The sequence below is a fragment of the Diplotaxodon limnothrissa genome, linkage group LG23, assembly GCF_057381915.1.
Source record: "Diplotaxodon limnothrissa isolate DT_005_m linkage group LG23, D_limnothrissa_male_GT1.1, whole genome shotgun sequence".
Lineage (NCBI taxonomy): Eukaryota > Metazoa > Chordata > Actinopteri > Cichliformes > Cichlidae > Diplotaxodon > Diplotaxodon limnothrissa.
The window spans coordinates 8,224,680-8,337,950 of record NC_140617.1 but is presented as its reverse complement, the minus strand read 5'-3'; the positions used below and the strand labels follow the sequence as shown (position 1 = coordinate 8,337,950).

Below are 113,271 nucleotides of genomic sequence, written 5' to 3'. Positions count from 1 at the left end.
ATTTATGAAAGCAACCCCAGCTTGGCGAGATATTTATGCAATCTTTTGGGGCCTAATGGAGATCCAGCTCTTGGCACAGGAAAAAAAAAGACAAGGACACTGAGGACAGAGAAGGGAGGGAGGCAGGAAACTGTCCACACTTCCTCGGGCAGGATACTGTGCTCCTCTAAGAGGCATCCTGGAATCTAATGCCTCAAAGACCTCGGCAAGTCTTTCATACAAACACTTACTTTTCCTGCTCTGCATCAAGAACTGAAGCTGCAAGGTCAGTTAAACGTCTTCAGTCATGCCCTTAAAATCATGTGTTATGAAACTGTGCAGTTTATGGAAAAAAACTGCTTTGGGTGAGAACTCCTACCACCTAAAGCATGAATGTAATACTTTATACCAGTGGTTCCCAAACTTTCTTTGCTGCCCCCCCTTTGTTTTAGAAGAAAAATGTTCTGGTATGTGCCTTTTTTCACGTCATGCTGTGCGCCACATTATTGTTTACATGAGATGAATTGCAGAATGGCAGATAGAGTCAAAATACTGTTAATCTTACTATCTTCAGGTTTTACCCGCTTACATACACACACGCAGTTACTGTCCCTCCATTTAGAAAGGCAGAGGCATCACGATGTGATTATTTTACGTGTAGTTGTGTTTTTTTCCTCTGTAATAATATTCAACATTACTACCAATACATTTTTCAAAAAATGTCTCTGTGCAAAATGGGTTCAAAAACATAAACAACTGTGGGATACTGTTAGTCCGTGATTTGGAGAGGGGGAACAAATTGTGGCAGGATCAGCCTGATATTATTTGTATCCTGCTGTAACTTTACTGTATAAAGACTTAACATCCCCAAAATGTCGGGAGTAGTTAGTCATTACAAGAAGTGTTTGTGAACTAAAAATCAAGAATGTGGGATACTGTTTGTCCCTGATTTGGAAAGTCCAGCGCGTGCTCCCAATGCAGGGGAAACTAATGCTGTCGCAGAGACCTACATTGGCACTTGCGCAGGTGAAGCCAAAGGGAAGATATGCTTCACCAGATTTTCTTGTCTTTGGCTTGGAAGGAAGCTGTTTTGGAAACATATTTGGCGATGCTTCATCTCCTGCTATGCCTTTGTGTGGAAGCCCCGTCAAAAACCTGTTCATTATGTTAGCAGTGTCCAAGTGTTCTTTTTTTTTCTTCTTTTCATACCAGGACCCCCCTGCAATGGCTCTGCGCCCCCTCACTTTGGGAACCTCTGCTTAATACACATTAGATTTTATGCAATACTTCTTATCCACTAAATGTTTCACAGAACTAGTTAAAAAGTGCTTCATGGTTTCTCAAATGGCAACAGGTTTAAAAAACTAACTTAGTTTGGCAATAGGACATTCAAACTACTCCCTAACTGATATTCATATACAAATAAGATAAAATATACTGATATTCATCAGGAGGGGCTGCTGTGCATGTGTTTTGTCAAATTAATTTTGGATTGTTTATAAATCGTGCAATAAAGATCTTTGAAACTGTTTTTTTTTTTTTTTTGTTTTTTAGAATTCCAATGTATTTGTTTCCCTGGTACAATATAGTATACAAAACAGCAAAACCAATCTATACTTATTTTGGCCAGATTTGTAGGTTTAATCTATTTTATACAAATTCAGTTCCAAGTTGTTGTGTGCTGTGTAAAATGTAAGTAAAAGAACATAATGCACACGTCTTCAATGCATATATTATTCGCTATAGAACACGGAAAAGGAGATCAAGTGTTTAAACTGGAGAAAATGTACCATTTTAAGAAAATTTTAGCTCATTTGGAATTTCAGAGTAGCAACATGTCTCAAAAACTTGGGACAGGATCATTTTTAGTGCTGTGTAATGCTTGTTCTCTTAACAACAGTCTGTCTGGGAACTGAGGAGGCATGTTGCTATATATACCTTGATACAGGATTCTAGCTGCTCAACATCTAAGATTTTTTTGTTTGATGATATTTCAAATGTTCTCGGTTGGTGAAAAATCAGAATTGCAGTCAGGCCAATTCAACACCCAGAATTTTTTACAACAAACCTATGTTGCTGTAATAGATGCAGTAAGCTCTTTAGTATTGTTTTGCTGAAATATGCAACAAAAACAACATTCAGGTGGGAGCATTTGTTTTTCTAAAACCTGTATATACCTTTCAGCTTTGATGCCCTTTTGGATGTGCAAGCTGCCAGTTCCAGGCATTGGTGCACCACCATATTATCTGAGATGCAGGCTTTTCAACTGAGCTCTAATAACAAGCCAGATTGTCCATCTCCTCTTTTGTCTGGAGGACGTGGTGTTATTTGTTTGGCTAAAACAATTGAAAATGTCAATTTTTCTGTGGGCCTGAAAATCATAGGCATCGAATATTGATTTTTGGCCTTGTCTCTTATGCAAACACATTTCTTCAAATTCTGGGAATTGTTTGATATTATGTACTGTAGGTGATGAGATATTCACAGTCTTCACAATTTTATATTGAAAAAGATTATTCTCAAAATATTCCACAATTTTCAGATTCAGCTTTTTGCAGAAAGGCAAACCACTGCCCATCTGTTCTGAGGTGCTCTTTTTATACTCAGTCATGTTACTGAGATATTGCAAGTTACCAAAATCAGTTGCAAACATGTTGCAACATTTTTCTTGAAATTGTAAATTTTCTCAGTTCAAACATTTGATCTTTTCTGTGTTCTATTGTAAATAAAATATGGGTTTGTAAGATTTGAAAATCATTGTTTTCTGTTTTTATTCACATTTTTACAGGGTTGGGTTTTCTTTTCTTTTTTTCTAATTGAGTTTGTTCTTTATTTTTATATAGACAACTTCTGTATTAGCGTTGATGTTTATTTATCAGTCAGTCAATCAAAAAAATAAAATGATGAAATCTTTGCCCCAAATACCTGCTTAGCACATTACTAAACATTTCCTGTTCAAAATAAAACTTCCCCTTACACAAACATAAACATTTTTGGACTCCGTTTACATGGCTAGACCTCTATTTTCGGGTGGTGTATGGGGAAAGATTCAAATGCTGCCCTCTGCTGTGCGAACGTTAAATGGGTCGTAATGCTCACTTCAAAGCCGTGCGTGCCGAATAAAATAAATGCAAAAATACTTTGCAATTAAATAAATATATAGATGTTTAAATAATTAAATTGATTAATTAAATCAATACATACATTTACTGTGCTATAAAGAAATAACCGGTTGCTATTCCGGAACGATAGGTTTTACCGGCGGCTTCTTTTCCGTGTTGCACAAAACAATAACTGCGGACCCGCACAGCTTCAAAACGATGTGGAGCTCAGTAGGGTTGAGTGTGATTAACGTTGTGTGGTCTTCTCTGGCTTTGTGCTTCCTCGTTGCTTTTTGTGCTCACAAAGTGTCGCGACTGTTGCCGGGAATATTTGACACGTGTCCCGCTTACGTTTTATTTCAGGACCTTATTCGTTACGGAAAAACTAAACAGAGCTTAAAGCGAGACGAATGGCTGCGGGTTTTTGACGTCCCAAAAAGGTGACAGTGAATGACAGAACTTTACTGTAATGTATTTTATATCCTACTATATCTAACCGAACATTTAGGTGGTTTTGAATCATTATTTACTTTTTAAATATTTAAACGTGGCATGCTTTTCGCCTTCCAGGTGGTTCTGGCACTTCTATGCAGTCTCTGTTGGCTGGAATGGTCTTCTTCTGGTCTTGTACCTCAGCTTTATATTTCAGCATCAGTCATACCCTTTGTGGTTGAGCGACTTTTTAGACATTTTGACTGGCGCACACAGCAGTGACAGTCAAGGTAAGCTAAAGAAAAAAAATGGTTGTTTTTCTGTTTAATTCATTTTTGTGTCTGATGTTAGTGTTGGCTGTAGTCCCACAGCTTTCCACCGTCCTGGTGCAGCTGCTGCTGTGGGTCCACTCCCTCAGGAGGCTGCTGGAGTGCCTGTTTGTCAGCGTTTTCTCTGATGGGGCGATGCACTTGGTACAATATATGTTCGGCCTGGGGTATTACATCATGTTAGGGTTGACGATCCTCTGCTGTGATCGTATGGAAAAAGGTTTGAGTTGGTGCTTTCTGTGTGCTTCTATGTGCACAATTCCCTGGTTCATCTGCTTTGTGGTACTGATGCTTCCACCATTTCTTTTAGAGAGAAGCTCCCTCCTCTCTCAGCTGGACTGGCTGCTTGTTGCTGGGTTTTTACTCTTCATTTGGGCCTCGTGGCTGCAGCATCAGTCTATGGTCCTGCTGGCCAGACTTCGCACTGGAAAGTCAGGTAAACCTAGGAAACTCTCTGTCTTTCTGTTTTGTTTTTTTATTTCTTTGTTTCTTTCTTTGTTTTTTCTTTGCTGCCTCCAGCATTATTGCTATCACTGAGAATTTGCATATTAATGATCAAGGAACTAACAGCTTGAAGTTAACTTCCTCTGCTGTCTGTTTTTCTGTTTATGTGTTAACCATAAAGCACATGGGTCATCCCATCTCCAAATTGCCTTTAGCTCAACCAGCTTGTATTTTCCTAAAGAACGTATGGTCCAAAGTTAGGATACATGTAATGATTTTTGTTAAATTTTAGATTTATGTATCAAATACTTTTCAAAACATATATTTTTGAAAAATGGCCAATTGACCCACTTTCAGCATTTTTTATTTGATTTTTTTATCTTTGCTCTTTGAAAACCGAGGCCATGTTTAAGCATGAATATTTAAAAAAAACATTAGCTAAAGGAGGCTAAAAAACTGCAGAGAGCTGAGTGGAACTGCAGAGCTGCGAGATAATTCTCTGTGGGTTTGGCGCCGTGAGTGAGACATTTCACAACAGACAGTAATTTGATCAGTTGTTAATTAGCACAGCTTTAACCTGATACACACTGGAAATGGTAAACCAGTCTATGTAAACGTTGAAAGTTGCTGATGTCACTTTTTCTTGTTTTTTGTCATGTCATGCAGGAACAGTGGAAACGCTGACTCACAGAGTGCCAAAGGGAGGTTGGTTTGAGCTGGTTTCTTGTCCCCATTACTTTGCTGAGCTGCTGATCTACATCTCGTTGAGCTTTGTTTTCAGAGGCCTCTCTTTCACCTGGTGGCTTGTGGTACTGTATGTGCTCTTCAACCAAGCACTGGCAGGACAGCTTTGTCATGACCTTTACATTAGCAAATACAAGTCATACCCAAGGCATAGAAGAGCATTTATACCCTTTGTGCTATGAATACTCAGACACTGTATTGGTCTTTTTGTGGTGATAAATGGGAACTGTAAAGAAAACTGCCAGAGATGTCGGAGGAGCAGAAACCTTAGGAGCAAAAGCCATCTTTTTCTAAACGTTCTTTCAAACCTCCAAATTTAACTAATCGGCTTGACAGCTAAGAGGCCAACACTGTGTTTGATTTCTGGCAGAAGACTCTAGAGGTGAGAACTTTCTCCGACTGATGTGAAGACACTGTGAGGAACATTGCTGGAATTCATTTGTTCATTACATTAAGAACTTGTTTTTCTTACGATTAAGTACTTAAAAATCTTTTTCTTCCTTTTACAGTATGCCAACCTCTCGAGTTATAACTGGTATTGTAATCTCTAAATGTTTATGTGAAAAAGAAACCTGCAAAACACTGTGGTGTTGAATATTTTTCTTTTATAGCAAAACAGAATGTATTGTATTAATACCGGAACGACAAGGAGTTTTACTTTAAAACGAAAAGTAACATGACATGGACATGTTGTAATGAATAAAGAAACTTTATTCAACAAAAAGTATTACGGTATTGTTGTTTAAAGAGGCACAAACATGGGGACGTTACTTTCAGGAGGGAAATCAAGTCATAAACCAATCAGGGGTGTGGTGGTTCAATCCCCAGGTACACTAGTTTGCATGATGTATTCATTATCCTTTAGATACTGAACCACAAATTGCCCCTGATTCATTCACAAGAACTCCACTTACTACGTTCACACTGCAGGTCTTAATGCTCAATTCCGATTTTTTTGATCAAATCCGATTGTTTTGTCTGCTTGTTCACACTACAAATAAAATGTGACAGAAAACGCGCTCTAGTGTGAACCCTCAAAGCGGCCCGCGTGCACAAAAGAAGACGTCACACACAACGCGCTCTGTTTAGACCCAGATCAAACAGTATTGTTTGACTGATGGCCCTTAATATAAAGACTTGTTTCGGACTTTACGTTTCCCAATTTTGCTTTAAGTTGTAACGTTATTGTGTTATTTACAACTGGCCTAATAATGATCCTTATTTCTGTTTTTAGAGAGGAGCGGTTCTTCAAATGATAGTTGGAAATTTCTGTCAGAATCTGCAGATTATACAGTACAAATAAAATGTTTACGTTTCTCCAGCGCCGTCTTCCCAACAGGTTCACTAACATCTACACTGGATGGCCCGAAAGCGTTCGCGATGTCTTCTTGGGCGCTAATAATTGGCGTCTGTCTTGTGTCAGTGTCGTAAAAGACGGATTTAATGCGACATGACCGTTCAAACAGCAGTCGCTTTCTAAAACATCAGATATGTATCGGATTCAGTACCGCATACAAAACAAATATTAAACAAATATCCCTATTTTCTACTACTTACACAGCGGAGAGTTATTATTTTAACCTTCAAACATTCATACTCGTGTCTTAATCACCAGGTAAAAAGAGAAGAAAGAGGCAAAACCTTACGCCAAAGTCAGGGGATGAAATTGCATTACTTATTGCTTGCACTACTAAAGAGTAGCGAGGAGCATGAAGGGAGTAATATTGTGGCAGGTAATTTCAAATGCAGCATTTCTGTCAGCTTAACAAACATCAGCAAACTCACAAACTGTTTGTGTGCTGCTGTATTTCACGGGGAGAGAAAAGTAAGAGAGCAAACTTCACTCAGAGATGGAGAAACATAAGAACACGAGAGGACAAAGGTTATATGTAAAGGCAAGGACTGCTTAGTGGGATATTTATGAACTGGAAATGTAAGTTCTTATGTTTCTACATCAGATATTGGGCACTGTACATTTGACATTGTGTTTTTCATATTGTGAAACCTGCTGGAAAAGAAGCTGAGGTAGAATAACTTATCTAATGGTTGTATGAAAATAAGCTGCAGGTTAATGTTGTATAAACAGGCTAGTTTGCTGTGCTGTGATGGATCCTTCCAGTTCTCCCACCTGCCAAATTCAATTTTAACCTCTTCCTACTCATTTTCCTTTTTTGAGGCAAAGTCCCTCTCTACAATGTAGGCAACAGAACATAGAAGAACATAAAAAATATATCTTTTTCTCTGCTCTTGTTCTACTTAACTGATTAAAGCTGAGTAACTTTATTAGAATTACAATTTGGACTGAAATAAAGTTTGTATTTGTATGTACTAATATTATTTTAATATCACAATAATATAACAAGGTTAAGTTGTATTTACTTTAACTTGAGTAAAGACTTTTAATAAGTACTTCTATTTAAGTAAAGAATATCTGTGCTTTTGCCACCTCTGGTCACGTTCTTTATTTCCTTTTTATCCCTATAAAAGGCTGATGGAGTACTGTCCTCATTCCACTGGGCAGGCGGGCGTGCTGGACACCAAAGTTTGTGAATGTTAAGGCGACATAGGACTTTCAAATTGATAACATAGCATCATCTACTAAAAACTCAGATGAGTTGGAATCTCAGCGACCTCAAAGTCGCTTTAATTTTATTTAATGTTTATTCTGCTTATCCCAAATTTATTATTTGCCAAGCAAATTTTCTGCTCAAAGTAAATAATATTATTACTAATAATAATATATTTTTAAAGTAAATGGGCTGATATTTAGAGGGGCAAACACTCATTATTGTTAGGATTAGAATAGTAATGTTACATAAAAATATATAAAGAGAAAATTTGTAACTAATAAACAGAAGGTCCTTTTTCAAGTTTTTTTTTTCAATGCAAAACTATTGAAAGAAAACAATGAAACTATATTTAAATAGCATGATCGACAATGAGATTGTCCATTCACTGAGCACTTCGCTGTGTGCGTCAGCTTACAAACCACGTCATTCATTTGAACGTCCAATCATCTGTCTGCGTTGCTCCTCTTTGCGGCAGCACGGTTCTACTTCCCCCATGAGTTGAGTTGGCCCGGTCGGTCTCTCTGATCGTGACGTGTGTTACCTCAAATTGTATAGGTTACTAAATATGGAGTTATACGGTTTTGTTGCAGATAACATGCAGTGATACGAGGGAGAGAAATTAGCGCGCAAATCGAGTCGTGTCGGTGTTTCGGAAGAAGTAATAATGCCTCGCGCGGCTGGCAGAAGAGATGGTGGGGCTAGCAGAAATGTGATGTGTGTCTTGTTTCCGCTCACCGCCGTGTTTTTGTTTTTGTCGGTCGGTGTTACTGCTATTCAAGAGGAGCAAAAAGCTGTCCCGGAACAGCCCCCACAAGAGGTGAAAGGTTTTGCTTCATTGTCACTAATTAAGTGTTTTATCGTCATGTATAGGAAGCGGTCTTTGACGCGCTTCTTCCTCGCGCCCCGGGCTAGCCGAGCTCGTGCTAACTGATACGTCTCGCAGAGTTCCGGGTGTAACGTTAGCAGAAGTGGACAAAGTTACACTTGAATTTTTTAATCGTGAAGAAATTGCTTTAAAGTTAAGGTGACAGTCATTTGGGTGTCACGACGAGAAGGTCGTCATGTCCCCGCCAGTTTTGTTTACCTATTTAAACATTGTGGCCGAAGTGTTACAGCCAACAAGGGCAAACTTGAATACCTCATACTGATTTTTATTACAAACTGTGTGTAACTCAGCTGACAGTCACTGTGTGCATTTCCTTTGCAGAAAGTCTCCAGTCCCCAGCCACCGGGCCCAGTGGTTTCTGAAGATGTCTCCACCAAAGGGAACCTGGGCTTCATTCATGCCTTTGCTGCCTCTTTATCTGTCATCATTGTCTCTGAGTTGGGAGACAAGACCTTTTTCATCGCTGCTATCATGGCCATGCGCTACAACCGCCTCACCGTGCTGGCCGGGGCTATGCTGGCCTTAGGATTCATGACTTGTCTTTCTGGTTTGTAAAACTTTGGATTTGGCCTTGACTGTTTTTTTTTTTTTGTTTGTTTTGTTTTGTTTTTTTGGCATTACCCTTCGATCAGATCCTGAGAAATAACAAATACGTGTTGTTGTTGTTTTTTCTTTCCCACATCATAGTACTGTTTGGCTATGCCACTACCATCATCCCAAGAATCTACACATACTATGTATCCACTGCTCTGTTTGCCATCTTCGGTATTCGCATGCTTAGAGAGGGGCTAAAAATGAGTCCAGATGAAGGTCAGGAGGAGCTGGAGGAGGTGCAGGCAGAGATCAAGAAGAAGGACGAAGAGGCAAGTTAACTTGATTATAAACTATCTAGAAAAACAACATTTTTTTAATGTCCAGTAGTACAACTCCAGTCCACATACATAATTTACATATTCAGTAATAGAAACGCCTCCTGAGTGGGTCCAGTTACTAACTGCTGACACCATTTTGCTTAGTAATTAGCGATTCGCAAATGGCTCATATTACTTAATCACCCAGAAGACCTAGTTACATTTTGCTGCTGCTGATGTGAGTTTTTGTTGTGTGGAAATTCTGATCTTATCATCAGGCTATATGAGCACATGGACACTTTAAAGTTGCCTGAGGCTGTCTTATTGAATGGCACCATTATGAGCTGTAATCGAAGTGCTGTACTGTAGACTAAATAAAAAAAAATTTAAAAAACAGATGGCTGATTGAACCTCTTAGCAATAGTGACAGTTTGTCATACAAAGTCAAGCTTAATTATATTCCCGTGCAGATCTGCATTCTAAGGTGTACTTGTAGAGGACATAAATCTACATCCTCTTGATCAAAACAAATCCGTTATAAGGAATATAGTTGGACCATCCACAGAGGACCTCATGACAAAATTTTGATCAAAGTATAGCACCCTTGTAAGTGAACCCTGCCTCTTGCAGGTACTGAGCCGTGAAAGTACTCTATTGGGTTGTCTTTCAAACCTCATGCCTTGTTGTCTGTGCAGCTCCAGCGGACTAAGCTCGCTAATGGGACTGCAGATGTGGAGGCTGGAACAGGGACTGCTGTTCCTCAGGGAAAGTGGCACAGCTTCATCTCACCCATCTTCATCCAATCCCTCACTCTCACTTTCCTCGCAGAGTGGGGGGACCGATCGCAGCTAACTACAATTATTCTAGCTGCCCGGGAGGTTTGTGACTTTCACTGTTAGACAGCTGCTGTTTAATGCTTTGTAATATATTTTACAATAAATAGAGGCCATACATTTTCACTTTGATTGGCTGTTTGTTTCTTTTAGTTGCTGCTGTATTAATACACTGGTAATATTTAAGAAAAGAGTAAAAAAAAAAAAATATGGTATATAAACTGTTTTTGTTTTTTATTCTTAGGATCCATTTGGAGTCGCAGTGGGCGGCACCATTGGACACTGTCTGTGCACAGGTCTGGCTGTGATAGGAGGGAGAATGATTGCCCAGAAGATATCGGTTAGAACAGGTAAGATGGCCTAAATTGTGTAATAAAATAAAATAAAAAATTATTTATTTATTTATTTATTTTTAATTAAAAAAAAAAAAAAAAAAAAGACGGGTAGGAGAAGTGGGTTCCTATTCTCCTGGGAGAATTCCTCTGGAGGCAGCTCTGTTTACACACAATAATTATCAAAATATTTGTAGACAATCCTGTTAAGGTTTGATGGATTAGGTGGATCAGATTTAAAAACAAACAGAGAGAGAAAACAGCGATCTACTGTTAAACTAATTGTTATTTTGCCCAAAAATGGTACACACACAATTTACAGCCCACGTTTTACAATGATTGAAATGCATTTTTATTTTTAAAAAATCAAGTAGGTATTTGTAGAGTGCAGTCTAAAAATAAAAAGTAAAGTAAAAACTTTCAAAGTAGAGCTGTAATGACTCATTGAATAATTCAAATAACCAGACGATTTAAAGAAAATCTTCGACACAAATTTTCTCCTTTGTTTAACACACGGCTGTGTGGCGCTCAGTCATCTCCATGTAAACATGAGCGTTTCACCACTAACACTTTCATTAGAAACGTATCTAGGAGCAGGCATGTGAATAAAATATGTCAGTATTAGGCCCATGTTTTTCAACAAGAGTATAATAACACAACAGCAGCAGTGATGATGATGATGTTTAACATGGAGTCTGTCTACACGCACGGTGAAGAGCAAAGAGGGGGAGTCGTTACTGAGATGGTGACCTCAGTTAGAGTGAAAGAAAACGTTTTTCTAGTGTCCAAAACAGCAGCGCTGTTCTTGTGGTCACCATTAAAACCTTTACTGGGAAAAAGCTAATGGGAGTCTTCATCAAACCATCCAATCAATGAACTCCAAGCTTTTGTTTTATACAGTGAAAATCTATAGTAAAGCTACAGAAGTTGCATTAAAATATCCAAATGAGCTGTTAACTTGGCCTGATACCATGTTTAAAATTAGGCAGCCGGCTGAAGCCTGACGAAAACCGTCCCATTTTGTATCATAATGATTCCTGAAACAAGCAGGAGGGAGTCTAAAGGAGGGCATGGGGTGTTTAGACAATATTTCAAGGCTTTCACAAATTTGTCTTTCAGATTTAAAGTGAAATTAAATATGAATACACATGTTAATATTTTAAAATATATATATAAAGTTTGCTGACCTGTGGCTGTTAAGTCAGACACTGACTTATTATTAACATGTCATTATTAACATCTGCACCATCATAACGTCTTGTTTTCAGCAGCACGAAAATTTTTCATAATAGCATAGGACAAACTTCAGCCAACGCATGGTCCTTTAAAGGCTTACAGATACAACCCCATTCATTCACTAACACACTCAAACATGCAGACACACAGATGCAGACAAACACATACACATGAAACCTACCTCATCCAGAAGATAAAATATTACTAATTAAAGGGTTTAGGTGTTTTTTGACAGATGCCGTTATATAAAATGGAAACCCACGAGCAGTATATTTTGAAAGAACTGTTGCGGGGGGGTTTCCCCCTCTTTTGAATATTTATTATTGCTCATTAATAAGTTCTTATCTGATTGCTCAGTTAATCGATGGACTAATCAATAGAATACTTAATTACTAAATGAATCCTTATTTGCAGACCTATTTCAAAGTCACTTTTAGTTTGGATTCTGCACCATTGACACTCCTATTTCTAAGACTTCAGTCTGCTGCCTCCACCTAATATGATTCATTTAAAATTTTCTTGACATGGTCTGTGACGATATTGGACCATTTGCCCTCCCCTAACTTCCCTCGCAGGAATGCTGAGACTCCTGGGAGTCCTTCCTAGTGATGCAATGCTGTAATCATTTGGTTTTACCATCATGAAAATTACTGGTAAATTCACATTTGCTACAAAAACCTCAAGATGACCCATGATGGGGCTTCACAGAAAGATTCAGTAGTTTGTTCATATAGCTATATCAGATTTAAAAGATCAAAAAAATAAAGAAACCAGTTTAGCGTCAAATAAATCTGCCTTGTTTAAACTGAAAATCTTTGCTTAACTGACATTTGTTTTCTTGTTTTGTTTCTGTAGTTACAATCATTGGAGGAATTGTTTTTCTGGCATTTGCCTTGTCTGCCCTGTTCATCACACCAGAAACTGGACCTTAAATTGGAGAAAAGACTTTCAGGTTCACTCTGTAAATACTCGTAACATTTGATCAAGTTGCTGTAGATGCATTTTAGTTTCGACCCTCTTAGTCTAAAGGACTCAACAAAGAGTTGGAGTCCTGTCTTCCTTTCCTTGAACGTCTCTGTTCCTTTGTGATCTGTGAATCAGTTGGATTTCTCAGAGGTTAATTAACAACCTGTAGGTGGCATCCAAACCTCATGGGAAATGTGTTTGTTGACTGCTTACAAGGTGTGTTTCATCTTCACCTCGTCTAGTGAAGGAAAGACTGAATCACAGAGGCCTGATTAACAGGTGCGAGCTTAGAAAGGAGGGAGGACTTTGTCACACTCTTTAAAACTTGTATTCTTTTCACACGGTGTGTGAGAGAAAACTAGATTGTTGCAGATTGCTGCCCTATAACGTTCTACAGGTGGCTCAGAAACTGAAGCCAACTTTCCTCATAGTAATATCTCAGCAAAGGAACTTAGTCCATTTAAAAAATCTTTTCCGTTTTTAATGTCTATTTTAAATGTTAAGAATGAGCCCCTTTGCTGTCAGGTGACTTTTGGCAGAATATGAGCTGCCAGTTTCCTCCCAAGTACAGCAGTTGAGGCTGGTGTTACTGTTGTTTCCACTATCTGTTATTAGCTTCTTCGTTTTTATAAACGCACACCTTACAGAGGTGCATGTGACAGTGCATTCAGATTCTCTGTCAGATTGGACCAGTGTGCAAATGGCACAGCTAACATCACACTATCCAGATAGCTCCCCTGTGGTTACCACACAGATTACTTCCAACGGTGTGAGCATGTCTCGAGTACTATTTACTGCTGCTACATGTCAGATGTGGGACAGCTGTAGAGCATATCCCCGTCTGGTGTTCTGCGGATTGTCACAGAGCTTGTTTACTTCAGAGGGAAAAACACCAAAACCAGAACCAGCTGCACATTTATAGCAACAGTTTCTGTGATCTGACTTACACTTTTTTTTCTTTTGTAAATACAAGATTTTTTTTCCCCTCTAGTTTCACATAAGAGCAGTCCTTTACAGAGACCTGAACCACTAGAATACCTCTACTTACCTGTATTTGAATGTCAGCATCCTGGGTTTATCTACAGTTCACGTGAACCTCTTCAGAAATGATAATCGTATTTACTCATAATGGTATCAGACGGTAACGGTGAACAAGGCGTGGGATTAGGTTGAAGAAAGGGCCAGGAGTCACCCTGACAGGTTCAGTCTTCCTCTGCGATTAAAGCCATTTCCAGCATGAACCTCAGTTACTGAGACAGATTGTAAAGAGGACTACATCAGGTACAAAAATTATTTATCCTACACAAGACTTGCAGTAGAAGCCACTTCTCTTAGGTGTGTTGGATCTGCGGTGACAGCTCGACCTAACTTAATTTAGACCTAAATTTCACCCTTCATTTTTAAATGGTACGTATTTATTTAGCTTCCTTTTCTTTTTCCTTTCTAGGCATATGTATTGACAAAGGGTGGATGATATTACTGTACAAGCAATGGAAATATTTTTTTAAGTGAATAGGCTAAAGCTGTGTTGTCAATATTTGACAGGCTGTGAACTACTTCTGTTTGTAATACAGGTTCTTTGAAATGCCTATAAGTCTTTAAAAAAAAAAAAAAAAATCAATAAAAGTTTCATGTGTTGTCTGATTTCTAAACTAACATTTAGTGCCGTGTTTGAGTTGAGTGGTGAGGAGGAATACAGAGTCAATTATAGGAACAGCACCAAAGATGATTCACACAGATTTATTTTTGAATCCAAGGGGAGCAAAAGATTGACATATTTGCCTCATAAGGGTTATGTTGAGGTCCATGAATAATTTGGCTCAAGAAATTAATGCAAGTCACCTTAAAGGATACCCATTATACTTTTCATCATATTACTGTCATCTATTTACTGATACAGTGACTAAAGCTCATTTTAGAGTATTTTTTCCACTTTGCTCTGTATATGGAAGTTTATTTCAGACACTGCATGGGTGGAAAAATGACATCCATAAGTCAAACTTTGGGGTTTGGTTTTGTTGATTCATTTAATATGCCATCAACCTGGCAGGGACTACAGATGAAAATTAATCCATCTGGCTATTTACAAGATTAATTTTAGTGCTCATGTTAATTAATATGCATTGTCCCTTTGAAATAAACATACATATACCAACTTAATGATTTATGGATGGCAAAAAAAAAATTTTTTTTCAGTGGTTGAAACAAGTTTTCATGCCTTTATGTCGTCAGTGAGAATAAGTATTAATCATTCTTAACACGTCACATCTCACGCTGTTCAAACTTTGATTGCTAAGGGCAGCAAATCAGAAAAGCAGAGGGATGAGCGCTACAATGAGTGGTTTCAGACAGTGGATGTACTGAGGGGTTGCACCAACATCCAGTATGAAATGTAAACGGATTATTTTGAACTTTGAGTCATGCAAAGCTACGGTAATGTTGTTAAAGAATTTACCAAAAAACAATGAAGCTGGAAATCAGCACAATAGGTCATCTTTAAGTGTCTTTATAACACTGGAGTGCAATAAAATGCTAATGTGTACAATTTCTAAATGTTGGATATAATCAGTAATTAAAGTTGAGCTGAGGTGTTTAACCTAATAACAAACAGCAGGTGTCAGTAGTGGATGCTTAGTGCAACATTTCCCAGTTGTGCTTCATAGAAGAACAAACTGGAAGCCTTAGCATTCACTACAAACTCTTAAAGCTTTTTAGAAAGAAAACTGGAATAGGTTCTATTATGTGGTTATAAAGTTGTAATAGATGCATTTATTGATGATTAAGAGATTAACTGCTCTGAATTGAGTTGATTGTTTTAGAGTTAGATATTAGTTTTGCCAATTTGTAACTCAAATATTCTGCTTGAAGTAAACAATCCATGCATATGTGTTTTTCAGCTTCACATAACGATTAAATATATTAATTCATATCTGCACATTTTTCTAGAACCACGTGATCAGACTTGCCTATAATGTAGTGAGAGAGGTTAATTAACAACTCAAAAAGACATGACTTAAAACTCTTTACAAAGGGTGTATTTTTTATCTCAAATGTAACCAAAGATTTCAATTCATACTCAGATGTGTTACCAAAGTTAAATCAGAAGTTGGATCTTCTGGTCAAACCTGAACTACTGACGTCATTACAGGAGTTCAAAAGTCCTGCTCCCGTCATCAATCAGGGTGTGACCACATTGTGTGGGATGTAGTCATGAAAGATTTAATGTTGTTTTTTGCTATTGAGCGCATTGCAGCAGTTAATTACTTGAGCCAAACCACCAAAAAAAAGCCACAAAAATATGAACTGAAAGCAGAGAGAGAGAGAGAGAACACCGAGTTTCATCAGAACTACACAACACTGAACATAATTCACTGTGTTCTTTGATTTAGGGTTTGTGTCCTGAGGTTTCCCTGGACAACATTTCCCCCACTTGTTTTTGAGACTTGCCAGTGACCCACAGATAACTTTAAAAGCCCAAGTTGCCCTTATACATATATATATATATATATATATATAAATTGGTCATTGTGGGGTTTTTTTTTTTTTTTTAAATCACTATTGCTTAATTGGCAGGGAAAGACTCAGTATAAACACTGAATAAAGACTGAAAAGAAATATACATAAAAGTATGTGTGTGTGTAATATATATATACACATACATACACACACACTTTTAATTTGATTCCAAGTGTTAACCAGCACTTTCTGGGGTCTTTGTGTCTATGTCACAGTTAGTTTAAATCCTTCAAATGTTTATCAAACCTCTATTATTGTCTTTTTTGCACATTAAAAGTTAGATTATTTGATTTCTTATATATATATATATATATATATATATATATATATATATATATATATATATATATATATATATATATATATATATATATATATATATATATATATATATATATATATAGTGTTCCATAAAGTTTATACCACACATAGAAAAATAATTAAGTTCTCTTATTTACTGTATTTCCTATCTTACAATGTGCAAAGCCTCCCACAGGCATACGCCTCCTCATGAAAAATGAAGTCCCCACGTTAATGACACTGAATACATTCTTGTAGGCATGTGCTGCTTGCATGCAGCACAGGACGAGGTCCACTCTACAGAAATTCGTAACAGGAGATAGCGGTTGTCTTACTCAAACACTGATCTGTTGTAGTATGATCACTGATTTTAAAGGAGGAGGGAGAGAAATGCCATGTGGAAAATTAGGACTACGAGGTCCAATTATAATCCAATTTATGCAGCACAGAATCATCACAGTGGAGCAAGCAGGTATTGGAGATTCAATGAAAATGTAATTTGTGGGTTTTAAAAACAAGGAGGCAGTTTATACAAGCGCTTTTTGCTTTGTTTTTTTCTTTTGCACTGACAGGAGGCTGGTGAGATAGCAAGCGAGAATGTCTAATAGTTTAATGTCCCGGATTTGGATTTTATTATTTATTTAGAGTTGTCCTGAAGAAAGAGATTGAATAATTAACTCAGAATGGTTCTGTCATCATTTGTGGGATCTGGGATCATAAAGGTGCATTCTGTACGTTCGCTTTCACTCTTTTCTGTACTTGACAGTAATTTAGGGAACTTACTAAATCAGATAGATAAATCTTGTAAAATTATTGTTCCGTTATCATTTTAAGTTTAAAAAAAAAAAAAAGGTGATTTGTGAGATAAGGAAGATACTTTGAAGCATTGTTTCTCCAAGTCAAGACAAATATACAAATCTATATTCTTCATCTGGTCCCATCTGCAGTATGAAGGTTAATGAAAATGGTAGTTACATGTGGCCAATGATAAATGATAAGTCACAGAAATAATTCAAAGAAAAAAGGCCAAATGTATTTGAAGTTTTGAATAATGAACTTTCAGACATTAACAGCCTAGTTAGACTGAAGAATCATAAGTGCCCAGAGGTATTATCGTGGTAGAAACTGTAGCTGTTGATGTGACAGTTGATTTTCCTCCCAGCCTAATCCAACCTGAGCAGCATCAACCTTTAAGAAAAGCTGCTGCTTGTGCCAAATCATGATAGGCTCCTCTATCCTCGAGCAATAAACAGTAAATAAGAGTAGAGGCGCTTTCTATTGACACTCGATGCTTGCTTGGGTTTTCTATGCTGTACTGCACAAACTGGGAACAGTGGAATAAAATGTTCACTTTTCAGTGCTTTGAAGCACTCTGTACAACTGACTCAGTCTTCTGAAAATGGCTGGATTCAAGGTGGCCTAGAACAAAACTGACTTTCTAAATAAACGTATGCTATCGGGTAGGGTTTCCCCTTTGTGAACACTACACTCTAATACTGGGAAGATGATATAAGAGTGCACGGTTTTACAAGATATCTTGTAGCAGATGTCAAAGACTGACTTTGTGGCCATGTGTTGAGCTCAGCCCATCATTTCACACAGATGAAGAGGAGGTTGGACTGTCAGCTTCATACCATCTGGCAGTGCATTAGATCAGATGGTGAGGAGGCTGCAAAGCAAGCCTACTAAGCCAGAACATGTAGGGCTGAGTCTGCTGGGGATCCTGGTGATGGTCTCCGTCTACAGTAACACTGATCCCCTCAATGCCATCTTTAGCTCAGTGATACAAATTATGGTGAGTGTACTAAAAGTCTGGCTTACCCCAACTTTCCATTGTGACTGTAGAACTCCAAGGTTCTTTTTAGCTTTTGTCAAATATTTAATGGGTAATTAAAACGTCTTCCCGGTACTGCTGGATTTGGCCTAATATTATATAAGTGTGTCCTGAAAAATCTTCTTTTTTTTTTTTAAACTTAAGGCAGCTTTAATCAGTGTTATTACAATGACAGTTGCTCACATGACTGCTTATATTTAAGTGCTTGCAGTTCTGAACCTAAAGAGTATTACTGGCTTTGCATTGTCCTCACTCTGAATGTTTTACGATCCATAACTGCAGTTTAGAAAAATAAATATTACCTGCAAAGCATCAATCAGCAGACGATGTTAGCATCCAGCTGCTGAATACCATCAAGTGTTAAGGAGCTGAAAAGCAACGGTTTGGTGGTACCAGTGCATGATGTAGAGCTGGGTTCACATGTTTTTCCACCGTTTTACAAAAAAAAAAGAAAAAAAGGCCCCCTTAAATTGGGACCCAAAGTGACATAAGTGTCTACACCAAGACACTGTCAGATACAGCCTCAATTTTCCTCCCACAGAAACAACACCTACTTCTACTGGGAACACTTCATGATATTAGATTCTCTGCCAAAATGTGTGCTGGTTCTCAAAAGGCACAATGGTAGAACTGGCTCAGCACCTCGTCTGCGGAAGAGAGGTTGCAAATGAAATCCCAAATGTAACTCATACGTTTGTTTTCTAAATGTAAAAAGCCATAATATATCCATGTCACTGCCATCAAGGGGCCAAATAACGTTACTGCAGTTCTCACAAGACAATCTCAGACCACTCAGCACAGCTACAAAAAGCAGAGCAACTGGCTTCTCCCGATAATCCACAGAGCTCAGAGAAGGGTATAATGGAATAGGATGGGATCTTTGTATCGGGTTGACAGGATGACTGGTGTCTCCCAGAAAGTCCTAGAGAGAGTGGATGCTTTTTGTTCTGCGTGCCCAGCTAAAACAGTTAGATGCCTTAAAACTAGATCATGTCTCTTACTAAAGTATTTAATGGGTTAGTATTTTATATTTACATACATCTAAAAGTATAAATGTTTACAGGTGAAATAAAGCATCCTTGGGTGCCAACACAGGCGATATGGATGGCTGTGAAATGGAGGGATCTCAAGTTCTAAAAATTAAGAAATGATGATATGAAGGATAATGTTAGCAGAGCTTAATGTTGCCTCCATTCTATTCACAAATCTCACACATTGATTTCAAGTCTTAAGTGCTTGAGCACATCTTTAAAAAAACTAAAGTATTTTTCTATCATTCTGTCGATAATTTTGTGAAGTTGTGTGAAAATAGGGGTCAAGGATTAAACAAACTGTGACACAACAAACAGCATCGGCACTGTCTGATGCAGACACACAAACAAACATCCCCTAGGAGAAAGGAAGTCTGTGAAAATATCAGCCACTAAGCATTTTCAGGTCTTTTTTTCTGAGTATTAGAAAAAAAGCATATTCAAAGCTGCAAATAACAGACTATGCATTTCATTTCATGCATCATATAAAATATTAGTTATTCTTCAGTATATTTACAGTATATATTACACATGATATTCTGTACAGTCAAAGTTCAATCTACACCACATTCTTAAAAATATTTTCTGACCCATAATTAGTTTTACAAGAAAAACATACAAAACAAACAATTGGTTGTTTTGTAGGACGTCCTCGAAGTGAAGCTCTCCACCGCACTGACGGGAGAACTGTGAAATAATCCTGTGAGGGTGACTAGAGCACACATGCGCGCCTGCACACACACACACACCCAAACACAGACACACACGGCACAAGGGGAGGCGTAAGGGGGAGTCTTTTGCAGGCCTTGTATGGCCCTGTTTTCTTGGAGGGAAGGCTTCATTCCACAGCCAAACCTGCTGCCACAGCAAGCCCCATCCCGGGTTCTCTGGTGTACTCTGGGCTCAGGAGTGAAGTGCAAACAGCACAAGATTCGCGTGAGAGAAGCAGAGCAACAGAGTGTCCACTTCTCATCCTCTGAGGTTTCAGTGGTGCACTTTCAGCAGAACTGCACTTTACACTCCCATCAACCACACCTGAGTTTGGTTAACTGCACTTCTGATAGGCTTGGGCTAGTTACTGCGGCTGTGTCGCTGAGCGGTCAGACAAACTATCTGCTCTGTGAGGAGCCAGCTGCTGTTGCTGCTTTTGTTGTAACTGCTTCTGCTGTGTTTGATGCTGTTGCTGCTGCTGTTGGGCTGCTGCAGTGAAGGTACCCTGCTGCTGCAAAGGGAACGCTGCCTGCAGGATCAGCTGGGTGGACTGGTTTCCATGAAGGAGTCGAGGAGCCTTAAGTGAAAAAGTTACATTAGCTTAGTCGGCACAGCCTAACGAGCCAAGATGTAACTTAAAGCTGCAGTAACTAGGACTCTGCTGATTCACTGTAAAGCAAGAAAGGCAGGCAAATCAGTGTCTGTGTAATGGCTGAACAATACACAGACACTGAGACATGAGTGCGCATGCTGCGTTCTTCATGCTCTATTCAGGGTGGTCCCTTGGCTAAACCAGAGGATTTCTAACCATTTAAAAGTATCTGAAGCAGACCATTATTTAGAGATTACAGATTATTGAAATGTAATAGACTACAACAAGCAAAAGATCTGGACCGCTATGTCTCACCATACTTAGCCTTATGATTGTAGTGCGACCAAAAAAAAACAGGCTTTTGGAGGCCATCAGTCAAAGCATATCAGTTCCTCCTCGTATATTAATTATATTAAAAAAAATAGTAACTTGTGGCATTAAGTTAAACTTTAATTTCTAGATCTAATTTGTCATCCACCATCCTCTTGTTGTGGTTAGAGTCCGATTGAACAGTGAGTAGTGATATGGAACTGAAACATCGTTGTTGTCAACAGGAATTCATCTAAACTAAGCTGCATCTTTCAACATTGTATTTTAATCAAAATCACATTTTGAAAATGTCCTCGTCTGTCAACAGATCTGAAAAAAAATATTCACATTCAACTCCATCTCCTGTGTCAAGTTCTTTGAGCATACAAAGAATTTTCAATTTATATAAAATAAAATTCATTAGGATATTTTAAATCACGTAAACAGCAAGCTGCCTGTATGCGAGCCAACTTCATACAGTAAAACTTCACCTGATAAGTGGTTACTGTGTCAGTGTTACCTGTAGGAACTGTGTTTGCTGCTGGGTCAGTGGAGCTTGCCCTTGCTGCATGGCTGTGACCTGAGACTGCGGTTGAATCTGTTGCTCCTGTTGCTGTTGCTGCTGCGGAGCCTGTTGGGAAATGCTAATTGTCTGCGTCTGGCCCTGCTGCGGTGCAAAGGCCGTCACCACTTGACCCATAAACATGGTTGTGGGGACCATAACTGCCCCACATGTCATCTGCCCTGTCACTAGCTTGGTGAGCAGCTGGGGGCCTGCAGGAAACCTGTAAGGTTCAGGAAGTTAGTCAGGTCTGATAAGTCTAATTAACCCAAATTGACATAAGGTCAATATATATGACCTTTTTTCACTATAAAAGTGCACTGTACCTAAATTAGTACTACATTAAATTGAAGTATTATGCACCACAGAGGGTGCCATCAATGAACTCGAGCACTACTTAATAACATTTTCATTATGAAGAAATATAACAAATAGATTTATGTGAAGATTCACACCTAATCTGAGCCGAACGGTCCTGTGCAAATGTTGCCACAGCAGGAGTGTTGGGTCCAGTATTCTGCGCCAGGCTTGTGGCAATCTGAACCACGTTAGCAGGACTTTGCTGAGGGATCATCATCGTGTTGTAGAGAGATGCAGGCAGTGGATTCTGTTGAGGCTGCACTGTGTGCGACGACCTCTGAGGCTGAAATAAACAGAACCGGAGTCTATGACACGAGCATGCTGGATGGAAAAATCTATAACAACACAGCTAAGCTATGAATTCAGCGGGTCAGTGAGAGGCAAAATGAGAACAGTTTAGCCTGTCTGACCTGCGAGAGTGCTGTGTTCTGTTCCCGTAGGAGTGTTTGCTGCTGGGATGGGGGCTGCACAGCATGTTGTTGCTGTATGCTGTTTTGCAGAGATCCTGCAGAAACCACCTGGCCCTGCATGCTGAGTGTACCCCCCTGCTGCCCACCATTCCCCTGGGCCATCTGTACAGAGCTCACATTTAGTCCTCCAGGCCCTTTCTGCAGGAACATCTGAGATACACATCACACATTCGAACTCCAGCTCTAATTATAACAGCAACACATCCATCATGTAAGCTGAATATAAAACAATTAAAAAGAAAACCTTTCATATATTTACTAGGCTATGTAATCATTCATTTGCAACACTTGTGCGCAGCTCTTCAGTCCTACCTGCAGACTCTGTCCCTGCACCCTCTGTAGCTCGTCCTGGATCTGCCGCAGCTCATCCTGCTGCCGCTGAATGTTGACCTCGATCATTCTGGTCCTCTGCTCCAGCTGCTCTTTCAGGTGCTGCATGGCTTCTAACTGGCTGGAGAACTGGACCATTGACTGTTAAAGAATAAAGACATAACAGTATGGCAGTTTATTTTAAATGTTCCATACGTATATTTTACAAATTGTTAAGGCTCAGGTCACATTCTCTGAGTACAAACAACTTCTTGCATGCTGACCACAGAACACATTTTAACCAACAGTGACCACTGGCTTAAAAATGTAACCAATTCAAACTGCAGCTCCAAGAATATCTGCTTAACGTTGGCAATAAAAGCAAGTGAATTTGTGAACACCCATAAAATTCTCAGCTTTAAAGCAAAAATAAACATATTTACAGCCTGCAAACTTTCCTTTGTTCTCTACAGCCAACTGACGGTTCATGACAACTGTGTGCAGGGGCTATATTTTTATTTAACTCACCTACATTTTTTAAAGACTTAAAAATCCAACATGCTGACGGTCAGACTACAGGCTACAGTAGTCCACAAACCAATAGGTGGCATCATAGGGACTACGTCTACGTTTTAGATATATAAATATAGGCATTCCTGGGTTAACAGCCCCATCATGTCAGTGCGTGGGAGCTATACAGAGCTTTGCAGATCCATGTTCATTGGCTGTCCCATGTCATAAGGCAGTGTCAAACAGACACATAGGCTACTCTTGTTCATAATTGTGCTGTTGGACCTTCAGTTTATCAAGTGCCACACAGAAGACATAAGACATGATGGATAAAGAAGTTCTTTATAGTGAAGTGAAACTGAGCATTAAAAAAAACAAACAAACAAACAAAAAAACGCTGTCCACTGCAGTCATTGTCTGCTAGTTATACTTAAGAATCAGCAATATTAGACAATAAAAAAAAATGACGTGAATATCTTACTTGGTTGTTGGTCGGAACTTGTTGCTGTTGCTGCTGTTGTTGTTGCTGTTGCTGCTGTTGTGGCTGCTGCGGCTGTTGTTGTGAAACCATGGATGACGCCACGTTCTGTCCTGTATTTTGGGAACTCATCGACTGCTGATGGAATTAAAGACACCAAACAAAAGTCCTAAGTCCTAATGAAATCCCTCATGACCCAGAATACAGGTATCGTGAAATTTAAGACCAGAGCGTGTGCGCTTGTTCATCCACTGACCTGACTGCTGATAGATGATCTCCGTTGTGATGTCATCTCCACAGCAGAGACCGACTGGCGACCTGGTGTACTCCTATCTCCCTGAAGCTTCATTTGTGATGCTGAAGGGCAAATATAAACATGATGCTCAGATAATAATAATAAAAAAAGAAATAGTTAATATACATCAAGCTTTGCTCAGTAGTGAACAGATGCTTGTACTTACAGGCTGGGTCAGACACAGCCGTGTGGGAAGATTTACGTGAGCTGCGAGACGAGGCCGATGGGGTCCGACTGTGGTCAAATCGCTCTAAGGCCTCTTTCAAGCTGAAAGTGTTGAGCTGGGACTCAGAGCCTGAATCCTGGGATTGCTGCAAACAATGCATTGTCACAAGGTCACTATGCTGTCCACTCTTTAATTTTTACAAATCATACCTCATGTTGGTCTGACCTTCTCAGCGGTGATTTGAGGTGGTGATTCTTCAATTCCCAGCTCTCTGCGCTGTTCTGCTCTTACTTCAGCATAACTGCAGCGCAAAGACAATTAATGACACACACAGTTAGGGTTGGACACAACTTTCATAATTATGGCTCTGGAAATCACCAGAATACACCTGAATTAAAACAATTCAAGTTCAGACTTTCTGATTTCAAAGTTTGAACAGAAGTATATGGAAAATTAACAAATCATGACTTTTTTTTAATATAAAGTTTAATACAATTGTAATACTACTAATATATATATATATATATATATATATATATATATATATATATATATATATATATATATATATATATATATATACACACATACACACACGCATTTGGCTGCCTCTTATACATTTCAATATGTAAAAATATTTCCAGTAGCTTTTGTCTACTCCATAGTAATAAAAACACCACATCACTGGAAGCAAAGCATGTCATTATACTACCTCTAGGGTTTTACAGAGGACTGTATGTTTTAGCTCGTGAGCAATGTCATATCAAAGGGTCAAGAGGGAAATCTTCATGCACCTTACGACCGTGTGTGTGCAGACAATGAACTCTGGCCTGGAGTTCCACTGGTGATAAGTAATGTAGTAATGGGTCTGAAGCCAAATCCATTGCTGCCCTTTGGTGAGGAATCTGTAGTAGCAGGACTTTCCTTTCCCATATTGCATTACTACACAGAAGCAAAGAGAAGATTTCAATGCTCTGCTTTGGAAGCTCGAGAGGAAGTTGATAACTGGAGTTGACCATGCTTCAGTGATCGCTGACAGAAGTGTACTCACAGTGTTCGTGACACTTGGCTAGTGTCTCAAGGTCATCTACATGATAGTAGTCATATCCTGATGTACCCAGGACCTCAAATGGGAGGTAACCTATGATGGGCGGAGCTCTGGACAAACACAGTAAACGTTATTGAAATGATTAACTGGAAGTCAATCAGGAAATGTCTTGTTCTTACGTTAAGTCATACATCCAGCCATATTTACCCCTAAATGACAACATAAAGCAATAAAGGAGTATGTATGCATGTAGCTTCACCTGATGCTTTCACAGCATAAGGAAAATAAGTGTCTTTCTAAATGGTTCAGGGTAGCATGCCTAAACATTTTGAGAGTTGGGATAATTTGCTACTCCCAGCTCTCACCACTCACCAGGATGAAATGTCTGTATTCAGGTGTACAGTTTACCTTTCTACCAGCCCAGAAGAGCTGTTGTTGTAATGTTTAATGAGACTGATAAAGCTGATAAAGCTTCTTTTTTTTTTTTTTTTTAATCCCTGAATAAGATCATTGAGCTTTTGTAACTATGAGAGCCAACTACATCTGTGTCTAAATTAGCTACTGGTTACAGTTATACCTGTAGTTCATTTCATTTGGCCTGTCCCAAGGAAAACACACGCGACGCCGTTGTTCTGAGTTCATGTTCACACTTTTTTTTTTTTAAACATATTAAGTGGCGTAAGCTTGAAGGAGGAGCTTCAGCCCTCAGGCTATCTGACTTCTGAACTACCTACTATTCTTATCTTACACACCTTAACCTTGGACTTCTATCATTCAACCTTAACTGAATGACATTTGCACGTCACACTGTTTATTGCATCATTATGCAGGCATTATTTCGACACTGATTAGGATTTTTATTATTATTCTTCCATGCTGGAGACAGCTGTGGCCAGAACGGATCTTTTGGGTTGTCTATCCCATTCACGTAATATATCAGGAATGCCTGGAGGGAATGTCGTCACATCTGGGATAAATATTAACTTTGAATTAAGGATGAACTCATTAAAATGTACTCATTTTTTTTGGACAAAGGTCACTCTGATCTACCAAAACGAGATTTCAGCCAAAACTCAGGAATGTCTGCACTAATTATGAAAAACATCTTTGAAATAATAAAATTATTAAGTTACTCCATTTTATTTTTATAAAGGTAAAGAATTAGCTACACTGAAACATAACCTAGGATATCAACTGAAACGTGCATGGTTTCAGAGGCATACAAAAGTGAATGCTTGCTTACTTTCAAATCCTCTTATCCCCCCCAAACATCTATTTGTGTAAGAAAATATATACATAAATATTCCAGATCCATGAGCTTACAAACAATATGTTGTACAATATGTAGTTGTGTAGATAGTCAACAAAAACAAATATCAATCGTGAAGTTAGAGTGACTGACAGGTTTTGGATAGTGTTCGTGATATCACCCCGAGTCATCAGCACCACGTCGAAGGCCCGTGGGAAATAAAGTAAAAATGCTGGTGACCGATAGCGGGTCAGGTTGACCTCACTCTTCTTTTATAATAATAATTATGTTTCCTGACCACAAGCCTTCATAAAAGCAAGCCTGCTGTGTAATAAATAATGACAGAAGTGTTACAAAACACGAGTTTTTTCGATTTGGTCTCTCACAAAAATCAACAATTCTGATTTAACAAAAAAGCCACACAGTCACATACCGTAACCATGGTTAAAAAAAAAAAAAAAAAAAAAAAAAAAGGTCATTCTTTATAAATATAGGTCAGCAACTTTCACACCAAATCAAGTAGGTTAGGTTTGACTAAACACTTAATACTGATCCATTGTAGCACAAACTGGAAATTAAGTTATGCATTTACACTGATAAATTGGAAAAGAATTACCTGTGGTCCAGGAAGAGAAATTTCCACTCTAAACTATGTCTGGATGTAAATTCCTCATTAGGCTCTTCTACTGTGCACATCTCCTATTGGTGCAAGGGGAGAAAACAGAACTTAGAAGACATAAAAATACACATACACAACTCTAAACTACACACAGTATATTGTCTTAAAAAGAGCCTTTTAAACTTGTGCAGTATGACAAATTACATGATCAATCATCCCTGTTTGTTCAGCAATACAAGTTCTGGTTTATTTTCAACTTATTTTATCCATTTAGGTTCTGCCATCTCCAGTAAAACAGCCCAGGTTTCTACGACAGCGATATGTCAACATAACCCCTCCCCCATTTTTTAAATGAGGTAAAAAAGTTATTCCCAGCAGAGGCATGAGGGAACTACACATGATAAATGACAAGGGCCCAAATCATTTTTCCTCAGGTGACCATTACTGCTGAGTCCTGTCCTAATTAAAGCTACCTTAAGAGCCCTAAAGCAAGAAACCGAATGTGTGTCAACCAGATAAAAGGAGAAGCAGTTAAAGATTCTCACCTTGATAAACTGTGGCTTGGCTAGCCTCACAGTGGCTATGAGACACACTCTGTCTTCAAAGGCAGAGTGAAGTGATCGCTGGATCACTCCATCGAAACCATTTCGGGTACAGTTAGGCACTGGTAAAAAAGAATGGGAACAAAGCAAAGTTAATCCTTTCACACAACATCTCTGCTCTACATTCTGACTCCGTGTACTGTAACTTACCATTATTCAGGGACTTGAAGTTTCCAATAAACTTTACATATTCATACACGGGGGGCTCTTTGGGGTCGATTGTCCCTCGGAGCATGTGGCAACAGAACTCTAGCTGATTTTTTGCTATAACAATAATAATAATAATAATAATAATAATAATAATAATAATAATAATAATAATAATAATAGCTTAAACATAAGAATTGAAGAACAAAAACAGCAGCTGAAGACAGATAACATATCCAACCTACTTTTAAGATACTCAGGTGTCAATGTTTCTCCTTCCATGACATGAGAGGACAGAGCCTTGTACACCTCTGAATGCTCCCCCACAGGCAAGAAATTTAACAAGCTCTGATCAACAAGATCAGACTGGGGAAAAACAAAACCAATGAATATGTTTATTACCAAATGTTTCATCAGTGAACTACTGACTTTATCTATTATTTAAAGCTTATACTCACTGGTAAATGTTCTAGTAGGGAAGTCACACTCTCAGAGACATAGATTATATTCCCATCAGCCATAATTGCAAGGAAAAATCCATCTAACGCCTAATAGAAACAAAGGTTAGATAATATTTCATCTATATTTTTGCATAGAAACACAAGAAAAATAAGTGCAAGAAACTGCCTTACCTCCAACATCAGCTGAGTGAACTCTTCATTACTAAGAAAAGGAGGTTTCCAGTCTTGTCTGATCTCAGTTGACTCTGACTGAGCTGCGATTTCTGATAAAGTAGACATAACGCATGTAACTTATAACTCTGCGAATTTAAAAAGGCACCCATTATGCTTTACCTTATGGACCATTAAAGTGGTCAGTATATGTAATCCCAGTAAGCCAAATGTTCATGTTTCAGAATGCACAAAGCAATCAGTTTCAGCTCATTTTTGTTCTACTTTTGGCTGTGTATGGTGGCCCTAATATGAGTCCACACAGAATTTGTTTGCAAGAGGCAGTCAAACAGAAGCAAGTTGGCTTGAAGAGAAAGAGCTAAAACATTTCATTTTAAACTAAGGATGAACTGAGGGATAAACCCACTACCATTATAATTAATTCTAGTGGTTATTAGAGTTTTTCACCTTTGTGTTTGTGCAGAAAGTCGATACTTTTCTGCAAAATAGTGGACTTGTCCATCTTCCGGGTGTTGCCCGGCAGCATTGTACCCAACTCCTTGATGAGGACATTGAACTGGTCTCTGCGCTTCTTCTCAGACTTGTTACGGGACACGCTGGTTATTTAGAAGAACAAATATTAGTAAAAGTTAGATGACATCTTAACTAGGAACACTTATCAAAATCTTGTTCACTGTAGCTGTAATAATTCAAAACGATATCTAAAATCAAGTCTTGTAACAACTACAATAGCAGTTTTATGGAGGATGTAACTTCACTGAATGCATTTGATATGAAAACAAACCCAAGATCTTACCGTTTTGCTTTGTCCTTTTCATCTTCTTCCATTAACCCATCAAAAATACTACTGTCATCCCTGCAGATTGGACAAACCAACAGTTATATCAGATCCTTTAACATTTACAGTGAGCTCTTTGATAAGAAAATCTCTCCTAGAAAACATGAAGACATCAAACTCAGGCACTGTAAATCCCTAAATTACTTTGATCTTAATCTTCAAAAAAAGGAAAAAATGAAATCACTGTTAATTAGATGCATGAGAACTGTGGGCTTAATGTGTTTTGGATTTTCTTCATGTCCCACTATTTTTTTAAATCAACAATAAAAAAAAAAAAAAAAAAACTAGCCAAATGTTTGACTCACTGGTCAATGCTCGAGGTCATTTTGTATCCTGTTCAGGGTCGCAGTGTCGGTGAGGGGTCTTTTAATCGTGAGGTAGACATTTGTGAATAAACCTTTGAAGAAAAAACACCCATAAAATGGCAGAGTGTCAAAGAATCAAAAAACTTCAGACACGAGCAAAGATGGTAAAGACATTTCACCTTACTGACAGTACAGCTAGTTCTGTGAGAGGATGAGGAAGGTGCTGCTGGGTGAAGGTAGAGTACAGGTGGACACTCTGTGATAGGGGTGTGCTTTTATGAGTCTTGGAGGATATTCTCTCAAAGTCTCTCTTACCAGGCTGCAGAAAATAGCTAAAAGTTCCTCGGGGTGCTGTGTCTTTCGTCTGCTTAGGGTGTAAGTCTGGCACATGGCAGCAACATCTGAGTCTATGAGACAAAAAGACACAACAACCGAGGCCGTTATTGAAAGATTAGAGAACCATGATATATGAGATTGATTTATATTTTAAAAAAGTAAAAATAAAAAAAACAAGCATTTATAAGAATTCTGCCTACATTTATGCCTGAGGGTTGAAATTACTCCTTATTCTTTCATAAATATAAATACATTATAACAATGGTGGATGCTAATATGATCAACGATCATGTCCCATGTTTGTTTAGATATGCAGCTGTGTGGAGCTCTCTCTCCTCTCTGCAAGGCAGGTAGGTGAGTGTGTTTGCTGCTGAGACCAGGCGAGACTGCTGATTGGCTGGTTTGAAGAAACTGCTGTGTACAGACTGGACAGCCACCCCTTAACCTCCTTGCCTCCTCTCCACTCTATAAAGAGCTAGCAGTTAGGCAGCTAATAGCACTGCGTGTTTGTGTGAGAACACTGGTTCTAAGAGTTGACTCTTAACACTAGGTGTGGAAGTGAGATATAGGTTAAGAGTTATTGGTTACAGTTTATTTTAATACTACTGTATTACTATTGGCTCTGTATGATGTCAGTGACAGAGGATAAAGCTCAGTTTCAAATGGGAAGGGAGCTAAAACAGCTTATTTCAGAACCAGATGAACTAATGGGCAACACCAAGGTCCAGTATAAGATAAGGTTAAGTTTGAACTGTGAATCCTGCAAAACTGCTTTACCTGAATTCAAGAATAGAACTGTCGACCTGCAATTGTTATTCACTCTTAATGTGGCAGCACAATATCAGCACTCACATCAGCACAGTGAATTTTGCTGTTGAATGTATGACTATAATCACCTGCATCCACCACAGCTTATATTAAGGTGGTGCTTTAATAGGGGTCACATCCTACATGTGCAACAGAGACGCCGAGGAAAGCCAAAGGCTGAAATGAGTCAGTTTCTTTCTGCTGCCATGTAATATTAAAACCATTACATATAGTAAACAATTATGAGTGCTGATGTTCTCATCAATTTATTTTTTTGTGTTTGCAGTGGGTCAGCATCAATGAGACTGTTCTTTTTGTATAGTATAATGTGGTAATACATCCCTTTACTTTAATAAAACCAAGTGGAGTTTTGTACTACATCAAATAGTCATTGCGTAGTTTCTTTGGCAATTCTTTGTGTGTTTTGCCAATGAAACAGCAGCAGAATGTGTTGGGTTTGCAATAGCTGTAACCTCAAACAGCTCTGTCACAGAGAGTGAACAGTAAACAGTGAGGCTGTTATCAATTACATAAAATTACACTGGATTATATGCTCCATTGCTAACTGCAAATCACCCAAGCAATCTAAAGTAAGTGTGGCAAAAGTGGACTCTAAATACTAACAAACTCAAACAACAAAAACAAAAAGTAAAATAAAAAAATATTAATAGATGTGCAGTTGCACAAAAAAAGAAAAAAAAATCCTGTGGATTACAATTTTTGAATTAATTACTTAAATTGACGTTTGATCGTCATAGTCATAACTGTAATCAAATACATTATGGTTTAACTACAAACATACTTTTTTAGGCCATTGTAAAAACCTTGGCTAGTAGGGTTTGGCTCGAGTGCAACATCCCAAAAAAAAATTAAAATGGTGACAGAAGTAATTTTAAAAGCGATAAAAAAATAAAAAAAATAAATTAGGGTACTTACTACCAAATATTTGCCTGCTTGTGTGCTGCTGTGTCAGATATACCAGAATCTGTCTTGATTTAAACAAGCCACAAATGCAACCATCAGTAACTGAAATACTCTTTCTACCACCCATCTCTACTATCTATTCTCTTTGCCCAGGTACACTAGATTTCAAATTAAAATGAGAAAGCCCGCTGGGTCTCTAGCCTAAATATTTGACCCATTTACTTCATGAACCAGTTACCGTCACAACCTATGTGGGAGGCTTTCTCAACATAACGGCCTATTTGTGTTGGTGAGAAAATCCCTTCAGTGTTTTTCCCCATGAATCTTGGTAGACATAATTTAAAGAGTTTAAATTAGGCCTGTTAACATTTGGTAAAGCCAAAAAGAAGAATTACACCTACACTCACCGATAGAATGAGTGAGTGTAGGTGTATTATTAGAGTAAACAAAGCTCTTCAGTTAATTGAAATAAAAAAATGAAAATGAATGAAAAAACCAATAAAAATAAAGCTACTTTCAGCAGTTGCCTTATTCACAAGGAGTCACCACAGAGGTAGCATTACATATTTAAACTGAATCAAGCAATCAACCCACCCTTGAAATCAACTAAAACTAAAGTGTATTGAAAATTAAAGCTAAAAAACAACAATAATAATAAACATAACTCTGGATCCAATATGCATATTTATGGTACGTTTCAAAAAATATACATCAGCCACCTCACATAATTAAAATATAGTTCTTTTTAATGTGATTTAAAATATTTCTGTCTTATTTACTTTTCATATTCCATTGAAATCTAGTCATCAAAGTGTTGCAATTCAGAAAATGCATTGTAAAAAGAGTATCATGAGCTAGAGCTTCAATGTGCACATTTTCATTCAGTAATTTGTTCTTTCCATTCATTTAAAGTTTATATCTTGTTTAGCAGCACAGTGGTTAGCACTGTTGCCGCACAGCAAGAAGGTCCTGAGATCAATTCCACCATCAGGGTCTTTCTGTGTGGAGTTTGCATGTTCTCCCCGTGTTTGCGTGGGTTCCCTCCGGGTACTCCGGCTTCCTCCCACAGTCCAAAGACATGTAGTTTGTGGGGATAGGTTAATTGATTAGTCTAAATTGCCTATAGGTGTGAATGCGGGAGTGAGTGTCAGTGCGAATGATTGTCTGGCTCTGTGTGTTAGCCCTGCGACAGACTGGCGACCTGTCCAGGGTGTACCCCGCCTCTCGCCCTATGACAGCTGGGATAGCCCCCCCCCCGCCACACTGAAAAGAAGAAGCGGATGGATCTTATTTATTTATATGTACAGGATTTTTGGTTTTTGTCAAAAGGGGGGGGGACTACAAATAATGACATAAAAACAATTTTCACCATCATATATGGTGATGCCAGAACTTCAGAAGCCTGAAACATTTTTAAACAGATGCAAACACTGTCTACTTAAAACTGATTAAAGTACACAAATAACTGAGATATGAACTAGCAGGTATAGTACGTGTGTAATGGAAACTTCAGTCAGCAATGACAATACTGGTTTAAAAAAAGGATTTCTATTGGTTGGAATAAACTTGCTGTCAAGTCAATCAAAATAAGGAAGGAAGTTGGCACTGGAAGTGTTTACACCTTAGTGTTGGGACAGTGGAAAAAATGAAGGTAAGAGGGAGGAGTAGGTTCTGTCATGGCCCACTGACTTTCAGCTATGCAGTGTTATTTTACTGCACCCTACATGTGACGCTTTTCACACAAATACATTAGAGAGTGGATGTCTTAACTGAGATTAAACCTTTGTCAACACAAGTGGCCAACTACACATTGGCACAGCACTGTAAAAGGGAGCGGTGAGTTGTAGTAAAGAGCATTGTCTAAAGATTTTGTACCAACAGACACAAAGAGCTTTTCCTTTTTGGCTGTACATCATCTTAAAAGCAGGCAAGCTAAACTGGATTGCAAATTAAGACTGGGGGGGAAAAAGGAAAAAAGAAAAAAAGAAAAGGCAACAGAGGCCATCGAATGTAAGACAATTTCATAAATAAATTGGCTATATTAGAGCACAATGAAAGACAGAAAGAAAACATTGTAGTTGAAGCAGTAGCTTTCGGCACAGAGCGAACGTTGTGTAACTGGGAGAACAGGCGTTGTATAACTGTGATGTCATCTGTGCTTCACTGACCTGCTGGCCCAGTGACCTACTTTCCTCCTCCTCCGATCTAACTTAATCACAGCTCCACAAGCAACACCTTCCTCTTCTCACTAATAACACTACACTCTGTCAACACAAATCCTTAGTATTCCACAGCGTGTATACTTCACAAAAGGTGTGAAGAGGGAGTCAAACTGCCTGCATCTCACGTTTCCTCATTTAATCACATGATTTGAAAAGGCTTCCTGGGGTTTCCTAAGCCTCAGCGGGGACCAACGTCAAGGAAGAAAGCAATGAAGATGTGCTGCATTTTCATCGGGCTTTAACAACATCAACCAAACAGCCTCACTCACATATGCATTTTTCACACCGAAACATCTCAAAAAGCACTGACTGACGACAGTCATTTATCATAATTTTTATGTGGCTCACACAACATTGTTGAATGCCTGTATGTGGGTGTGTGCATTCAGATGTAGGGCACCAGAGCTCTGAGGATATGAGTCACTCTGAAGTGGATCTATGGCGCCGCTCGTCACGCACTCCGCCACACCCCGGCGCTGAGATGCCAACACAGCAACTGTGCCAATGGGCAACACCATAGCAACCGGCCTCACCGTGCAGTGTAAAAATAGCTCAGCCGAATTCCTCCGCAGCTGATACTCTCTCCATCATACACTAAGAATTATTAGACTACCGCGAGCGACTCCTTTTGTCATGAACTGGAGTCTGTGGATGTGAAACACTCTGCAGGTTCCACCTGTGCAGCAGTGCAGTAACACATGTGTTCTGTAAACATTACTGCACTGTTGTCTTCATGCAGTGAACATGGCTACGCACCAATTCAAACAGTACTTTTTGTCCCTAACTTATAATAAAGCAGATTCTACTTGTGAGGCAGAGCACTTTTACTTCTCAGTTAAGGGGGTCGTGGAAAGCAGAGAAAAAGAGCCAAAGATCCAAAAATGGATAGAAGATAGAATACAGCAAAAGCAGCTTTCACATATGACTCAGTAAGCTCGGAAATTAACAAACAAAAAAAAATTAACAAAACGCTAGATTACTACAATTTGTCTGACCAGAAATACTCAGTTAAATTATTCTAAAGCCCTGTCCACATATAGAGCAATAAACACAATGCTAACCGTAGGTCACAAGTATGCATTAATGCCTTCAGCTGTGTCGGTAACCCAGTAATGTATTTACAAGGTTACCTATGCATTAGTCAGTGGTATCCTTTGTTACCTTTCGTGGTCATGTCACGAAAGATAACAAATCAATCACTTCCCCTCAGAGCAGAGAAAATTTTAACTTGCTGCTTCTAGTCATTAAAAGTTACTGTTCCTGCTGTCGCTGAAAGTCTTTGAATTTCACTAACATTCTGCAGTCACTGGTCCCCACATCACTGACAGCCTCTTCCTATGTGCATGTAATGTGGTTGTATTAACTTTCTGCACTGGTCTGTTGATGTTAACAGTGAGGAAAGCACACAATTTTATAACTGAAGAATGTTACTTAAGGTCCTTAAATACACTGATGATTTGTACAGATGTTGTTTGATTTTAAAAAATTAGACTGTCCTCGGGTTTGGATATTTTGTTTTGTTTGTTTTTTGGCTTTTAGCCCAAAATTCTATAATTCTCTCTCATTTATGGCTCAACCAAACTAGAGTAAAAATAGTCCACCAACCTCCTACAAGAGAGAAAATTAAATAAATAAAATAAACATCATCAGTGGTGATTGCTTTGAATATTTTCCACCAACTACACAGAGATTCTGAGCGTGCAGCAACCTCTCGGCACCCGCTTTCAATCACAAAACTACTACAAAGGTCGCTAAGTGGAGGGAAACCTGTCTCAATCACAACAATTGCAGTGTGACATGGAATGACTAGAATTACTATCAGACAGACTGGTGAAAGTTTTATTATTAATTCTCATCCAATTCATTGCCAAAATGCTGCACTCAATCTTAGTCAGTCTGCACTGGTGAGCACAAATTGCCTGCGACATGTCTCTGTGGTTGTTTGCAATAATTTTGGTTATGCCGCAATTTCCGAATGCCTAATGTGACTATAGCAATAAACAACTGGTAAATTAGTCACAGGGAATATCCCTAGTTTACACTGGACAGTATTAAATAACTGTATAATGATTATATTCCACTCTAATGAGAGCAGGAACCATTTGTTCATATGCAGGCTGGAGCAGCAGCTACTAATACAGATGCACAATAAAGCCCCAGACAGCTCCGCCTGTCATGGTTATTTAAAATGAAAATGTCAGGATGAAAATGTTTTCTCCCTCACAATGTTATTAAAACAAGACCTTTTGTTATGGTGTTATTCATCAGTATTCTGTCTTCGAAGCATTCAAAGAAGTCAAGAAGACTGCAGTTATGCGCAGCTTGCAGATGCGAATGAAAAGTTTTTGCCTTTTACATTCATAAAAAACAAATATATCAGTAATCTAGACAAGACAATCAGAAAACCCATCACTTATTTTCAGTGACTTATCCTGTGAATATGACGCTTTTAACACCAAATATTTGGGCCAAGACTTCCTGGTTTTATTAGATTGATTATCAATCACTTTTATTATCAAAATTTACACATTATATATTTAACTCAGCTATAATCTTACAATATTTAGTTGACTAAAACTAGACTAAAAAAAAAAAACAGATGCCTTAATTATGACTAAAATTAAAATCAAATCAATTTAAACCAGAAAAAAACCCAGTATCAAAAAATCTCATCTCAAAAGATTCTGCATACCAGTCAGTTTATAACTAAATATTTAACTCAGGAAGTTGTCTGTGCACCAAACCAGACAGTCTTGCAAACAATCCTCATACTTTAAGTCCAATTCATTTGAACATTCTTCCAGCCTGTTAGAAACCTAATTTAATGGCTCTCTAGATCAGGGGTGTCAAACTCAAATACACAGTAGGCCAAAATTCAAAATGGAACAAAGTCACAGGCTAACATTAATATTTATTGAAAAAAAAAAATCTTCCTCTAGATATAAGAATAAATCTTTTCTTATGGACTCAAACAAGTTTAGCTGAAAAACTGAATATGGAACAGCAAAGCTTAATACTAAACAATATATACATTAGCTGTATAATACCAGTAGGCCTGCTCTAATAGTAATTTGGTATGGCCAGAGTTTGACACCTATGCTCTAGATGCTTTTCTCAAGTCTAAAATATGACGCAGTGCCCTAAATAATGTTAAGGCAAAACAGTTTAAAAAGGGACATTTTGTGAAACTTTGAACCCAAACTACAGATAACACTGTCCAGCAGGTCTTATATCACATGAGTAGATGAACTCTGGTTTCATAGCAACCTTTGTGTTTTCCCCATCATCTGTCAAAACCCCGATACCTGAGAACAGGGGATGGGTGAACTCTCATTGATCCCAAGTGTGGGAGCACAGACCACAGCTTTAACAAGATTTCTTGAAAGTCTGTCAACCACTTAAAAACCTGTGGTGCTTATAAGCCTCACCCTTTATTCTCACACAATTTTCAGCAAAACAGACACAATGCAGGGTTTAGAAAGCCATAAGGAAGAGAGGGTGTTCATTCTGCTGTAAGTGATAGCAAATATCTAGGATAATATTATGCCGTTTTAACAAGCAGCAACAGCAACAGCCTCACTGCCAAGCAGGTCACACAAATCAACAACAACACTTTGGTGAATAAATTACTCAGTCACACATCCTGTGAGAGGCAGCTTCAAGGTCTGCACATCCTAGTGGCATTCACACAGCAATTAATGATGCGATTCTCTCAGTTTACAGGCAGAGCAGTCTTTCCTGTGGCTAGTGGAAGATTCGATGGTTTTAATAATGTCATACTCATTTGGCCTGTAAGCAATAAAATCCACAGCACAAGCTTGTCAACATTGCCCACCAGTCTGCTGCACAGTTATACCAACCAAACTAAACACAGGGCAGCCAGCTGTGTTTCCACTCACTGCACACACATCCCCAGGCCCAGCGGCACAAAAGGAGTCTTTGTTTTGCATTTTTAATCCACAGACAGGAATCTTTGAGACACAAGCCGCAGTAGTTGGCAGGGTCCCCTTGACTACTGCTGCCCTCCTCTCCCAGAAGAGCAGGACCTGAGCCAGGGGCCTAATCCTGACGCCAAGTGGGTCACTGGAGTTCAGGAGGACGACTGGCAGCATGGGGAAAGCAATCAAAATTAAACGTGGACTTGCAGCCCTATATGACCAACATTTGACCACAAGAAGACAACCACTTAAATAAGAATCAACACTGCATTCCCACCGTACAAGCAGTAGCCCTCTGAGCAAACTGAACAAGTAGAAAACCTGCACAAGTAATGATATTACTTGACTGCTCTGTCTGAGATTATGCGCTTGTCCTTTTCCAGATGACTTAGCAACATTATTTTCCACAGATTAATATATCAGGGCACACCCAAACAACTTTGCTCTGGCCAAAATCTCTCTTTATTGACTGGAGTTAATCTCAGATAAAGAGTGCACTCTTCCGTTGTCTGCCACTACACAAGCTTAAATTAAACATCATTCATCATGCAGAACTCACAAACAAGTGACATGGGATCTAAAAGTCTAACAAGACCTGTGTAGATATGCAATGTAGCAAACATCCTTACACGTCAGTTGAGCTATTGTTTAATCATTAGAAATAAAGTAAAGCGGATGCAGTGGGCATGTCTATCTACAGTGTTCTTTGGCATTAACTACGCTGGACTACATTTATTGATTGACTGAACTTTTCAGAGATAGCCAAAGATAGCCATATCTGCTTTTAGCTCAGCCTTTGAATGTAACAGGACATTTCTGCAATGCATGTACAAAAATCCAGTCTTAGTTTTAAACCATATTATCTTTTGACTACAGGCAGAAAATAATCATTCTGAAGATGTTACACGTTTTACCATTTTTCATTAAACAGTGTTAGCATAAAAAGGTAATGTTTGAACAACAAGAAATTGTCATTTTGATTAAAACTAAACAACCCCTCAGCTTCTAAACTATAAAACATCTACTGTCCACTTTTGTTTGAGCAAAACTTCCATAATAAAGGGAAATGCTTATATGCCATTAACGCCATTACGTGAAATGGGAATTGCACCGATTATACATATTTTTATTAAGCTGTGTGCAGTTGTATTTTAAGTCTCCCCATATAATTGCAGAATCAGTTGTGACTTAAAGTTTAAAAATAAAAGAATTTCGCTCCACACAAACTAAAGAGGAAATTGCAATAATAGTTAATAATCCCATGACCGTGGCTTGTGATAGCACATATAGTGTTAGATATTTCTATGAATTTCAGCCCTAATAATAACACTTGTTATAAAGACCCCCAAATCCAACGCCTTTCTGCACTGAATAAATAATTATAAAACATTATTTTTTACTTGCCGTTACTGGACAAAGTCAAATAATGTCAATGATGTGTGCAAATAAAACATTTTTCCCTCATGTACTGCACCACATTAAGTCTTTTTCAATGTGTATAATGTATGAAACAATTACAGCAAACACTAAAAAGAACAGCGAGTTAGAAAAGAAAGAGGCTACTAGCCCATTTGTACTTGAAGTTATATCAGTCACCGTTGGCATAACCAGAGTCATAAAGTGATATGGTGAATACAAAATCCAAAAAAATAAAAATATATTAGTCAATTCTATAACAGTCTAGTCTGATGATCCACAGACACTGAGCTCTGAATCAAGTTGTTAATAAAACCATGATGTTGTCAAAAACTATGGACACGTCTTGTAGAAGAATAACTTGCACCTTAATTTGGGCCAAAACAATTTTTTGTTGTTTTTTAATATAAAAATCTCAATCTCATTTGAGTGATGTTTCTGTACTTTTAGTTTTTAAGTCAGAGTGACCTTTAAAATTATTATACTCAGGCTCTCTCCTACTGATTCACAAAAGAGCTTCAAATAACTGCCTGGAGGCATTTCCAAGATGCCTAGACTTCTAGATTTTTCTAGAAGGATATTTGATATTTTTATTTAAACAACCCATCTTGGGTCTGATTTACCCAACAGTATGGCATCTAATCAGCTATGTCTATAGCCACGGACATAGCCGTCTTTAACAAAAGCTAATTATTATGGGTTAAGGCCACCTTAAACCTATACTTTAAGCCTAATCTAATTAATATTTAACAGAGTAACACAGGGAATCCAGATTAAAAATATGAAAAAGAGAGATTCAGTTTAGTTTTAACTATTAAGCAGGAAAAGATAAATACATACAATAGATTATACATTTACATTTATCCAGACTAGGCCTCTTGTAATATACCTTTAGAGAGCTTAACGAGACACAACATGTGTATAACAACAGTAGTGATAGAGCTTTTGTCTGAAGTTAATCAAGGTTATAGCAAGATGTAGTCAAAGAACTGAACTACTTTGCATCTTCGCATGACAAATTCATTTGAAATTCTCTGGTGACTCAGCCAGCACCATTCTCATTTCCATATTCATCATTTTCATGACAGACTGCAAATCAAAAATAGAGCACTACTGAAACATGGACGAATAATAGCTCTGTAACAGCTTCTGATGAATTAGACTTTAAACAGCCTAATTAACCCAGGCGAATATGCACAAGCTCTAAACAGTCCACTGCTGCAACCCGGAGCTAAATTCAGTGGTTAATTTCCAAGAAAGTCTTACCTTTTGTCTTTGAGTGGTGCTTAATTCGCCAACTCCTCCACCTCAATATAGTTAAAACTTGTAGTTAAAACTTGTCCGAATTCACCTGTTGAACAGAAACAAAAAAAGCTAAAATTACAAATTGGTGGCTTTGAGAAAAGAGTCATCACTGACTCAGAGCTAAAACATCTAGGTCATCACGAGCCTCCCACAGCACTGCAGAAATAAGATGACACACACTTCATTCACCAGCTTTGAAATGGTCTCTTTACAGATAACATAAATAAAAAAATATGTTAACCTGAATGTTAGTTTGTGCAATCGTAAGAAAAAGTGATGCTGAAGGAGTGTGCGAGTGTGCGTGTGTGTTTCAGCACCACACTCGTAAATTGTATTCCACTGAAACGGCCTTACTTAGAGTATCTAGTTATATAGATACTCTCTGGAGAGTACACAGTTCTGGTTCTGTTGGATCTCAGCTCTGCTTTTGATACTGTAGATCACAGTAGCATGATAAACAGACTCAAGAACTTGTTTGGGATTACTGTTTTAAAAATGGTTTATGTCATATTTGTCTTAGAGATCTTTTACTGTTTGCATGAATTATGTGACGTCAGAATCAACAATTTTGCCATGTGGGGTACCTCAAGGATCTGTCCTGGGTCCAGTTTTCTTTCTACTTTATATATTCCCCCTAGGCCAAATTATTAAGCGCTATAAAAATATCTCCTATCATCTCTATGCTGATGACATTCAACTATACTGTTCCTTCAGGATTTCTGAGTTTTAGAAATTGTTTAATTTAAGTAATTGCCTGACAGAAATCAGCCATGGTTAAATGACAATTTAACCACGGTTCCAACTAAACTGTGATAAAACTGAAACTAATTATTGCTCCAGGCCACATGGTCTCAGAAATTAGACAGCATATCAGCTTCCTAGACCCTTATGATTTGATTTCCTCCCGTTTAGACTACTGTAATGGTCTTTTTACTTGTTTTAACAAATCAGCCTTAAATCGTCTTCAGACTGTGCAGAATACTGCAGCACCTCTCTTAACAGGCATCAAGAGAAGATCTCATATTACTCTAGTTTTAGCCTCCCTTCACTGGTTGCCTGTAAGTTTTAGGTTTCATTTTAAAATTTTAGTTCTAACCTTTGGGGCCCTACATGGTCAAGCTCCCCAATATTTATCGACCTGCTGAAACCACATTCGTCTTCTCAAGCTTTAAGGTCATTATATCAGAGACTGCTGGTGGTACCGCGCACTTTCAGGCAGTGGCACCACGGCTGTGGAATTCTCTTCCACTGTCTCTACGCTGCACGGACTCCATTGATTCTTTTAAATACAAAAGCATTTTATTAATTTCCTCTTATGTTGTTTTTATTGTTTTACATTGTTGTTTTATTTACTGTTACATTGTTTTATATTTCCATTTCTTGTGTTGTAAAGCACTTTGTGATTTTTATCTGTGAAAAGCACTATATAAATACATTTTACTTACTTACTTTACTTACTTACAATAATTATTGTCACATATTATGCCTGAATGTCTATTTTCTTGTAACTGTGCGGACTCGTCCACAGAAAAGTATCCACTAACTATTTTTATTTTTCAGTTGCCAATTCATTAGTTAAGAAAAAAAGAAAATAGCGTCAACAAAAATGTCACATTTGCCTGAAATTAAATCAATATCTTGGTAAAAAAAAAAAAAAAAAAAAAAAACTATTAAAAATCTTAAATGCATTAATTAAACAGAAAGAAACTGAGCAAAACAGAATATTCTAGAAAATGTGAAGCTGCAGCCAAAAGTTGTTTAATATCTCGCTTGGCGCCCAACTTAATGCTGGTAATTACAAATGTTAATTTACTTTATACGTGGAAAAACTCCACAGGTAATAATATTGTTTCAGCAATAATGGATGGATGTTCTAGTTACCGTCTATATTTAACTGACTTCTTATCATTAAATAGAATCATGATGCTTTTACAGCCTACAGGGTGCAAACAGTCATAACCTCAAACAAACAGTAGCATACAAATATGTGTAAGTACAGACTTGGAAGCATCAATGTAAAAACTTGGGTTCAGCTTAGGCAACATTGGCACAAGACGCAACTGATCAACTTCCACATTTTCCAACACAAAAAAAAACTTTTTACAAATCATCTATTTGGTTTTTGTCACATTTCTCTGTGCTTTTGTCTTTTACTAAAAAAATAACGAGTCATTTTCAGAAATACAAAATCATTAGTGAAGTTGCTGGTATACTAACGTCACTTTTAAGGGAAACCCCAGTAGACTTGACCTATTTTTTTCTTCATCATAGTAGCATCATTCTAAGACAGTTTTCAATTCCACCTAATCTCCATGTAGATCAGCTTCTTTATTTTTACAAGAATTACTTGCTGTCAAAAAAAGTTACCTTTGCTCTGTATTGTATATTTAAAGATTTTACTGCATTTAAATTTAATTTATGATGTTTAACTTACAATAATATCATAATTAAACCAACAGATTACTAGCAGCAAAAAGAAGGTGAAACATAAGCAAGACTGCACTGTATTTTTACTACTCACTAAATATCCATTCTGGTAAAGCACAAACAATGAGTATAATAAAAACATAAGTATATAGTTCAGTCCTTACACATTTTTACAAGTTCAAAAGTTCAACATCAAACAAGCCTCCGCCTGCACCTCGTCAGCTCCCATAACTCCGATATCACTGCGCATACTGAGCCAAAGAGATAAATTGTTTACTAAGAAATGGAACTAGTGTTTAGGTCACACAAAGAAACAACTGCTGACAAAGTCTGTGAATGAAGAGGAAAAATCCTCTCAGCTCTCAGTGAAAGGTCAGTGTGACACAAACAACCCTGTGTGGTGAAAGGATTTCTCTGCAACTAATGCTGCTGTCAGAGATCATTGTCCTCTAAAGGCTTGGGGACAGCAAAGAGAAATCTTCACGAGCTTGTTAATATTTCACTTGCCACTGCTCTGTGTGAAAAACTAATTATGAGCCAACACATAATTCATTAATTTGGTAATTAATATGTTGGTTTCAATAAAACTTCAAAAGAAAAAAATACTGTTTAACAGTGTACCATCTTGATGTCTGAAAATTATTTTGAGAATATTTACATCATATTTATTATAATACATTATTACAAAAAACAGTGATAAATGTATTTAGATCTTATAATGTGGTCTTCTTATTAAAGGTGGACTGTTATTATTCCACTGACCTCCAGTCTTTTTTAACTACCATCAAAAACAAAATAAAGTGTAGCCTGCTTTAGAACAGCATGACATATCACTTCATTACAGTCAACATAAACAATCTAGTAGCTGATTTCTTAGTGAGCTTTTGAATAACTGGCTTCATCAAGTGTAAACATCAAATGTTAGCAGTTAAAATGTTTGTTTGTTTTTAAACAAATACCACTTTATTTCACCCCAAGATAAATCGCTCTTATGTTAGTGGAAGGGGTTTCTGTGTCCCTGTGATCCCAGGGGCTATACTGTCAAGGGCTTTAGCCCTGGTTGGGTCTCCTAAGGCAAACTGGCCCTGGGTGGGGAGACAAATGAAGAGCGATTCCAAGTACCCTGTGAAAAGAAATTACTGTGGTTACTGGGGCCCAACCTTGGAGCCAAGAGAGGTAGCTCAAGAGAGAGCATCTAGTGGCCAGGCCTTAGGGGCCAAAACATTCTCGGCAGGAACCTACTGTGGATTATGGACAAGTTGTTGCCCCAAGTGGAGAAATTCAAATATCCTGGAGTCTTATTCAAAGTGAGGGAAGCGGGAGATTAAAAGACTGACTGTGGCATTGCACCAGTTTGTCGTGGTGAAGCGAGAGCTAAGCGTAAAACTGAAGCTATCGATTTAGTGGTCTATCTATGTCCCTATAAGCTTTGGGTAGTCACTAAAGGAATGAGACTGCGGATACAAGTGGAAGAAATGAGTCTTCTTTGAAAGGTGGCTTGGAGATAGGGTAAGGAGTTCTTACAAGAGGGAATCAGTGTAGAGCTGCTATTCCTTCACAGAGAAAGAAACCAGTTTAGGTGGTTTGGGCATCTGACTTTGCTGCCTGGGTGAGGTGTTCTGGGCATGTCGTACTGCAAGGAGTGCCAAGGGTAGACCCGGGACAAGTTGGAGAGATTACATCTCTCGGCTGGCCTGGGAACACTTTGTGTTTCCCCAGATTAGCTGAAGGAGTTGGCTGGGAAGAGGGAAACCTCTGCAGATAAACTGCAGAAAAATGGATCCATGGATAGATAGCTTAATGGATGGATATTGTATTTCAGCAGAAACAAAATCTTACACAACTTCAACAGGCAATGCAATCCAAATGACACAACAAAAATTATTAAAACAGCAGTAAGGTTCCCTACTAGTGAAATCAGCATAATAAATGGCTGTAATGATAAGTCGATCTATCTCATTACAAAAGAATTGAAACCTCTGAGTCATTGTGAAATTGCATTTCACATCAAAAGAGGAAATACCTGTCAAATTTTTTCAGGTTTTTAGGTCAAGTTAAATGCTGACTTATCAACTCCTGTTTTCAGTAACAACTTCAGATGTAAAACCCATCAACAGCCAAAACTCTCATACAATAATTATTTGTAGTAATTGAAAAAAAAAAAAAAAAAAAAAAAGCAACAAGCAAGAGATTCATCTGAAAAAGGCTTTAGAAGTCATCCTCTGGCAGAGATTGAAAACAAAGCAATTAGTTTGTCTGACAAAATGCAGCAAAGACATGGTTAAGAACTTAAGAAACATAATATTACTAAGACAGGGTTGGACGAAAGACTTCTGAATGGAAATCTGGTGTTTGAATTCTATAGATGGATGCTGTAGCACAGATTTTGAGAGGAAAATGACCCTGAGGACACGATGCTCTAGTAGTCATCCTTGACACAGTGTGCAGTTCACATTCAAAACAAATGCACCAAGTTCATGGCATCAATGATTACTCAAGCAAAACACAAACTCTGTAATGTGAACTGACTAATGCAACTTCCAAAATTCAGCACAGCACTCCAATCTGCTGACTAACAGTATCAACTATAGATATAAAGCCCGAGTAGTACCTTTTATCTGTCCTCTGAATAGCTGAAAGCTGCCAGAGAACATTGCACTGAATCAACACAGGCTCCTCTCTATCAGGAAAACTTGATATGACAGGCGTTCAGTAATTACATTATTAGGCATAGCAGGTAATAATATAATCTGTATGTGTTCCTCTACCTCCGTCATAGCTCACGGTGTTGCCAGTCCCTCCTCCTCCGTTTAAAGAAAATCTGCCATGCTCTACTGCTGCTTTTTATTCCAAATAGCCACAGCATCTAACGCACAAAACACTTATTCCCTGTAAATGTAAATGTGCAGTTGAGGTTTTAGAATAAAGTAGAAAAAACGTGACGCTTAAATTAAGATGCCAAGTAGAAACAGATAACACAAGTAAAATCTAATCTACCAAAGCAGAGAGAAAGTGGAGAAAGAGAAAATTTCTGCTTCCTCCTTTTACCTGCAGCACAATGTAGTGCCAGCAACTAAAAAGGTGTCAAAGTATTTTTCCATGCTCTGCTAACAGCTTCAACATCTATTTATGGGTAAAAATGGAGTACAGAGACTGTACCGTCTGTAAACACAGCTGCCAAAGATTTATCAGTTAATACAGCTTGACCAACACTGGACCCTTTTTTTTAACTTAAAAATTCTGAAAACAACAAGTCATTTAGACACATTTAAAGTAATCAAAGGCACACACTAAGATGCCTTTGATCCATCTTTTTTCCGACCATTATTAGAACATTTTCCGTTGTAAGAGAAACAAAGGAAGAGGGAAACTGCTCCCAAATTACTTCAGGTTAGTACTTCTCTACAGTCACGGTTACTCATCAGTCAATGAATATCATGCCAAATAGATATATCTGTTACTTGTATATATCTATAGAAAGATGATAAAAAGGAAGATACCAACTTGATAGTTTAATTAGTTTAATGATTAACAATGAAATCAAATCCTCACTATTGCGTTTACTGCCCATCACCACAGGCAAAAAAATAAAGGGTAAGCATGGAAGAAAAAAAAAAAAAAAAACCACACACAACCTTAAGAGTGGTTCTAGTTGTTCTTAATCACAACAGACAGCATTGTAATTAAAGGTATTTTTCAGCTTCCAGGCTTAAGTTAAAGTCTATGCCATTTGCCCACAATTAAAAAGCTATGACAGTGACAAATAATAAATACTGATTTGCAGTTGTGGTTCTCGAAATGAACAGAGTGCACAAAGTGAAGCGTATAAACCATTTCAATACCGTTTGTATAAAGACGCCAGGTTGGCATGTTAGTCACCAGTTTATGTACTGTATAAAAACAGATCTGTCATGTTTTATTAAATCTGAACTTAACTAAACAGAATCAAATAACTTTGATTAGTGAAAGTCTTCTGTGTATCCAATTAGTGTCAAAAGGAGAAATACTCTTTATTCTGGGACAACAAAAAAGGAAGAAAAACAAAAAGTCTGAGAGAGAACCTTAGCTTTGAAGTGACCATTTCAGAAATACAGCGTGGTTACTGGTGTCTTGCTCAGAATAAATTACTGTAAAAATCAATTTCTAATTACAGAAAAACAAATCTTGCTTTATTTTTTATATCATAGGGCTGCCACAGCTCTCCACTGTGTTCAGTTTGCAGGCAGCAGTGTCAGCAACGCAGCAAGTAAAGCTTTGCTGACACCCGTATGAGACTATACAGTTTCTCATTAGCATCTACAAGCTATGATCCAGCTGTGTCCAGACACTTCTGGACCAGACTGACAGAAGATGAGACGCGATCGATTTTAGGACAGGTGAATAAGGAGCACCCGGGGCGGATATAGGGCTCGAAATCTGAGAGAAATGACAAGAGTCACAAAGATTAACACAGAGGGGGGAATAAAAGACATACGTCTAAATTAAATTTTTTTTAAAAAGACGCGTAAATATAGAAATATGTGCCGATGAGGTATTCACGGTGGTAGCGTTTGTAAAAATCAACTGAGCTTGAACCTTGACGCGACAAACACAGGTACAGCTCATGTTTCCTTCCGTCTCCTCCTGCCTGTGATGCCGGCCGGTACACCGGGTACTGATTGCCTGGAGGCTAACGCCACCTAGCTTGCTTCGCTAACGCCAATTACAGCAATAAACCAATAGCTATATACTTTAACACACTTCCCGAGACGTGTGACACACACTGGGAATATATGTACACCCGATTTAAAAAGAAGAAGAAGAAGATAAAACAACATACCTGTCTGTATCGTACGTCGCTGGCTCGCGACTTTATAATAGAAGGTAGCGCGTTTGACTCGTCGGCAACAATGTACTGTATGTGTGTCAACCCACTTTCAGCTGAAGCTAGCTAGCTAACGTGCAGCATTAGATAAGAATGTGGGTCACCGGGCCTTTGGCCAGTCTCTGTCACCAAAGAAGCCGAAGCAAAACTGTTCCGTTTACACATTTACGTCTGTCGATAGTATACACAGAAGCTGCGGATAAAAGCGACACAAATACGGAGCGGAACCAAACGGTTGCGAGTTGACACTTACCCCGAGCAGTCTCCTCTTTCATCGGGATATCCCTGCAGCCAGTAGTGATGGGTCGTTCGCGAACGAAATGGCTCTTAGAGCCGACTCTTTGACGTGAACGACGCGAGCCGGCTCCCCTCTCTCTCTCTCTCGCACTTTTTTTCCGCTTCACTTCGCACCTGAGCCTTGTGCTTTATGCTGGGCAGAGGGGGGAGGGGCGGTAGTTACACTCAGTAGCACAGGAACAGAGCCAGAGGGAGAGAGAGAGAAAGAGAGCCAGGGACAACAACGTCACATTAGAAAGGTATAGTAATCATCCACAACTATTTTCGGTTGCAGATGATAAAGGATTCAGAAAGTTTATTCATGCAGGCCCATATGACAGAGAATATGCATCTTCTTTTTGTTTTCATATTATAATTTATATTTAATTGTGTTGTGGTTTGCAGTGTTTTGTGTTGTTTTCACTTTAAATTTGTAAAAGGAAAAAGCTGAAAATTTAAATAGTTAAAAGTTGAAATGTGAATAGTTGATTTTTGTATTATATGATTTATTTATTACATTTTATGTGGAGTGAAAAAATAAAAGTATATTTACAGTGGCCCCTACAGACAAAGCACATACAAACTTCAAATCACGTACGAACTCTGAAGCACGTACAAACTCCAAAACACGTAAAAACTCCAAAACACGTACAAAAAACTCAGAAGCACTTAAAAACTCAAAACACTTACAAAAGACAACAGAAGTGCTCCAGGATGCTGGGCGCAGTGTTGAGCTTTTGTTACCTAGTGGCTACACAAGCCAGCAAGTACCAACGACCGGATTTGGTGTGTGGTAGTAACAGGTAAATGAACTTTTTTAAAATTATTTGAATATATATGAGTGCCTGTGTATAAATACACAAACAATACACACATGCTTTCAATTGTGTAATTTAAGTGATCTAGTAGCTCTGCTTTGGAAGTTCAGTTCATGCTAGAAATGTGTTTTGGAGTTTGTACGTGTTTTGTCTCTAGGGGCCACCGCATATATTTATATATAAACATATACAAATAAAACCACTTTTTTTTACGTTAGTAATTCCTTTTGTGCATAATTTTATATTATTGTTAATAATAAATTAATTAAAGCAACAAAACAACCTGAAGAGCCGGCTCGGAGCCGGAAGAGCCGGCTCGGAGCCGAAAGAGCCGGCTCTTTTTAGTGAGTCGAACCGAAAGAGCCGGCTCTCTAAAAAGAGCCGGAAATCCCATCACTAGCAGCCAGTGGCGCTGCAGACGGTTGACTGCGCAGCGCTCAGGCAGACTCACTGGAGCTGGAAACGGTGCCAAGAGAGCCTACCTCCCTACAGATCCACTGTTTACACATAAATTACACCTGGCTGGAGAGGCCTGATCCAAATCCAGATTTACCTACATTACATTACCCGTAAAAAGTTAATAGAGAAGTCCCAAAAATGAAAGTAACTATATCCTCCAGCTCAGCAGATTAATTTTTTTCATGCTTCAAATATTTTTGATTAACGTCTCTGTATTTTGATTACTGTGTATTCAAAATGCCTTTAAGGACAACTCAAATGTTTTCCGTTGATTTATTTTCCCGTCGCCATTCTCCTAGCTTTAAACTTAAATAACGTGTAAATAATGAGTTGACAATAGTATTTTAATGCGTCTTTAACTTTGAAGTCTACTTGATTATGGCATATTTAATAGACTGGCCATAAAATAGGTAAAATACTGAATTTGTTAAACCTTTAAGAAGAAAAAAAAATGTTTTAGTGGATTTTTTTGACATCTAATAAGTAAGTAATTAATTAAACATGAAAATAAACTAAGCCTACCATAAACTGGAAGGGAGTGAGCTTATATGCAGGAATGTGATTAAAGAAATTAGATCATTATGCAATTATTCCCTCTCAGTCCATCAAATTCCTCCCACCTTGAACTTTTAAGACTTACCGGGGAAAAAATTCCAGGAGTAAGCGACACTTCTTTGGAATACTGCAAGGTTTCCGGTCCTTCCTATTTTTGTTTTTAGTTTGTTTGTTTTTACAGCAGGGCCACTTTAATTCCATTATCTAATAAACATGAAGTTATAGGTCCATTGCTTTAGGGTAAATATATGTTACCATGATTTAATGTTACTATGATGACTCAACTCTCTAGCTCAAGCTAATTAGTCCTTAAGATGTCCAGCCTCTGACAGCAGACTTGAAAGTCTGTGACAATCGTAATTCTGCGTGTAGACAATTGTTATTTGATTTGCAGAAGAAATTCATCTATCTTCAGTGTTATTCCCCAGGTATGACACCCTGTCACTTCCAAATCATCTTTTTTAGAAAGAAGAGCAAATTTCTGTTAATTGCCATTTGATGATCACTCTCATTTTCCCATTGTGAATTTTTCATATGCCTTCATTACACATAGCCTAAGCCCATATTACACAGAGCTAGAAAGACATCTATAAACACCTCCTCTAACCCTAAAACCTCTCCCCTGGATTCTTTTTGTCATTTTTCAGGGAAACTTGTAGGGAATTTTCTGTCTCCCCCCCCCCCCCCCCCCCCCCTTTTTTTTTTTTTTTTTTTGATGAGCTGAGATGGAGTGACCCTATACAAAATCAAAACCAGGTCTCTGCATTACTTTTGCTTTGCAAAATTTGAATGTCAAGAGCTTGACGTCTATCCGGCTTTATTTTTACATAAAGCATGCAATACCTTGTCACTCCTCTCTGCACCAACCAGCCAACATTCATGACGTGACTGATGGTAATAAAACAAAACCTGTGGACACAGTTTAACAGAAACAGAAAGAAATGCACAGTATTCAGCTAACAACTAGCAGCCTTTCTCACACTGATGCATTCCCATCACTCACATCACAATGTTGGCCTCACACTCAACCTGAAACAATAAAAATGAGAACTGGGAAACTACACTTTTAAGTGAAGCTTACTTAATATGCAAATCAGTTCAAGTTAATCAAACATAATCAGTTTAAATAGGTAGTAAAATGAATTGTGTTATATATATATATACATATGTGTGTGTGTGTGTGTGTGTGTGTGTGTGTGTGTGTGTGTGTGTGTGTGTGTGTGTGTGTGTTTACTGAGACTGAGGTCTTTATATTACTATGAGTCAAAGGCCTTAAAATGTTAGTACTAAATGTTTTACATCTTGCACTTGACACATACCCCTCATTGGCTGGCTGCAACTAAGACTATAAACTAAAATTGAAACTGAAACTTAAAAAAGCACATTATGGAACAATGAAACCTAAACTAAAACGACCACACTTGGGGAAAAAAAACTGTGACTAAACTAATAAAAGTAATAACTCAGATTGTGCATACTTCAAAACTAGTCATTTGAATAATTTTCCTTCTTCAGTTTGATGTCCAAAGAAGATCTGCATGCATAGGAGTGTTTTTTGTTTGTTTGTTTAAAGAATATAAATTCCGCTTGCATTTGGCCTACGCTTTCTAAGTTTTCTCAAGCAGACTCACGTGTTACTTTTGCGGTAATTCACAGCCAGGGGACAAAATAAAAGCTATTGTTGTAATTTTATATGTCATTGTTTTATATCTTATTTATCGTTGTTGTTCTTTGTGTCAAGTTTGTTTGAAGACAGGATTATTTGTCGATAAATTATCTCTGTCTGCCCTTTGGACGTGTGTCTTTATGTTTATCGGCCAACTCCGGGGTAGCCTACTCATCTCCATGACAACAGGAAGTAGCAAACCCTGCAATGCCACCTTTGGCCACGTTAAGGATGTGTGGCGCTTTTCCGATACTTTGAGGGAGATATTACAGTTTTTTCTGATCTTTAGGAATTAGAAACAACCAATCTTTCCGAAATTGTACGCAATAAACATGGAGTAGTACACCAAACGATTCTAAATTAAATAGGAAAAAAATAATAATTGCAAAACTTATTAGAAAGAGTTTACACTTCGCCTAAGTTTGTCATACCTAGGCTACTGCAAACCCCAAACAAATTATAACATTTAAAACTCAGTCTATAACAGAGCATTCAGTTTGGCCTGGACCACAAGTATTAATGGTTTAGAAATTTAACTATTCGGGATAAAACAAACAGATTTTACACAGTAAATTATCTTTAAAACGGTTTTAAGATTAATTATGAAAAGCCAGGGACAAAGAACAATACTGTAATTTATAAACCCTATAAATTACAGCATTATCACCTTATCACAGTCTGCGTCTTCTTCAAGCCTCCCCTGCAAGCGTCTTAAATTTAAGCAAACATACAGAGGCAGCAATAAGAAAAATCACCACAGAGCTTTATTTACAATTTCAAAGCTACAAAAACAATTAAAAGGGCTATAATATGATTTCTTGCTCACATGTGCTCATCTCTAAGGAAGGATGGCAGACGGGCAATTTGGTCAAAAAACGTTTTTCGTTTTTCCAGTTATGTGATGATAGTCTTCAGTCTGGCTGGAACCCACTGAGTACACAGAAGAAATAGCCTTTCTGGAGGTTATTGATTGGTGTCCTGTGTGAAATGCTGCAGTTGGATTTTATTTTATTGACTTGGCAAGAGCTCCTGTGGTATTTTACACAACTGCTCTTTCTGTTTTTTAGGTTCGCACACTAATTACGCCTTAAAGATAAACACATTCTTATTTATCGTGCTGTCACTGTTTATACCCAAAAGACTGATTACAGTGTTTGCCCTCGATCATTATAGTGAGGTCACTCTTGAAAAAGAGTTGTTGTTTTTTTTTCATCTCAGTGAGACTTGCCTGGATAAAGATAGGCCATAACAATAATATTTCACGATGAACTAAAGGAATTTGAACACTTTTAAATTCATTCACTTATCTCACCGGTAAAGGTGAGTAACTCTCTGTGAAATAATCGGAATGTACTTATTTATAGATCTATACAGCGCGTAAACATCATTATATACATTTCCTTCCTCTTTAAAGCGACACACCAGCATCGAAAACAGAATACAAAGAAAGAGGCTTTAACTGGCTGATGATAGCGACATCTACTGTTGATAGTAGTAATTACACATTCGTGTTCCGTGGTTGGTAATTTGCACTTTTTTTTGCACCAAATAAGTAATAAAATAAAATCCTGCCAGTAATTATCTAATACCTTATAACCAAATATCTAATCAGTCAATTGCAACTCAATGTATTTAGGAACGTAGACATGGTCGTGTTATTTGTTTATGTTGCGCATCAGAATGGGAATAAAGGGGAATTCAGGTTACTTTAAATGTGGCACGGTTATTATTTCCAAATGGGCTGGACTGAGTATTTCATAAACAGCTGATCCACTGGGATTTTAACCACAACTTCCTCTGTAAACCAAGGATTATCTGTAAAAGAGAAAATATCCAATGATCAGCAACTCTCTGGGTTGAAATGCCTTATTGATTTCAGAGATTAGAGGAGAATGACCAGACCGCCTTCCCGATGAATACTAAGTCAAATGGCTACTCATTCCAACCAAGGAATGCAGAAGAAGATCTCTCAATTCACATGTTGAATATTGAAGCATGTGATATCGACAGAAGACCACACCACACTCAAAAAACAGATTCAGGTCCTCCTTTCAAAGAACACATGCAAATTATGTTAGTTGTTCACAAATGCAATTAAAAAATACCAAATTAATTTGATTTTCTTTGTGTAAACCTAAAATTATTCAAAACCAGCAGAGGCTGATTCTGAACACAAAATGAATGAGTTTGTTGGGGCACTGGGGGTAGGAGGAGTACATTTTTGCACTTAAGTATTTGTAAACTCAAAGAAATAAATTCAAGCCCCTCTTTAAGCTTAAACATTATTTTTAATCTCATTCAACGCAAATGTAGCACTCCAGCGTTACTGCAATTATTATTCGTGTGGTGAACCTAAATTATTTTCTCTCAAAGCAGTCTTTGTCACAAGAACACAAAGTTACTGAGTTACACAACGGTCCGCCTTCTTTGAAAATTTTGCGCTCTTTCAGGATCACCTAAATGAATGCAGCTGCTCTTGGCCTCTCTGTACTTTTTGGATAAAACTACACCTTCAGGTAAGGTAACATATTATTTTTTCATATATCCAATTGTGTATTTCTTTATCAGCTAAATCTATGGCAATGCTATTTATCATAGAAGTAACAGTTGTTTTTTGAACTTTTGGTGGTGCTACCATTCTCTTCTCTGCTTGAATACTATTTTTTTTTACAATATAGCCAGGTCTTTTCAAAAGTGCCTTGTTTTAGAGGAGAAATTGTGTAGCTGCCAACTTTTAAGTCGGAGCGTGTGCTAGCTTATTAGCAGCTAGCCATTGTGCTCAATGAAAGATGATGTCCTATAGCTAACTTCTTTCTTACTGTTTTCTTTTTATAATCTAAAAATATGGTATTCTGTGTTTATTATTATATGCCATTTTCTAGTAGAAAGTATCGTTTTGAGGTGTCTTTAAAAGCACTACATAGTTTACTGAGGGTGCTACCAAAAGCGAACCATGTGGCCGGAAGAGTAACTGCAGGCAGCACAATGCGCACTCCCATGACGTTCAAACCTATTTATTATTATAAAAGATTTCGGCTACGTCCACACTTACACAGGTATTTTTGAAAATGGAGATTTTCCGTTTTCGTTTTAAAAAATAATCCCGTCCACAGGTAAACGCAAAAATGAAGGAAAACGCTGCTAGGAACATGCCAAAGCAACAGGTGGCGATATATTCCTAAACTCAGCTAAAAACAGTTTAGGTCTTGACAAACTTCACTGATGGTTCAAATGTTTAGCAACTTTCAGTGTGTTGATTCAGCAGTCTGTATTTAAACTTCTAGTTTATTATATTTATGTATGTTTTATTTCCAGGTGCAGAGTTCCTGCAGATCACTACAAAACCCCTGCAGGCGAAGTTCTTGGCTCAGCTGGACAATTTAACAGACAAGCTGATGCAAATTTTTCAGGGGAGCAAAGGAGCAAAGGGCCAAAAGATCAAGGATATCATGGCGATCAGTAGTTTGGTCGGTGATAAACCCATCAATTAAATGCAATCAATCAATTCCATTTTTTTCACCCTTTTTTTCCCACCCTTGCATTAGTATGATGACATCGACATAAAGAGGGAGCATACTCTTAAAAGCCTGGTGATCTACTTTAATGAAGATCCAGACCTACTGTTCAAGGAGTATCTGGTACGCTTATCACACTTTCTTTTCTAGATTCAATTTGAGTTAGGTTCATCGCACACAAAATCCTCATATATTCAAAAGAGACAATATAATTGTGAAATATGTATTATTCTTAATAGTCATTGTTGAAACTTGCACTGGAGAGCACTTTTTAAGGGGACAGTTTCAGCAAAAATTCAATTGTTCATTCTTTTGGTGCTGCCATGTAGGTATCTACTGCCTCTATAAACACAGTAAATGTGGACAAAACATTCATCCATTTTCTGTCAGTGTTTCAATTCAGTTTATTTATATAGCGGTATATCACAACAACAGTCATCTCAAGGCACTTCAGAAAGTAAACACTCCAATGGAGTTCAGTTTATTATGCCAATTAGTAAAAAGTCTTCATTATAAGGAACACAGCAGATTGCATCAAGACACTAACTAGTGTCACTGCCATTACAGCAATCTCCTGGTTTCAGGAATAATGTGCATAAAACAAGCTGTTTCAAAAGGTTCCCAATTGTGATGAAATAAGGGAAATTGACCCAGCCCACACACACACACACACACACTGATAGACACTGGAGGAGCTGCTGCTCTATATCAAGCCCCTCCCAAAGGGAGGTACGTAATACCTGAACCCAAACTATTGATAGGAAACAGATTGACGGGTTTTATTTATGTTTGGAGTGTTTATAGAGGCGGTAGAGACCTATGTTTCAGCACAAAAGGATACAAAAGCTGAGTTTTGCATAATATGTCCCCTACCAAGTGACAGAGCCCTTAAACCTGAAACAACCTGTTTTTCAGACCTCCTCCACTGAGGATGAACGGTTGAGGTCCACTGCAGCAACTGTCATGGGCATTTACACCATCAGAAGAGAAGGGATTCAGGAGCCAGAGGATGTTGGAGTTGTCATTGAAGGTACTACAGTTATGAACAACCTCGGTAGTGTCATCATGGCATTCATCGTCCTCTTTGGACTGATTTATGCACTTGATCTGAGCTATCCAAATGACTACAAGTACACTTTTGAGTTCTGTCAGAAGATTTTGATGAATCTGGATGGACAAAGGCTCAGTACAAAGATGCAGCAAATGAAAATGAAGATGTTTGCTTAGGCAAACAAGACCCAGCACAAAAGTTGATTTTGGCCTATTTATATCTTTTGTTCAAACTGTGACCTTTTTTTCTTTCTTTTTTTTGGCCAAATGGAAGTTGTCTATTTTTGTCTGCTGTTCGGTTGTGAGTGATGTGACCTTTAATCTTAATTGCATCTTAATTGCAATGTTTAGTAGGTTATCATTGTGAATTTGCAAGTGTCACTATAAATATATACAATGATTCTGAAGTGAAATCTGATTTTACAGATTCCAGTTTGTTTTCAGTATTGCCTAGTAGTACAGAGGTGTGTGCTATTCAGATTTGACATTCATTACAAATGTACGTCAGCACTTTTTTGTGAGCACTTTGATTTTTGTTAAGGTTGATTTGACCATGTGACATGTATGTTTATTTACAAAATATTCTGTTTCTGCTTTTAATTCAAGTGAATAAACCTGAGTTGTAAAAACAAATTCATTTTGTCATTATTTTAATAATTAAATTAGTTTTCTGGTAATGAAAATTATGATTTAGTTGAACTCAAAATAATGATTTCAATGCAATGAAAATCTAGCTCAAGTGAATGACATTGTATTGAGTTGGACCAACCAAAACCTTTCACATCATTTTAATGTACTTTTTTTCATTTTAGCAGTATTTACAAAATTGTGTTCTACTGACTCAATTTAATTGAATTGTCATGATGTATGTAGATTAGGTTGGACCAAAATAGATGTATTACGTGGAAAACCTGCCATCAGTCCAATTGAGTTCATCCAATGACTTATTTTTTTGAGTGCAGGTGTCACTGCTGTCATCTACAATCACACAGGTGGCCAAAAACTGGACAATAAAAATTGGAAAGCCATTGTCTGGTCTGATGAGTCTTGATTTCTGCTGAACATGCAGAGAGTAGAGTCAGAATTTGGTGTAAATAACATGAAAGCATGGTTCCAACCTGCGTTGTTATCAGTGGTTCAGGCTGGTGGTGGAGTTCCAGATGTACTTAATAAATTGTCTGATGTCACACACATGAAAAGTCACCACAAAAGGTGGAGAACAACAAAGAAAATATCCCAGCCAAACCCCCCAGAAAACCAAGCAGATATAGTGCTAGTTTAGTATCAGAGCCTCAACACCTGAGGCTTCTGCAGTAGGAGGAACTTACTTTACCATCTGTAACTTTATTATTATTAAAATTACACATTATACAACTGTACATCAAACAAAGCCATTTTCATGTTTAAATTACTCTTACTATTTTATGTAAAAACTTAATTCACCCCTTCACTCCTTCACTCTATTTTACACTGTTTTCAAATGTACTGAAATAGAACTAATCACACTGAAACAAAATTACACAACTACACCCAGCCACAGATAGCAGTTTTAATAACACAAAACAAAATATGGATAAATTAATAGTGTTTTAATTAATATCCATTGTGTACATTCAAACATCACTATAAAGCAGAGGCAGAGGGATGTGTTTGATGTCTGGATCACTCAGTGGCGGTACAGCAGCCTGGGTCTCAGGGTCTGTTTTGTCTCTGTACACTAAGCTTCAGAGGTGGAGACTCTAAAACACATGCAGGATGTGTATGAGTAGAAGATACAGATACATGCATTTGACATATAAACGGCATATAAACGCGGTCCTACGAGTCTAGTACAAAAGTCAAGAGGATAAATATCACAAAAACTCCAAAGCACTCTCTTTTCATGTAAAATTAAAATGCCTTTATGGAATAGATATAGTTTTTTAATTGTTGAAGACGTATATGCCAAAACGCACTGTGCATGAAAGTGCCTTTGGGTTTTTGATATTTTAGCTTATTTTAGCACAGTCACATAATCATTAATAAACTCCTAGAGCTTTTTCTTCTACTCTAAATTTCATGTACAATTACTTAATCTTTCAAACATAACATGAAGGCAGGAAAAAAACTATAACCAAATTTTTACCTTTAGTTCATTCATACTCTAAGGATCTTCTCCCATTCCGTGGCTGTAAGTGTAAACACAATTTTTAATTTAATTTCAAATTCTGCCTATTTTGTAGGCTTTTTAATTCCTTTTTAGTGGCACAAATGTAAACATACCCGATAGAGAAAGTAGCCTCTGCTCTGGATTCCTCCAGGTCCCTGGAGGTCGGCCTGTAAAAACATTTAAAAAACACACAATTTAGCCACCTGCAAAATTGCTCTTAGTGTTGTCTACAGCACCTCTTCACCACCAACATGTACCCACTCAAAGACTCACATCTGGATTTGAAAACACACACTCTCCACGTTTCTTGCTCACGTTTTATCGGCGTCCACTTTGTGTTTGTCAGTGCTTTGATAGTAAGTGGGGGAGGAATTCACCTGGCTTGCCACACCAATTATAGACCATAATAACTCTCAGCTTGGGAAAGAACAACTAATGTAGAGTGAGTTTGCACAGAGTGAGGAGAGCTCTCAGATATGCAACAGCATGATTGATGTGGACGCTCAGGATGTGGATAAACACACTGAAAACAATTACAGAATGGAGCACACACATTTCACTATAAACATTTGCAGCAAGCGCACAAAAGTGGAGCTGCTTTCATCGTGCCTGCTGCAATTATCATCATCTATTCATCACCTCTTTCTATACCATCCTGTTGCTCTTGAGATATCCAAATATATACGTTTAAGAAGTAACTTTGCATAATAGCTGTCCCACAGTGTAGGGGGATATTAAACAACACAGGATTTAATGACAGTTTGAGCTACTGATTGCATTTTGCATTCAAAAAACAAAGTATTTCTCTTTGTTTTATCAGTCAGTGGCTGTGGAGAACAGATGTGAGTGGTACATACGTGCATTGTGAGTCCTCTCTGTCTTCTAGTATTTAGTTGGGAAACTAGACGCAGAAGAGGGTGCAACTGAGGGGACTGACAAACATACACATATACAGACACATAGATAGATACAGGCAGATACACACACATGAATAACAGCAAAAAAGAAAGTACAGACTATGGAATGTACAAGGGCAAAGAGAAAAACAAGTTTTTTTCTCTCAACAGATAAACGCATGCTACACAGAAATACAAACGTACAAATGCTTCCTCACTGCAGCAAAGTGTGTTGCCTGTATAAATAGATCACATTCTGTGTCTCATTCTGTATCACAGAGATGGTGGAGTGAGAAAGCGAACAGCATCATATGTCACCGAAGCAAAATGCTGTGTTATTTCAGTAAAAGTTGCTGCATGTGCATTAAAGGATGTTTCCTGTCTGTGCTGGCTTCAATAACCATAAATCCACACCGAGGAAAAAAATATGATGTTTGTAAATATGACATCTGTTTTTCACACTGCGTATAATATTTGACGATGTAAACGTATCATTCTATTTTATATTAGCTGTAGAAAAAGGCTCCCTGCATCATCTAGCTTGAGTTCTGTTATGTGGTAAACAGCCAGAAAGTCTTTTGCATACAGAAACAACATGAACAAGGATTCATCTTCATCAAAAACAAACATACAAACAAATAAATAATGACATATTTTCCTTATAGTTAAGTATAAAATTGTGCGCTAAAATATCATCTGCAACTTCAGACACAATCCCCTTTGCTTTTGACACAACATTTGTGTGAGGTGTCAGGTATGAAGGGCAGACAGGAAGGATCGCTAACCCTAATACATCCAGGTTCTCGTGCGATCATGAAGCACAGCCTCCTACTAATCTATGATCTATAGGTATTTCACATGCAGAGCAAACACAGAGCAAAATTTTATCATACATATGTACATATTTAGATATATTAGGACCGTGCATGTTTACATTTCCAAGTGTTGGTCTGGCATGCATTTGTGGTTAGGGGCATGACGTGCAGTTACTTTTAATTGCTGGTGTTAATAGCTCTGATAGGCCTAAATTCAGCCGATTAAGAGGCGTCACAACAAGAAGTGCAGATTCAGTTGTAAAACAAAAGAGGTGGTTTTTTTAGGTCAAGCAGCATTCTGCAGCAATCCAGTTCAATCTTTTAACTTACCCCTCCCTTTGACAAGACAGAACCTTGTGGTCTAGAGTAATGAAACAAAAACTGCACATAGAGGGCAGGAATATATATATATATAAAAAAATAACAAAAATAACAACCAAACCCACTCAAAAACCAGCACAACACATGCAATGTTTAATCTATAATGATAGCCATATAAGGCAAAGCATTAAAGTGTGAGAAAACATTTACTTACCCTTTTGCTATTTTCTCTCACATTCAGCTCCTGAACACACAATGAAATATTGACAACTAAATTAGTCTTTGGTCTTTTGCATGTCTTTTTTTTTTACTGTTGACATTGTATGATGTTAGTGGGAGGGTCATCTCATGCGTTTGTAGCTGTGAGCACTGAAGCTCCACCCACATGCTGTTCACATGTTGCTTAGGAGGAGCAGCCAATCAGAAAGATCTCGATAAACAGGAAGGCGGTGGAATATGAAACTGCTTGTGAGCCGGCACCAAATCCAAGTATAAGATCCTTTTAAATTATGAATTATGCAAAGCTGCTCTTGTAGAGTCCAAGATTAAAGACATCAGACTGGAGAAAGAGCAAAATAGATCCTTTTAAAATTATGACTGTTGCACAGTATTTGTGTCTTTATAGTTCCACGTATAGTTTTCATAGTGTTTTGTATTGGATAGGGAAAGCAGGGTATCTTAGTCCAAAGTCTTCATACTGTGAATTCTCTGAGTTATGGTTTGGTCGTTCTTTGTGAATTCTGTCATAATGCCATAATTAATGTTTTAATGTTGTGTACCAAATTCTGCAAAACAAAAGTGCTTCATGTTACTTTTCAAGTAAACAACTCTGAGGTACCTTTGATTTCTGAACCAGCATCAACACACAGAGTTCTCCTAAGACATCAGATGCCTGGAAAGAGACCAGAGAGTTGTTTAAATGTTTCAAGTTATTAAAATACACACACACACACACACACACACACACACATATATATATATATATATATATATATATATATATATATATATATATATATATATATATATATATATATATATATAGATATATATAACTCACCAAAAACCTCAGGTCTTCAGAGAGGTAGGATGAGCACATGGCATCAATCTGCAAAGCGACACAGAGAATGGTGGAGGAGTGCAGCAACAGAAATGATTAAAAAGAATAAATCAGTGTGCTTTACCTCTCTGAGTAGCTGCCCCTGATCTGCTGTTGCCTGCTGAAGATCTGCTGGAGCACCTTTTTGTTTCATACAGAAACACATACAATATACAGTTAATACAGAAACTGACGCAACCGATTTACAGTTTTTCTCCCTTGCCCAATTTGTCATTTCTATGATTCAGGGGTCAGCTAAAACCAAGGAAGAACAGGAACTGTTATTATTATTATTATTATTATTATTATTATTATTATTATTATTATTATTATTATTATTATTATTAACAATAGTAATAATGATATGTATTATGTATGTGTTAGACCTTTAGACTGTATTTATGAGACTAAAATCTTTAAATGTATTCAAATACATGTATATAAATGTTCAACTAGGAGTAATAAAAAACTCTCTGTACAGCAAGTCAGTGTCTGAAGTATGTTAAACTGTATTATCCCCATCAAATAAAATTTTAATTAAAAAAAAAAAGACATTTAAAATGTTTTACCACATTAGGCAAATAGCTGAGAACACTTTTCTATATTCTGAAGAAATTATAAATTAATTGAATATGTTTTTATGATGAAAATCAATTTGACTTTTCCTCACTTGACAAATTTTATGCTCATTACTATCTCAGCATTATTTTACTGTGTAAGTGCTTGCTTATTATTTCTGTATTTATTTTTTACCTCTTATGTTGCCCTTACAATAAAGGTAAAACAAACCCAACTCCTCACAACACATATAAATGTAAGTCTATTTTTGATCTATAAAATAAAATCTTTTGTAAACTCCTTCACCTTGGAGAATGACTTTTGCAGAAGACAATAAGTCAACATTTTCCAGCACTGACACTGACTCCAAAAGATTACACGCAAACTCACAGATTACTCCGACAGCTGGAGAACTGACTGTCAATCTACATCTAAGTACATCTCAGTCATTTGTTACTTTCTGTGAGCTAGTAAACGCAAAAAGTCAGGGGTTTAAGATTTTTTTCCTTTCACCAAACTGTCTTGTACAGTTTGATATCATATCAGAAACTAAATCCAGGTAATATTGATACAGAAGATAGACAAGAAGTTCATGTTAAAGTTAAGATTTAAATTTCTTTATCACAAATCATTTTTATTTTGTTCTTTCTTAGCTTACTTGGATAGATAGATAGATAGATAGATAGATAGATAGATAGATAGATAGATAGATAGATAGATAGATTTAGACGTTATTCTTTAACTTTTTTAATTAGGAATAAACCTGCTTATAAGGAAATAAGCTGACTGACTTACTTTGGCAGACTGGTATGGTGAGGATGAGGAGGGCTGCGAAGGTGATGCTGGCCGTGCGGAGTGGACTCATGGCGCTGCTGCTGAGGCTGTGCAGGGTACTGAAGGCTCCGCGCTGACTTTGGCTCTGAAAGGTTCTCATCTCTCTCTTTGGCTGGCCTTTGGTGTCTTTTGTCTTTTGACTTCTTGCTCTTCTGACAGCTTGTATCTCACGTCAGAGAAATATGAAGGCTCGTGTCAAACACCCGCCTCTCGTGCTGACACTTGACTGCGTCACTGGAGCTCGGCGCGCGTAAAAGTTGTTTGATTGCCGCAACAGGTTGGCGGAACGAGGTGCTTCGGGCAGGCTGATGAAGGATGGATGTAAAGCAGGAAGTGAGTAAAGTTGTATCACGTCCATCAGAAAATAAATCAATAAATAAGATAAACATGTTTTTTTTTTCGTTTCGAACTTGAAAAATACGAATATGATAAAGTAGGCTACAGTATTACTCATGTCTTTGAATTGATATCTAGTTTCAGATCGGTGCCTATCTTCTTTTAGAATTGTAAAAATTCCCACATGAATTATTGTAAAGTATACAAAGTATTTATATCATAACAATCATGAGAAATTTTCTCCACTAGCTGTGGATTTTATTTATTTATTTTTTGTTATTAATATCATTAATAACTTATTTTTCCCAAAATAAGTTAGTATTCGGTCTTTACATTAATAATAATCAATTTGCACGCTTGTTGTTATTGCATCACATGAGCTCAGGAATCTAATATTAGCATGTTAGCGTTTTAAAATCACTTATGCTATGCAAACTTTTTCAGGTGTGGTCTTGGAGAGAGGTCACAAGATTCAGGTTCAGCTAAAGTAAACAACAGATTTGAGCCTTCCTTGGCAAAAATAAATAAATAAATAAATGAAACAATATACCTAAAGCACAAGAAACACACAACATTAACATTTACACATAAAGACTAAAGGGCGATTTATAGTACTGTATTGAATCCATGGTGGGCAAGGTCATCATTTGACTTCAGAGCAGAGTTACGCAAGCAACAAAAACTGCACATGTCCACACTGGCAAAACACAATCTATTTTATTAGCATAATGAGCATGTTAACTGCAATCTTTTACATTTTGTTTCACTGAGGTAGTGTCCTTGTGCTATTCAATATATGATGTTTACACTACATATTGCCACCAAACAGACTTATCAAGGTTGCTGACGTCTATGCCGCCACATTGTGTAGTTACATTACTAGTAAGGTGCCCATCCCGTTATGGCAAAGGCTATGTTATGAAAAATAAAGTATTAGTTAAACATAACACCATGAAGGAGCCAGGGGAGACAGAAGGAAGTAGAAAACACAAAGAAATCAAAATAAATCAAACCCAATAAGGTCAAACCCAGTAAACAAAAGATCTTCATATTAACAGCAAACATGTTTTTGTTTTAGTTATCTGTATATCCACTGTGCATGTATTAATGTGCATCAAAGCACTTGTTTGTATTTCTTCCACAAGTAAAATGTTCTTAAAGGAAAATCCTAAAAAAACATTTTGACACAGACCTGTACACTCAGCTCACAGTTTATAACCTCTAAACTAACTATTGTTAAACAGCTAACACCAGATGGCCAATACTTCACTAAAATTGGGTCATGCAACAGGACAATGATCCTAAGCACGAGAGCAAATCTGCAACAGAATGGTTGAAAAATACAAGAATATGCGTGTCATGGCTCAGTGTCCAGATCTCAACCTAAACGAAATCCTGTGGTAGGTGCATTAGAGAGGTCAATGGACTGAAGCAATGTTTTAAGCAAAAATTCCCTTACAGTGATGTGAGAGACCAATAAGGTCATACTGAAAATTTTAACTTCAAATTATTGCTGTTAAAGATTGTTCTATAAACTACCAAAACATGGGCTATGCACCATTAAGTCCTATGAAAACTTGGTTTTTCACATGATTGTAGTTATTTTTAATCATATTTTTATGCTAAGTCACACTTTCATCGTGTGTTTGAACACAGGTGCCAGTAAAAAACAAGAAAGATGGTAAGTGATATAAGAGAGGTTTTAAAGGGGTAAAAAAAAAACACACACACACACTCAGGATAATCAAAACAAAAAGTTGAAAGGACTGAGAGTTGGTGTAGACCATAGCTTTGCTGGGAAGACATAAGCAGAGCTATATCCCAGTTACTGTTTATGACTTTTCACCTTGTTCCTAAAGCTTGAAATTGGTTCTGGTTTCATTTTATGTGGTCATCAGCAAAACATCACCTCACCTGTGAGATGGAAAATGTTATTTCACGCTTGAGACCCGCTCTAATAATCAGTGGTAAACACTAATGCAATATGATATTGTAGCATGGATTATTTAGTGCTGGTGCTAGTTATCCAACACACTGTTGTGCCCAATGATAACTAAAATAACAATGGCTATTAATTTTAATGAAAAGAGACAGAATATATGCAAAAATCCAGAAAAAACAAATTATATTACAACCGGTTACTTAATCAATCAATTATAGATCAGTCTTGAGCTCCATGCAAGATCTTGACTCATGGGATGAGGATGATCATGAGGAAGATAGTGGATCAGCCCAAAACTACATTACAGGAGCTTGTTAATGATCTGAAAGCAGTTGGGACCATAGTCAAGAAGAACACCGCTGGTAAAACACTAAGCACTAATCTTACAACATCTGCAACGTCTCCCTGCTCAAGACTGCACATGTACAGAACTGTTTGCCAGTGAACAGCTAAATGATTCAGTAAAGCCTTGGGGGGGAAAGTGCTGTGGTCAGAAGAAACCAAAGTGCAGATCTTTGGCATCAACTCAATCCACCATGTTTGCAAGAAGAGAAATCCTGAGTATAACCCAAAGAGCACCATTGCGACCCTTAAAACCGAGATGGAAACATCATGCTTTGAGACTGTACTTTAGATGGAGGCATGTACTGGAACAAGTTGGATAAGAACCTCCTTCCCTCAGCTAGAACACTGAGGATGGGTCGTGGATGGGTCTTCCAGCATGACAATGACCTAAAACATACCGATAAGGAAGCAAAGGACTGGCTAAGGAAGAAACACATTAAGGTCATGGAGTAGTGTAGGTAGTTTCCAGACCTCAATCATATAGAAAACCTGTGGAGGGAACCGAAGCTTTGCGATGCCAAGAAACCTAAAAGAATTATAGAGTTTCTGTAAAGAGGAGAGAGGCAAAATCCCCCTTGCCAACAAGGGTTTCTCCACCAAGTACTTAGTAATGTTTTACGTGTAGCTTAAACACTTACAGTGGGGCAAAAAAGTATTTAGTCAGCCACCGATTGTGCAAGTTCCCCCACCTAAAATGATGACAGAGGTCAGTAATTTGCACCAGAGGTACACTTCAACTGTGAGAGACAGAATGTGAAAAAAAAAAAATCCATGAATTCACATGGTAGGATTTGTAAAGAATTTATTCGTAAATCAGGGTGGAAAATAAGTATTTGGTCAATAACAAAAATACAACTCAATACTTTGTAACATAACCTTTGTTGGCAATAACAGAGGTCAAACGTTTACTATAGGTCTTTACCAGGTTTGCACACACAGTAGCTGGTATTTTGGCCCATTCCTCCACGCAGATCTTCTCGAGAGCAGTGATGTTTTGGGGCTGTCGCCGAGCAACACGGACTTTCAACTCCCGCCACAAATTTTCTATGGGGTTGAGGTCTGGAGACTGGCTAGGCCACTCCAGGACTTTCAAATGCTTCTTACGGAGCCACTCCTGGACATGCACTGGCTTCAGCAGCGGAACACGTCTGGCACTGCGGGATTTGATTCCCTGCCGTTGTAGTGTGTTACTGATGGTGACCTTTGTTACTTTGGTCCCAGCTCTCTGCAGGTCATTCACCAGGTCCCCCCGTGTGGTTCTGGGATCTTTGCTCACCGTTCTCATGATCATTTTGACCCCACGGGATGAGATCTTGCGTGGAGCCCCAGATCGAGGGAGATTATCAGTGGTCTTGTATGTCTTCCATTTTCTGATGATTGCTCCCACAGTTGATTTTTTTCACACCAAGCTGCTTGCCTATTGTAGATTCACTCTTCCCAGTCTGGTGCAGGTCTACAATACTTTTCCTGGTGTCCTTCAAAAGCTCTTTGGTCTTGGCCATGGCGGAGTTTGGAGTCTGACTGTTTGAGGCTGTGGACAGGTGTCTTTTATACAGATGATGAGTTCAAACAGGTGCCATTCATACAGGTAACGAGTGGGGGACAGAAAAGCTTCTTACAGAAGACGTTACAGGTCTGTGAGAGCCAGAGATTTTCCTTGTTTGAGGTGACCAAATACTTATTTTCCACCCTAATTTACGAATAAATTCTTTACAAATCCTACCATGTGAATTCATGGATTTTTTTTTCACATTCTGTCTCTCACAGTTGAAGTGTACCTCTGGTGCAAATTACTGACCTCTGTCATCATTTTAGGTGGGGGAACTTGCACAATCGGTGGCTGACTAAATACTTTTTTGCCCCACTGTATTTCCTTCAATGACATACAAATAAATTTATACATTTCATCTAATGTGTTTTTTTCTGGGTTTTTGGTTAATATTCGGTCTCTCTCCATTAAAATGAAACAACTATAAAATTTGGAGACTGTTCGTTTCTTTGTAAGTGAGCAAACTTACAAATTCAGCAAGGGATCAAATAATTATTTCCCTCACTGTAAGCATGGAGCATAATGTATAGTATAGTGAATTATGTCTTCTTTTTTTTCAAACTTTTGTTAAACTTTTCATGCATTCACGCAGTCGTGTATAGTTAAATGTACATCATTATTAGGATGAGTCATTACAGATCATTACTGAATTATCTCTTCTAATACCAGGTAATTGTTGGCCCTTGTGTGAAGCAGCGTGTGTAAAAGCAGACACACTTGGCAACGCTACATTTCATTTTGATCCAGACAGTGTAACAAAAGGAAATAATGATCGCCACTGTTCTGTTTTCTTCATCTCAACCCATTATGAATATAAGATGAATTAATGAGATACTACAAAGCAAGGTGGGTATATTTTGGCTGTAATTGGCTTCACTGTTACAAGCAGGGGCTTGGATTGATTGACTAAGAAGGCATGACACGAACCACAAATGAGAAACAGATGCTGCAACAAAGATTCTGAAGATTTATTGGAGTCATGTAGATACTCCATAAGGACTTTGTGCACACAGCAATATGTGATTCATTGTCTCAAGATTTGAAAAGCACCTTTGCCACTTACATGTACATATAAAGCTACTTGAGAAATTAAAATACTGCTTTCATTTACCACTTTCATTACCTGCCACCAGATAAAATGTATATATATTGATTCACTGTAAAAAGATTAAAGGTCATTTTTAAGTCACTTTTGCTGCGGAAACAAGAGATGCACTCGACAGAGGGCTGTAATCTGCTCACAGCTTTGTCTTCGAAATCTGATGCGAGTTTGCTTACTGGCACAAGTAGAAACAAATGGAGTGTGCTGATAATGGAGCAATTCAAGGAGTCATCACACTCATCTCCACCCTTGTCATCCTCCTACACTAATCTCGCTAACCATGCTTTATCTCCCACTTTTCCTTATTGTGAATGGAGACCAAACAGGGGAGGTCACGGTGCAAGCATAACAGCAGGATGACAAGCTATATTGTTCTTTGCTTTTTGATATTTGTTAGATAAACACAAGTTTTCACGGTCTTTTGAAGTGAAATGGATGCTAAAGTTACTTCAGAAACACCTGCTGAGCTTATGAAAGCTCCCCTTGGTCCAGCATTCTGGAGAAGTCTTGAAATGTCACGACCTTTAACGAGTTCTGTGTTGTCATGAAGCTGACTGGCATTTGCGTATGTTGGGGTAAAATATTTTTTGGGAGTTAAAACCCAAAGGTATTTAGAGAAGGTTATTGTCTATGATTCACACATTACTTGAAGCCAAAACACAGATTACAGTCTTTATTGTGCAATAATTATTTCAAAGAAATGAAATCAGGACGTTTGACTCAGTAGCTACCTTACTTACTAAGATAACTGAAATAATCTTAACATTTCATCAGTATTTCTAAATTATCCATGGCTTCATAGTGTAGTGGTTTACACATTCACCTTAGAAGACTCCTGGGGATTCTATTAAATCAAATCAAATCAAATCACTTTTATTGTCACATCACATGTGCAGGTACATTGGTACAGCACATGTGAGTGAAATTCTTGTGTGCGAGCTTCACAAGCAACAGAGTTGTGCAAAATACAATAATGTAAACAAGCAAAATACAAGAATGGCTACATCTGAAACTAATAAATATATGTACAATATATAATAGTATATGCATTTCTGGATGTGTATACTAAATATTTTTCTACGTGTGTGTGTGTGTGTGTGTGTGTGTGTGTGTGTGTGTGTGTGTGTGTGTGTGTGTGTGTGTGTGTGTGTGTGTGTGTGTACACATATTTTACAAATTAAATAGAGTAAACAATGAATAGAATATATAAAATAAATAAAATAAAATATACAGAGTGAGACATGTGCAAAACAGTGGCATTACTGTACAGTATGGAGTGCATAATGTTAAAGTTCCAGTAGTGAAGCTGAGGTGTCTATGAAGTGTTCAGCAGTCTGATGGCCTGATGGAAAAAGCTGTCTCTCAGTCTGCTGGTACGGGACCGGATGCTGCAGAACCTCCTTCCTGATGGAAGCAGTCTGAACAGTTTATGGCTGGGGTGACTGGAGTCCTTGATGATCCTCCCCGCTTTCCTCAGGCACCGCTTCCTGTAGATGTCTTGGAGGGAGGGAAGCTCACCTCCAATTATCCGTTCAGAGCACCGCACTACTCGCTGGAGAGCTTTGCAGTTGTAGGCGGTGCTGTTGCCATACCAGGTGGTGATGCATCCAGTGAGGATGCTCTCAATGGCACAGTGATAGAAGGTCCTGAGGATGCGGGGGCTCATGCCGAATCTTTTCAGTCTCCTGAGAAAGAAGAGGCGCTGCTGCGCCTTCTTCACTGTTTTGTTTGTGTGTACTGACCACGTAAGATCCTCAGCCAGGTGTACGCCAAGGAACCGGAAGCTGCTCACTCTCTCCACAGCAGCGCCGCTGATGGTGATGGGGGTGTGTACTTCTCTGCACCTCCGGAAGTCCACTATCAACTCCTTTGTCTTTGCGACGTTGAGGGTGAGATGGTTGTCTTGACACCAGTGGGTCAGGGCGCTGACCTCCTCCCTGTAAGCTGTCTCATCACTGTTGGTGATAAGACCCACCACTGTAGTGTCGTCCGCAAACTTCACAATGATGTTGGAGTTGTTAGTGGCTGTGCAGTCGTAGGTGTAGAGTGAGTACAGGAGAGGGCTCAGTACACACCCCTGTGGAGCACCAGTGTTCAGTGTGACGGGGGATGAGGTGATGCTGCCCAGTCTGACCACTTGGCGTCTGTCAGACAGGAAGCTAAGGATCCAGCTGCAGAGGGAGCTGCTCAGTCCTAGATCCTGCAGTTTCCTGTCCAGCTTCGAGGGAACGATGGTATTGAATGCTGAGCTGTAATCTACAAACAGCATTCTCACATACGTGTCTCTCTTCTCCAGGTGTGACAGGGCAGTGTGTAGTGTCAGGGCTATGGCATCATCAGTGGACCTGTTGTGGCGGTATGTGAACTGTAGAGGGTCCAGTGAGTCGGGTAGTGCAGAGCAGATGAAGCCCCTGACCAGCTTCTCGAAGCATTTGCTTACGATGGGAGTCAGGGCTACAGGTCGCCAGTCGTTCAATGAGGAGATGGTGGAGGATTTGGGTACAGGGACGATGGTGGCCATTTTGAAGCAGGCTGGGACTACAGACAGAGAGAGGGAAAGGTTGAAGATGTGCGTGAACACTCCAGCCAGCTGAGCCGCGCATGACTTGAGGACGCGGCCGGGAATCCCGTCCGGACCAGTAGCTTTGCGTGCATTCGCCTTCCTGAAGCACCTCCGCACATCCTCCTCAGACACAGTGTGCGCACTGACGTCATCCGTGGTGCGATGGGAAGGGTATCCAACGTTGAAAAACAGCACAATTACCCATTGCATGGTATGGTCTCAAACACAAAGAGTGAAATGTTACAATTAACCCCATAGTCTGGGTTAGTTGTAACATATCCTGGGGTGAAATGTAACACAATGAAATAAGGGTACTAACAAAACATTAACATGTAATCTTTGTTTATTCAACACATGAATGCACTTAGAGCCATTTATGTAGCTGTGTGTGTGTGTGACAGAATGCAGAAATCTAGCTTTTGAACATATTCCAACCCCCCAAAAAAGACAAGTTATGGAATTTTCTGCAACTGAATATTTCATTAATTTTGGTTGGTCTTCCTTGAGTTTGGCCTCATTGGCTCAGTGGGCATTATAACCTACAACTCTTGCACCAATTTTGAACATAACAATGAAGCTGGAAAAATGTAGTTGTTCACCAGCATCGCAATTCCATTACTTTTTATCATGGCTTACCTTGGTGTGGTTTGCAAAGTGCTTCAGAAAGATGAGGAAATCTGTTTCTTGCACCCATCCTGATTTATTTCCACTACCAGTACTTCCTACTGGTCCATCTCTGACACAGTGGTCTGCATAATGTATGTGTGGGAACACAAACAGTGGAGGAATTGTGTTGCCAATGGCATTAACCGCATATACAAATGAAACCAGTGAACCTCTCTCTGCTGATGTCGTTGCCCCAACTTGTTTAATATAAGTTAAAGTAATAGTGTGGCAAGTTGTAACATCTGCATTATTGTTACAACTAACCCAGACTCCTATAGCCATGAACTAGCTAACATTACAGCCAACGGCTAAAACATTAGCACTAAAGACCTACACAGAATATATCCCCATAGACATACAAATAACACAATTTAAGTTTGATGAGTTTAACTGAAAAGCAAATAATGCTATTAGAAATTGAAATAAAGTAGAAAAACTTACTTTTTGCCATACAAATTACTTTTTTTCGTGTTAAATTGTCTGTGTTTGACAAAATGTGCTGATTTTTCACATGTGATAGCAGAACTGAATTGGGCATGCACAGGATGAGTCACATCATTTGAAACTTAGCCCTGACTGGAGAAATTGGAAGTGTTACAACTGACCCACGTTACAACTATCCCCGGTCTCCCCTACTCTGCTAGGACTTTACTGTAGTTGTAACTGTCTTCAGTTACTGCTTGTTGTGCTTGCAGTTTTGACTTGAGTAATTGGCCATTGAATAATACAGTATGTCTTTTATTTGCGTTGAGAAACCGTTGACTTGCTTTTGCAGTATTATTTTCTGTTGAGATGAAGTACCGTCTGATCAACTTAGCTGAATCTGAGCCGAGAGTATAGTTATATTTGAAGAATCTCTTAATGTTCACCTACATAGAGCGTTGTTCAGCCGGCTAGATTTTGGAAGGGGTTTTTCTTCACTAAGGCAATAATTCTGTCGCTATGTACTTTAGGTGTCTTCTATGGTTTTTCAGGTTTTTTGGTTCTAAAGCTTATTGCACAGCAAAAAAGTGGACAGGGCCAGCCTTTTCTTCTTGTGTCCACGGTTTGTGCTAAGATGACAAGAATAATAATTCTCATCAGCTCAACCAGAAACCTTTACTGTAACTACTGGGCCCAGTGTCATCAATTAAAGTATTAAAAAAAATTAGACCCACCAAAACGCATCAATTTCTTACACAGTAGCAGGATGTTTTAAATGATGTTCATGGTTGGAAATGAGGAAAATTAGCAGGGAGCGTAACGTATTAGCAAGTCATCAAAGATGATTTGTTAACTTTATAAAATATGACAAACCTCTAAGTTTATTGTGTTTTCTCATGAAGAAAATCAAAGCAATAAAAAAATTGTGAGAATCATCCTGCAAACTAGTGTGAAAGTGAAATAATGGGCTTTTAAAATATGTACATAACTAACAAAGAAATTTTCATTGTGTTATGTAAAATGTTAATGTAATTCCAGTTCAGCAGTGGCTTTATGAAGAAAAATCTCTGAATAAATATATAGAATAACTATAAAGATTTTTGTATATTATTAGTTTTATTCATGTAACAATCCATGTTAATATTCTAAAGCTTAAATTGAACTGAAAATTAAATCACCAGGTTTGACATCACATGTCAAAAAAGAGAAAACTAACTTAATCAAACAACAAACTAAAGGAGGTCTTTACTGTGATTCTAATTATTTTTACTTTTGAATGCTGCTACATATGTTGGTCGTATCAAGTAACAGAAATCAATTTTTTCATATATTACAGGAGATTATCTGCAGTCATACTTCAACACGTGGCTATAAATATTATTATGTTTTATCATTACACTGACTACTGCATTCAGACCAGGCACATTTACAACTTCCTGTGTAGGCAGAATCTGCTAAATGAATGTCAACAGAAGGCAATCTTCTTCCCCTCACCATAATCGATGGAAATGTCCCACACTTATTACAGTTTTTTGACAAAGATCCTTTGTTCCCTTCAATATGTTTATGTTTGTAATACAATCAAATTCAGCCTCTGTTGATAGCCCAACCAATGCTGTGTTTTGTACAATAAAAATATTTCTAGTCTAATAAAATAAAAAACTTTAAAAACTGTTCACACTGCAGAGTGCAGATGATTTCCCGTTGCCATAGTCACTTTGAGCTTATTTCACAATCATTTTATTGGATCATCAGCTAGCTACTTTATTATTTATCTATATGCCACCAGATTAGCTGGAAATAATATAATAGGGGAACTCTGAAATGCCACATACTAAATCAAAGGAAATATATTTTCCTGAACTTAATCCAAGAGTTGATGTTGCTAATATCACATATTTAACACATGAAGCAATAGCAAGCTGTTGACTGACTTAGTATATCACAGGGCCTAAAGTCCAACACATGATGATGCCATTATAACTGTCAGTTAGCCAATACTGTGGTTTATACACAGTATAATTTGGACTCGTGAAACACTTTGCATCGCACACAAGACACATTGGTGATTCATTTATTATCACTTTCGCCTTAGAACAAGACGATGGTTTGAACCTACTGGTTTTTGTTTTGTTTGCATGCTCTGCATGTGCATGCATGGGTTGTCTCTGCATACTCCTGTGTCCTGTTACATTTCAAATACATGCATGTTAGGTTAGGTGGTGACTATATGCACTGCGCATGGCCGTGGATGCAAGAGTGTGTAGTTAGTGGATTCTCTGTATTAGCACTGCAGTGGACTTGCAGCTTATCCAAGGTCTACTGGGCACTGTCAGCAGAGATAGGCTCCAGAATCTATTATCTTAATATGATCACAGATTACAAATATACCTTATATGGATACTTCGTAATTGGAGAATTGAGGTGTTTTCTACTTTCTTGTAGTGTGCAATATCTCTAAAACTAGAACTATCCTCTTTCCTGTACCTCTTCGCTGGACTATCATATCATGTGATTTTTATTGCAGGACAATAAAAATCACATGATGCAGCAAGAGTAGTGACAGGGACTAGAAAGAGTAACTGCATTTCTTCCATATAAGCCTCTCTTCATTGTGGATTTAGCTACCTGTTAAATCCACAATTGAATTTAAAATCCTTCTCTTCACATACAGGGTCTTACATAATCAGGGCCTTCATATCAAATCATTACCATATTGGCAAAATAAAGCACTTTGCTTGCAGGATGTTAGCTTACTTGTTGTTACCAGTGTTTCTATAAGTAGAATGGGAGGCATTCAGCTTTCCAACCTGTCTTCTGTGGAACTAGCTCCCAATTTGGATTCGGGAGACAGACATCCTCGTTACTTTTAAGATTAGGCTTGAAACTTTCCTTTTTGATGAAGCATACAGTTGAGGCTGATCAGGTGGTCCTGAATCCTCCCTTAGTTAAGCTTATGATGCTGAGGGCTTCCCATCATGCACTGTTTCTTCTTCACTCACTTCATTTCACTCTCCATTTGTTTATACAACATATTTTATTTTTCATTAGTAATTCATTTTAAACTCTGGCTCTTGTTCCTGTGTGTCTTTTGTCCTGTGTGCATCTGCTCTCTTGTTTTTCACTCTTTCCCAACTGGTGGCTGTCCCTCCGTGCTGGATGTTCCTCCTTGTTAAAAATGAGATTTTCTGTCACTGTCGCCAGGTGCTTGGTCTTAGGGGGTAGTCTGAGACTTGGATTTTATACTCTTTGTGTTTATACACCACTTTGCATTTACCTAAAAAAAAATGTTATGGTTTTGAAAGTTTTTTGTTTTTGTTTCACACAAAGTCTATGGAAGCATTTTCATGCCAGTAAAAATAAAAATAAAAATCTGTGACTAGACTAAAAAAAAAAGCAAGAAAGAAAAGAATTTATCCAACAATAACAGCCCAAAACAAAAGAATTGCTTTTCGTGCCCTTGCTCTCCCTCTCAGTGTCTGGGTCATAAGTCCTGCAAAACTACTCACTTTTCGGTCATAATGACAGCAATTTCCCAATTTATATTTTTCCATGTTTCAGGAAGCTACATAAACAATCAGCAGAGCACACCGGGTAACACAGAGGCGCGCACATTTTAAATTACATGATTACTTCAAAACAAAATCGCACACATTATTGACCCTCATAATGAGCAAAGAGCTCTACATGGAGCATTGCTCATGTAATAGCAGCTCTCATGCTTACTTCGCTTTGGATGACTAGCATGTTCTTCTTTATGTGTAATTTGCCAGTGATGAGCAAAGCCCTCATGTTGGGATGAGGTTACTCAAGTGGGATGCCATTCATACAAGTTTTCATGTGAGTGCTTTGCTGTGTTGCTCCAAGAGTCAAGTGTCACTATCATTTACATACTTGATCCATAATTTAACAGCTAAAGAAACATGATGGGAGTTGAGAGGGAAAAGAGTGGCAAAAGAAAACTTCCATCAACATACATTTGAATAGGAGTTTATTACAGCTTGCTGTCTGATTTTCAAAAAAAAATTAAAACAACTAATAAAAGACTGCTGCCAATAAAAGACCAATAAAAGTTACCCTGTATGAATACTAATTTAATATTTTGTGTGAGTCCTGACATTACAATAAATATGAGTCTTAGATACTTACTCGGCAGTACCTTGGCTTCAAGTAACACTGTGAGGAATCTTCAACTCATTTTTGACCAGAATATGTCCTTCAATGTGCATATTAAACAAATGTATATGACTTCTTTCTTGCATTTACATAATATCTGGAAAAAATAGAAACATCCTGTCTGAAGTGAAAAACTGGTTCGCGTCTAGTATTTATTACTTCTAGGCTGGAGTATTGTTCTTGATTACCATGAGATTGTTCTAAAAACTCCCCGAAAAAACTTCAGTTGATCCAAAATGCTGAATTTAAAATCCTTCTCCTCCCATACAAAATTTTGAACATTCAGGCCCAGTCTAATCTCAACGACCTCATAGTACCATATGACCCCAAATTAGTACTTTGCTCTCAGACTAACCACAAGTTAGCCTGCAGTCTAAGTATTTCAAAGTAGAATGGGATGCAGAGCCTTCAGCTTTCAAGGCCCCTCTTCTGTGGAATCAGCTCCCAGTTTGGATTCAGCTGACAGACACTTTTTAAAGGTTAGGCTTAAAACTCTAGTATGCAGTTAGAGCTGGATCAGGTGGCCCTGAGCCCTTAGTTATGTTGCAATAGTCCTGGGCTGATGGGGGCTTCCCAGTTTCTTCTTCACTCACCTCTTTTATACACCACTATGCATTAAAATCATCCATCCATTCGCTTCCGCTTATCCTTTTCAGGGTGGCGGGGGGTGCTGGAGCCTATCCCAGCTGTCATAGGGCGAAAGGCGGGGTACACCCTGGACAGGTCGCCTGTCTGTCGCAGGGCTAATACACAGGGACAGACAACCATTCACACTCACATTCATTTGCACATTCACACCTAGTGGCAATTTGGATTATCCAATTAACCTATCCCCACAAGCTGCATGTCTTTGGACGGTGGGAGGAAGCCGGAGTACCCGGAGAGAACCCACGCAAACACGGGGAGAACTTGCAAACTCCACACAGAAAGACCCCGGCCTGATGGTGGAATTGAACTCAGGACCTTCTTGCTGTGAGGCAACAGTGCTAACCACCGTGCCACCGTGCTGCCCGCATTAAAATCAATTATTATTAATTATTATTAATCTCTGGCTCTCTTTCACAGTGTGTCTTTTGCCCTGTCTCCCTCTCCTCACCCCCAATAAGTCATGGCAGATGTCTGCTCCTCCCTAAACCCAGTTCTGCCAGAGGTTTCTTCCTATTAAAAAGGAGTTTCTCTTTCCCACTGTCGCCACAGCCTTTACCTTATAATATGTAGTGCCTTGCGGCAACAGTTGTTGTGATTTGACAATATATAAATAAAACTGAATTGAATTGACTTGAAAACAATACCAATGATGCCTTCTTCAAGCATATTAAAGGCTGCCGAAAATGTCATCCTGATACCAAATGAAACAGACACAGAAGCAGAAAATGCTATCAGCCTTTAATCACCAGTGTGAATGTCAAATGTAGATTACACAGATGCAATCACCGTCCTCTGACACTGCAGCACCAGCGTGAAAAGCCCTTTTGTTTTGTCACATCTGCATGTCACCCCGTGCATGTCACCGGGGCGCCCACATCATAGAAATGGCCTCCTGACACGAGTTGGGGAAAATTCTTACCTGCAGGTTCCACTTTGTTTTGTTCCTCTAAATTGAGTACTTTTAATTGATGCTATGCCCACTAAACGGCAGTTATCACAATTCAGTAAGTTTGAAGTTCCTGCGACTGCAAAAGCATCGCTCTGTTTTAGGAACATCAACGTCAGTACCGACCATTATAAACTTTCGCATTCACATAAAAGGAAGACATACGTGGAAGCTCTGAGTGAACCCTTAAAATGAGGTGGTGGTGGAAAAAAATGAAGACAATTACAGTGTGTGTATATTTTGTAATGTATGTGTGGCTGCGAGTTGTTTTTAGCTGGAAAAATAGTTAGCCTTTTAATGCTGTGCTGTGGGTCATGTTACAGACTTGTCCATAGACAAGAAAACAATAAATAAATAAAAAGGTGTATATTGCACACATGGGCTGTAAACAGTGTTATTTTTACACAAAAAATAACCCCCCCAAAATACACTAGTTCTTTTTCTGTGACTAAATGTGTGTAATTGTCACAAAATATTTACAGATTAAACGTTATTTAAATGTATGAAGCAGAATTGGCCAAGACTTAAATTCCTCTACATATTCCTCTATAGTGTATTATACTCCGTGGATATTTCCATTATTACAGCCATAACTCCATAAAATGTTTTCATGTCTGTACAATGTACATCAATGAGCTACAACAGAGGTTTTCATCACATCCTACACTGATGCTGTATTCATTTCCCTAAATAATGCATGACTTTTATAGTTTCTTTAACTTGGACATATGAGGCACAGTTTATGAAACATGACAAGTGGTGGAAATGAAAATATGAAAGCACACATTGTACACTTTGGATGTGTTTTGAAATCTCCCCATTTCATCACACTGAGCAAGTAGCTCTGAAGCTAACTGATGGTGACAGTGCACGCTACATACGCCAGCTGGGAGATTCAGCATTGTCTCTGCACAATAACTTCAACACAGCCATTTACCTCAAGGCATTGTCTGCAGATCAATGTTAATCCTTGATCTTAATCTGTGTCACATCTCTGACTCATTGTGTTGACATTCATTTGACTTGTTTATTGGTTTGCTTCGGGTCTCTGTATGGCCTCAGTGGACTTTTGCTATAAAACTGGACCACAAATATAATTTTATTGATGCAAAAAAAGGCAAATTCATCTGTACAATACTGACAACACCCTCGTGTTCTTAAACACATGGTGTTTGGCCAGTGTATTTATGAAAAAAAAAATACACATAAGCCATTGAAAGTATAGAAATAATATCTATTTCGTGGCTTAATAATGCCACCTGCTGTCCTTATCATGTTTGATCATGTTTGAATGACATGAAATTTTGTCATCGCCTGAGAAAGTTGAGCCACCAGCAAGGAATGAAATATTTTGGTAGCTAGGAAGGCTCCTATTTTTGAATCTCAGTTCAAAGACAATGTATATAACTTCACGATGTTACTTTAATTTACACGATATTTTAGTCAATATCAAAATGGTTATTGCACTTTGGCAGTTCTAACCATTTTATGCACCCCTCCTGCTGTCCAGCTGACCTATACTGGGTAAAGCCATGTTCTATTCAGCTGGTCATGGCAGATGGCTGACCCTTCTTGAATTAATTGAAGTGACAGAAATGGATGTCTCACTACAAAACTTTCCTCTTTCCTCTGTTTAGGGCATAAACCTTTTTTTCTCCTGCCATAATTAAAAAGTACATAGTTATGAGATTATGAAAGCTACATATATTCAGATCATTTATTTGAGCAAGGGTGTCAAAGTTATTGCTTTGGTAAATTTGACTTCTTTAAGTCATAAAAGACATATTTGGTTATCAAAACTGCACTTATGTGTTCCACAGCTTGACACTTGATCACAGCAGACTCAATGATTTTGATTTTACATTTATTTTTAAGACAAAGGGAATACTCACTATCAGAGAAAAATAATTTAACAGAAAATAAAACATTTTGTTGTCTGGCAGTGTTTTAGAGGAGTAGTTTTACAGATATCTCAGAGTTTCATATTTTGGTTTCATTTATCATACTTGAATCATACTTCAATGAATCTTGTTATTAATCTCTGGCTTTCTTCCACAGCATGTCTTTTATCGCATCTTTTTTCTCTCTCCCCGGCTGGTCATGGCAGATGGCTGCCCGTGAGCCTGGTTCTGTCGAAGGTTTCTTCCCGGTAAAAGGGAGTTTTTCTTTCCCACTGTCTCCAAAGTGCTGGCCTATAGCGGGGTCAGATGATTTTGGGGTTTTTCTCTGCATGTATTATTGTAGGGTCTACCCAGTGGCGGTCCTAGCCTGTTTGGCGCCCTGAGTGAACACTCCCTCTGGCGTCCCTCCCCCCCTCCTCCCCCCAACCACATAAAACTGTTGTCAGAACCATACTGAATTTCACCAGAGAAAAATGCGCACACACTAACAACATGAAGAGAGAGAAAGTATGCATAGTATGCAAACAGCTACCAAACAGCCATCATAATTCGTCATACAATGAGAACAGGACAAATCAACAATTGACAATGACTAATTAATATTAAAATCTGTAACATTATGTATTGTACTGTTACTATTTTTACCATTTCTTTTTGGAGCAACTGTAACCCACATTATTTCCTTAGGGATTAATAAAGTATTCTGATTGTGATTCTGATTGTTTCAGGATACATGACCTGCCATTATCCAATGACACATCTGCTTACCTCTATCTTTTGCTCATTTCTCTTCCTCTTTTTTCCCCCTATTTTTTCTAAACTGAGCACCTGATGGCTTTCAACTTTTCTTGTCCATCTTCCATTGGTTTTAATTTTGCACTCCAGTATGAACCTAATTGACCTACACCCTAGTTCACAGATTCACTTTGTCTAAGGTGTATTTCTGGAATTTCGCACAACCCAGGAACAAATCATGAATACATAATGGGCTTGGATTTACAACATTATGAATGAAATGTGCTCTATTTGGAAGCAGCCGGCCCCACTGCCCTGTCGACAGGTTGTGTGTGAGACTTTAAATCATCAAACTGTAAATTATAAATTTTAAATCGTTATTGATCCCTTTACCCCTGGTCCTAAAGTGTATATTTATTTTCTTACTCTTCTTATATTTGTTGTTTGTTTATTTGCACTGCTGTAACTGGAGCCTCGTCGTCTCGTCTCTCTATATACTGGACTGTATGTAGCGGAGATGACAATAAAGTTTACTTTGACTTCAGTGCGTGGGACATTGCGTCAACATGTGGTACAGGACTCAACTAATAAATGCTTTGTTGTTCAACATAATGAACATAAAGAACAAATCTACACTTCTGTAGCGAGGAGATCTGTTATATTACGAGGAGCAACTGTTAAACAACTGCACAGAATCTATGTGACTTGTAGTGTTATTTTTAGCGTTTGCTGGTGGAGGAGGATGTTGCTGTCACATGACCGCTCCATCTGAGGACCAGGAAGTAAGAGGGCGGTGCTTCGTAGGGCTGGAGGGCTGAAAAAACAAGGTAACCGCTATTGTATTATATCTCTGTTAAAATGGACACAGAGTGCATTTTGAATAAAAACCCTGACAGTGGTTTATACGAGTATTTCGCGGGTGTACGCACTCTTTTCGCCTGGTTTATGCAACCGGCGTCATTTATGCTAACAGCAGCAGCTAGCTTTGTCCAGCTAACAGACGCTAACCGACAGAGAGGACAGCAGGAAGGGTCACCGATGTCTCTGGGTTCAGGGCTGCAGTATTCGCCAGCTGCCTCGAAAGCACGTTTATTTTAGTTTTTGGGGCACTGTGTTGTAGTTTTAATCGACGTCCTTTAAATATGTCAGCGTTAGAAATGCACAAAGACACAAAGCGACTATTTATGTGCATTGACGTAACCTCTTCAATCAGGGATATGAAACTAAATGTACATCTTGACCACCCTTCATTTTGATCTTAATTGGGCTTAAAGTAACACAGCGTTTCAGAAAAAGAACATCATACCAACAGTAAAATGTGGTGATGGTGGTGTGACGGTCTGGGGCTGTTTTGCGGCCTCACAATCTGGAAGACTTACTGTGGTAAATGGACAGTAGAATTCATGGTTCTATCAAAACATCCTGAAGGAGAACGTCCGACCATCTGTTCGTGATCTCAAGCTAAAGTCCACTTGGGTTCTGCAGCAGGATAACAATCCAGAATACACCAGCAAGTCCACCCTTGAATGGCTTAATAAGAACAAACTTGAGACTTTGGTCTAGTCAAACTCCTGACCTGAATCCGATTGTGGCTGAATTACAACAATTCTGCAACAATGAGTGGGGCAAAATTAATCCACAGTGCTGTAAAACTTGCTGCCAGTTATTGCAAACACTTGATTGCAGTTGTTGCTAAGGGTGGCCCAACCAGTTAATAATAAACACCTTCATTTAGAAACTGAATTTTGTTTACTTATATTATCTTTCTCCAATATTTAATTTTATTTGATGATCTGAAGCATTTAAGCGTGACAAGCTTACAAGAAAATGGTAAATCGGGAACGGGGCAAACACTTTTTCACACCACTATATATAAAATAAAGAAATCAGTTTTTCTAGTATCCTGATGACTTTGCACTATTGTACCTACTCCGTCTTCTACATTAAAAGATCTTTATGGAACTGTCTTGGAAAAGGCATTTTTAGTGTCAGTTATACTTTTTACCTCGATAAATACAGGATATATAAATGTGAAATAAATATAAAATAATATAATAATATCAAAATCAAATAATTTTTATATGATACTACTTATCATTTTTTTTGGCACATCAGTTATAGTTAAGGCAGTGAAATGATGTTACCTTATTAAACTGCAGTGTGCATCCTGTTATTTCTTACCATTTGATACACAAAAATTTCCCAAAAGAGTATAAAAACCTCTTTGGGAGAGGCTAAACTTCTTTGGGGCAATCACCAAAATTTTCTGTATGAAGGAAATGATCAACTTTATTTATATAGCATTTTTCTTAAAAAGTAACAATGTGCTTCTAGGAAACATCCGATTAAAAAAAACTTGCTTGGGCCAAGCTGCTGTGTTTTGGACCTGCTGTAGTCACCCAGGCAGTGACAGACTGATACTTGAATAAAATCTATTCAAGTAGTCCACTCAGGATGAAATTAAGGTGTGGATAACCATTCAAAGTCCCTAAAACAGACAACCAGCTTTAACTTTCCAAGTACCTGAAGTTGAAAGAAGCATTTATTTATGTCATGGTCTCTGTATGACAGCATCCATCATGACAGCCATAAAGCATGCTCTCCAGAGGGACATCTTCACACCCAATGATGAGCGTCTCCTTGGCATTGTTAATGTCTGCAAAGCAGGAAAAAAGAAGAAGAACTGCTTCTTGTGTGCTACAGGTAGTCACCATATAAATGGCTGTAAATAATGTGTAAGGATAAGAAGCCTTTTGAAGTAATTTTTTAAGTAATTGGTTTTTTTTGCTCTTCCAGTTACCACAGAGAGGCCTGTCCAGGTTAAAGTAGTAAAAGTGAAAAAATCGGACAAGGGGGACTTCTACAAGCGACAGCAGACCTGGGAGCTCAGAGACTTGACAGAAGTAGATGCCAAAGATGCAAGCAAGGTGAGAAATAATACATTTCTCTGACCTTTTTTTTGTGTTTTCACTTAGAAAACATGTTTTCAAAGCTGATATTGTTTTTTACTTTTATGGTTTAGGAAAATCCTGAGTTTGATCTTCATTTTGAGAAAGTTTACCGGTGGGTGGCCAGCAGTACAGCTGAAAAAAACTCCTTCATTTCCTGCATCTGGAAGCTGAACCAGCGTTATCTGAGGAAGAAGGTGGAGTTTGTGAATGTCAGTTCTCAGCTGCTTGAAGGTGCGTAAATAAATACTCCACCATTAGCCATCCCTGTGACGGCATGCCTCTTGCTACAATTTGATTGCATTTGCTTAAAGGTGTGTCTGTTTATCTCAAACCACTGCCGTTGACACTAGAGTGCACATATTTGAGGTAATCTAATATGGAAGTGAGAATTCCACCTGGATTTTTCTTTTTAAGTAAAATTTTTAATGGCATGTTTTCAAAAAGATTCTGCCTCTTCTCTGTTTCCTGGTTTGTGGTATGGTTTTCTGTGTTAAAGTCTTTCTTTATTCTCACTTTTTTCTCTTTAACTTTCTCTGGCCAGAACTTCCTAAAGCGGAAGGTTGGTAGGACTTAACTTCCCCCTCCTCGTTCCTCATGTGTTTTCATTACATCAAACCACCATTCTCACCAGAGACTTTCACCTCCTTAAAACTGCTGCTATTTGGCTCGTTGTCCTTAGAAAGTAAATAGAAATTATTCATTTTGTTTGTCTACAGACATTTAGATCATGTTTTTAATCTCCTTGTTTCCCATGTTCGTTCCACATTAAAATGACTGTTTGTATCAAAATCAAATTTACATACTTGTCCTCTGGCCTGTAGCTGTGTATCTGTTTATATTGTTTTGAGTGCCATCGCCTTAGAGCAAGAGCGTGTTTGAATTAAATCTGCATGCTTCCCTTGCACCTGTGTGGGTTCTCTGTACCTCTGATTTCTTCACACAGTCCAAAAGCATGCATGTTTAGTTGATTGGTGATTCTAAATTGGCCATAGGTGTGGAATTGAGTGTGAATAGTTGTATGTCTCTATGTGTTATTCCACCTCTCGCACTATGACAGCTGGAATAGGCTCCAGCTCCACAACAACCCTGAACTAAAAAAATTGGATGGAAGGACTCAGTTTTGGAGGAAATAACCAGTCTTCTCTTGATTATAATTGAACTAGATATCATGTGAACTTTGATGTGCACAGAATATTTTTGAAACAATCAGCAGTATACCTCTTTCTAGAAATCATGAGCCAATTACTCAAAAAAAAACAAGCGTTATAAACAGTTTGATGTTGGGACTATTTGCCTTTTGCTGTCTATACTGACCAAGCACTCTTACTTCTATTTGACATCATAGAGATACAAGAGTAAAAAAAACCCTCTTAATTGAGCATAAATGTACTTAAAAGCAAGCAGGTTGAAGCATGAGCCTTTGGTTTATCGGGTTTTCTAGCATATATATACTGACTGACTTATTTGAAACCTTTCTTAATGAGTAGCCACATCTGAAAATCGTAGGAAAGTATAATAGGTCTCCTTTCATGTGTAGATCCTGTGTCATTTTCTTGAGCCTTGAGCATGAACTTCTTCTCATGACTATGTGTGTACTTCCTTTTGTTGGGTGTAGTTTATCAGGTTGAAAATAGTTCCTACATGAAACTGCTCTTAACCTGGTGGGTACATTTTTTAAGTAATTGGATCATAATACTATGGAAAGATATTGATGCAGAGTTTTAAAATGTACTTATGTTGTTACCTGAGCTCCTCAAGGCATCTCTACAGCTGTTTATCTCCAAAACTGGGCAAGTCGCACTCTAGAGGCCAGAGTGAAAATATTTATATTTGATTTTGCTGTGAATTGTCCCTTTTCATACATATGGATATGTCAGTATATAACCTTAGTAATATATCCCACACTATTTAATGCACACCTGTAGTTTAATTGGAGCTAAAAGAAGTAAAGTACATTGTTAGTTCAGTTGTTTCAGCATACAGATTAATTATTACAGTAATTTCTTTACTTGGAAGCTGATAGACATGCTTCATATTTTCAACCTCCTGCCACTATCTAATATTGTTTTTCATTTGTTGCTCATAGTCATGCTACGCTTTCATCACTCATACAAAATAAGTACAGCTTTACTCTTAAAACCATGAAAGATCTGGGTATCCCTTACTCAGTGTAATTGTGCCTGTAGATGTTCTTTCAATAATGGAAGAAAACTGGATTGAGTCCGAAGATGCCATATCATGTGTTTTGAACTTTGCCACTCTACTTATGTCTTGCACATGTTTTTGTTCTCTTCTCCTGGGCTTAGAGTCTGTGCCAAGTGGTGAGAGCCAGAGTGTTGCAGGGGGAGATGAGGATGCTCTGGATGAATACCAGGAACTCAGCACCCGTGAAGAGCAAGACATTGAGAGCATGATGGTGACATGCGAGTACGCCATCTCCAATGCAGAGGCTTTTGCTGAGAAGCTCTTCAAGGAGCTTCAGGTTTTAGATGGGGTGAGTAAAGCCAGTTCATTGTCCATTTTTAAGAGTGACATCTGTTTAATGACCTAAAACCACTCTCATTAATAATGAAAGAAAATGATAGTAATTATATCTCTTTATCTGTTCTTACAATAAGGCCAACATTCAGTCCATCATGGCATCAGAGAAGCAGGTCAATATCCTAATGCAGCTGCTGGATGAGGCACTGGGAGAGGTGGACACCATCGAGGGCAAGCTGAGCAGCTATGAAGAGATGCTCCAGAGTGTGAAGGAGCAAATGGACCAGATCTCACAGAGCAATCGTCTCATCCAGATCAGCAACACCAACAATGGCAAACTACTGGACGAGATCCAGTTCTTAGTGGTAAGAAGCACATTAAAATGTTTTCCAAAATAAGCAGCAAACTTTAAGCCTCAGTGGATCTGAGGGTATTGGAAATTTAAAACTTTTTGGGGAATGGCCATGTTGTTTTTCAGAGGAAGAAGAAGTAGTGAAGTAACGTACAAAAAGTCTTTTGGGGCGCCTTTTTAGTTCAGTTAATCACACGACAAGTAAAATTAAGGTGAAGCCACCCATGTCCACTTCATAGTCAAAGCAGACACACTCCTGATTTTTAGGACTTGATAAAGTTCAAAAGGTTGCGTTTATGAAATTCACTTTTAGAACCAGTCTAAAAAGGCCACTTGAGGATCAGTTGAGCAATTCTACTTTCAACCAAATTTAGATTTTGCTAGACAACGACACTTTGATTTGTGACTTTCATTTTGTTTTCCTTGTGTAGAACTACATGGACTTATCAAAGGGACACATCAGGGCCTTACAGGAGGGAGATCTGACATCCCCTAAAGGTATAGAGGCCTGTATCAATGCCTCTGAGGCTCTCCTGCAGTGTATGAATGTGGCTCTCAGACCAGGTAAGTTTAAAAATGACGTTTTCTTGATTACTTGCTGACTGGGTTGATGAGCCGGTGCTCTTTAAAAAAAACAAGTAATGAGATTAAAGTCTTGTTGTTTTCTTTCTGCAGGCCATGAAAAACTCATGGCTGTGAACCAGCAACAGCTCCTGTTTGCTGAACTGAGAGACACCTTTGCTCGCCGCCTCACGAATCATCTCAACAATGTGTTTGTTCATCAGGTAACAGGCATAGCTTGGTCAGGAATATATTTTCATTGTCTTATTCTAAACATTTAAAGAAGGAAAATCTCATCAGAATAAATGTCTCTTGAATCCCCCAGCACTACTGAACTGTGAAATTGAACAAGGTGTACTGATAACGTTGAAATTTGTTGGTTTCGTAAATGTTTGGCTGAACAAAGTAGTGTAAGCAGATTTAATAATGAAATGTTTTGGTATCCTCGTCCCTGGTCTGCTGTGAAATGGAGGACATCAGTCTATCCTTTGCTTTTCCAAGCTCTTTGTCTCTCTCTTTCTCCTCTACTGAGCTTTCTGTTTAGTTAAGACTTACTTCCTGGGCTTCCTTGTATCGTCTCCCTTCACCTATCCTTGATTCTCTGTGTATCCCACTTTGAATCATCCCACTCTGCTCTTTGTCTCTGTGTCAGTTCAACCACTTCAGTCACTTCAAAATGACCATCCCTCAGTTCTATAGGTCCTCCTGTCTGTCACTTCCAGTGAGTACCCTCACAGCAATCCCCACGTGCCCCATTTTGCTAATGTTTGAATTCTCACATATAACTCAAACATACATGCCATGAGAGCTCAAGCTTTTCACCATAGCACATTATGTATTGCATGGGATATATTTCTAACTACTGAACATCTCACATTTGATCTCAAAGCTGAAGAGGCTCTGTCCATCCTCCTCCTCCTCTGGCAAATGCCTCGGCTCAGGGCTCATTATGTTTGTGTGCTAACGTGGCTTCTTTGCTAATAGTCTCATATCATAAGATGCTGTGCCTGTCTGCGTGCATGTCTTGAAGAGACTGAACAAGCTTAGGGGAAAGTGGGAAGAACATCAGTTCGGTATCAAAAGAGATGCAGTTCAGGAAGTTGGCTGAGAATGTGGTGGCTCTGGAGTGTAAGAACGTCTTAGATTATTTACTTTAACATCATTTGGATATCCAGTACACTAAGGTAATGCTTCAGATGATTGTAAGAGGAAGCAGGCCAAGTCTTCCTTTTGCATAACATGTGTTTGCGTGCATATATGGAAAAATGCATATTATAACTTTTCTCCTGTAATGTATACTTCTGGTGAATATACTGCTAATGATTATCTGTTCTCACTGTGATCTTCAGGGCCATGACCAGAGCTCAACCCTGTCACAGCACACAGCTGAGCTGACCCTGCCCAAACACAGCCCTCTCCACAGGGACTTACTGCGCTACGCCAAGCTCATGGAGTGGCTGAAGAACACACACAGGGAGAAGTACGAAGGCCTGTCGAGGGTCAGTGCAGTGTTACTTTGCAAAAATACTTGAGAAACAGTTTGACATTTTGGGAAGTGTGCTTTTTGTGGGGTTTGGATAGTACAGCGGACATTTGTGAGCATTATTAATACAGTTAAAGAAGCAGAGAGTGGTTAAAAAAGACTAAGAAATAAACTAGAAGCAAAGAAAAGAGGAGAGAGCACATGATTCTTAGTATAATATAATGCTTTCCTAGAATGTATGTTTTCCAAAATGTTAATACACATTTTAGCTGTAACAAGTCGTAAATCTTAACAAATATTCTCTCATTTTTTTACAGACATATGTTGAATATATGAGCAAACTGTATGAGCGAGAAATCAAAGAGTTCTTTGAAGTTGCCAAAATAAAAATGGCGGGTACATCCAAAGACCCGAAGGGCAAGTTCGGTAAGCGCTATGATTCCCACGTTAAACTTAACATGAACTATGCTTGTCTTCCATCATGTAGTTCACTCAAAAGGAATGAATTTTGTTGCATTTCTTGACTGTTTTATCCTCTTCTTATATTATGTTCTCACACCTTTACAAACATTTCTGCACCATGTCTGGTACCAAAAGCATTACCAAAATCTTTTTAGAACAGGTCTCACAGCTCTGCATCCTTGGCAGCCTTCTTGATAATCCCTCTAGACACTTATTTGGACAGTTATTTTGAAGCTTTATCTAATGATCACGGCAGCATTAAAAACTGCATCTGTAGAATCACCAGTTGAATATGATTTTAAAAAACAAAACACTTGAAGATTTATGTGCTTTAGCTTTTAAAATAAGATTATAAATAGCTTTTTCCCCCCTGAAATTATTCTTATACCACCATCTTTGCTGTTGCAGGCTTCTCCATCTTATAATCTTATGCCTGCATCCAAAGTTTGTCTTTCAGTAATGTCTCCTTTTCCCTTTGCACAGGGACTTTACATGCTTTGTTTCTCAATATGTATAATCTGCACAGAACCCCTGGATGAGCTTAGGTTTTGGCAGATTTATAGGACTCTGCTTTCTGCACTCTGTATTAGCTTTTCCTTCTGAAAACAAAAACAAAGACTTTGTTTTCCAAAGGTTTTTTTCGAGCTACTACCTAAGTCACTGTGGTGCACGTCAGCATATGTGTACATCTAACATCTAGCCTTACCCCTCCCATGCTGCATGTATTAAGCCTAACCTGTGTCTGTCTTTGATGCCCGCCTTTCTAACTGGCTGCAGCTACGCTTCCGCGGAAAGAGAGTGCACTCAAACAGGAAACAGAAAGTAAGTACGACATTTGAAATGGAGCTGTTCCACTGTCAATTTTCAACTGTGCTTCTGATCACTACATGGCTGTACTAAAATGAATCCTCTGATCAAACCCCTTTGCTGTTCCAATTACCTCACCCTGTACCTGGTTGGTTGGGCTAAATCATCACAGTACATTACCACACATTCTGTAACAAATGCCAAAAATCTAACCATTTAATTTGATGTTAAGTTGGATTCCTTCACTGTAGAATTTTTGGAAAACTGACTTGTATTAGCCTTCCCACAAAACATAGCCATTAACTCATACCATATTTGTTGTGCTACATTAGGCCTACATGGCAGCTCTGGGAAGCTGACAGGCTCTACTTCAAGCCTGAATAAGCTCACAGTGCAGGGCTCCAACAGCCGGCGTTCCCAGTCTTCATCACTACTGGACATGGGCAACATGTCCGCTTCTGACCTCGATGTGGCCGACAGGACCAAGTTCGACAAGGTAACACTACCAGAAATTTAAGTGGAGTGGAAATAAAGCAACATGTGTGTACATCCTGAGAAATTACATTTATTTATTTATTTATTTATTTTTGTCTCTGCAGATATTTGAGCAGGTCCTCAGTGAGCTGGAGCCTTTGTGTCTTGCAGAACAAGACTTCATCAGCAAGTTTTTCAAGCTGCAGCAGCATTTGACAGTTGCACCCCCTCTCGCACAGGTATTTTTTTGATCACATACTGGAAATGGCTGTAACAGAAAGATCAAATGTCATCTAAATGAATTATAATACTTCACAACAATAGCAGTGCTTGTACTTGTGTGGTAGCATCTGAAACTGGAGCATTTGTTTCTCCTGAAAGCGTAGAATAAAACAGTGATGACAGATGTTAGCGTGTTATCAGGTCCAGTGTCATTCATATATGCATCCACAGATGTTTGTTTAGGTTTGTCATGTTTGATCTCTTTTGTCCTGTCAGCCAGAGGCGGAGGATTTCGATGGAAGCTTGCCATCTAAAAAGCCTCCCCAGGCAGAACACAAACACTCCTTGTCATCAGAGTGAGTTCTTGCAGATCATTGCTAATATTTCTGATGTAATTTTTTTTTTTTTTTAAATGCAATTGTTCGCTTCTTTTTTCTATTTCCAGGAAAGATATAGTGCGGCTGATGATGAATAAAATCTTCCAGAGCATCGAGACAGAGCTCAACAGCCTCATCGCTTTGGGCGACAAGATTGACAGCTTCCACTCTCTGTACATGCTGGTGAAGATGAGTCACCATGTGTGGACAGCTGAGAACGTTGACCCGGCCTCTTATCTCAGCACAACTTTGGGAAATGTGCTGGTGACTGTCAAGAGAAACTTTGACAAATGCATTGTGAGTAGTGCCTTTTTTGTTGTTGTTGTTGACATCACTAAATTCAAGTCTGGTTAAGGAATATTATGTAGGTTTATTGAAGGCTGCCACACTATGTGTCTGTCTAATTTCTTAACTGCCTATCCAACTCCAGACCCACAAGCAACTTGGGGTCATGTGGAGGGGGGGGGTACACTCTGGACACTCGCCAGTCCATCGAAGAGACAGAAACACGCTCTGACATCCACACTTCCAGCCAATTTAGAATCACCACTTAACAAACACATCTTTGGCTTGTAGGAAGAAGTGAAAGTAGGTGAAGGAAAATCAAAAAGGCTGAGGGATAACATGCAAACTCCACAAAATAGTATAAAAGAGGGACAAAGTTTCTGGGTCTGAAAGGTAAGGGCAACACAGACGTGCCTTAAACCTGGAGTCACTAAAGTGGTAGAAAGCCTTGCAGCTGGGTGACTGTGGGTCAGGAATGGTTGTGCAGCACGGCTACTCATGCCTGGATATTGCATTCAGTGTTGTGACACCAAACACGTGAGTTTACAATGAAGTCATAAAGGCAAAGTGTAGTTTTCTGATGCTGAGGAATTTATTTATAGCGATCTACTCCTCAAAAATCATAACAGTAGTATCATTTTGTGAAAAGGCCAAGCAAAATTTTACTCAGAATTCATTTTCTGTGATAATCCAGGGCCTGTGGGAAATTACTAGTGTTGTTGTTTATTTGTTTGTTTTCAGTCAAAGGAGTCATTGCTGGGCTGAATTTGGGAATAAATTTTAACTTTCTTTCTTTTCTTTTTTTACAGTCTAATCAGATCCGACAAATGGAGGAATTTAAGATATCCAAGAAGAGCAAAGTTGGTATCCTGCCTTTTGTCACTGGGTTTGAGGAATTCGCTGAACTGGCTGAAACCATATTTCGCAATGCAGAGCGTCGAGGAGACCTGGACAAAGCTTACGTTAAGCTTATCAGGGCCGTCTTCATGAACGGTGAGACCACTGATCATTAAGCAAGTTTTTATTTATTGGAAAAGGATCATGTGAAGTTGATGTGGTGTCCTGGAATTTCTGACTTGTTTATTGTCTTCTCAGTGGAGAAGGTTGCCAATGAAAGCCAGAAAACACCACGAGATGTCGTGATGATGGAGAATTTCCACCACATCTTTTCTACGCTGTCACGTCTAAAGATTTCCTGCCTGGATGCAGAGAGACGAGAGGCCAAGCACAAATACACAGACCATCTACAGTCTTACGTAATCAATTCTCTGGGCCAGCCTCTAGAAAAACTGAATGTGAGAAGAGTTAAAGTGACCACAAAATTCAGTCATCTTTATTAGCCTGAGTTGGAGTATTACGAATATAAGCAGAGTTTTATAACAGGCAAACTGTCATCTCGCTTGCAGCATTTCTTTGAAGGAGTTGAAGCACGTGTAGCCCAGGGTGTTCGTGAGGAGGAGGTGAGCTATCAGCTGGCCTTCAACAAGCAAGAGCTGCGAAAAGTAATCAAAGAGTATCCTGGTAAAGAGGTGAAAAAGGGACTCGACAATCTTTATAAGAAGGTGGACAAACACCTGTGTGAAGAAGAAAGTCTGCTGCAGGTGAGAAAAAAACAGTTTAGGGGATTAAAATCATTGCATGCCTCTTCCTGCCTCTGAACTGTTGCACTTCCTGTCTATTCCTCTAGGTGGTGTGGCACTCCATGCAAGACGAGTTCATCCGTCAGTACAAGCACTTTGAAGATCTCATAGGCAGGTGCTACCCTGGCTCTGGGATCACTATGGAGTTTACAATCCAGGACATGCTGGAGTACTTCTCCAGCATTGCTCAGTCTCATTAATCTTGCTGCTATGCACCTTTCCTTAATGATTCATTACTGGCTCACACTGGCTGAAGATACACTAGCAATTTACAAACTACCATCTAATGCTTTTTGAATTAAGAACATTTCCTCTTTGTGTTTTTATTTGAATGAAAGGGAATTTGTACATAAGACAGTGCTAGGGATATTGCTGCATTTTTTTGTGTGTGTGTTTCGTTGAGATTTAACAACAGCTCTCTAAATACTTCTTGTTTGTCATATTTTTATTATTTTTTGATGCCATATGTACATAATAAATTAGCATCTGCACAACCCCTCCTAGTATTTGTCGCACATTTCTGTTTGTTTTACCGTTAAGTCAGGGGAGTGTCCTTGCTCTCGATACTGGATGAGAGCAGGGATAGGACCAGTGGTGGAGCGTAACTTTACTGAAGTACAATTTTAATATACTTTGTTAAAGTATATCTGTGTTATTTTGCTTTTTCTTTACAGTTGAATGCAAACATTGCATTTTGTACTGCGCACATTTACTTTAAAGGTTATACATCTCCAGCTGCATCAATAAAGTGATGTATACATACACTTGGTAGTGACTACTTTTGCTTTAGGTAATTTATTTTTTTTATGCTAAAACTTTTATACTGTTAGGCTACTTGGTTATGATAACTACAGTGTGTTTAGGAAAAACAACCCATCAATGGTAATAGTCACCCTCCTACTGAATACTCTAGTTAACACAGTATTAATTTAAGCAAATTTTTTATTGGTAATTTCAGTATTTATTTCCAATTTTTTGGTCAAATAAACTATTCATATTACAAAGCTATTAAATAAACCTTTGTGAGCCAAAAAAAACCCCCATTAGAAATATAGTATAGTAACAAGGTTAAAATTAGATTAACCAAGTTGAACAAGTTAACAGGGCTAAACTGATATTTTACTTTTAATTGAAGATCCTGACATAAATGTGGCAAATAATACTCAGGACCACAGAAATGTTGTTTCTCAGTTTTATCAGAAAAAGATGCAAGCTGTGTGTTTTGTAAACCTCTGTGAAAGTCCAGGATAAATATAACTAAAAGAAGGAAATTACAGAAAAAACAAAAAGGTCGGCTGGGCCTATTAAACGTTTGTGCCCGACGGTCTGTGACTGTTTTTTTCAATGGTTTTCCAGTTCTTCTCTTCAGATGTTCTGATTTCCTGTTGGGTCCTCCCCTGCTTGATATTAGTCCCCCCTTCCCCGATCGAAAATATCTGGAAACGCCCTTGCGTTAATATTTACTGTTTGGGCTAAATAACTTTGTCGACACCACCCGTCCGCTTTCAGAACGGGCAGCACCGGTGCACAAAACACGCAGCTCCAAATACTTCCCCTAGACTCTTACTTCCATGGTGACGAATCCAAACCGGAGACCATCGGCGCTCTTTTCAAACCACTTTACCGCGGAAACGTGTCAACTCAGAATTGAAGATTGTCTAACACTACCAGAAAACATATATGATACGTTATAATGTGGCTCGTGCAAGTCATTGGTCAAAGGAAATGGAAACATACTGTCGGTGATGTAGAATTACGCTGGACGGGCTAACGTTAGCCGCTAGGAAAGCACTTCCAGGGTAAGACAAGCTGTGATCGTTCTGGGATTTAACGCTAGCTCGTTAGTCGTCAAGCTTTGCTAACTAACAGGCTACTGCAGGCGACAAAACGACAACAAAAAGTTACCTCAGTGTTAATAAACGCATAAGGCTAATGTCTCTGATGAGCTAACATGCTTAATGTTAAACTTGCTGCTTAACGTTAGCAAACATTAAAAAGACTTGCTAACTTCTTTTAGCCATTCTATAAACTCAACACAGTCAATTATGAATAATAAACATTTTAGTAAATATCTTATGAATTTGTTTTCTTGGCTGTTCTTGCCACAGGCTAAATGTCAAAGTTGGAGTGGTCTAACTTGATTTGATACTTTATTTGGAGAGGAAACCTGGTTAAATGTGATCAGTGATAAATAAACCTGTCTTAACTCAGATGTGTTACAGCAAAATGTCTGGTCATGTTAAAATCATCTGGCACATTCAAAAAAATGCATTAGGTTAAGTTACTTATTGTTTAACGCAATAATGTTACCTCCAAAGTAGCTGGCAAACTAGAAGACAGTGATTGTATTTTTATGTTTAGCAGAAAAATTCTAAAATATTAACTTATGTATTTTTTTTTCATAGGTAGGTAATGTAAGTTCCATGCAGATCAATTGTGCTTGCATATGTAATCATCCTGAAGGGCCCGTTTTGAAGCACAAAAGTGTCTGGAACTTGAAGTTCCTAAACACATTTTGGGAATAAACATGACCCATTCTATGAGAATGTTTCTTTGATGAGTAACATTAAACCTATTGGAGGGGCAAACGTGTTTTAAATCTTTTGGGGCCTGTGTCCCCTGCGTATCCCCTGAAATTTACATTCATTTTTAGAACAGCAACAAACAGATGTGAGACAATACTGACATCCTTTTAACGTCATCTTATTTGCGATTAGGCTGATAGCAGTCACCAAGGTCAATATCGGCTCCCAACCATGACCAGCAATGCAGAAAGGAAGTTTGTTAATTTGCGAAAACGTCTGGACCAGCTGGGCTACCGGCAACCGCTGGGAATCGAGTCACTGCCACTTGTGGAGAAACTCTTCAGGTGTGAAACCTCTGAACCATGTACCCTCATTCTCTTAATATCACCATGTGGTCCAGTGTAGTTCAGCCATGTCTTTCTTTGTGTTACAGTGACTTGGTCCACACAACTGAAAGCCTGCGCAATGCCAAACTGTCAGCAGGGAAGTCTGACAAAGAAAACCGAAACGTAGACTCTCTTCTGGAGCCATACAGGACAGAGAATGCCCGGTTGGTCAGGGAAAACAATGAGCTACACCTTAAGCTTCTAAAATTGAAGGACGAGAAAGAGCGTGTCATTAGTGGTAATAACTGCGTTATAATAAGCAAGCACTGGCTCTTCAGCACAGTTTGAATCATTTTCCTCATATTCATCACCTGCATACACAACAGACAACATTTTTTTTCCTGTCTGGCTCCAGAGCTCAAAACCAACATCAGAAAACTGGACCATGAGACGACTGATCTGAAGTTTTTAAATAATCAGTATGTGCACAAGGTTCGCTGCCTGGAGAAGGATAGCAAGGCTAAATCTGAACGCATTCAGCAGCTTCAGGAGAAGAACCTGCAAGCTGTTGTTCAGACACCAGGTACTGACAGGGGAGGGGTAAGGCCTAAACTCTTAGATAGTGGACTTAAAATGATATTCCATCTAGGTATATTTAATCTTGACCCCTCTCGTGCTTTTAACAGGTGGAAAAAAACGCAGTATTCCTTTCAGACGGCAGAGAATGCAGATTGACGAGCTAGTACCTCCGTCTTCAACATCAGCTTATCCTGTGCAGCAACCTGATGATCCGTACATAGCTGATCTACTGCAGCTGGCAGATGGAAGGTTTGTTTTCTTTTGTGACTGAAAGTTGTTGTAGTTGCTTAATTAAATTGTTGATTATTAATGTTTGTATCTGCATTTATTCTGTCTGACTCGCTCCAATTTTTGTGTAGAATTCAGGAGTTGCAGGAAGGTGTTGTCAAATTGAAACTAGACCTTGGAAATGCTCAAGAAGTTGCAAAACATTTAAATACTCAGGTACGTTAAGTGGGTGCTTGTTACGTTGTGAATATTTTAAGTTGTCATAGAGGTAATCAGCTCTATTTTTTAAAACGCACTTCTGTTAGGTGGAGGAGAGGGACAAAGAGATTGACCGCCTGAATGGCGCACTTCATGGCGGCCGACCTCATGACATAATTTCTCTTGAGGCTCAGAACATCAGCAACGAAAAACTAATCGCCCATCTTAACCTGCAGGCAAGCTCTACAGTCACAGCATAAAAGTGGAGTAAAGAAATTTGGTTTGAATGGTTGCTGGTAGTTTAGTACAATCTCTTGATATGTTTGTGTGCAGATTGATTACTTACAGGAGACCAACAGGACGCTGGAGCAGAAAATAGACGGACTGCAGCAGAAAAAAAAGGACGCCTCCACCGAAGTAGCCAATCTGTCTTTAAAGAACCTGGAACTGTGTGAAGAGCTGACGCACATCGACGACCTCGCAAAGCGAATGGAGATGGACAAAGAGCGCGTGCTGGAAACTGCTGACATGGAGCTACAAGAAACTAAAGTAAGCAATGTGATGATCCTGGAGTTCTTGGCTTAAAAGCATTCAGTGTAATTCATCCATTAAGAATGGACTTCAAACTGTTTTCTCAACAGAAAGAAATTCAAAGGCAGCAGAAAATGATCGAAGATCTGGAGGCTATTATCACAAAGACAAGAAGGGTAAGTAGTAGTATACACTGTTCTAACTCTAGATTTCCTACTTTACAGTATAATATACCTTTTGCTTAAACTTCTATTACTTATTTACTTCAGGAGCAATCTGAAAGTGACTTTGAAAAAGATCGTCTGAGAGATCAGCTGGTGGAGCTCAAAGAGCAGAATGAGAAGATGGAGGGACTCGTGAATTTCTTGGAGGATGAGAAAAACAGGCTTCAGGACAAAGTAGAGAAAATGATGGCAGCTGGTGAGCAGCAGTGGAAATACCTCAGCAGCTATATATGCATTGCAGTGTTTATATACGCACTTGATGTTATATCCTAGACAAAGAGCTGGTGCTGGAGTTGGAGGCCATGCGTACTAAATATGGCGTTTGTGGAAGGGAACGCTCTCCGTCTCGTCTCGATGCATTTGTCAAGAGTCTAGAGGAGGAGAGGGATTACTATCGCAAAGAATCTGAGCGTTACAAAAGAGCCAGAGGAGCTGGCGGTGTTGACATAAGCCCTAGCCGTAGCCCAAGCAGGGGCAGGAGTCCTGGGTCCAAAGTAGTCAGGGTAAGAGTCAATAAAAAAGAAACTAGCAAATTTCTAATTGAGGTAGTTTCATGTTAAACTGATACTAAAGAACAATGACTTCAAATTTTCAGGGAGGTGCTGCAGAAGCGGAGCTGCTTCGTGTAATTCAGGAAAGAGATGAGCTGAAGGTTGCTCTCTTGGATTTTGAGAAGCACATGGAGGACATTCAAAATAATATAAAGGCCCTGAGCAATGAGAGGGATCATTTCAAAACCCTCTTTAAACAAGTAAGTTTTAGATGCTTTACATTTGCACCAATAACACATTTGAATAAATCTTTTTGTTTTTACATGATATGATTCTGTTTCATTCAGACTCAGGATGAGCTGAAGCTTACCCGCAGAGTAGATACGTCGAGTAATGTTGTGAAACTACAGGAGGAGATCAAACGAGCAGAAGCAAAGCTCGAGCAGATGACGACTGAAAGAGACACACTGATGGAGAGGTTAAAGGTCAGTGCAAGAATACAGCCTTTAAATCTGCACGTGATTCTGATGCGCCGTTACAGCTCTGCAGACACATGCTGTGCACATGTATCTGCAGGTTGCACAGACTTCAGCTCTAACAGACAGACAAGGGGAAGAGAGGAAGATTCTTAACCTGGAGAATGCTGTAAAGAGTGTGAGTTGGGATATTTCATTTAATAGGTTTAGTTATTTGAACCTTCCAGCACTTGAATTCTCACTATACTGTGATATTATGTAATGTTCATGTATATTTTTGGAGTGCAGCTGGAACGGGAGAGACTGGATCTCCAATCACAAGTATCCCTGCTAAAGGAGAGCAAGGAGGCTGCAGAGGAGGAGCTGAAGGTTCAGTCTGCTGCTATGGTCCACAATGGAGAGGAGGTCGCCCAGCAGAGGGTTGAGTCTAATGCTCTGAGGTTTGAATTGCTGGTTATATCAGCGGTGTTCACTTCCACTTGAGGATCTTTATAATGTAACCAACTAATGGTGCCATAGTTCAGTTCTGTAAAATGCTTTATAATATTGTATCACAAATTTATCACATTATATATGTGGTGCAGTGGAACAGTTTCTCGACACTTCACAAAACAAAAAGTTACCCTATTTAAATTTGACCCTGGAGGATACAATTGTGTGTAAATCTGTGTCTAACCCTGTGAATATCTAATGTCTTTAAACAGTATTCTCTTGGTGGCACTCCTGACCACTGGGGTTGGATATTGCTGGGTTTTCTAAAGAAAACTGCTCATTAGTCACTGACTGGATCATAGCCAGATACACAGCTTTCATCATCAGTGATGATTCTTAGCATTAAACTTCTAGTTCAAGTTTATGTTTGCTCTGTGTGCAAGTCTCTGCAGATGGTTTTCTGTGAGTGGTCCGAACAGAACTTCTGGGAGCTGTGTTGGAAGCTGTCCTCGTGCACAAAGATATGACCTTGATTTATGATTTTTATAGGACGGAGTAGCAACGTTTTTGTTTTTTGTTTATTTTTAATCACACCAAATACAAAAAGTACCCAAAATGTATTAAGCTCAAAAATAGAACATATTGGTTTCTTTAGACTTCCTCATCTGAAACGTCATCATTCTTGATGCTGCACTAAGGGATTATTATACTTGTCACCAGTTGTTGGAGAGCTGATGGGATTTTCCCTGCCTGTCTGTAGGCTGCTACAGGAGCAGATGGAGAAGTCACTGTCTGATACTCAGCACAGGCTATCTGTGAAGATGAATGAGCTGCATGCTTCCCATGTGCAGATAGAAAAACTTGAGGAGAGAATAGGTGAATATGTTGAAACAGTCATTACGCTTTTTTCTTTTTCCGTAAGGCTCTGTTTCCTGTTTGCTGAATTTTAGTTTGCCTTCCAGGGGAGCTGAGTCAGCAGAGTTCCAAGCACAAAGGGGAAGTAGCTGTTCTTCACAAGTCAATCTCTGCCCTGGATAAAGAAAAAGATGCTCTGCAGGATGAGGTGGATCAAAAGACTGAGAAACTGGTTGCTCTTCAAGAGGAACTATCCAACAAGGTAGTATTTTTTTATTTTATTTTTTTTTTTATTTTTTTAAGGTTCAAGATTACAAACTTTTATGAAAGGATCGAATTTCATGTCCATATGTGAAATCTTAAAGGTCAAATCTCACATCTGACCCCTAATGTCCAGTTCATGTGACGGGTGTGATCGCTGGATACTGTGCCAGCTGTCTCTGTGAAAATTGCTGTCAAATAATTAACTCTTTGAGGCATGTAAGACAACCACTTCCATAACCACTTCCAAAAGAAAAATATTTCAAATAAAATCATGAGCCTCTTTGTGCTCTACAAGAGCACTTTTCAAAACCATGTGTGCAATTGAGAGCAACTACGAGAGAGGAGTTGAGATGCTGAGAGAAACACAAGCGTACTTGGACCTGGATGGGGAATTGTGCTTGGACGCTGTGTAAGTCAACTGTGCCTAGTACGCGTACACCAGTTCAGTGTTTTGTGGCCCAGTCTTTTGGGTCAAAAGAAGAGTGGATCTAACTAAATAGCTCTGTCTTCTTTGTCCCTCCGGATAAACTTAATGGATTTATTATGGGAGTAGTGGGTCTGAAGCTGAGACTGAATCCATGATCGAAACATTGAGTGTGTCACACAAGAACCGGTTTATAACTGAAAGCTTTTACATAACTAATGGAGAGATGTGTCCACTCTAGCTATTGTTTGCAAAGAACATATTATATGAACTAATCTGTGGCTCAAGAAACAAACCATGGATTTGTACAAAAAGAAGGCTTTGGATGATGAGTTGTACTCATACACTGGAATCACATGAGGAAGGAATAAATACAGTAACTAAATACACATGGGTTTTCTATTAAAATGCACTTTGCATTTGCATCTAAAACATGTTATTTAAAAAATTAATGAGGTAAACTCTTGATATTTACACAGGAAAAGACCCTTGAAGACGTGAGACTCACAGTCACAAACATGGACAGCTCGTTAGCGTGAGTACTGTGTTCTTGGGGTTCAATGTCGGTTTTATTTAAGTAAATATTAGGATAAAAACCCAACGTAAGAAATAAAGTTTTTATTTTTATGAACCAATATTTTAAATTCTTTCAGTCAGCTTCAAGGAGCGTTAAACAGTCGTGAGAGGGAGTTGAACAGCCTCAGGAGACAGCTGGATGCGTCTCAGGAGGAGCTGGCTGGACTCAGGAGAGAGAAGGAAATTACAGTCCGAGAGAACAGGAGACTGCAAGATGACCTAGCCACAATGACCAGGGAGAACCAAGTAAATAAAAAAAATCACAATTACTGTAATCAATGTTGAGTCTTCTGTGTCATGTACCAAAATAATAGAAGTGACACTAGCTACTTGCATCTTTTTTGTCCAGGCTGTACATGCAGAAATGGAAGAGTCTTTACATGAGAAGGATGAGCTCAAGTTGAGGCTCCATTCTTACATTTCTGAAGTGGCCAGAGTAGAGAAGCTGATTGCCACAAAGGCAAGAACATATCCCTTTGCTCCTGTATTTTATGTTTGCGACTTTACACATATTATAATTACCTGGAAGCCCTTGTAGAAGCCTTCTTCTGACAGCTCTGTTGACCCACAGGAACAAGAGAACAGGGATTTGTTGGAGCGGTTCAGGTTGTCCCACATGGAGATGGAGGAGCGGAACCAAAAGTTACAGCAGGCTGAAGGCCTCAGCAACTCCATCCGCCTGGAGCTGCTCTCTTCAGACACAGAACGCAGACACCTCCGAGATGCAGTCGGCCAACAGGAAAAGGAAATCCAACAGGTGAGATGTGGCACTGGAAAAAGATTACAGAGACATTTCTAGCTGCTATTCTAGGTAAACAAGTTAAATGAATGTTAATTTCAGTCTTTAAACAAATGTGTCTGAAATGCACCCTTTTTCACTTTTCTGTTTATCCAAGCACATGCAGGCGATCCAGGCTTACGAGGCGCAAGTTTCCTCGTTGGTTCGTGGGATGTCCCGATTAGAGGAAGAGCTACACAAAGCACAGGAAGAGAAGGCTGCTCTCCTCGCAGATCTGGCTTCAGTTAGGGAGCTATGTGTCAAACTAGACTCGAGCAAGGAGCTCACTGCACGTCAGCTCACCTCCAGGAGCATGGACCTCGAGCGGGTGAGGCTTGCTGTGGTGCCGGCTTATTTATTACAGTGTTTTTTCTGGTCTTGGCAGGAAACTGTTCACATCCTGTTTTCCTTCAAACTTAATTATGATATTTGCTTTTTGTTTTTAGGTTACAGGAGAACTGGAGGATGTCCGGTCAGAGGCGGAGATTCTCAAGAAGCAGTTAGCCAGCGAGCGGCTGACTGTGCGTAACCTCGAGACACTGCTCTCCACAAATCGGCAAAAGGAGTTTCAAACACATCTGACAGCCAGCGAACGAGAGTCAGAGCTGAAAGTGCTACGAGACAGGCTCACCTTGGCTGACAGCAAAACGTAAATAAATCCCGTTCACTCTACTTGTTAAAAGAAATCTCCTTCCTAAAGAAAAAGTTGGTAACTTGTGTGTCTGTGTAAAGTGCAGAGCATGCCAGGGAGGTGTCCCAGCTTCGCGGCAAAGTCTCTCAATTGCAGACAGAGATTGACGTTCTGAAAAGGCAGCTGACCACTGAGCGCTTTGAGCGGTGAGCTACACGACTGTTTGTCTTTACAGTGATGCTTATAACAGCAGTTTCTCTTTGGGGATTAATAAAGTAACCTATCAGTCTATCTGTGGGCGTTATTGATGAATCTGATAGCAATTGTTTCTAGATTAATCAAAAAGAAATCAATATTTTCATTACATGAGACCGAAAATCTCAAAAGTGCCAAAAAAAAGTATTTTTGCAACTCTATCCATCCCATGAAACCACTTACTAATACAGAGCAGGTGATATCAGTGTGTTGCATTGGAAAAATGTCATTATTAATTTTTTGGGTAATCACGTAATGTTAACTCTGAACCAGAAATGTTTGGTTATCAAAATTTCACCCTGAGTGCACCACATCTGTCAGGATTGATGCAATATTCCATCATATCACTCAGCTACTGCAGCTTCATAACACGAGTAAATACAGCTGATGTAACAGCAGTCTTAAATATCATTCCACTAAAAAAAAAAAAAAAAAAGAGTAATTACATTGGGTTTTTAATTTTAGCTGTAAAAAACTGGCCAAATACATTTGAAGTTGGATGAAACGATTTCTGACATTTAATTCTCCAAAACAACCTCACTCTTCATTTTTACCCCTCAGCCGTAGAAGACTGATGGGGTTTTGTCATCACCCCATCAGGTCAGATCAACTTTGTAGCTACAAGGACGTGACCGCAGATACAAATATTCTGATGCTGTTTTGTTGCCTCCTCTCTCTCTCACCTCAGTGAAAGGGCAGTTCAGGAAATGCGCAGACAGGGTCTGTCGTTCTCAACCCTGCAAACCTCATCATCCCTCAGCGTCTCCAGCAGCTCTCACCACATCTCACCAGAACGCTCCATCCTCCGATCTCTTGATCACTCCACTGATAAATCAGCAGACAAGTAAGCCATAAACATAACAGTTTGGGAAATAAGGTGAAAGACATTTAAAACCAATATGATCTTAAGTTGAGGCTGAAAATGTTGAGGCTTGATTTATTGCCATTATTATGACTATTATCATGTGTTTAAAACCTCTCTTCCTCCCTTCTGTTTTTAGGAGTGTGAGCTTCAAGGATTGATTGGAACAAAGATTAAATGAAGGCACTGACAAGTGAGTCAGAACCCACTAGAAGCTTGTGAGTGATGTCTTGACTTTGGACATAAAAAATGAAGGCCTCTGTAAACCACAGTTTAACCTGTGGAGTACCTCATAGAAACTTTGTTCCGTTCAACAAAAGGGCAACCAGGGCTGTTTAAATAACGTTTGTACTAAAGGTGAAGATTTTTCTAACATTTCTAACAATGTTTTTTGAATGCGTTACTTGCACTGTAGATTAAGTATTTTCTATTGATTTAAAAACAAAAGCTTCATAAAGAAGTCCCAAAAAAATGAATGTGATTCCCACCATCTTTAACCACATGTAGCAAGTGTTCATTTTGTGTGAGGTTTTTTTTGTATTATGTATATTATGCTTAAATTATTCATAAATAAAGTAATTAAAAACTGCAAACGAACATCAGAAAAGGTAAACTTCAGTTTTATTACATGGTAAATAATCTCAGTTACATCAAAGAGGGAGAGGAGCTGGCAACGAGAGGCTGCGATTGAGCATTAAATAAGCTTGATATGAAACCCTTGACCATCCCAGCACATGGTGCGTGTTTTAGCCTGCTAAACCACTGAATGCCCACTAAAACCACTGAACAATTTTTTTCTAAGGTCTACAGTGTATAAAGCAACAAATAAAAACAGAGTTTGGTCTTGCAACCATATTAATATTTCCATTGTTGTATACTGAGCAGATATAATTACTGTAACAGCTGACATAACGTATGGTTTGGTTGACCTTTTCTTTTGAATTTGATTTCAAGCTTTAGTGGTTCTGAAGTCAGGTCTTTCTCGTCCAATAATCAGCACTTTTAAAAGGCACGCGGACATCAAGTAAACCTGTGTAACAGCTCTGAAAATACAATTTGTTCCTTAAAAATAGTACAAACGGTTTTCTATTAAAAAAAAATAATACAACTTTAAAGCATTGCTCATTTAATGCCGACAGTGTGCAGCGGTTGTGTTGGGGAGAGGGTATGTGAATAGAGAAAAGTCTAAAATGTACTTGGGCAGGAGTTCTCTCAGTAGCTTCTGTGGTAAGCTGCATAAATAATAGTGTATTGTTTCCGTGGTGACCGGCTTGTACCACGTTTGCCTTTCTGGAAAGTGAACATGAGGAGGCGCTCCAACATGCTGGAGCACAAACTCCGCGTCGCTTTCCAGGTGCTCGTAGGACCCGATGAAATCATAAGAAACAGCACAAGGTTGGCATAAGTTATATATGGGCATCCAGTGCTCATTCATGCGCTCCACGTCCTCGTCTAACAAGTAACGAACAAACTCTGCAAAAGTCACGTCGTCTCCTGTTATAGCTGCATCCTTAGCGCGGCCTTTTCTGTAACGCTTTATGATCTCCACGCCGTACTTTTTCTGGTAGGACTCTATCTCGCCAAACTTGTTCCTGTATGCGGAAAGCAGGCGCTCCATGGGCTCTCGCACAAACATGAACTTGAAGTAATGCTTGAGGCGGTAGCGGATCTCTTCGGGCTTCAGAGAGGACAAGAAGACCAGGTCGCTGCGGTGGTCCATCTTGATGTTGACGTCCACGTTTTCCAGGGCTCCGCTCAGGACCTTCAGAACCCTCTTCCAGTTGGAGCAGGCCACTTTGGGGACGTAGCAGTAGAGGAAGCGGTGCTCGTCGTTCACGAGGACATGCTGCAGCAGCGTCTTCCTCTGTAGGAGGCTCAGTGACCACACACTGTGGGGCATGTTCTTGTGACTGCACATGGTTTTGATGGTCCGGTTACGGATCTCCTGGAGGATCTAAAAGTGAACAGAAATCAGTGACTTCAAGCTGTGTTCCATTAATTTTACACAGTAAGAACACTCCCTGTGTTCATATACCACTTTGCATTTAATCATTACTTATTATTTGTCTCTGGCTCTCTTCCACTGTGAGTCTTTAGTCCTATCTCCCTTCCCTCACATCTGCCATGGCCACAGCCGGTCTTGGCAAGCTTCCTCCTGTTAAAAGGCAGTTTCCTTCCCACTGTTGCCAAGCGCTTGCTCATAGAGTATCATCTGATCTCGTTTTCTCTGTATTATTGTCTGGTCTTTGCCTAACATTACAAAGAGCCTTGAGGCAATTGTTGTGATTTGGCTCTCTATAAATAAAACTGAATTTAATTGAACAAGCATCAAATAAAAAAAAAATACTGAAACATTTGTCACTGAGGTTCAGGATATCTCAGTCCTTCTGTTTTCCTCGTATTGTGTTCGCAATAAACCTGAAGTTGGGTATGGCAAATACATGTTTGCACAAGTAGAAAATACTTTGCCGAGCCAGCCTGAAGAAATTTTGACCGTGTCTATTAGCTGATAGACTGGATTTCACTTGTGATTCTACCAATCAATATAAACAGGGAAACCTTAATGGTGCTGTTTGAGGACAGCTGGACCATTTAAATCTTTTTATATAGATATTTGACTCTGGCTGTTTCTTGTATGTCTCCTCCTCCCATTTGTGGTTACATGTCAGTATTTGTGGGTTTCCAAAGCATTTCAGCAACTGTATAATTGCAAATAAAGCCTCGTATATGGTGTGAATCCCCTTTAAGAGGCCTCCAGTGGTGTGAAAGTGCAACACTTTTTACTGGGTAGATGTTTTGCAGAAAAATGTCATGATTTAATCTTTCGTTACAGACTCTGGCCACTTTAAACTTTTTATAGGTGGATGTGACTGGTGAATTTACTAAGTTGTTATTATAGTTGATTTTTACTTTATTTAATTACAATTTTTAATTTGAAGTCCCATTAGTTTCCAGTTTTAGTTTCTTTAAAATAATATGGACATTGAATTTAAGAATATAAACAGTGCTTTTTCAAGGCATTTGACTCAGTTGTGTGGACTTCCTGAGTGTCAGTAAATATCTGCACCAAAATCTCATGAGGCAGATAATGACATGGTCGTTTCCTGTGTATTTTTCCATTTCAGTTCACTTTTGAGTGCTTAAAATGATTTCTGGTTTGAGTTAAATTATTTATCCCAAAAGTTGGAAATGTGTTAAAGCAGATAAAGTATGGAAAAACATCTCAGAAGGAAATGTCTCAGAAATGTAGAATATTACACTTAACGGGAAAATCTCAGTAATTCACAATGTAATATGACAGTAAGGAGCTTTAAAGTTAACGTGAATGCTGGTATTAAGGTGGTAAACACTTTGTGCATCTGTCCCTGTTAGAGGGGAGCTGAAACGTGTTCAGAGCATGTCCAGTAAGTGTTACCGAGGGGTGGTCGTGTATTATTCACAGCCACTCACCAACTCCTTTTATTTCTAATTTTAGTTTAGTTTTAGTTCACTAAAGATCTTTAAATATTATTTACTGCAGTAATGTGGACAGGGGCATAATTTCCAGGAGGGTTATGATTCCCCCCCCAATACAGTTATTAATAAATAGGCTGTTGATTTTGTTTACTCATTTCAGTTATTACCAGCAAAATAGTTGCATGTTTAATCATTTGGGAATTTACCCAGATGATTACACCCCCCACCACCAATGTTCAGCACAAAGTTACGCCCATGAATGTGGAGTGAAACTACATTTGATCAGGGGTACCATGATGTCAAAGTTGGCTGCAGGGATTCAAAGATGGTGTTTAAATCGAGCGTTCACGGAAACCAACCAAAAATCTACCTTTCAACCATTTCACTGAGGAAACTGCTCTAAGGCTCTTAAGCCTCCGGCTTATCACCGATCAGCAACTATTACGAAATGCTGAAATATTCAGACTAAATCTAAGCTAAATCTTCATGTGGGGTTACATTCCTCTACCTGGGACTCCAGGTCCGCCGCGTCTGGGCTGCGTCCCCCCGCCTGCCCCCGGTGGAAGTCTAGTCGCCTGCCGTTACTGCGGGGTGAAGGCGTCTCCATGCCGTTTAGCATTCCCTTCTCTATCATGAGCAGCAGGCCTCCGGATGCTACGATGACCAAGAAGGTTAACAGCGACGGCAGCACGGCGGAGCTGCGGCGGCCAGAGCTCAACTTCATCGCTGACCTGAAGTTTATAACCGAACCGCTCCGCGCTCCTCCGCTCCTCTTCATGCCGTACTCCTGCCTCCGAGGGAGCATAGTTTGTGTCCGGCTTGTCTGTTTGATGCCTACCAGGTTTTCTAAGTTGCTCTCTAACTACAGTAATACCTACCACGTACCCATACTTAAGTTCAAAAGTGCACGAAGTGTTTTTGTGTTTTAATATAAGCACTTCCTGTTTTGACTGTCAAAATAAAAACCCCTTAATCAGGGGTAAATCGGAGTCTCAGTTTTTGCTAAGAAAAAAAAAAACACTCTCAAAATTGCCTAACAAACCACAGAAGGTTTCATTTCTAATTTATTGAGAATACACTTACAACATAGACGGTAAACTACTTGAGATTTCATAAGAGAAATAAGTGCAATTTTTAGTGTGATGATTTAAGTTTTCCAGTCTTCGTCTGCATCATCTCTGAATACATGTGCATTAAGTTACAGATCATAGGAGAAAGGCACAAAACTTTGTGTAGTTTTTTTCCCCCATGTAGAATTTTTGTAGTAAAACAAAAAATGTATATTTTTAAATTTATGATGCAAACTAGATTGTTTGACGTTGAAAAATAAATGTAATAATTTCTGTAAAGTGCTTTTGCTCGCTGTTTTTCAACTGCGCAAACTGATCAAGCTAACTAGAATATACAGTTTCAAAATAAAATCCTTACTGCTTTGTTTTAGAGAGGGGGGGACCAAAGTATCCCTATGCATGCTGGTGTATGTAGTCCAGTTAGCATTTTCTGATTTTTATCTCCGCATTCAAACATAGCTTGGTAGATCCTCAACTAATCTATGGTCCTTAGACTGAAAACATTTATATAGTATGAATCAGCTGTGAACACAAACTGTTTATATTTCAAAACTATACATCCTGCTAGGCACTCAATACAAAGCCTAAAATGTACAGCATTCCTTGTTTTTATCCACCTTTTCAATCCAGCTGCACCTTACTGCTCCACAAAACTGTCTGGCCCAAAGCTGGAATCATTGATACCACTGTATATAAGAGAGACTACAGCTAGAAATTCACCAGTGACTGGCAGGAGATGCAGCCAAAAGTTAAAAGAACAGCTGAGCACCTCGGAAAGAGTTCAACACACCGGCTGGTAAAACACTGCCCCCTGGTGGTGAATTTCTTAGTTAAAATTTGCCAAAGTAGTTTATTTTTGTGATCTTTGTGTATTTCCCTTTTCTATGGCAGTAACTTTCAAACTACTGACACCTTTGCTGCTTTGCTGATTACAGATGTCTTTTCAAATCTTTTTTACTTAATTAGTTTTTGAGAGACTCTCATGCCTTCTTGCCTTTTGAAGATTGGAGACAAAACATGAGTCTTTCTCTTAATATGCTGGATGGGTGAACGGGGGGTGAATATATGTGCCCTTCTCCGGTTATCCTACACGCAGCCCACAGTACGGTGTAAGCGGTCTGCTGTGTAACTGTGATGCTTCAGGGTTGTATTATCACTGGGCATCATACAAGAAAACCACAGACTCAAGACACCCTTGCAGGATTTACACCTGCAGGAAGACCACCCTGCCCTCCCTTCCCTCCTCGGTGCTTTCACTTCCATTCAGTTCGTCATTCCTTTCATTACCACCCACAGGCACGAGCTTACGTTACAGTAACGTGCTCGCATCGTGACCGGAGCTCATATATGCGCTGTTACTTCGCCGACACTCGCCTTTCTCTGGCAGCCACACCCTCCCATCTTCATCTCCATCTCTCACGCGTGCAGCTGTGACCGTCGGGCGGTGCGTGCGTCTCCGTGTCGGGCACCCGCAGCATCAGCAACACAAAAGGGTCGGAGCTGGAGCTGGGTTTACCTCAGCGCGGATCGGAAGGAGGGGATCGCGTTTCCGAGCAAAGGTGGTGGGATTTTTTATCTTCTTCTCTTCCATGTCGGTTTGTGTTTATGGTTACTGACTTCCATTTTCACGACGCTATTGACCTTGTCATTGTAGACCACCCCTCATTTTACCCATTGACCTGCTCAGATCTTCTACTCCATCCATCGCAGATCCGTGTGTGTTCGTCTGTGTATGTGTGTGTGTTTGCTGTAAATGGGCTGGTACTTGCAATTTGATCCGGTTTGAAATGCGCAAACGCCGATGTCAACAGGCCAGGTTGTGCTCAATCGTTACTTTTTAAACCCCAAAACAATCCTCATCAATTAAACGCCGTTTGGATGCTATCAGTGAAAAATGTGAGAAAAGCAGAGGCCACATTCTTTGTTCTCCACGCGCTTTTTAGTCTGCAATTAATAGACTGTAGTCCCCGTGCGGCGGCATCCGCTAATCTGCAATCAGCGGTTAGGTATCGATCGGTGCCTTTAGGGTGTATGTTGATGTTCTCCTTTACTTTGTCTTCCCCTAAACGATGGGCAGTCGGTATGAATTATAAGGATGTTTATGCCAGCTTGAAAACCATGCGCAGGCCATATGGTGCGGGCCTACATGTGCGGGGGGGAAATGAAGGAAATTATGGATTTATTTTCCCACGCGTCATTTAAAGCCTTTAAATCAATGCTGCAACACTGTCGTACCAATGGACTTTGAGGCTGAGACACACAGGCAGCGAATATTAATGTCAGCTTGCCAGATATTAATTCACAGGTTACTGGTGCTGGGTTTATGGTGCTGGTGTGGAGTAAACTGGTCTGTTTTCTGGTTGGCTGATTCAGTGCTTGACTGACATGAAGATGTAGACTGCTGTAGTATTTATGTTTTAGGTCATCAATAGAAAGACTGAAGCACGTGCTTTGCAGGAGAAAGATATGATAGTAAAGACGATGATAGCAGATAAGTGGAGTTACTTAGCAGCTATAACAACAAGCCGCTTCATATCCAGCCTTTAGAGTATCAGATCCACTGATGCACAGTAAACAACAAACCGTTATCGTATCATCACCACCCAATGGTGACTAACTGGCTTTTTTTTCTTTGCAGAGACATCTGCTGAGTGTCTTTGTAGTGCCAGACATGAATTTATTTTATTTGAGTCATGTATGGCCCTGGGACCTCAAAATAAAATGATTTAATTTGAAATTCTGTAAGATGTAAAAATGTCTGTCTGATACTCTGGTCTCTGTGTGTTTTAAATATCAGGAAAAACAGAGCTGAAAAACCCCATGATAACCTAGAAAGGTTGGTTGTTCATTAAACGAGTGACTGTCCAAGAGTATGTGCACAGCGTGTGATGCACTGACCGGATCCAGCATTTGATTGTAGTTTGCATCTTACTGCATGACCCACCTGACTCTGTATACTGAAATGAAACAAGTACTACGATTTGTCCTCCTTTAGTTCAAAATAGTAGCAGAATAACTCACAGTATGTTATTAACACAAAACTCAATTGTATTCCATTTTAATTTATTTATATGGCACTATACAGACCCTACTGCTTCTAGTGAGTCAAAATGCCCCAGGGTCCTTTTAGACTGCCTAAATGATTTGATAAAAGTACTGGATTCTGACACCAGCCCGTACCACCAGGCTAACCAATACACCAGCCCCTGTAAAAAATGTAAAAATGATAAAGAATTTGCTAGATACCTAACCTGATTAAATAATCACAGTTTTAATCATGTTGTGCAAAGCTCCGCACTGCCCATCTAAAGCATAAGTTCTCTTATTCTATACAGAGGTTTGCATTACGATTATTGCTGTTCTTCTCCAAAGCTAAAAAAAAAAATGTAATTACAGTCTGGCAGTCAGTTCCTTAGGAGGCCTGTGCTAATTATTCAGTCCTCTGTGATGCAAGTTAATATCAACTCTTTAGAAATTTCCTTCCTGGATGATCTTAGAAATGTTTATGTAACACATCTCTGACCTAAATAATATGACCGCACAGTGTTTATTGTGTTTATGTTGTTATTCTTATTTTCCTGACATGCGTCATATATTTAGGTCACCACAGAAATGTTAGCATATATCAAAATGACAAGGGATTGCAGCAGGCTGTAGATCACATATCTGTGTAGGTTTGTATATTTAATGAGATCCATTCAAAATGTTCTTATTTGTGGACATTTCCCCCTCTGTGTATTTCTTATAAATCACAAGATGACATCACATTGCATCTATACAAATTTCCGTGCTACGGAGAAACATATTCAGCCATGCTTTCCAATTTCCATAAAAAATTTGAATGGCTGCTTTACCACATGCCAAGTGTAGTGGCTGCTACAGTATCACTTAGCATAGAGAAGGCTGTTTGATCCTGGCCTTTTTCGCACAAAGTGGAATCGTTAAGACACTCTGCTCGCCGTGTGTGCGCGAATACACGAGGATGTGAATATCTGTACTAGAGCATGTTTGCGCTGCTTTACTGGGAGGTTTCTATTTATGCACATAGGCAGTCAGAGAACAGTCTGTCTTTGAAGTGCTGTGCTGCTGTAACATAGGCGGCATCCAGGTTGGTAAAGCCCCATCATTACCATATCCCTGTGAGACTGCAGTGTGATCCTGCCAAAACTGGAGAGTGGGGGGAATAGCCCTTATTACACAGTAACACTGTGGTGATTCTCACAGCCATTATGGTACCACGTCACATTATTATAAATGTAAAAAAAAGGATTGAGGGCAATTAGCTCCTTTTGTTCTCCTAAAAAAGGATATTTACTTTAAAAAAAAGCCACTAAATAGTTCCACAAGCTGACTTGTGTGTGTTGGATAGTGTTGGATAGCTCTAAAGGCTGTGAGCTTCACAGACTAGTCTATTACAGACATTTGTGACCATAACACTATTAGGGAGCTGTGATGGGGCGCATTACAGACCTTTATAATCACACATGTGCATCCATGATTGCAGTTAACCCACAAAGAAAGTCTTTATGAGCATCAGCCAGTTGAAATGCTGAATGCCACTCTGTTCTCCTGCACTGGATATCTGGCGGGGAAAACAAAGTGTCACTTTGTGCCTCCTCAGCACAGCAGCACTAACAGACACAGGAGAACGCCCATCTCTCTTCGCTAGGCACTCTCACTGCCCCTGTACCCACCGACACACCTCCTCCCTTCAGACTGTGCGTGTGCTCCACTCTCTGACACACATGAGCCAAAACTGACATGAGTTTTCATCATATGACGTCACCTCACAGGGACAATAATATTCTCATCAGCGTGAGAATATCAAGGGATGCTTACCGAGTCATTCTCCCGTGCGCCCACATACATGGACGTACATGCGCACACAACCGAGTGCTCACCGCATTTGACACCTGACTCCAGGTAATGCCCTAGATCCACAGTGACAGCAGGCAGGTGGAACAGGCACACACTCGCAGATCCCCTCGCGCACAAAGCGACTTCACAAGGGTAAGAAAGCAATCTTGAGCACACAGTTAGGTTTGCCTCTTCTATGCTGTTTGATGGTTGACTTAAGCTGTAGATTGGTGTAGACAGTCTCTCTCTGCTTGAAAGACACCTATCATGTTGCTCATGCTGTACAAGGTTATTATGTGCAGTAATGTTACTGTATGTTATTTGTCTAATAAAATATGCTGAGTCATGATGTTAGTGTGTGAGATGGTCAGGCAGGAGAAAAGGGGCTTTTTGCTTATTTGCAAAACTTAAGCATAGTCACTTAACACTTGCCTAATGTGGAAAATATAACCACGGTCATGTGATACATGTTGCACGTGACTCCTAAATCCATTGTTACACCACACGCAGCCTTTGGCTTTCAAAGGAGGGGACAAATACCAAGAACACTGCAGCTGGTGTTTACTCCAGACCTGTCCGACCAAACTGTACATTTAGTGCTTCTGTTAAGGTTTTTCAACACTACGCTTTATGGCTGCGGAGTTCAGGCAATAAGTTAATAATAAGACCATTAATGAGGTCCATGGAGAAATGTCAGTTACAGTCAGTTAACAGCTATACTGGCAGTTATACTCCCCAGATGGTCAATGATATTGACTACCTGCATCATGTTAGTTTGTCAGCACTGGCATTATGAGAATTTCAGTACAGTAATGTTAGCTCCAAGCACTACTGTGCACAGGTGCATCCTCATGAAGCTGTATGTAGTCTTCTAAATGCCATGTGCAACTCCAGTTCCACAAAAGTTAGAATGCGCATAACATGTCAATAAAAGAAGAATGCAAAGATTTGCATATCTCATATTTTTTCA

At 38.8% G+C, this 113,271-nt stretch overlaps 7 protein-coding genes across 12 annotated transcripts; 4 read left to right on the top strand and 3 right to left on the bottom strand.

Annotated features, from left to right (window-relative positions):
* The first annotated feature begins 3,299 nt into the window (after nt 1–3,299).
* srd5a3 (steroid 5 alpha-reductase 3) lies at nt 3,300–5,372 on the top strand. The gene is made up of 5 exons (XM_085348362.1): nt 3,300–3,520; nt 3,651–3,802; nt 3,876–4,061; nt 4,152–4,277; nt 4,952–5,372. The coding sequence occupies exons 1-5, from the start codon at nt 3,300–3,302 to the stop codon at nt 5,209–5,211; spliced, it is 945 nt and encodes a 314-aa protein (XP_085204488.1). The 3' UTR covers nt 5,212–5,372.
* A 2,718-nt stretch (nt 5,373–8,090) lies between these two features.
* Nucleotides 8,091–14,242, top strand: tmem165 (transmembrane protein 165). The gene is made up of 6 exons (XM_085348011.1): nt 8,091–8,416; nt 8,807–9,032; nt 9,173–9,348; nt 10,032–10,214; nt 10,414–10,519; nt 12,593–14,242. Exons 1-6 carry the CDS (start codon nt 8,264–8,266, stop codon nt 12,667–12,669), a joined length of 921 nt encoding a protein of 306 aa, XP_085204137.1. The 5' UTR covers nt 8,091–8,263; the 3' UTR covers nt 12,670–14,242.
* Nucleotides 14,243–19,830: 5,588 nt separating this feature from the next.
* On the bottom strand, nt 19,831–48,137 carry clocka (clock circadian regulator a). 4 transcript variants are annotated; one of them, XM_085348925.1, is made up of 23 exons: nt 48,079–48,137; nt 40,496–40,580; nt 29,766–29,993; nt 29,587–29,678; nt 29,240–29,299; nt 28,891–29,039; nt 28,444–28,535; nt 28,270–28,359; nt 28,057–28,177; nt 27,815–27,928; nt 27,608–27,726; nt 27,060–27,142; nt 25,198–25,304; nt 24,941–25,088; nt 24,372–24,447; nt 24,147–24,291; nt 23,942–24,042; nt 23,689–23,823; nt 22,701–22,859; nt 22,329–22,538; nt 22,014–22,201; nt 21,517–21,781; nt 19,831–20,672 (listed from the first exon to the last, which is right to left on the bottom strand). In XM_085348925.1, the coding sequence occupies exons 4-23, from the start codon at nt 29,604–29,606 to the stop codon at nt 20,460–20,462; spliced, it is 2,595 nt and encodes an 864-aa protein (XP_085205051.1). In that variant the 5' UTR covers nt 29,607–29,678; nt 29,766–29,993; nt 40,496–40,580; nt 48,079–48,137; the 3' UTR covers nt 19,831–20,459. The 4 variants fall into 4 exon arrangements, with proteins under 4 accessions (XP_085205051.1, XP_085205054.1, XP_085205053.1 ...); XM_085348928.1 differs by having other exon boundaries at nt 22,329–22,490; XM_085348927.1 differs by having other exon boundaries at nt 29,902–29,993.
* Nucleotides 48,138–58,296: 10,159 nt separating this feature from the next.
* nmu (neuromedin U) lies at nt 58,297–62,936 on the bottom strand. 3 transcript variants are annotated; one of them, XM_085348760.1, is made up of 9 exons: nt 62,798–62,936; nt 61,530–61,585; nt 61,406–61,453; nt 61,184–61,237; nt 60,560–60,589; nt 60,355–60,405; nt 59,171–59,245; nt 58,427–58,480; nt 58,297–58,332 (listed from the first exon to the last, which is right to left on the bottom strand). In XM_085348760.1, the coding sequence occupies exons 1-9, from the start codon at nt 62,934–62,936 to the stop codon at nt 58,297–58,299; spliced, it is 543 nt and encodes a 180-aa protein (XP_085204886.1). The 3 variants fall into 3 exon arrangements, with proteins under 3 accessions (XP_085204886.1, XP_085204887.1, XP_085204888.1); XM_085348761.1 differs by lacking the exon at nt 60,355–60,405; XM_085348762.1 differs by lacking the exons at nt 59,171–59,245; nt 60,355–60,405.
* An 18,016-nt stretch (nt 62,937–80,952) lies between these two features.
* On the top strand, nt 80,953–92,597 carry exoc1 (exocyst complex component 1). Its single transcript, XM_085347691.1, has 20 exons — nt 80,953–80,995; nt 82,740–82,871; nt 82,965–83,095; nt 83,191–83,350; nt 85,426–85,613; nt 85,738–85,965; nt 86,384–86,516; nt 86,628–86,737; nt 87,166–87,234; nt 87,863–88,012; nt 88,314–88,422; nt 89,236–89,280; nt 89,598–89,761; nt 89,865–89,978; nt 90,238–90,317; nt 90,407–90,635; nt 91,433–91,616; nt 91,719–91,918; nt 92,030–92,224; nt 92,311–92,597. Exons 2-20 carry the CDS (start codon nt 82,748–82,750, stop codon nt 92,461–92,463), a joined length of 2,766 nt encoding a protein of 921 aa, XP_085203817.1. The 5' UTR covers nt 80,953–80,995; nt 82,740–82,747; the 3' UTR covers nt 92,464–92,597.
* Nucleotides 92,598–94,000: 1,403 nt separating this feature from the next.
* cep135 (centrosomal protein 135) lies at nt 94,001–103,079 on the top strand. The gene is made up of 26 exons (XM_085347911.1): nt 94,001–94,062; nt 94,981–95,132; nt 95,222–95,412; nt 95,530–95,697; nt 95,801–95,942; nt 96,053–96,137; nt 96,227–96,355; nt 96,453–96,668; nt 96,761–96,826; nt 96,920–97,070; nt 97,148–97,377; nt 97,470–97,625; nt 97,713–97,850; nt 97,942–98,019; nt 98,130–98,281; nt 99,034–99,149; nt 99,236–99,390; nt 100,296–100,351; nt 100,470–100,638; nt 100,742–100,852; nt 100,964–101,149; nt 101,289–101,498; nt 101,617–101,819; nt 101,903–102,007; nt 102,745–102,900; nt 103,058–103,079. Exons 2-26 carry the CDS (start codon nt 95,020–95,022, stop codon nt 103,077–103,079), a joined length of 3,504 nt encoding a protein of 1,167 aa, XP_085204037.1. The 5' UTR covers nt 94,001–94,062; nt 94,981–95,019.
* Nucleotides 103,080–104,044: 965 nt separating this feature from the next.
* chst14 (carbohydrate (N-acetylgalactosamine 4-0) sulfotransferase 14) lies at nt 104,045–107,223 on the bottom strand. The gene is made up of 2 exons (XM_085348249.1): nt 106,883–107,223; nt 104,045–104,872 (listed from the first exon to the last, which is right to left on the bottom strand). The coding sequence occupies exons 1-2, from the start codon at nt 107,177–107,179 to the stop codon at nt 104,045–104,047; spliced, it is 1,125 nt and encodes a 374-aa protein (XP_085204375.1). The 5' UTR covers nt 107,180–107,223.
* Between the last annotated feature and the right edge of the window lie 6,048 nt (nt 107,224–113,271).

Coding starts and splice junctions, on each gene's coding strand:
- chst14 (XM_085348249.1), bottom strand. CDS start 107,179: ATGCTCCCTCGGAGGCAGGAGTACGGCATGAAGAGGAGCGGAGGAGCG. Junction 104,873..106,882: donor CGGCGGACCTGGAGTCCCAG/GTAGAGGAATGT, acceptor GTTCACTTTTAG/ATCCTCCAGGAGATCCGTAA.
- srd5a3 (XM_085348362.1), top strand. CDS start 3,300: ATGTGGAGCTCAGTAGGGTTGAGTGTGATTAACGTTGTGTGGTCTTCT. Junction 3,803..3,875: donor ACACAGCAGTGACAGTCAAG/GTAAGCTAAAGA, acceptor TGTTGGCTGTAG/TCCCACAGCTTTCCACCGTC. Junction 4,062..4,151: donor CTGTGATCGTATGGAAAAAG/GTTTGAGTTGGT, acceptor CATTTCTTTTAG/AGAGAAGCTCCCTCCTCTCT.
- tmem165 (XM_085348011.1), top strand. CDS start 8,264: ATGCCTCGCGCGGCTGGCAGAAGAGATGGTGGGGCTAGCAGAAATGTG. Junction 9,033..9,172: donor ATTCATGACTTGTCTTTCTG/GTTTGTAAAACT, acceptor CCCACATCATAG/TACTGTTTGGCTATGCCACT. Junction 10,215..10,413: donor TTATTCTAGCTGCCCGGGAG/GTTTGTGACTTT, acceptor TTTTATTCTTAG/GATCCATTTGGAGTCGCAGT.
- clocka (XM_085348925.1), bottom strand. CDS start 29,606: ATGACCTCGAGCATTGACCA. Junction 25,305..27,059: donor TTTCTCTTCCTGGACCACAG/GTAATTCTTTTC, acceptor GTGTTTGTCCAG/AGCTCCGCCCATCATAGGTT. Junction 25,089..25,197: donor AGCCAAGTGTCACGAACACT/GTGAGTACACTT, acceptor GCTTCTGTGTAG/TAATGCAATATGGGAAAGGA.
- cep135 (XM_085347911.1), top strand. CDS start 95,020: ATGACCAGCAATGCAGAAAGGAAGTTTGTTAATTTGCGAAAACGTCTG. Junction 101,499..101,616: donor GGAGCATGGACCTCGAGCGG/GTGAGGCTTGCT, acceptor TTTTGTTTTTAG/GTTACAGGAGAACTGGAGGA. Junction 102,901..103,057: donor ACTGATAAATCAGCAGACAA/GTAAGCCATAAA, acceptor TTCTGTTTTTAG/GAGTGTGAGCTTCAAGGATT.
- nmu (XM_085348760.1), bottom strand. CDS start 62,936: ATGAGAACCTTTCAGAGCCAAAGTCAGCGCGGAGCCTTCAGTACCCTG. Junction 61,586..62,797: donor CACCATACCAGTCTGCCAAA/GTAAGTCAGTCA, acceptor TGAAACAAAAAG/GTGCTCCAGCAGATCTTCAG. Junction 59,246..60,354: donor CTGTCTTGTCAAAGGGAGGG/GTAAGTTAAAAG, acceptor TATGTTTGTCAG/TCCCCTCAGTTGCACCCTCT.
- exoc1 (XM_085347691.1), top strand. CDS start 82,748: ATGACAGCCATAAAGCATGCTCTCCAGAGGGACATCTTCACACCCAAT. Junction 83,351..85,425: donor CAGTTCTCAGCTGCTTGAAG/GTGCGTAAATAA, acceptor TCCTGGGCTTAG/AGTCTGTGCCAAGTGGTGAG. Junction 90,318..90,406: donor AAACACTCCTTGTCATCAGA/GTGAGTTCTTGC, acceptor TTCTATTTCCAG/GAAAGATATAGTGCGGCTGA.